General features: G+C 34.7%; 5 protein-coding genes and 4 long non-coding RNA genes across 12 annotated transcripts in view; 4 read left to right on the forward strand and 5 right to left on the reverse strand.

Annotated features, from left to right (window-relative positions):
• LOC127874649 (4-galactosyl-N-acetylglucosaminide 3-alpha-L-fucosyltransferase FUT5-like) overlaps positions 1-460 on the forward strand; it is a 5,549-nt gene extending 5,089 nt beyond the window's left edge. The window contains exon 2 of the mRNA XM_052419123.1: positions 1-460. This exon is cut by the window's left edge and continues 1,750 nt beyond it. The gene's annotated coding sequence lies outside the window, so the exon portion shown is untranslated.
• A 3,654-nt stretch (positions 461-4,114) lies between these two features.
• Positions 4,115-18,101, forward strand: LOC127872312 (sodium-coupled monocarboxylate transporter 2-like). The gene is made up of 13 exons (XM_052415641.1): positions 4,115-4,456; positions 5,549-5,617; positions 5,972-6,023; positions 9,520-9,587; positions 10,141-10,214; positions 11,174-11,270; positions 11,773-11,861; positions 12,644-12,756; positions 13,106-13,176; positions 13,566-13,652; positions 17,322-17,500; positions 17,708-17,788; positions 17,996-18,101. Exons 1-13 carry the CDS (start codon positions 4,115-4,117, stop codon positions 18,099-18,101), a joined length of 1,428 nt encoding a protein of 475 aa, XP_052271601.1.
• A 2,764-nt stretch (positions 18,102-20,865) lies between these two features.
• LOC127874663 (uncharacterized) lies at positions 20,866-22,347 on the forward strand. Its single transcript, XR_008047041.1, has 3 exons — positions 20,866-21,031; positions 21,291-21,354; positions 22,252-22,347. It is a non-coding gene; the product is annotated as an uncharacterized LOC127874663 (long non-coding RNA).
• Positions 22,348-42,313: 19,966 nt separating this feature from the next.
• LOC127874657 (sodium-coupled monocarboxylate transporter 1-like) lies at positions 42,314-53,132 on the reverse strand. Its single transcript, XM_052419134.1, has 16 exons — positions 52,573-53,132; positions 51,913-51,981; positions 51,518-51,569; positions 50,933-51,000; positions 50,628-50,708; positions 50,328-50,401; positions 49,760-49,897; positions 49,230-49,365; positions 48,625-48,713; positions 47,715-47,827; positions 47,157-47,227; positions 46,666-46,752; positions 45,922-46,124; positions 45,239-45,357; positions 44,396-44,508; positions 42,314-44,146 (listed from the first exon to the last, which is right to left on the reverse strand). The coding sequence occupies exons 1-16, from the start codon at positions 52,912-52,914 to the stop codon at positions 44,087-44,089; spliced, it is 1,815 nt and encodes a 604-aa protein (XP_052275094.1). The 5' UTR covers positions 52,915-53,132; the 3' UTR covers positions 42,314-44,086.
• Positions 53,133-59,165: 6,033 nt separating this feature from the next.
• Positions 59,166-63,132, reverse strand: LOC127872313 (uncharacterized). Its single transcript, XM_052415642.1, has 5 exons — positions 63,114-63,132; positions 62,231-62,377; positions 60,655-60,774; positions 60,073-60,179; positions 59,166-59,554 (listed from the first exon to the last, which is right to left on the reverse strand). Exons 1-4 carry the CDS (start codon positions 63,130-63,132, stop codon positions 60,172-60,174), a joined length of 294 nt encoding a protein of 97 aa, XP_052271602.1. The 3' UTR covers positions 59,166-59,554; positions 60,073-60,171.
• Positions 63,133-86,761: 23,629 nt separating this feature from the next.
• LOC127874660 (uncharacterized) lies at positions 86,762-89,952 on the reverse strand. The gene is made up of 3 exons (XR_008047038.1): positions 89,880-89,952; positions 88,426-88,661; positions 86,762-87,228 (listed from the first exon to the last, which is right to left on the reverse strand). It is a non-coding gene; the product is annotated as an uncharacterized LOC127874660 (long non-coding RNA).
• Positions 89,953-97,576: 7,624 nt separating this feature from the next.
• LOC127874661 (uncharacterized) lies at positions 97,577-113,609 on the reverse strand. The gene is made up of 5 exons (XR_008047039.1): positions 113,574-113,609; positions 107,128-107,287; positions 106,739-106,825; positions 98,174-98,333; positions 97,577-97,871 (listed from the first exon to the last, which is right to left on the reverse strand). It is a non-coding gene; the product is annotated as an uncharacterized LOC127874661 (long non-coding RNA).
• A 7,607-nt stretch (positions 113,610-121,216) lies between these two features.
• LOC127874659 (uncharacterized) lies at positions 121,217-129,157 on the reverse strand. 3 transcript variants are annotated; one of them, XR_008047037.1, is made up of 4 exons: positions 128,964-129,157; positions 125,923-126,040; positions 125,327-125,502; positions 121,217-121,361 (listed from the first exon to the last, which is right to left on the reverse strand). It is a non-coding gene; the product is annotated as an uncharacterized LOC127874659 (long non-coding RNA). The 3 variants fall into 3 exon arrangements; XR_008047036.1 differs by having other exon boundaries at positions 125,386-125,502; positions 128,964-129,152; XR_008047035.1 differs by lacking the exon at positions 121,217-121,361 and having other exon boundaries at positions 123,973-125,502; positions 128,964-129,142.
• Positions 129,158-131,071: 1,914 nt separating this feature from the next.
• LOC127874656 (calmodulin-like) overlaps positions 131,072-144,179 on the forward strand; it is a 23,856-nt gene continuing 10,748 nt past the window's right edge. Inside the window, exons 1-4 of one of the 2 annotated variants that reach the window (XM_052419131.1) lie at positions 131,072-131,206; positions 133,197-133,338; positions 137,988-138,098; positions 140,109-140,255. In XM_052419131.1, the coding sequence (XP_052275091.1) occupies positions 131,204-131,206; positions 133,197-133,338; positions 137,988-138,098; positions 140,109-140,255 (403 nt within the window). In that variant the 5' untranslated portion in view covers positions 131,072-131,203. Of the gene's footprint in view, positions 131,207-132,111; positions 132,231-133,196; positions 133,339-137,987; positions 138,099-140,108; positions 140,256-144,179 lie in introns of those variants that run through there. The other variant, XM_052419132.1, reaches the window with a different exon arrangement.

Raw genomic sequence — 144,179 nt, forward strand, 5'->3', positions numbered from 1 at the left:
AATAATGTACGCGGCTGTTTTTGTTAACTTTTTGTTATTGTTATTGGTCGTGTTAATTAAGATATGGTAATTGTATAAGCGCGCGCGTGTGTGTGTGTGCGTGCGTTAGAGTGTGTGCATATGGGAAAATGTAATCAACAATACATTTATATTTTTAAATACTTTCTGATAATAAATATTTGTTCCTTGAGACCATTTCAATATTGGAAGAGAAATTAATAATATAAGAGAAGTCATATAATATACTTGCTTTTTATGACACTTTTATTACACTGTTACAGTACTCTTATGTCCGTTAAAGTCTACATGTTTGCATTATAATGTAGAAATGCATTATACATACCATAGTTGTTTGAAGGCCTCATTGAAAATAAGATTACCATTGTTAAACTGTCTGCATGACTTTGTATCAATGTGTTGTCTTAATGAGTTACCTTCGGAAAATAAAGAGATTATTATTATTATCCATATTGCGTTGCTAAGATGAAATATTTCTAGGTGCAATTGTAATGAGATCTATATTTTACTATGCTGCGTTATTGTTTACGAGAAGATTTACAACGCTTATGGTATTTTTTGGATAAAATTATGAAGATCAGGTATCATCATCTTAAATTCATGTGTTTATCCCAATACAAATGATAGATCTATCGACCGATAATACGCACACACTACATCTTTCATATTAGATAAAGTGTTTAGGAGCAAAATCAATTACAAAATAAAAAAACAACAATACCAATGCTATCTATGACCAAAATATATTGTTCACTTTACGAGCCTGAATGGCAATTCTAACTTGGTCAAAAGATTCTATATGTATTTATAAATGGCATTCTGAAGTTTAACCCATTTATGCCTAGTGGACTCTCCCATCCTTCTTAATTGGATCAGTTTATTTCCGAAATTAGGGATGTCTAGTATATTAATTTTTATATTTAGAATATTTCTTACCGAAATTCCTTTAAGCAAATAGCGCAGATCCTGATGAGACGCCGCATCATGCGGCGTCTCATTTGGGTCTACGCTGTTTGCCAAGGCCTGTTTTCTAGACGCTAGGCATAAATGGGTTGAGTCTGCTAATCACATCAAAACGTTCCCACGATTAAATTAATCGTAATCGTGAGTTTGTTATAACGTTTTTCGGCGTGCTGTATTAAGCCAGCTTTTCACCTGACCTGACCTTTGTAAGTGTCCAATAATATTCAAATAAAATTTCCCGCGGCTAGGTACGAATGGATACACTTCATTAATTTCATTGGCTGATTTGAGTATAACACCAAAACATTGGAAACATATCCGCGTCTTTGTGATACTGCATGAAACAATATTATCTCTAATGAAAAGGCTCAATAGATAGAACAGTTTTACAATCAATTCTCGACATAAATACAGTTTGTGCGTGCACCTTTTATTTTCAGAGAATAACCAGTGCAAAAGCGTTTATACTAAAGGCTATGTTCTCATATTAAGTACTTACTTCCATATTTATGTCAACATGTTAACATGTAAAAGTATAAAGAGCAGTGAAAGCGAGGCCTCACTTTAATGCGTTGCATTTCAACCCGCGAGGTTTCGGGTCAATTCGCGGCCAGTGTGTGAAAGTCAGAGTTTATATACAGTTCATCACCGGAGTTCGCAGCCAGTAAAATAATCGTTATATAATAAAGACTCTATCCGTGAACTAGGTGACCTGGAATTTTCTTTAGAATAGAAATCTGTTAAATGAAGATATTCAGCAATATAATAAAGATATGTCAATAATAGATTATTAAAGTGTTTTCAACAATACAACGATAAATATTATTTTAGATTAATTTAACAATAATTATTCCACCATATTGACTATTGTATTAAGCATGAGCGCGATGATTCTCGAAACTGTTAATAATCGAATCAAATAGCAATGCCCGACAAACAACTTAAACAGGTTTGTTCGAAGAACGCGCCTATAAAGACGGATACTTCGCGTGTGACCGGTTGACTCATATGTTTTAATTTCACTTCCATTCTTCTTTTGGTTTTCTGTTTTGTATCTAAAGGTTTATGACCAGCAACATGTAATAATGTAAAATAAGCCGCGAAAACTCCGCTAAACATCCCTTACTGCGTGTGATGCAGCTGAGAACTGCACAGAAAAAGACATTCGCTATCAATGATCTCATTCATTGACCTATCAACGCCGTTTATCTTTTTTAAACATAATTTCTTGTCACTACTTAATATGTAATGGGAGCGAGTTCTAAAGTCGCGTTTACGACATAAATAAATCATGTACATGTCACATCTGACATTAATACAAATATACATAAGAATTAAACCGGACATTGTCGCTTAATAGATGTATGGAGGTCAGTTGTTTTTGCATCTACTTTGCAAAAAAAGTAACACAGAATGTTGCTGTTGGTGTTGTTTTTTTTTAAATCAGTGAAAATTTTTAATCGGACAAAATCACGTTAATCGATTCTTATGACATTTCATGTGCAAATCATACTTTTTGCAATCTAATGGTCATAACATCAATTATTTTGAAAATCTTTTTTGGTGAGGGAGGCATAGTTATTTTAATTTCCAACGTTAGCACATTTGTCCAGAATTCTTTGTATTTCCGTCTCATTTTCGTATTACATTTGACATTAACATTTGAGTATAAAACAAAGTTTACAAAATCTAAATAAAGTGGTATATTACGTGATGGACAAAAACATGTAATATTTATTTATTTATAACCCTGGAAAGATTCATAGATACCTTATAAATAAAGAATTGCAAAAGTTGTCACTGTTGGCATGCTTATAAAAAGGAACAGTGTTGTGTATTTCTTCTCAAGCTAAAGTAAAACTTACCGGTATATTCAGCACAAAATAATTTATATGCTACTCCATTAAATAAAAACAATTTAATATAACGACTTGATACCATTTACCCATGTTATGACTCGACATCATACATCCGAATGTCGAAATGAATGTCGAGCTGGAATGCCAAGCCAGCTCGACATTCAAAAATAATTGTACAACATTATCTCTGAATGTCGAACTGAATGTCGAGCTGGAATGCTGAGCCGGCTAACCATTCGAAAATAAGTATACAACACTATATCCGAATGTCGAACTGAATGTGGAGCTGGAATGCCGAGCCAGCTCAACATTCGAAAATATGCATACAACACTATCTCCGAATGTCGAACTGAATGTCGAGTTGGAATGCCGAGCCAGTCAACATTCGAAAATATGCATACACCACTTTATCCGAATGTCGAACTTAATGTGGAGCTGGAATGCCAAGCCAGCTCGACATTCAAAAATAATTGTACAACATTATTTCAGAATGTCGAACTAAATGTCGACCTGGAATGCCGAGTCAGCTAAATATTCGAAAATAAGCATACAACACTAATTCCGAATGTCGAACTGAATGTCGAGCTGGAATGCCGAGCCAGCTCAACATTAAAAAACAATTGTACAACATTATTTCCGATTGTCGAACTGAATGTCGAGCTGGAATGCCGAGCCAGCTCAACATTCGGTAATTTGAATGTTGTGCTAATGTCGAACGTCGAACGGCGAGCCAACTTTACGCACCTACATTTTTAAACAGAAGCGTTAACGTAAACACACTTCAATCATTTTGTCACATAATCGAAGGTCTTATATCACCTAGTAAATGATAATAACACCAATCATAAAAATAGTCACATAAAATGAAAGTTCATTCAAGCTACCTCTTTACTTGGGTCTTTACTTGATTTTGTTCGGAGGTTATCGTACGAAAGTAGCACCGTAATGTAATCAGTGAGTCTGGTAGATTTTCCCATCGGTCCAGCATTAACATAATGTTAGACGCGTCTCTTTAATTTAAAATTCAAATTGATTTTTTGCAATTTGTAGTATTCAGATACTTGATTTAGCAAAAACTTACATGCTCTCTTGCTTCTAAATCGTGAGGTCAACTTTGTGAACCATATGGTTATTTGAAAATATTTTTTTTAATAAATCGGAGTGTGTAATTTATTCTCACTTACATTTATTTAAAGGTGTTAGTGAATTACTTGATATCTAGCCGTATTATTATTTTCATTCAGTTTAGAATTTCAAAAAAGGAAACACAAACAATGTCTGACCTTGTAAATTCATTCCATGTCTTGGACTACGTTGCTATGGGAATGTTTTTTCTCGTTTGTACCGGGATCGGCGTCTACTATGGATGTTATAAGAAGCAGAAGACGACAGAGGAATATCTCCTTGGTAGCAGACGCATGCATCTAGTTCCGGTTGCGATTTCATTATTGGTTACATACCAGTCGGCGATTTCCGTGCTCGGAGTGCCATTGGAGATTTATGTGTACAACACGATGAGTTATTACATGTGGGTCGCCGTCATGATTGCGAACGCCATTCAGGGATTCTTGATTGTGCCACTTGTATATCCTTTGGGAATCAGCAGTTCGTACGAAGTAGGCCATAACCAACCTTTGTATATATGTCTTCCAGTAGCCAGTTTTTAACCAAATACATGTATTTACAGGGCAAATAAGTAACGTTCTAACACAATATATAAATGCATTTGAACTGTGCTTAATATAACCTAAAAAATATGAGCTCTTTTGCAAGTTTTTGCAGACTTGTTTGACAATCATTATCGCAGTGTAATGTATAAACGGGTACAAGTAATATCAAACAGTCTGTGTCAACGTTTTACTTTTGAATATGATTAAACGGCAAAGTGAAGTGTTGCGAGGCAGTGTAGTATCAACTTAACATAAAACTGAAATAAACTTTGAATAATAATTATAAAGAGGGTTAAGCTGTAGTTACATGTACCTTGTGAATTATAAGACTAATTGAAAAATGACCGTTGCCGTTCGGATATCGTATAGTCTACTTCTCATCGAGATTGGGGTAATATGGAATCTACAAAAGCCATGGTGGTATGTATTTATTCCGAAATGTAGTATACTTCATATTGGTACATATACTGGACTGTCAACCACGACGACGAAGAAAAGAAAAGTTGTAAAATGTCGTATTTGTTTACAATTATTAGTTTGTATTGATTAAAATATCACGACTAGTATATTACATTACTTGAAAAAAGTTTTCATATTTTCAGTATATTCGGTAATAGATTTTACTGGGTATGTCTACCAGGTTACTACCAGTTAACTATAGATAACGCCAGTATATTGATCATCATCGTCACGTGGTAAACCCAGGAATGCAAATTGTGCACGCGTAGTGAATTGTATATATTTTATATATAAAATGATGAATCAAATTGCGTTATTTATAGTGTGTATGTCACCTATTTTCGCGATGTACTTTCGATTTCACATCGCGAAATTTTAATACCGAATATACTGAAAATATGAACTTTTTTCAAGTAATGTAATATACCAGTCGTGATGTTTTAATCTATATAAACTAGTAATTGTAAAAAAATACGGTATTTCACAACTTTTCTTTTCTTCGTCGTCGAGGTTGACAGTCCCTTTAAATGTGCACATATTGCACTTTGCTACTATTTGCTTGGTCCGTTCTCTTTTCAGTTCTTCCGTAGGAGATTCAAGTCGAGAGCCGTACAGTTACTGGGTACTGTTATGGGAATGCTGCAAACGGTAAGTAGGCTGGGCTTTCATTAAAAAATAAGTTTCAACAAGGCCAGAACTAAGCTAAATTTGTTTTAAAAAATTTAGAATTATTTTTTGAGTTAATATATCATGCATCAAATTTGAAACAAAAAATAATAATGTTTCTGAAAATAAAGCTTTAAAGTGAAATTCGAAGGTTCACTGCACAGGAAATTCGTTATATAAGTGAACTTGTTATGAATTGTTTCGGCGATATAATTCACTGGCCCTAAATATATATTCTTACGGATTAAAACAATCATTTCTCTCCGAACAAAATGTGTCTGAAGTTTGCTTATTCCAATTTTGAAATGATTTATTGTGCGCATGATTTACTTATAGCTGATGTATATGGCCATTGTTCTTTTTGCACCTGCTTTGGCACTTGAAGCAGGTACGTTTCGCTTAAATTCTCATATAACATATAACTATGTTGACGAATAATTTCTTTCTGTAGTTGTTTCTGCATCGACCATTGTTTAGTAAATGTATGGATAACATGTGTATACAAGTTATCAATACAAGTGTCGTTGATTCCGTCAAATCTGAATTGAGTCGGTCATCAACAAACATAAACGAACTATGTTATAGAAGCTATATATGACGTTAAAGCTGCAAAACCAACGAATTCCGTAATGCATTTAAGTAATATTTCCGTCTACAGTAGGTTAATGAACAACACGTATATTCTGGAGTTTAAGTTTGTGCGTTTTTATTGTACTTTCCATAGTTTTTGGATAGTGCTGTCTTTTGGTGAATTAATAAGTTGTTGCTTTACACTAAAGCAAAGTTTAACAACAATCTTGTTTGAATTTCATTTGTTCATCACAGTTGGATAAACGAGAAGTTTACTTTGATAAGCTTGGTTTGCAGGAGAACAAGTACAGTTCGTCTAGCGCGATTTCTGCCATCCACATCGCATCACCGTGATTCAGCCCAGAGTGGACAATTACTATCTCACCACGATACACCGTTGAACACGGTGATTTCGCCATGGCGAATTGCGGTGTCAGTCTTTGCGTTATCGGGAAATTGATCTCACGGTGGACCACCATGATCGCGGTGGACCACCGCGGCCTCGGTGGTTCGCTGTGAAATACAGGTAAATGTGAATGAATATGAATATTTTGATATTGCAGACCGTATAATTTTTGCAAAGTTCTAGAATGTTTTGTTACATTTGTATGTACATTTGTATACATTGTAACTTGATTGTTAAAAATCGTCATTATTTTCTATTGTTTACCCTCGTTCCAGAATAATTTGACATGTCGTACATCGAGCGTGATGTACTTTATATTTTGTTTCTACAGTTTCTGCGTGAAGATTTATTTGTTGTTTATTTCGAGAATTATTTGTTGTTTTTTTAATATTTCGGAAATGCTTTCTCGTTTGTGCACGTATAGCTTGCGGTATCCGGACAAACGGCACCCGGACAATCGGCACCCAGTTTTTTTTTGCATACGCGGACAGTCAGCACCCTGTAAATTTGTCGACCCGGACAATCGGCACCCGATTTAATTTAATACCCGGACAAACGGCACCCGATTTAATTGTATACCCGTTCAAACGGCAACCGATTAAATGCGATCGATAAAGCCTGTCAGCACCTTGTTGAACTAATTCGTCTAATCCGCTAATTGCTTTGGTGAAAGAGATGATTAATAAATCCCGTCAACAAACTGTGTTATCAAACCAAGTCGAAGTCCAAAATTCTATTGCATAAACGTAATACAACGTTACAGCACAATAAATAATAGTGACATTATATAAGTGTGGATTGATTAACGTTATCTGCTAATTGGTTTAATAACACCTCTAAACAATTTACAAATACCAAAGACAATTAAGCTGAACAGAATTAACAGGTCATCTTGTCACCAGTTGTTTATAAAAAAATATACACGATATTTTACCGAGCGGAACTGTCTTTTTTATTAAGATCGGATTTAGTGTTCGTGTGTCGTATGAATAGATATCGTTGCAGGAAATTAAAATGATCCGTTGTTAAACGAAAGTACGGTTGACATTAAATGCATTATTTTTCTCTTTCAAGATTGTGTTAGTATGATGATGCTGCATTGACATTTCTTAAAATTGACAAGAAAAAATGGCGATTATTTTATCCGACGACATAAACAAAAGTTTGCCTCTACAAGTTTTCCGGAGAGTGCAAAACGCATGCAAATCGGGCCATCAAACTGGAAAAATCGGTATCGAGATTACTGTGTACACTGTGTATTGTCAAACACGCGTCAACTCGTGCGACATCGTGGCCTAGAGCGTTTTTCTCAATCAGTGTCCGACAGAAGTGATACATTAAAGCGGGTATATACCATTTTGTCAAATATTTATGAATTTACATAAACTGTGTAAAAAACGTATTATATATATATTTCAATATAAATTAAAATAAAAGTTAAGAAGAACATGTGTCGAAAAATGCGAAATAAGCCAGATATTTAATTCTGAAAATGAAAACGCCTGTACAGCCGAATTCGCCAGCATGTATACCATACATGTACGATCTGCATCTAAACTTAACGGTTTATCGAGATGACGAAGGCTTCGGTTATTGTAGGAAAATATGTACGTCACTATCGGCTCGGGCGCTAATTTGTCTTTGCTGCATTTTATGAAATTCGGCTTTAATGTATAATTTTTCTTGCCTATTTTGTGTTATTGTAACATATTTTATCAATATATTACAATTAAACACATATGAAAAATCGTATATACCCGCTTAAAATTTTTATTTTATCTCCCAGTGCTTTACCAATTATCGGTAACTGTTAGATCTTCATTATTTTTCGCAAATTATTATATAATCGTCATTATTGAAAATCGCCACTAATATTGTCGGCTGGTTTTGTTTTTCACGCTTTTTGTTTTCTGCAATTAGATGACGTTGAACATTGCTTGATGAAAAAATTATGTAATCGCTATCAACTTATTATCCCCATAATTACCGCTATGTGTCGTCACAATTTACAAATACGTTTCGTTTCACCGATTTGTAAATGTTCCGAATTTGCAAATTTTGTTAACGAAACGTTTAACCGTCGCCGCTTGTTTTAATTAATTACAAGCGTGAATCGATTTAAATTAAAACCGGTGCATCCGAGGTATTACTTCAAGCGCGGCCGATCAACCTCACCATTACCCAAACAAAATATATGAACATGTATACAATATATAATTTGAAAACACCACAATACACGGAGATGATATTTTTTATCGCAACGATTCTGTCCATATATAGCTATGAACGGGTACTTTGAATAGGGTGCCGATTGTCCGGGTGCCGTTGCCCGGATACCGCAAGCTATACGAGTACAAACGAGAACGCATTTCCGAAATTTTAACAAAAACAAACAATTTTTTAAATAAACAACAAGTAAATCTTCACGCAGAAACTGTAGAAACAAAACATAAAGCACATCACGCTTGATGTACGACATGTCAAATGATTCTGGAACGAGGGTAAACAATAGAAAATAATGACGATTGTATACATATGTACATACAAATGTAACAAAACATTCTAGAACTTTGCAAAAATTATACGGTCTGCAATATCGAAATATACATGTTCATTCACATTTACCTGTATTTCACAGCGAACCACCGAGGCCGCGGTGGTCCACCGCGATCATGGTGGTCCACCGTGAGATCGATTTCCCGATAACGCCCGCGGTGTTCAGCCACTGTCGACGCGATCTATCATGTTGGAAACACCTTCCGATCGCGGTGATTTTCCACGCTCACGAAAAAGTGTCCACGGTGGGAGTGAGGTGGATGGCAGAAATCGCGCTAGATGTAGTGTACCTCTATATGTTAGACGTTATGTTATGTTGTTGCTTTTATTATGTTCCTTCAATGGTTTTCAGTTGCTGGAATACCATTGTGGTTATCCATTGTTGTTGTTGGAATCATTGGAGCCGCATATACTTCGATAGTAAGTAACAGGCATACAATTGTTTTAAACATGCTTGTGTAATTACCTTAAGCCATTAAAGCAATACTTAAAAGTATTATAGAAAATATAGATACTTGAAAAAGGTCATCTTCGGTAAATGCACACATACGTGCTTAATTCGTGAACTTCTGTCTTCATGATCATCACATACGACATATACATTTTTTGAATTAGTAGAATCATAATTATGTCTTCATGTCTTTTAACTACGAGTATCATACATTTCAGGGCGGAATGAAAACCGTCATATGGACTGATGTGTTTCAGTTCATCATATTGTATGGCGGTCTGACAGTTATACTTGTTTTGGTGGGTCGTTTGTATGATACGTATGTTTAATGAAAATGTATTATATGCCAATTCTTTGTATATAATTTGATTAACTTAATTCGTTACTAGGCAAATGTGAAAATTCAATGAAGTCTTAAGCAAGGCGTTATGTATTCATAAAGTAGTTATATATTCTATACACGTATACATTCTATTTTCAGGTTGACGGTTGCTATTATTTGTTACATGATTTTGTTTACAGGCTCTGATAGAAGTTGGAGATTTTCATAAAGTCTTCAAGGTAGCCATGGATGGTAAAAGAATAGTATTTAATGAGTAAGTAATCCCACTCGAACATGCATTTGATCGTACAAATTCGGTTGTAATTTGGGTAAGCGCACTTTATTTTAATATTGATAGACATTGACTAATCCTAGCTTCAGATAAGCGTTTACAATTGAGATGTTAAAATATATATATTAACAAAATATTTGCATTTCTCCATAGACGAAAAACAACAAGAACAAAACTTCTTTTGTCAAATTACCCTAAACAACTTCGCAATCGTGAGCAATATGTTATAGACGACATCATTTTAACTTTATCGCTGTTTGCCATCCAACAAATTACACTCAATCGAAATGTATTTCTTTAATAATATCCCTGTGGTATTCGTGTATATATTATTGACCGCATCTTACAGAATCAACCCCGATCCGCGAGTGCGGCATACTATCTGGGGTTTACTGTTTGGTGGCGTTTTTAATTGGTTACCAAACTGTTGTAACCAGTCGGCAGTACAGCGGATTTCTTCTATGAAGTCAGCTAGAGACGCACAAATGTAATGCGATTTTCATAAATTAACTGTTTTCGCTAATTTTCTAGTCACTTGTTTTGCAAACACGAACAATTGGTTTACTACAACCACACACGGACAAACATATGCAAATAAATGCTGTCATGTATGTATAGACATTTCGCGAGTAATGACGAATGAAAATCACGCTTCAGTGTTGGAAACAGGTGCTCATCTAAAACAAAACCTTAGTCTACAATCAATTCTTATTTGGTTTTAAGTGTTTTTTCAATAGGAGCTTTAACATATGGACTTTTATACAAAATTATACGATAACAGATGATTTAACTTCAACTTTGTTTTTGATGCGTGTGTCATCTTATAGTGCTCAACCGATTGTTATAACAACACAATTGGTGACCCGGAAAAGAAATGGTATAATTCCGTTAAACATTTTCAGATCTTGCCTTTTCAACGTTCCCTTGATATTTGTGTACAGTGTAATACTGACATTAGTGGGCCTGGTACTATACGCCTACTTTGTGGAGAAACAGTGTGACCCTTATCTATCTGGGGCCATTAGCAACTACAATCAGGTAATAATTATCTAAAATAAAGTACAAAGTAAGTATCAAATCGTAATAACATTGGAAGTCTCTGTAAATTGTATTTAACATTTCAATAAAACGTTTTAAGATATCTATTGGAGGTGGCAAATGAAATAAATAATACTTCTTATATCGTTTTGAGTATACTTTACTATGGCTGTACAAAGCGTCTGTGTGTCCGGCTCGCCAAAATCAGAAGAGCGTGTTCCAACCAATGACACGCCTTTTCTTGCCTGATTTACATATTGGTTATAATACTTTTTCATGAAAATATTTCATAACATTACCCGGGCCCGAAATGTTGCTCATGTTTAGTCTGATGTTTCAGCTGATGACGTAGTGTGTTATAGGTAATGTTCTTTACCACACACGAACTGATCGTTCTATTTGTGTTAAGTCTCGCTTTACGCTGTCGCCCTAATTTGTCGTAAAGGTGTTCGATACCTCAGCATGACGTGTCCAGCTGTTTATATTTTGTCCGCTGTTTTAGCTGATGCCGTACTTCGTCATGAAGGTGTTCCACAACGTACCAGGACTCTCTGGTCTGTTCATTGCTGCATTGTTTAGCGGTTCTCTCAGGTATTTTAGAATATCCGATATGTAATCGGTTCTCCTTTCCATAATATATATTTAAAGCAACGTTTAATAAATGTCGACGAAAACTCTAGATAATGACACTTGTATATAGAAATTATCTGTATCGGTATAGAGTAGTTGGCATTGTGAATGCGCGAGTTTCTGCTGAACGCTCGTTGATGCCCTTTCATTACACAACTCGGCTAAAAACATTTGAAAAGCTTTACTTTTTTCCTATTCCGATTTGGGGAAATCTTTGAAACTGTGTTACTGAAATATTGCAAAGATTTTTCACTTGTTTATATAATTACATGTAAAAAAATGAAAACATTCTGCGCGGAATATATATATATATATATATATATATATATTCATGTATAAATATATATTGATTAAATAAAAACTCCAACTCTATCCGTATTATTATATTATTATTTTCTTTCCCTAAACTACTCGCACTAAACTTATAGGTGACTTTCCCTTAATTAAGAAAAGTTCAAGTTGAAGTCCTCGCATGAAAAGCACACGAAGTCGAGTATCAATGGTGATGACCGATTCGTATTAAATTCCGTTTTATCGTTGCACTTCGAAGCAAAACTTGTTTTAGAGAAGTCTTAGTTTTTGTTGCACGTGATCATATCAAAACATAAAATACTGAGAGCGAAAAAAAAACGTTTAAACTGATTTTGATTTCATGCGATTTGGTTGCATGCTTGAAGCAAACTTTGAAGGACGGTGTTCATAGTTTGTAATATGTTCAAATTGTAATACTGGTATACTTTCAGCACGCTGTCATCGGGGATCAACTCCATGTCAGCCAACACACTTAAAGACATTTTGCCAAATGTTCTTCGTAATGCACAGCAATACAACCAGACCGTTATTGCCAAAGTCGCATGTAATTCCTCTCAATACATCAGTCTGTTATTTTAAGTGTGTATTTGTTTCGTAAAGTTTATCATATGATATTATAGTTAATATTGTGTTCGTTTAATACTCTAAACATATAAATCATGTGCAATATTAACAACAATAAATGACAGTCCCTTATACCACAATCGATATGTATTGTGGAATTGCTCTTGTACCAAAATCAATTGCAATTCCTAATAACACAATCCATATGTACTCACCAATGTCGAAATTGATGAAAGTATCAGCTATAGAACCATTTTTTAAAAGATATGTCATTTATCAATTTGGAGTACTATGACAACGTACTATTTATGTACATTTTGTCATTGTAGCAATGGTGTTCGGAGCTATGGCTGTTGGATTGGCATACTTGGCAAAATCTTTGTCAGGTCCAGTAACACAAGTATGTTTAATTGTATAGCGCATCTATTTAAGCAGAAGCCACAGATCATATAATGATTAAAAGTCTTGTTGTTATGAATATTAATATAGGTCAAGGCATTTGAATGTCAATAAATAGTATTTTCAATGCCGCGACTATTTGTTAATATATTTCAGCTATTGAGCTGATATTCTTTTCTCTGGTAACTCTTGTTTACAAGTTGAAGTTTGTATGCATTTCTGAATATATTTTGTTGTGTTGTAAACTTCAATAAAGATATTCACTTTACAATTACAATATCTTCCAAGCTAACGCTGCCAGAGGAACATTTCATAATCCCTGTATTGAATGTTAACATTTTTGAGTTTGTTCCGCCTAAATTAAATGCACTGACTGCGTGTCACTTGCAGATAACCTTGACGACATTTGGTGCAGCAGGAGGTCCAATGGCAGGCATATTCTTCCTTGGGGCAGTATTTCCACAGGCTAACTGGATTGTAAGTACGCCAGGTGTTTCTTACGATTATAATAATTTCTAGATAAAAATGAAATGTAAGAACGCATTACATTGTTTTGACGGTCTATTGATTGACTGAAAGCATTCAAAGCTCATTATTTTAATTTTTCTCTTCGGCTCAAATTGTTAGCGCAATCTTTGAGAACCAATATCTTAAAATAGAAAAATCATACACTTTGGTTCCAATACATGTGTATAAAGTATATTCTAGTGGATTTACGATCGGACCACTTTTCACAGCTTTTGAAACTATAATCCAATTTCTGGTTTACACAGCGACCAACATATATACGACTACGGATGTTAAAATTGTTTTATTTAAACAAATCGGCATAAAATATGTTGTACAATTGTAGGTAAAAGGTCAAATAGATTTTTAACGAAGTTAAACATCGTTTCACTGTTTATATGTTTTGGTAAAGGTAAACTTAGCATTTAACGATTACGGTGAGCTTAACATGTCTATGAAGACGACAATTTGTAAATTTATTCATAATTAAAAACAAACACGTCGTTCAAGGGTGCATTCTCTGGAGGAATCCTAGGTTTGGCCATAAATATGTGGATTGCTATTGGTTCTGTGATGTATGGTGCCCAGGCAGTGCCATCCCCTCGCGTCTCCATCAAAGATTGCTCCGTTCTGAACTTCACGGACATCTTGAGCAATCGTACGTCGACGACCACACCGACATTTGCAAATACAACTTGGCTGTATACAACGCAGTAAATGAGAGTTTGTGTTTTATTTTCCCGGCGGACTCTGTATCAATAAACTAAGTAAATTTGAAGTAGAAGAGCCCTGTATTATCAAAGTAGAAATAAACGCTTTAATTGCGACTGATGTGCGAGGCATCATAAATACGTTTATTATCAAATTGGTTAATAAATATGTCCCGTAAATAAATGACATTACATGATATCAAAAGTATTTAGGTTATTGTGGGACTAATAATAATAATAATAATAATAATAATAATTATTATTATTATTATTATTATTATTAGTAGTAGTAGTAGTAGTAGTAGTAGTAGTAGTAGTAGTAGTAGTAGTAGTAGTAGTAGTAGTAGTAGTAGTAGTTACTGTAGTATTATGCATACTGCATAAGAGCCATTTTCGCATGACACGTGCATGTCACCAATGGCGATATTGTTTCTTTTAGGATGTCGAAACATCCAGATGGTTCGCAGCTTGCCATTTATGACTTGTCCTATATTTACTTTGGGCTGATTGGCACATTTATCACATTTGTGAGTGGCATCCTGATAAGCATATGTACAGGTGAGAAGAAGTATCAAACTTGAAAGTAATACTACTTACGTACCTATCAGCAAAGTGAATTCTTATATAAAATATACGTGCAACAAACTAAGGTGGATCTAAAGGTTTAAAGGTGTAATAAGGTGTAAAATTATATTTTATCCGGTTATATGAGCAAACAATTGGGAATGTAGCTATTGTTGTTGAGAAATTGGACTTCGTTTGTTTGTATAACTTTCATATTACACGAAAACTAATCGGTAAGATATTGGTCAACATAAGTTTGAATGGCAAAACTACTTGTTTACACAAAAGCCGTCAGAAATGTCTCTCAATTCAACTTCAAAGGGTATGTTTGTTTATCCGGAACAAACCTTAATGTATCCATTATCAAAGAATTTGATGGTTATACAATATATATGAGCCGCTGAAGTCTGCAATGCTAATCAGGGATTACACTTTCCGCTTTAATGGCATTTTTGTTTAAAGGAAATATTGTTTTAGCGAAAATTCGGTTAATGCGGAAAATGTCGTCCCTGATCAGCCTTTGTGGAAAGCACATTCTCATATAGGGCGACACTTTACGCACATGCATTAGGCCCCGATTTCAAATAGCGCGGATCATGGTTGTTACTTAGGAAGCGCCAGAGGAGATTTAACACGTGAGGAGTACATCTTCCCATGTTTGCGGCGTGTCTGGAAAGGCCACCTGATATCATTACAACCGGGAGAAAACAATGTCTACAAAAACGTAAAAAATATTTAAGTCTCTATGCTTTCATATTTTTTTTATACATCTCATCTTACTTGATCAATCGAATCGCAGCTCTGAAATGCATATTTGATGACACATAGCAACACATTACGTTGGAGTACTTAGTAGATACATCAGTCGTGTTAGTATGGCGTGCACGTTTTGTGTACTTCTTTCTGCACATGATAAGAAATTTCAAATTATTGGATCTGAATTTGCAAAGTTTGCTGTAAAATAAAAAGAATTATCAATAAATGCGTGGAAATATTGTGCATATAAAAAACAACAATTGACCTTTGCTGTATAAATTATATATGTATATATGTTTCACTTTGCGCGTTATAAAATAAGAACATACAACAGTTGGATTTGTTTGTGTTTTAAATGATGTTGAGTATAGTTGCAAATATATTTAGATTCTTTATTATGTTTTAGACGACTAGTGGCCTCAACGAGCACGAAATTAATGTGGTACCGATTAAGGCGTTGGAATTAACGCAGTATTGGAATCGTGCCCAAAACCCAGCTTGAAATGAGAAAAAAGTATTATGTATGGCTTGGAATCAAAGGTTATTCGACTTGAACAAAACACAGTTGACAATGTGTACTATGGGAGATTCAGTTACGAACGAAATTGACCATTTTAGTGTTAAGTCAAATAGCGGTAATAAGATATAACATTTATTTGTCAATTACATTAACGTTTGTTTATTCAAAAATTGTGTATTGTAAAGTATACATACCCTATTATATATTGCAATCTATGAATTTAAAATTAACAGTTTCAATGTTATTATATGTATTGCTTTAACAAAAATATTTAATGTTATTTGTGTTGTTATTCGTGCATGCTTACAACATTTTAGCAATAACTGCTTCAATAACCGCCATCGTTCGATTTTAATCATATATTGTGAACACGATGAATCTCTTAAATGGAACAACTAACATGTCTGAAGTATGACATGAATTTATTTCACAGCAACATTGTTATTTTGATGTCTACTTACGCTTTATCTCGCATACATTATATTAAATACTGTACTATTTTACGACAACCTAAACTGCACAGAACCGCATCATGCTATTCTGGTACGAAACTTCACGTTTTCCCAGAGCGATTCGTATATATATTTGTAGGAAATAAATCACCAAAACTGGCGCAACACATCCTTAAAGGCATTTTCTTTACTTCTTCGACAATGTCAAAAAGGATAGTTTTTTCATTTTCAGACGTCATACATTATGATGTGTACTTTTATAATTGCGACAAAATAACCAAATGCAAGATAACAAAAATATTGACAAGTTTAATTTAGACAAAAACTATGGTCAAAATTAACTTCATAACGTAAATCGTCCGATCGTGTATAAACAAATGGGAGATTTCAAAACAAAAAGATCGGCAAACAAATACTAGTTGCTGGTCAGTACGCAAATAGCACTACCTAGGGCCGTTTAAACGAAGTCTCTAACAAGTGCTACATTAGAATGCATACTGCATAATCACGACTGTATCAGTTTTGTTTTGTGGCATATACATACAACAATTTTCTTAGACTTTTGCACTCTTAGTCTAGATGTCAATGGATGAACATGAACTTTCAAGGGCATGCTATTCTTATCTTTATGCTCCAGCACAAGCAGAACCAACCGATACAGACCTCACATACCCTTGCTGAGGGAAGTAAAAGGAGGAAGAGGGTGGTACGGAATAATTTGGATAGTAACTGGATTACGAGGAGACCTCAGCTGGAGCTTAACGACTGTCTCATGGTCGAGCTGCGTAACGAAGATATAAGAGCCTTCCGAACTTTGTGAGGATGCCTCCTGCGATGTACGATGAAATTGAGCAAAGACTGGCATCAGCCCATACCAACGAGACATCAAACTGGAGAGCAACTCTTGAATCAGGACTCAAGGTTTCTATCACCCTAAAGCACCTTGTCTCTGGCTCCAAGTACCGTGGGATGCAATATGCATTTCGGGCCCCCACAACACCATAATTTAGGTTGTGCGTGAAGAGTCTGTGAGGCCAACGTCTACGAGTATGCTCATCAGATGCTCTTGCAGCCTGACGCTGAGGCCCAGTTGCGCCAACAGAGGTAGGGGTAATGGTGTCAGCAGTGGTGGCGGCAGGAGGGATGGGAGCAGAGGTATCGACAGGGGTAACTTCTGAACATGAAAATAATGTTCACTTCTAAATACAATTTTGAAATGTAAATTTGAAAGTACAAAGATGCAAATGAAACGAAAGTGAATTGATTTCAATACAATTTACTGATCGTCAACAACAGCCTCCGCTTCTCCAGGAGCAACATGGTCAGTATCAGCCTGAGGGCAAGTGTCTGGACTGGCAGCGTCAGCAGAAGGAGCGTGGACCTCGGCATGGACATGAACCGTTACCTGGGTATGTGAGGGCTTGAAGAGCCTCATCCTCAGTTTGAGCCTTGGCATTGGTCTTTGTATACTTAGTAGGAATCTTTTGTGCAGGGGATCCCTTCAATCTGGGCATTATGAAATTAAGCACAGAGAACAAACTTGGACTGTAGAAGATCGGCAACTGTGAGGTCCAGCCGTGCGCGGCCGCTTTTATACATGGCAATATGCGCTTCAGTCGAGGCCTAGCCGTGATTGGACAGTGCAATGGCGGAGGAGTTACCGTTTTACGATCGTGCTCGACACTTGATAAGCAGTTCACCGGACGCGTTTAGGCCGCAGCTAGCCTTGGTAACTTGCATCTTTTTCTCCGCTTTGAAACACGCACTAACCTATTTTCTTACACGTGTCTGGAGGTTGTAAGCCGTGCTGAGGAATTGTTTCAGCAGTGGTACAGCCGCCGACGGCCAGACCAAGTACACAGCACGTTCAAAGCACAGCCAAGCCAACATTGACCAGAAATTACCACTTACGACCACGTCCACCAGATTTTCATAACTGTTTGTACGTGATTAAGCCGTAATGCGCTGTGAGACCGGGTCTTTAACTCGGGATATTCTTGAATACTGACGAATAACTGTTAAACAAATTTCATATTAGATAAAACACAGAGCCATACAAATCACAGCGCTTACGGCACTGAATTTGCTCGCTGTTGAATAATCTTAGACGCAACTCAGTTTTAAAAATTATGTTATAGCTTTTTATATCGCAAGTATGAAATGACCACAACCAATTCAAATTTATAAAGAGTGTGTCTTAAAGCACATGTCGAGATGTGTTGTTGTGTTTTTTTTTAAATCATTTATACAGCTAATCAGTGGGCACAGGCTAATCTTATTTGACATGCATTAAGCCCCGTTTTCCCTGAAAGCAGCCAATATGTACAGATTTCAATGATAAACACTAGACTGACCAACGTTGTCTTACAAGCTGTTAAATACTTTTGAAAACATACACACTAGTATGTAGTGTAACAGTGGGAACTATAAACAGGCAGATGCGGTTGTTAGAGCAGACGTTCCTAGCTATGCATTCGTCGTCTGCTTAATTTTACTGCAGTTATCAACACAGGCAGTCACGGGTTACGGTTCCTAGCGTAGTCAAGCCCATACTGATTTGCAAAATTGCCTTTAAATTATTTGTGAGCTAACGCTCACAAATAATAACGGCATAACATTATATATTTTAACACAAGGATTAGTACCTGTTTTAACTCCGGGGTTGGATTGCTATTTATTAGCCGTTGTATCACGGGAAGCTTTTCAGCTTTACTTTATGCGTTTAAGATGAATGCACATGATGTAGTAAATTTAAAATTATTAAAATTATGGTCATGTGTATACATGGTATAAAACAGACGCAATATTAGAACGCTTAAAATTTTTAAAAAAACGTGGACAATGTAAAGTTTAAGTGTTTATGCAAAACAAGTATTTAAGGTAAAGTAAAGATACGATGTTGCCATACTGGTTTTGACCTCGTGCATTCACTTTAACGACTTATCTAATTATTACAAACAGCGCTGAATAAGCCGGGGAATTTTCATAGTCACGCCCCGGACAGGTTGAATAAGGTCAGGTTGAAATAGTTTAACAATATAATAAAAACAATATGTCGGTATAACGATTATTTTTTAAGAAAAATGATTAGGTATGTGTCGTACATTTTTTAAGTCGTATTCTTCATCGTTTATCTCATTTTAAATCATATGGCGACAAAATTTTCGTTAAAAGCGTTGCAACGCGAAACGATTGAATAATTTGGAGAGTTCTGTTGTTGTCGTTACATTTTGTGAAACTACGAGGATTGCTTATATAAAGTATAAAATACATCCATCATTGTATGAGCACGGATAGCCGAGTGGTCTTAGTAGTACCCTTTTACTCCAGGACTCCAGGGATCAGTGGTTCGAGCCATGTTGACGTTTACTTTTGTTTCTTTTTTAAATTGTATTCTTGATTTTTTATTGGAGCTTTTTAGATCCAATTTTTACATTTATCCATATCAAGCATTAAGTTACAAACTTTAATACATCAACAAATCTGTGAAAAGGCTCCTTTAACTCTGTGTCTGCTTACACGTTTAAGAACGTTCTGTCAAAATGCCATCTTAAATCATTTAAAGATAAAAAGTGCATTTGTGTAATTCATCGTGTTTAGCTTTGTTTATCGACAAGTTTCGTGTTCGTATAAGTGCATAAAGAAACAATACGTTTGCATATAGTCCTTCAGCCAAGTACCCAAAATTGAGGTGGGGTGTACCAGTAAGGGGGGCAAAACTTCACCTATATATCTTGGAAGATGCATAGTAGCATATGAAAATGGTTGATAACTGTCTGGTAGTGGCAGCTTTTGCTGTTTTTTCTCCTTTGAAGATGGGGCCTCAATCAGCTTCATTTTCATAAATTGTCTGGGAGAAATTGAACCGAAGTAGGGTCAATATACACTTTGACTCCCCAAAAATTGCTACAAAACGTATTTTAACTGATCCTGGGGGCCGTTTCATCAATATAAACGATTTTTCTGGAATCGTAATTTACGTATACATATTTGTGAAGCGATTTACGATTATACATAAATACCGTTTCATCAACGAAATCGTAAAAAGCCGTTTACATAAAATAGGACTACGTAAAGTATGGTGTTTGTTTACCGAAAATATAATGACACAGTCTAAAATATTTGTATGACGTAATTTTCGCGCAATTGCCAAGCAGACGAAGTAAACAATATGGCGGATAGTGGGCTTAACGTCGAAAAAAGACGAAAGAACAAAAACTGGACAGTTGAGCAAACGACTGTCCTTGTTGAACGATGTGTCGACGGATATAATCTACTCACCGGCGCCCATAAGTTAGGGCTGTCAGAATCCAACAAGGATTCGTACTGGGCCGAAACTATTGAAATGTGAGTTTGTCATGTTTGACAGCTGTCAAATGTTGAAGGTTTTTTTATATCGATGTACCGTGCATTTCAAATAATATTATATCAATAGTTTCTGTAATGTTTTTTCAATATTAATTTCATTTACCCTATTAACTGAGCTTTAATGTCCAACCGTTGATAAAATTCAACAATCAATTCAGTTGTCAAAAGTTTTAACATGTTTAATGTGGTTTAGATTCTATATCATAATGCATATGCCATTTTATTTGGTTTTCTGCAGGATTAATGCTGTAGGTCCGGAGCGAAGTCTCGTCGAGGCAAAAAGGAAGTGGATCGAAGTTAAGGTGCATATTTTTTTGTTTAATATTATTCAATCAGGTTTTGCTTTAATGGTTCACTTATTTACACACTAGCCATATTTATTCAATCGACTTGCAAAATTTGTCCATACAGTGAAGACAAATAAATAATATGGATTTTAATTAATGCGTAATCATTCGTTTTAATGTCAACTTTCATCATTTTAAACTTAGGCTAAAATCTGCCTTGCATCAATTTGCTGTCAAAAAAAATTAATATGCAATTGAATTAAAGTCTCCTGAGTGTGTGTTGTAAAGTTTTAACTTTATCATCAATGAATATGAGTGATATGAGGCAATTAAGTCATTTAAACATGATTTTATAAGCAAACATTTGTAAATTTACGTTTGTTTACCTATATTTTATGTATTTTGACTCCTAATATTTTATACCAGCGATTTTTCCCCCCAAATGGGAAAAGTACCCCGAACCATACCAATTACCCGGTAGGAAAAAATTGCGTGAAAAAACTGAAATTGGGAAAATTCGTGCAGTGAAATCTCCCAATTGGGTATTATGGGTCTTTTTAATTGCTTGGTATCAATAGCACAAATCATCTCAAATATAGAATTACATTTATTTTGGCTTGAAATGATCAGTATCAGAGCTCATTTTAATTGTTAACTTGCAGAAAATGCACTTTCGGAACAAAATTGACGAAATTTCGCTTCCATTTGGGAGTTTTTAAACTGCAAATGGAAATTTTGTAGGTTTTTTTAATTGGGTTAGTACCTTTTACGCCTACATTTGTTCTTAAGAAGGGAAAAAATCTCTGCATACATAGGGGTAACAGAAATTATCAAATTATATTTGAAAACAAAATAAATCTCTTTGTAAGTACATTTTGTGATGCTGATTAATTAAGTTGAATTGGGTTGTAGAGTTTGACAAAGAAAAAAACACAAGATATGGCAAAGGAAAGACGTGCCACTGGTGGTGGACCAGCACCAGGCAAACTAAATGCTTGGGAAGAAAAGGTAACAATAAAAAGGAGATTAACAGTAATATCCATATTTGGTTGCATGAGAATTAAACTGTTTACATGAGATGTAATATGTGCAAAGTAGTTTAAAAGAACACACACAAGTAAAACGTTAAAATTAAGCATGTATTTTTTCATATATTGATCAATATATCTCACCTCCTACAAAAATGACCTAATCCGATTGGCTTAGAGAGGTCATGTGCCCATGGAGTATTTTCAATACACCACCGAGTAATTCCCATACCCAACGAGTACTCGTGTAGTCGGTTGTGATATAATCGTTACACCGTTAGTAACTGAAGTGTATGGGATATACACCCTTAGTAATTTACTACCATACTCAAGCTTCGCTCTCGTATGTTATGAAATTACCGAGGTTGGATATCCTATACACCGTCAGTTACTAACGGTGTAACGAATAATACACTACATGTATATATACACTTTAGTGAGAAGATACACCATAGCATAGAAAATTGCATTTAAATAGTGAAAACAGGCAATTGTTTTTTTAAATGAAATATGTTGTGAACAAGGGAAGTGTTGGCAGAGTAAGAGCATAGTTTCAACCGAATAATATGATAAAATAATGTATATTCATATACTTCCTTTTTTATTCAAATTCTGACACTGACAGTTATCCCAAGCTGTTCCATGTCTGGAGTGAATGAGCACGGAGATGTATTTCACATGAACTCAATTGGTAACTAAACATTTTATTGCTTTACTACCATAAACCATTTAATTACAATCCATATAACAGTAACTTATTCAATATGTACAAGATGATGTTATGTACAAGTTTAAACAATGAGTAACTCAAATTGTAGTACATGGACATAATAGATATATAGCAAAATTCATACTCATGGTTTACATTTTTGTATGGTATTAATTTACAAGTACATGTTTTGAACAATCTAACATGATAACATAGTATGCTATCACTTTAAAAAATACCTTTTATTTGCACCCTGTTTTACTTTTTATGCGAGATTAACTATACATTTACGTTTCCAGCTTTGCCATTTGAAGACGATGCACCAGAGGATGCTGAACAATGTATGAATGTTTACATATAAAATAAATTATTTCAATCTTAAACTATCATATAAAATGTACTTTTCAATATGTATATCTGGTGGATGGACGGACCGACCGACCGACATGTGCAAAACAATATACCCCCGCTTCTTCAAAGGTGGGCATAAAAATTAAAGGACATCAACAAAGACATACCTTCATATAAAATAATTGCGGTTTTCTTATCAATTAAACTAGTAAAAATATACTGTATTTATATTTTAAACAAGGCATCAAAGAGAAAAATGAAGTAGAAGAAGTGTCGACTGGACATACCGGTGAACAGGAACATAAGCCCATAACCTGTAAACAGGGACAGAAGCCCATTACTGGTGAACAGGGACAGAAGCCCATTACTGGTGAACATGGAAAGAAGCCCATTATGGGTGAACAGGGGCAGAAAAGGAAATATGAAAGCAAGTGTTTTGTATATTTAATAAAAAACAACAATTATTAAATTTCAGAATCATGTAAATGAATTTATTAATAAATACAATCATGTCAGCATTCATGAATGCCAATAAAACATTTAAAACAATCTGACATACCACAAATATTTAGAGATTAAATATTTATACTGTGAACCATATGTAACAAATATAAAAGAAGTGATTGCTAACTAATTTGCAAGTAATAAAACACATGTGATATTTACAGGTTCTGATGAGTCATACAGGATTGAACTCATAAGTATTGAGCGAGAAAGGCTAGAGGTTTAAAAGGCGAGGAATACAATTCTATTTGACATAAGCAATAAATTGGAATCAATAATTACACTAAAAAAATAAAAATATTGAGTGAAAACCAACTTTTACCAGAGCATTGAATTGCTTGAGTTTGTTTAATGAACAGTTCATTTGAAAATATGCTTAAAATAAAGCAAATAATTGTGTTTACAGTTGCTTTTACTGTCATCAAATTTGTTGCACAATGACACACATGATTTTTAATTTATTCAAGTTTGAAATTATTCAAACAGTCTTATTAAATCTCGCCTTCTGTTCTGACCATCTCTATTTTCCTTGACCTTCTATAATTAGCTGATATTTACCCAAAGATAAAAATAAGCGTAAGAAACTTAGTTTTTTTAACAACCAATAGTAATCAATCCACTTTATAAATTGTACGCTACCTGTGTTATCGGTTTTATAGCGAAAGACCGATTGCATGTCCGCGTTAAGTCGTCTGCGACCAATTCAAGAAGTTCAACTATCGACTCGTGATTCAAACGATATCTAGACAGCAACTCCTCTTCGCGGATGTGATCTAATTCAAATCGGGGTTTAAAAAGACGAGGAATCGGCCTTTTTCTGCCCCTTCTTGCATCGCGAAGAATATCTAACGCCGCCATTACGTTAATATACGACTGCTGCTACCTAGTCGTATATTTATGTATGACATTTATGTAATCTTATTTTACGATTTGCTTGATGAAACGTGATTTCACTGAAACATCGTAATTTATGTAAATCGTAATTTACAACTAGTCCTAAATCGTTGATGACTATTTAAGACTTGGAAAACTCGCTAACTATCATAAGGGGACTGTACAGTGCAAGTTGCATATCACTGGTTGACTTTTTGATGGAATTATGTTGTTTTTTGGTCTTGTCACTTTGAATATTGTATTTAATTTGGTGTATTGATACATTTTACTTCTTAAGTATCAAATATATTGATTTCAAACTTCAAATACTTTATTTCAAATGTTATGATTATAAACTATAACTATGTAACCATCCACTCAAATGTTGATTGATTTGGTGTATATACACAGGTTTCAGAGAGCAAACAACACATTAATATCACATTTATATCATCAGAAAAAATGTAAGCTAATTATGTTGCACAGAAATCCAACACGGCGTCAAAAATGGCCATCAACACAATACGAAGGTCCATAACTTGTTACTCAAACGTTATGGTTGTTATGTAAAATGCCATAGTTTAGGAGACAAGAAATGAGGTTATCGCTAAGGAGTTAAATAATCATAAAATCCAATTTACGACATTTGGAATAGAGAATGAACCAGCACATGACTTCATGATAGGATCAGGTTTTACAAACTTCTGTAGACTTGATTGTTTACCGTTGCTGAAAATCATTGAAGATTAAACATTGAACTTTGCGTTCCTTTGACTATTTATTTACATCAAGGTGAGCAAATCTGTATCCTCGCCCACCAACGTTGTGGTGCTACGACGGGATCGTTATATTGTATTTAACAATTTAAACATCTGCATCCCCTGAAGACAGAACAACATAGCATCCCATTTTAGTAAGAGTTGTGCTGATCAGAGCAATCATGCCGGCCTTGTTTCTGTCACGAGACAAAAAGTCTTCCTTTTTTACATGAGTATTCTGTTTCTTTGCTGAAACTCACAATATGATTCACGTTTCCGGTGCGCTCTGTCTTCGTTATAATCACCGTCTTCGTAGCCATCGAACCCCGCTGTCGCTTGTCCGTAATGCCTTTCACTGAATCTACATAAGACTCGGCGGCCATCTTCAAAAACAAATCCGGAGGTCCGATTGTGGTAAACTTTTGATCTGTTTTAAAGAAGCTTCTATCCTACCAGGTTCAGTTAAAATACCTTTTGTAGCAATTTTTTGGTTGTTGAAGGTGTTTTTTTTTCCATATATTGACCCTACTATTTTTGAGGCTCGCTTGATTTTAGGAACTTTTCTTGCAATCTCATAGATATGCAAATGTACTAATTTGCATATTTAACTGCAGATCATACTAGGTAATAATCATGAACTTCATTGTAACACCAAACTTTTTTTTCTAGAACACATTTTGAAGAAATATTTGAGAATTATACTAGCTAAACTATCTATATAGTCAAAGCCTGACGGTTGCTTTAGAAACAGCTCAATAATAACTTATAGCTGTCCAACTGAGATTGTTATCACACATTTTGTTTCTTTATATTGAGTATACAATCAAGTAAGATAGGTGTTGTTTTGCCCCCCTGAGTGGTACACCCCAACCCGTCTGGCTGATAGACTAATATTATAAAACATGAAAATTATCAACACTAAAACTGTCAAATTGAAATGCTTATTCAGCTCGAATCATTATTTGGCCTACATGGTGTACCTCACACAAATGATCCTTATATATTGACAATAGACAATAGAGGTAATACCCCGCAATCAAACTTATGTAGATTGTAGTAATACCCTTCTTCCCGTCCTTTGATCCACCTATACGTCAAGTCGTAGCATTTTTGTATCCGTTTTAAATCACCCATTCCCTTTGATGAATTTTTACCTGGCAAAAGTATTTGGCTTATTGAGACATGAAACACGGCCATGTTGTAACCAATCGTTCATTTAAAACAATTGTTTGAGCCTGTATATTTGTTTTGTTTTATCTTATCTTTTATTTGAAAGATGTTTTCGAAACTTGCCTCAAATATGTATGACATTGAGACAAATCTTTGGCAATAAGCAGCCCCTTTGTAAGGGTCATCACATTATGTTCAAAATGATTACAGAGAGGATATAAATAAACTGTGAATTATCTTGTTATTTTTTACATGTTTCCTTGCAGCATTTCTGTTCGGATTTTAAGATAAAGACTTGCCTTGACCAGGTACTTTATATCTCCATCATGTTCACCATGTCGATCGCATGTCGAATACATATATATTGACATAAATTCAGTTCAATAACAACTTAAATGACATTAAGTGTGAATGCCATTGTCACAAATAATATACAAGAAGCATCATTCTTGAATTATTCTTGTACTAACATCAAATAATAATATTATATTGCATTTACACTGTCTATTTCACATATTATATTAAACATAGCATATACTGATAACTTTCATTTTGCAATTATTTTGAGTGACGCAAGAACGCAAACAGGCATTTTACGTTTGACATTAATATTTCTAATTGTAGCATTATTGTCACAAGCTATCGGGGATAGGTTCTTTCTTGCTGAAATATTTCAACAAGCGTACTGTTTTTTAATGACACGCTTAAAGATTTTGTTTCTAGATTATATGTTTCCCTAAGAAAACTAGATCGTAAGTGTTTAAAATATGTTCTAATATATGATCAAGATATATGTCAACAAAAGGACTGAATTGTTAGAAATACCTGCATATTCAGTTGTTGAGTAATATTTTTCAACAGCTGAAAGTATTATAAGTAGGATTGTTTTTTTCTTTGAAGAGCAATATTTCCTCAAACTTACTTTGGTGTGATAGGACAGGCATATATTTTTCGAGCTATATTTACACAAGCTACCTTGCTTGTAAGTACATACGTTTTAATACCACAAACTTGCTGGATTTTAACTAAGGCAGTCCCTTTCGTTCTCCTTATTTCCTTATGTTGATAAGATTTTAATAAGGACAGTAAAATAATGTATCGATGCTTATAGTTCCTATAGCGTATTGGAATGTGAGCAATGCAGGTATAATTCTGTGTAAATTCGAAATTCACTAAAACTTACTTAAGTATAAGTACAACAGTTCAAGTCTGGTATAGCTATATTTCCTTAAAACAAACATTATTATAATTAGGACCGTAAAATTCCTTGTCGGTGCTTTAGTCACTTAAGTCTTATGGAGTATTAGTAACGCAGTAACATTCTATTCGTTATATTTAAAGAAGGTAACTAGATAGTCTGCTATATTCAATCAAGCTTAAAAGCCCACAACACTCAAAATCAACGAGTCTTTCGAACAATATTTCCAAGAATAAAGTTACCACATTCCAAATCAGTGTTCCTTATAACAGTAGCCAATATTTCAACGCTAGATGTGGTCTGATATAAAAGATTGAAAGCGATATAAAATACTCATTTCTATTTTTTTGTGTTACAATATATTCCATGTGAATTTCCTGCGACGATATCCGAACATTTAAGAGCGAACGCGAATTTAGCATCGGGCAGAATAGGAAGCACGCCATAGTTCTCCTGAATACGTTGTTTTTCCGCTTACGACAACTGCCAATAATATAATTACTAAAAAGTTCTATGCGAACAATGTCGCTTTAAGGAAGAAAGTATTTATCAATTTAATTATTAATTAATTGCATTAATCTTTTTCTCCTCAACTATTTTTTTATAACAGAACAAAAACTGTAAACATAAAATGTCTATCACCGCCTTTGAACGCTACATACAAAACTTGACATGTTTATACACGAAATTCGCACACATCGAAATTCTTAACAAACCAAACGCGCGTGTGCAACAACCTCAATCAAATGTACTAATGCATAGAGAAAATGCATAATGAAAGTCAAAATTTGAAGCGTGAATCGAATGCTAAATACCGTGTTTATCATTTAAGTACCCTAGTGTCGTAGGTATCGTAACTGTTTTTAAACGATTAGGAGTTACATTTTATATAATTTAAAAAAAGATGTTCCATCCATAAAAGATATTATATTATATATACTTTATAGTAGGCTATGTATCTACAGAAAATTGTAAGGCGTAAGAAAAATCGTAATTATGTTTTGTTCACAAAACTAAAGTAGCTGAGTAAACAGTACCTTAAACTCTTTTAAGAATAAAATATGTCAAAATTAAAGAATTGTACCATGAGGCGTTCAACTGCATCCACCCAACACAAATAAAACTGTGTAATATTTAAAAAGAAAGTTTTTTGTGTGTTTAATGTTTTACGAAAGCGTTGTCCATATATACAACGACGTTATCAGTTCATTTATGAGTATGATTATGTATTAGTTGATGTTATTATTTAATGTATTTTTAATCTTCACGTACAATGCACTGATTTTTTTTCGTACCCAAAATTTTCGTACCCACATTTTGAACATATGGGTACGAAAAAGAAATTGGGTCGAACATTTTGAGTACGAAAAAAATGTGGGTACGAACATTTTCGGGTACGAAAAAAAAATTGGGTACAAAACTCTTGGATACGAAAAAAATATGCCAAAACAAAAATATTGGAACGAAAAAAATGGGTACGATAAAAAAATTCGTTTGGGTACGAACACAAATTGGGTACGATAATTTTTGGGTACGAATTTTTTTATTAGGAAAGATGGGGTACCTGCAAGTATACCGGGATACCCAAAAGTATCATTTGAAAATCGGTGTACGGTGAAGTATACTTCAAAGAACCCGGGGTACGGGGAAGTAGTACCCGTGGGGAACTTTCCCATTCAGCTTAAGTATTCTATGAAGAGCAATAAGTCATACATCGTCGTTGTTCTTTGAAAATCGCGTAAGTCAAATTAGTTGCAAGTTTTTGGGTGTGAAAGCCCTTAATATGACATCTTATTTGATGCATAATTATCCTCAAGTGAGAAAATGGAGGACAACAATTGTTAAACAAATAATAATAACTACGAAAATTTGGTTTTGTTTTGTCATGAAACCTGAAGAGACAAAAGCCGCGCGAAAACATTGTATATTACATTCAACATATTGTAAAAGCATCAATTGTATTGTAACGTGTACATAGGGAATGCTTTTATGAAATACACGAATTAATAATTAATTCATAAATCGCATGTACAATGATTAAATGTAAAACATCTGCTAAAAACATAACTTTACCGGATAACAAGTATTTTCGCCTCACAAAAAGTCACCAAAAAAGTAAACGCGTAACCGACGTATATATATGGGCCAAAACAAAAAACACAGAAAATTCTTATATGTCTTAAATAAATGAATATAAAGTATAAACGCCTAATTAGTTATAGGTTTACACGCTATAATCATAGTAATGTCCACCGATACTTGCTAAATACACGAAAACTAAGTTCACAGTTCGTTTCGTTTATCAGCATTGAGATGAGGCACAAAACACCTTACATGTCTAACGGATATTAACTTAAGGCCTTGCAACTTTGATCATGTATAAGAAGCCATATTTGAACACAATTACCAATCAATAAAAGAACTGTGCGACTTAACATTGAAGCTTAACGATTAATCTGGTGCCCCGTGCATGTTGGACTACAATTTACAAATATTTAGTAGAAATAGATATTGGATAATCGCAACTGCCGATAAATGTACAAGTAAAACATGAAAAAGATTTTTTCGTTAGGTTGCATATTTTGAGCGTATGAGTAAGCATATAAAACTTATTCGCTATTGATTGATAAAAACAGGTATGCGCACAACTCACATTTTCAGAACTACTAACATAGGTTGAAAATAGCAACTCGTTCAGATGCATTATTCGCTAGTTTTATTATGATTTGGGTTGTAATCTTGACGGTTAGATAAAAAGATATTATTCATTTACGTTCATGATCTCATTATGAATAGAGCTGACTTTAATATGAATGCCTGCAGAAGATTATCATTTAAACATAGCATATTGCTCTTCCGGATTTAATTTTTTTCCTTGTGCGCATTACAAGTCTCAATTATTCTATTTCTTTGTTATAAGATGTTTAATCACACACGTAGACGTATTAGAAAATCAAAATACAAATAGAAAAATACAAAATGAGAAGTCTATATAATGGAAAATATTGCTTGAGCATAGCAGAAGACGTGTATTCCTCAGTACGCATCGCCGTAGACGGTCCTTCCGTACATGATACAGAACTCTGAAATTAAAACAAACATGTCTTTATTCCAGACTTCAAAAACAGGCAAAATGCTATTATATATAAATATTTCAAATACAACTGGTTCCATAAAAATATGTGATAGTAAAGATAATGTGTTGTTCGTGATTAATCGTTTGTTTAGAAGCTTTTATAAAGCGTTTGATTAACCAAGCGACTGAATACTCTGTAGGGCGGAATATAAGGCATTGTATCGTTGCATTGCAGAGACCCGATTTCCTTCCATTTCAGTGAATATCCCGACAAAAACGTACATAATCTGACATGTTAAGTAGCCAGACGTTACATGTAGAGATCGGATGAATATGAAAGTTAATGGTTATAAAAACAATATTTGTTTTGAAGAATACAAAGTGGTATACATGTATATATTATTTAGCATTCGAGCTATATAAATCAAACTACCTACTAAAATAACGTATTATCTTTAAAAAAAATCACCAATATTTTTACAAGAGTTTTGTCGCAGACAAATCAGCTGACTTATACCGGGTCAAAGATGTCAGATTAAGCTTAAGTAGTCCATGCAAGATATGAATTTTAATGTTCACACATTTCTGTAACCAAAGCAATCACATTGGGCGACAAAAAAGGCCATCGAGTTCATTTCGTTTATATGATCCTCTAGCCTAATCAAAGTACTGACAGTACTGGTGTGACGATGCTTTTGAGAGGATGGATATAAAAGCATCAAGTTAAGTTTATCTACATCACCACAATCACCACAATTGTGTATGATGGTACGAAAAAAAAATTTGGTACAAAAAATTTGCGAAAAAAATTTGGGTATGAAAACAAATTTGGGTACGAAAAAATATTTGGGAACCAAAAAATTGGGACCGAAACCATTTTGTGTACGAACAAAAAATTGGGGATGAAAAAAAAATTGGGTACGAACAAAAAATTGGGTACGAAAAAAAATTGGGTACGAAAAATTTTAGGTACGGAAAAAAATTGGGGGAACGGGAAAGTAGTACCTGTGGGGAACTTGACCCACACTCGCACATTTTCGGCCCTTTCCGTCAAACATCAGATAAGTTCCTCGAAGGCAATAGTATGAATACACATTTCGGAAGCGGTAATGCGGTCCTACCTACGCGCGTCAAAATGTAAGCGAAATATGTACTTAAGTCTGTCAAGAATGATTGAATTAACGAAGAAAATCGTGTATTGATGAAGTTTTTTGAAGAAATGTGCAGAAAATATATTAAACAAGAGCTGTGTTTGTGAAACACAATGCCCCCTGCTGCGCAGCTTTGAACCCATATATTTTACCTTTGACCTTGAAGGATGACCTTGACCTTTCACCACTCAAAATGTGCAGCTCCATGACATACACATACATGCCGAATATGGAGTTGCTATCTTCAATATTGCAAAATTTGACCTTTGACCTTGAAGGATGACCTTGACCTTTCACTAATCAATATGTGCAGCTCTATGAGATACGCATGCACGCCAATATTGAAAAAGTTATGGCCAATGTTAAAGTTTTGGGACAGACAGACAGACGCTTTATATTTGACATTTGACCTTGAAGGATGACCTTCACCTTCACCTTTCACAACTGAAAATGTGCAGCTCCATGAGAAAGTGAAAGTGAAAGTAGAACTGTCAAAAATGAAAACCTGTCAACGTGTTGTTTTTGCTGGCACGAGAGGGCGATTACACTCAATGTGTTCACATTTTGACCATAGGCTTTGTCAATGACCTTTATAGTATGGGTAGCTTTGATATTATTTATTGCTATCATGTAACTGCATGATTGTGTATATGTTTGCAATACACAAAGCATAAAAAATGATATAAATATACTGATTGAGCTTATAATAATCTGAGAACTATAGCCAGGTCAATTAAGGACTTAAAATACAATTTTGTGTCCTGATTTCATGAAGAAATTACCATGCATGTCCTAGATTTCAAATTCAAAGCCCTGGTGTGACACATTGGTAGCATTACCGTTAAACTGTTACCAGGCTTATGAAATTAGTTTTTATTAAACTAAGAAAATCTAAATCAGGCACTGATTTTTCTTGTTTTAATACAGTCATAGAACAGTTGTGGCCTCTGGGTAATGACCAATTTTTGCTTACTTGTCACACCCTTAAAACTTTCCACACGTCTATAATAGCAAATCTGGATTTAGGCGATCTTCAATGGTACATTTAAACTTTAGCTCTGTTACAAGAGTGCTGGTAAAGTCCAGTCACATATTTAAATCTAGGCCATGTCAAAATCAAAGTGTCAAAGACAAATGAAAGATGCGTTCATTAATTATTGTCCAGTTGTTTACTACTGCTGTAAGTTTTTATATAATATGACTGATGAACATCATGTGAGAGAAAATTCACATTATCATTGTATATCAGGTTTAGCAACCTTTTAGATAACAAAGTATGCTAGTTTTCAATGTCGCTTCTGGGGATCGAACCCGTAGGGCTTTTAGGAAGATTCTGAAATTTTCGATCCCTCGAGAGCAACCAAACCAAAAATTAAGTCAAATATTGCCGACTCGGTTTTTTTAGTCGGTTCATGACGGATAATGGAGCTTGATTGGTCATTGTCGGCTCTGGTACTACTTACATGTACCCCGGGTACTCTTAAGTATATTTACATGTACCCTGGGTACTCTAAGTATACTTACATGTACCCCAGGTACGGTAAATAAACGTAATTGTACTCGGTCCATATTAGACTGTACCCGAGTTGTATTCGCGCCCAAAATCCGATGTCGTAAAACGCGCAACCGATTATCTTAAACACACTTCTCTTCAAAAAACACTGCATCAACACGCTTTTTGAGTATGTGTTCCGATAATATAGAGGGCATTCTTCAGAAAATTGACATAAATGTGTATATATAATTATTACAAAAAATAGTCGACAGCGACTGATTTAGGGTTAAATTTCCCGGGTACATTTTAGTATATTTATCTTACCCGGGATACATGTAAGTATACTTAAGAGTACCCGGGGTACATGTACGTAGTACCCGAGCTGACAATGAACAATCGAGCGATACTGGAAGGTGCAACATCTCTCACGCCCCCTAGCATCGCCTTTAGCAGTATTCAATTCTCAACAGGAAAGTGCTGGAGTCATTGATCCCGAGGGACAAGAAAAGCAATTGATTAATGTTCGAAATAAATAATTTGATTAATGACAATTCTGTTATTTGAGCCAGGTCACAGGAAAAGCGCAGTCAAATCAGTATCCAAATAAATTATTTGTTATTGTCAGAAAAACGCTTTTAAGCAAACAGCTTTCAAGCGACTGCTGGCTGATCTAGATCCAAACTGGCCACAATCGCCTTAGCCCTTTGCATGCTGGGAAATTTGTCGTCTGCTTAAATGTCGTCTGCTGAATTTGTAAAATAAGCATTTTCTTCATTTTTTTTCAAAGAATACTATCAAAATAACAAACAGTTTGGATCCAGATGAGACGCCACGTTCTGTGGCGTCTCATCTGGAACCAAACTGTTTGCAAAGGCCTTTAAAATTCGGTCACGCACTGAAAGGGTTAATGTCTCTTTTACTGTGACACAGTTCATTTAACTTTAAAATGATAAAATGTACTAACACTAAGAAAGAGTACTAACCAGTAAAAGTTTGAAATCAATGTTGAATCTCAGGACAGCTTGGTGATCTGCAAATCCCCGATGAAATGTTGATATCGGGTATCATAGTCATTCAATAAGTCGCAAAATGCTCGAATACAATTTATAAAGCACAATGTGACTTATATTGATAACTAAAAATACCAGTAATCAGTATGCCAGTTTTGTCGTGTCAAGCTGTTACGATCCAGAGACCAGAAAGTCCTTCATTCACATCGAGTATTACTCCTATAAATATGAGGTCGATTTAATTCCAACTATTGTTGTCATGAGCGGAGATTTAGTGAATAAATAATTCATATATCCTAAATGACAGCTTCTAAATAGCGAAACAAGCCAATGTATGCAGTAAGAAAGTTTTTAATCGAAACTCTCATTAAGGCGGCCATTGTTGAATGTTGAAACACGAACGACAACTCTGCTAGGAGAATGTTATCAATGCTAGGATCCTACGCAGTGGCGTATGCCCAAGGGAAGTAACTGAAAAATCGAGTTATCTCAATCGGACTGGCTCGGTCTTTTACATAGATGGCCATTGTGAATTTTTTTTAGGTGATAATCAAACCTTGGACGCTGCTGTTCCAGCATCGTCAAAAAGCACATTCATCAGCCTATCGTTATTTCTCTAGTTTTTTAATCGTACGCATTCTAGTCTTCAATTGTTCATGTAACCATAGAAACCACGTTTTTGGAAGCACAAACAATTTGAGATAAAGTAATTATTTGCCATATGATCTTCTTTTAACTGTCATACACAATCTTCATTGATTAAATTCTGTTTCAGTTATCACATTATCTAGTTATTTTAATCGGACGAACAATCTGAAATGACGGGCATATTCCCGATTTAGACTAAAAACTTCACACCAAGTTTAATCGAATCAGCTTAAAAAATGTGGTTCCAGGATTCAGATATGTCAAACATGTTTCATCGGTAGCGGTTGAAATACCCTTAGATTGAGGCATCGAAGGTAAATAATCCAAGAATAGAAGAAAATGTTTGATACTCTAAATGATATCTGTAGAAACAAAACATAAAATACATCACGCTCGATGTACGACATGTCAAATGATTCTGGAACGATGGTAAACAATAGAAAAGAATGACGATTTTTAACAATCAAGTTACAATGTTTACAAATGTACATAAAAATGTAACAAAACATTCAAGAACTTGGCAAAAATTATACGGTCTGCAATATCGATTTTTACATATTCATTCACATTTACCTGTATTTCACAGCGAGCCACCTAGGCCGCGGTGGTTCACCGCGATCATGGTGGTCCACCGTGAGATCAATTTCCCGATAACGCAGAGACTGACACCGCAATTCGCCACGCGAAATCACCGTCTTCAATGGTGTATCGTGGTGAGATAGTAATTGTTCACTCTGGGCTGAATCACGGTGATGCGATGTGGATGGCAGAAATCGCGCTAGACGTAGTGTACTTGTCCTCCTGCAAACCAAGCTTAGCAAAGTAAACTTCTCGTTTATCCAACTGTGATGAACAAATGAAATTCAAACAAGATTGTTGTTAAACTTTGCTTTAGTGTAAAGCAACAACTTATTAATTCATCAGAAGACAGCAGTATCCAAAAATTATGGAAAGAACAATAAAAACACACAAACTTAAACTCCAGAATATACGTGTTGTTCATAACCCTACTGTAGACGGAAATATTACTTAAATGCATTGCGGAATTCGTTGGTTTTGCAGCTTTAACGTGATATATAGCTTCTATAACAAAGTTCGTTTATGTTTGTTGATGACCGACTCAATTCAGATTTGACGGAATCAATGACACTTGTATTGATAACTTTTATACACATTTACTAAACAATGGTCGATGCAGAAACAACTACAGGAAGAAATTATTCGTCAACATAGTTATATGTTATATGAGAATTTAAGAGAAACTTACCTGCTTCAAGTGCCAAAGCAGGTGCAAGAAGAACAATGGCCATATATATCAGCTATAAGTAAATAATGCGCGCAATAAATTATTTCAAAATTGGAATAAGCAAACTTCAGACACATTTTGTTCGGAGAGAAATGATTGTTTAAATCCGTAAGAATATATATTTAGGGCCAACGATTAATATCGCCGATACAATTCATAACAAGTTCACTTATATTACGAATTTCCTGTGCAGTGAACCTTCGAATTTCACTTTAAAGCTTTATTTTCAGAAACATTATTATTTTTTGTTACAAATTTGATGCATGATATATTAACTAAAAAAATAATTCTTAATTTTTAAAAACAAATTTAGCTTAGTTCTGGCCTTGTTGAAACTCATTTATTAATGAGAGCCCAGCCTACTTACCATCTGCAGCATTCCCATAACAGTACCCAGTAACTGTACGGCTCTCGACTTGAATCTCCTACGGAAGTACTGAAAAGAAAACAGACCAAGCAAATATTAGCAAAGTGCAATATGTGAAAATTTAAAGGGACTGTCATCCATGACGACGAAGAAAAGAAAAGTTGTGAAATACCGTATTTTTTACAATTATTAGTTTATATAGATTAAAATATCACGACTGGTATATGACATTACTTGAAAAAACTTTACCAATATAAAGTACAGTCAAACCTGAATTCAGCGGTCAGTCAAGGGAAATGATCAAAGTGACCGTTGTCTCAGGTGACCGTTGAATTCGGATCACAATTTTAAGAAGGTTGGTCAGTTGGTAGTATAACTACGTCGTTACCCCACCCAGTCGTTTGCATACAGTGTAAAACAGATGCTCATTGCAGTAACAGAGCATAATAACAGCATTAACTTACGCGTGTACATTGAATAATAGATAATAATATCTTTTAGATTGATTTAATTTCATCTTGTTAAATTAAACAATGACTTTATCAACGCTGGTATAATTGTTTACTCATACATCTCATTTATTCAGTAAATAAAGCTTGTCACGTTCCGTTGACCTCACGTCCGTAAAAGTCTAAAAAGCGGATTCGGTGTCATAAACCGATAGTACGGTGTAATTGTACCGTTCTAATTCAAAGAAATAGCGGTCATTTAATTTAGCGATAATTACTTGCAACAAGTCATAAACTCTGACATATTTTCTTTTGAAGATACCCCCACAACACCTTATAATTTGTTTACTCGCAGCGGGCCGCTTTTATAATATCATAGACAATTACCGCTTTCAGACGCTTTAAATGCAAAGTAGACGGACAAATAATGTGCTGTGTTTTTAATTTTCGCGACTCGAGACGACTGACGCGTGACCGTTGATTTCAGGTCAAACATGAATTTTTGAGTGGAATATAGTGGCCGTTGACCGTTATGGTCAGGTGGCCGTTAAATTCAAGTGTAATATAGAGTGTTTTTCGTCGGGGGGATTCCAGACTGACCGTTGTCTGCAGGTGACCGGTAAATTCAGGTGGCCGTTAGGTCAGTTTCGACTGTATACTACATTTCGGAATAAATACATACCACCATGGCTTTTGTAGATTCCATATTACCCCAATCTCGATGAGAAGTAGACTATACGTTATCCGAACGGAAACGGTCATTTTTCAATTAGTCTTATAATTCACAAGGTACATGTAACTACAGCTTAACCCTCTTTATAATTAGTATTCAAAGTTTATTTCAGTTTTATGTGAAGTTGATACTACACTGTCTCGCAACACTTCACTTTGCCGTTTAATCATATTCAAAAGTAAAACGTGGACTGTTTGATATTACTTGTACCCGTTTATACATTACACTGCGATAATGATTGTCAAACAAATCTGCAAAAACTTGCAAAAGAGATAATATTTTTTAGGTTATATTAAGCACAGTTCAAATGCATTTATATATTGTGTTAGAACGTTACTTATTTGCCCTGTAAGTACATGTATTTGGATAAAAACTGGCTACTGGAAGACATATATACAAAGGTTGGTTATGGCCTCGTACGAACTGCTGATACCCAAAGGATATACAAGTGGCATAATCAAGTATCACTGAATGGCGTTCGCAATCATGACGGCGACCCACATGTAATAACTCATCGTGTTGTACACATAAATCTCCAATGGCACTCCGAGTACGGAAATCGCCGACTGGTATGTAACCAATAGTGATATCGCAACCGGAACTAGATGCATGCGTCTGCTACCAAGGAGATATTCCTCTGTCGCCTTCTGTTTCTTATAACATCCATAGTAGACGCCGATCCCGGTACAAACGAGAAAAAACTATCCCATAGCAACGTAGTCCAAGACATGGAATGAATTAACAAGGTCAGACATTGTTTGTGTTTCCTTTTTTGAAATTCTAAACTGAATGGAAATAATAATACGGCTAGATATCAAGTAATTCACTAACACCTTTAAATAAATGTAAGTGAGAATGAATTACACACTCCGATTTATTAAAAAAAATATTTTCAAAGAACCATATGGTTCACAAAGTTGACCTCGCGATTTAGAAGCAAGAGAGCATGTAAGTTTTTGCTAAATCAAGTATATGAATACAACAAATTTGAAAAAAAATCAACTTAAATTTTAAATTAAAGAGACGCGTTTAACATTATGTTAATGCTGGACCGATGGGAAAATCTACCAGACTCACTGATTACATTACGGTGCTACTTTCGTGCGATGACCTCCGAACAAAATCAAGTAAAGACCCAAGTAAAGAGGTAGCTTGAATGAACTTTCATTTTATGTAACTATTTTTATGATTGGTGTTATTACTCATTTACTTTGCATAGGTGATATAAGACCTTCGATTATGTGACAAAATGATTGAAGTGTGTTTACGTAAACGCTTCTGTTTAAAAATGTATATTTCGCACATGATTGCGCATAAACACACAGCTCCTGCATACTTTATTTGTTGAGATAGTGTTCCACTACTTAACATTAAGGGACGTGTCAGATCAAATGTTTCTCTAATGCAACGCCGATTCCAAATTTAATTGAAATATGTCGACAGTTAAATTCGAATTTCATGTTATGGTATTACGTGATATGTATATATATACATTTCTATTCATATACAGTGCATTACTTTGTAGGATCACATTAAATATTTGACTATCCCACTGACTTTAACATGTGGATGCATTACCTTAGCTGTAACACGATTCAACGCATTTCTGATATGCCAATTATGTCGACATTCAAATTTTTTAAATTGTGCAGGTCAACAAACCTTATTTCAGTGTACCACTTTCAAAAATGGCAGACACACTGTCTGGGCCGGATAATCCAACAGCAGTTCAAAGACCTTAGCGTAGTACTCGCATTGTATACACATTAGATAATTACACAATGTTTTACATTTTTCAGTCGGTGTATTTTTACAATCGCATAGATTAGATTTTTATTTGACAATATTATATTCTCAATTCCGCAGAGGAAGTAATCCATGATAGTCCAGATGGGAAAGTCCAATCCGAGACAGATTGTTTTCGTCGTTTTATACCCTTTATTAATTTGATTATTTTTTTAATGCCGCTTACTTTTCAGTCATATAAGCAAGACAATTACTAGTTTCGTATTAATATTCACTCTATATGTCGATGAAAGCCCAGTGGGCTATATATTTCAAGGCTCGTTTACAAATCAGGATAAAAGTAAATAATAGAATATGGACTTAATCCCGAAACAAACACAAAATGTAGTTTTAATGGTATATGTTTCGTTGATGGTGCGCTAAATATGCTTATGTATTTGCAAAACTATTTTGATTAAACGATCGCCAAATGGTTTGTGGAAAAAGCCATTTGATCAATTTTGTCTTTAAGTAAATAAATTTAAAGTTCTTGGTAATTACACCACCTTTCCCGAGTCTCTAATAGAAATGGAATTTAGTCTTGGAAGAACAAACAGGCGGTTAAATGAAGTCGTTTATTGCTGGTTAATGGTGCGATAAATGTGCTTCTGTATTTTTAAAACACTGGAGACACACCAAAATTGAATACCTTTGAGTAAAAACAAATAAAATGGCAATTGCAGCTGCTACAATTCAGAATTCGTCCTTAGGCTAACTTTCGTTAGTGTAGTAAACGTAAGTTAATAAGGTAGGACTCACTTTGGGTTCTAACATAATGTAGCTTCACAGCGTTCGGAACACCGTCGGTCTGTCAAACGGTCTACAGAGTTCGGCCGCCTACGACAGGATCATGCGAAATTAACTTCACCAGTGTTTGATAACATTTTTTGTTCATCGGAATATTTTCGATGGTCACATGTTCCGTTTTTCGCAGAAAACACGACATAATGTAGTATTTCCCGCTGTTATTGGTGCAAACTTAGCACTACAGATTTGTTTAACAATTTAATGTTGTGTATGTTTCAAACACAATTTCAGGAAGCATACACTTATGTGGTCGGTCTAGCTAAATTTTTACAAACCAAACCATTTAATATATTTCCCCAAATATATTCTTAAACATTTTTCTCCAAATGTGCATCCGAAAGTCACGTTTGATCTGAAAACAACGGCCACGTGTCAGTCGCGAAAATTAGTTCATTCAATATGTAAAGGGACAGCGTAAGAAAAAAAAAGCTAAAACGTGTTTTAAAAGATTTAGAAAAGCGTCAAGTCAATGACTTACTCGGACGTGCGATCAGCTTGTAAAAGATCAGTTTGGGGCGAGCGCTGAGTTATAAACAGAGAGGCCGGGCTTTAGTGTTACAAAAGACATGGTAAAATGAGTTAGACCATATCATTGCAGAACGGGTTTAGATTTGCGCATTCCCAATTAAACGTCTACTGATCAAGAGAGCATTATTTGTTCCTCGTGTGTAAAACGTTTAATTTAGGTAAATTTCTGGAACCCTTTCTTCTAAAGTAATATTTTAGTTTAAATCATAAACCATTATCTTCTTGGATCAATGTAAATATCATAGTAATTTTACTCTCTTTTAGCACTTAGAATATGCCAAATAAAATTAAAAACATAACTTTTACAAAGACAAACATATTGATGTGCGTATAACAAAATAACACAAAAACCTTAGCTTATATAAAGATGATACATAATATGCGATACAATCAGAACAAAGTAACATAATACTAAATTCACAGGCGACCAAAAATGTATTTGTTTCACTAACATGGCCCACAAATTAGGGTAAGTGATCGGCAAAAACATTTTATTCTTGAAAGCTACTCTAATAATGATATTTACTGTCATATATATTTTAATTATTTATTTGTTATTATTTATTTACGAAATTGAAGAGTTTGAGAGTGAAAAAAACAACAACAACTAGCCAACATTAACGACAAACAAAATGAGCTTAATGCAAAATCATTTTCAAGAACGAAACTTTAATTTGTCGTGTTGTAGTCTTGCATTCTTTCCAATATATATAAACGGTTATGTTCTAAGCTAAGCAATTTTGTTACTTTTAAGTTGAATTAGCAAATATGAGCAAATGAAGCATACATACATGTAATTGCAAACTAACATGTGAAGTTTGTTGATATGCTCAAATTCAGCAAAAAAGCACTATTTTTAAAAAACGTTCAGGATTGGCCCCACACAAATATGAATAGGTATGGTTGATGGAAACGCATTACCAGTATTGTTAAGTTGTGAATAAAGACAAAGTTTGTAAAATACGAAAGGATCTTGTTGCAAAAGACCATTGATTAGAAACATAAAGCAAGACGATATTTTTATTTGGTTGTATATTTAGAACATTTATAAAGAGTACACATTATTAACAAGAATCAAAGTGGATCACGAGAACTTTAGTAGGTTTATGAAAAAACGGAAACTAATCTTTAATATAAAAAATTTTCCCAGCTTTATCATGTGAGATTTGTCAGGAGGACAAAGAACACACTATTTGTTTAATCGCGTGATGAGTTATCCTCTTGATATCTAGAACATTCATTTGGGACATGCTCTGTGAAAAGGGGATTTAATACATGTACGAAAAGTATCATCCCGGATTAGCCTGTGCAGTTCGCACAGTGTAATCAGGGACGACACTTACCGCTTTTATGTTTTTTTTTTGTTCACAGAAACACTCTTGTGCTCAAAAATCCAGTTCAGACAAAAGTGTTGTCCCTGATTAGGCGTTAAGTGTCGCACATGCATAGTTAAGTGTCGCACATGCATTACACCCCATTTTCAAAGAGCACAGCTCATTTGGATTTACTTGCGTTCATTTGTTTATCAAATTTATGCGTAAACAACCTGAATTTTATTAACAAGTTTCTTTACTACACTTGCAGGTAGTAATTAAAAAATACATGTATATATAAAGTGCTTTCATCAAAAGACAATAAATAACTGTAAATTTGACAGGTTATACAGAGAATGGTTGAGTAGTAAAAGACAAAACATCAAATACAAAATATTAAAATTAAATAGAATTTTTTTCACACAAATTGATACAAAGTAACAGACGAGTGATGCTGATGTTTTAAATTACGCGTACGTTTTATAATCAATTCATCTACTAACATTTGTCTGTGAATGGCAAATATTTCAGCAATTGTAGCTGTTGGGATATTGTACAAGCTTAAGCCGAGTATTTATGTAATTTATATCTAACTAAACAAAATATAGCAATTTGTATGAAGTTCACAAAGCACTGACGGTTGACCAACATTAGCAAGTACAATTTAAATAGTTAAAAAGTATTTTTATATCTGGACAGATAAAGTTTCAGTTACATTTAAAGTGCGTTGCTGTTCAATTGTTTTTTTGCAAAGATATCTAAAAAAAAATATTTCAGGTTGATATGACTTGTATCAAATATTTCTACATTTTTTTTTACTCGGGGTATATATTTAGATTATTAGCAATACAGTGCCAATAGTGAAATACTCGAACAGCGGATGTTAAATTTTAAAGGATATTCAAAATAATAAGCTGTGGTCATAAGCATAACACATGCCCCTCGTTTTACATTAAACTCAATCGAAGTCGAGAACAAATTGAATTTCATTGTAGATGAACAATCTACTATCTCTGTCAAATAAAGCATAAACAAGTTTTACATTTTAGAAAGAATCTTAAACTCAAATCTTAACATAAATGTATACACTTATAGACAATAAAAACAAACAAACATTTGTAGATGTTTAATTTATCGCTTAATACGAATTTGTGATTTGAAGGCAAATAAACCCTATCAGCTACGACATATCGACATAAAAGAACGAACCAATATGATGATAAAACAATTTTACTACAGGTATTGAAATCATCGATTAAAAGCACGCTTCTCTAGTTAAAAGTTAAACAGCGGCAGTTGATATTAAAACCTTGACAGTAGAATATACTATATAAATGTTACATCCTAATTACCGGAATTTGACTTAACACTCAAACCGTCGTTTTCGTCTGTAACCGAGTCTCTCATTGTTAACAGAGTCAAACAACAGTTAAGCAAAACTTATTCTCACTTCAGGCTGGGTTTTTGGGAACGATTCCAATACCACGTTTATTCTAAGGCCTTTATCGGTGCCACATTAATTTCGTGCTCGTTGATGACACTAGTCTTCTAAAACATAATGAAGTATCTAAATATATTTGCAAGTAAACTCAACATTTATCTAAAACACAAACAATTAAAACTGTTGTACATGAATGTTCATATTTTATAATGCGCAAAATAAAACATACATATTTTACACAGCAAAGGTCAATTGTTGTTTTTCATATGCTCAATATTTCAACGCATTTATATATAATTATTTTCATATAGAAAACATTAAGAAAGCATAGAGACTAATATATATATATATATTACGTTTTTGTAGGCCTTGTATTTTCCCGGTTGTGATGATATCAGGTGGCCTTTCCAGACACGCCGCAAGCATGGGAAGATGTACTCATCACATGTTAAATCTCCTCTGGCGCTTCCTAAGTAACAAACGTGAGCCGCGCTATTTGAAAACGGTGGTTAATTCATGTGCGTAAAGTGTCGCCCTATATGAGCATGCGCAGTCTGCAAAGCCTGACCAGGGAGGTCATTTATCGCATTAACCGAATTTTCGTTAAAACGACATTTCCTTTAAACAAATTTTTGAAGCGAAAAGTGTAATCTGGTACGACAATTTACGAACAGAGGGCGGTTGATATATATTGTATTGTACAACAATCAAATTCTTTTATAATGCATACAATAATGTTTGTTCCGGATAAACAAACATACCCTTTGAATTTAAATTGATAGACATTTTTCAAGGCTTTTGGTTAAAAAAAGCTTTGCCATTCAAACATATGTTGAACAATATATAACTGATTTCTTTTCAAAGTCTAATTTCTCAACAACAATACATACATTCCCAATTGTATGCTCACATAACCGGATAAAAAATATTTGTTGACACCTTATTATGTTTAAAGTCTCTAAGTAACTTTAACTTTCAACGTCTCGTGTATGTTCACAAACTATGTTTCAAACTAACTAGAACATTGGCGTGAATTAGCCTCACTTCACGGTCGATATATTCGTGCATATAAGAATTACTTACCTGCACATGTTACGTTTAGATCCACTCTAGTTTGTTGCACGTCTATTTTATGTAAGAGTAAATATGCCGATAGGTACGTTAACTTTGTTATTTTCAACTTTGATTATTCTACTCACCTGTACAAATGCTAATCAGGATGCCACTCACAATTGTGATAATTGTACCAATCAGCCCAAAGTAAACATAGGACACGTCATAAATTGCAAGCTGCGAACCATCTATATGCTTAGACATCCTAAAAGAAACAATTTCGCCATTAAGTGATATACACGTGTCATGCGAAAATGGCTCCGATGCCGTATGCGGCCTGAATGGCAAGACGGGCCTGGAGCTACGCTGGTTGCACGATGCATTATACAACTTTCGGCATGAGGCGGCTAATTTGCATTCCTATGTTCTCATACATATTTGAAAACATACACAACATTAAAAAATCATCATCATCATCATCATCATTTTCATCATCATCATCATCATCATCATCATCATCATCATCATAATCATCATCATCATCATCATCATCATCATCATCATCATCATCATCATCATCATCATCATAATAATACTAATACTAATAATGATAATAACCTTATCAGTCCAACAATGGTCCAAATACTCTTGATGTCTTATTCATGTCCATATTTATTAATAAATTTGATATAAACGCATTTATGATGCATCATTAATCAGTCGCAATTAAAGCGTTTATTTCTACGTTGATAATACTTCCTACTTCAATTTTAGTTAGTTAGTTAATACAAAGAAAGCCGGGAAAAATAAAACATAAACTCTCATTTACTGCGTTGTATACAGCCAAGTTGTATTTGCAAAGGTCGGTGTGCTCGTCGAAGTAAGATTGCTCAAGATGCCCGTGAAATTCAGAACGGAGCAATCTTCGATGGAGACGCGAGGGGACGGCACTGCCTTGGCACCATACATCACAGAACCAATAGCAACCCACATATTTATGGCCAAACCGATCATTCCTCCAGAGAATGCACCCTTGAACGAGGTGTTTGTTTTGAATTATGAATACATTGAGATATTGTCGTCTTCATATACATGTTAAGCTCAACGTATTCGTTACATGATATGTTTACATTTACCAAACATACAAACAGTGAAACGATGTTTCACTTTGAGAAAAAACTAATTGACCTGTTATCTAAAATTATACAGCATATATTATGCAGATTTGTTTAAACAATACAATTTTAACATCCGTATATATGTTAGTCGCTATGTGTAAACCTGCAGTTGGATTTTAATTGTTTCAAAAGCTGTGAAAAGTGCTCCGATCGTTTATCCACTAGAGTGTACTTTATGCACATGCATGGGAACCAAAGTGTATGATTTTTTTATTTTCAGATATTGTAACACGAAGTTTACGCTAACAATTTGAGCTGCAGAGAAATTGAAATAATGAACTTTGAATGCTTTCATTTTGCTCTCAACAGACCGTCATTATATAGCAATGCGTTCGTACATTTCAGTTTTTATCTAGAAATTATTATAATCGTAAGAAACACCTGGCGGTACTTACAATCCAGTTAGCCTGTGGAAATACTGCCCCGAGGAAGAATATGCCTGCCATTGGACCTCCTACTGCACCAAACGTCGTAATAGCAATCTGCAGATAACACGCAGTGAGTGCATTTAATTTTGGCGAAACAGCCCCCAATGTGTTAACATTCAATAGAGGGACTATGAAATGTTACTCTGGAAGCATTAGCATTAAAGATATTATAATTATAATGAGAATATCTTAATTAAACTTTACAACACATACATCTATACTCAGAAATGCATACAAGCTTCAACTAGTATACAAGAGTAATCAGAGAAATGAATATCAGCTCAATAGCTTAAATAAATTAACAAATAGTCGCGGCATTGAAAATACTATATATTGACATTAAAATGCCTTTACGCATATTTATATTCATAAAAGCAGGACTTTTAATCTTTATATGCTTGGTGGTTTCTGCTTAAATATATGCGTAGAATAATCGCTCACTATAAAATTAACCATACTTGTGTTACTGGACCTGACAAAGATTTTGCCAAGTATGCTAATCCAACAGCCATAGCTCCGAACAACATTGCTACAATGGCAAATTGTACATTAAAAGTACGTTGTCAGGGTAATCCAAATTGATATAAAACATATCCATTAGAAAATGGTTCTATACTGATACTTTCATCAATTTCGAAATTGGTGAGTACATACGGATTGTATTAGTAGGAGTTGTCATTTATTTTGGTAATATTACAATTCAACAATTTACGTAAATAACACGGTGTCATGGTTTTCATAATTGATATCTGAAATTTCCTTGTGAAAATGTTTCTAAACCAGATAGTTTCATCAATTTCGACAATATTGAATACATACCGATTGTGGTATTAGGAATTGTTATTTATTGTTGTAATATACGTATTGTTGTTAATATTGCACATGATTTATCAGATGATATATATGTTCAGAGTATAATGACACCAAAATATTATATATATTATATTATATGAGAATACACGTGACGAAATCAATACACAATTTCAGTAACAGACAGATGTATTAAGAGGAATTACATGCGACTTTGGCAATAACGGTCTGGTTGTATTGCTGTGCATTACGAAGAACATTAGGAAGAATGTCTTTAAGTGTGTTGGCTGACATGGAGTTGATCCCCGATGACAGCGTGCTGAAATCATATAGATATTACATATTGGACATATCACAAATTATTAACAGCGACCTCCAAAGTTGGCTTCACGCATGCAAATAAATCGCCAGTAATCAGAATCAGTATAAATTCTCAGTTAATCGCTGAAGTTTCTTTTCCGCTCCCAGTATTTGATTTTTTGATGTTACGTGCAACGAAAAATAAGACATCTCCAAAGCAAGTTTTGCTTCGAAGTGCAACCATAAAACGGAATAAAATAGTCGGTTTCATCGCCCTGGATAATCGACTTCGATTTGGAACTGTTAAGTGTTCTTTTACGCGGTTACTTCAACACACACTTTTCTTGATTTAATGATAGTCAACTATAGGTTAAGTTCGAGTAGTAAAGCCAAAGAAAATAACTTTATATCAGGATAGAGTTGGGAAAAAATCCCTATTTTTATTTCATCAATATATATGACCGCACAGAATGTATTAATTTGTTTAATTATATAAACAAGTGAATAACCTTAGCATTATATCAGTAAAATAGCATAATATCAGTAAAATATATTCATATATTATTTTACCAAATCGGAATAGGAAAAAAGCAAAGCGTTTCAAATGTTTTGAGCCGAGTTGTGTAATAAATAGGCATCAAAGAGCGTACAGCGGAAATTCGCGCATTCATAATGCGGACTAATCGATACATATACAGATAATGTCTATATATTAGTGTCATTATCTATAGTTTTTCGTCGACATTTATACAACGTAGTTTTAAATATATATTGCGGAAAGGAAAAACCGATAACACGTCCGATATTCTAAACTACCTGAGAGATCCACTAAATAAGGCAGCAATGAACAGGCCAGCAAGTCCTGGTACGTTGTGGAACACCTTCATGACGAAGTACGGCATCAGCTGAAACAGCGGACAAAATATAAACAGCTAGGCACGTCATGCTGAGGTTTCGAACACCTTTACGTTAAATTACGGCAACAGTGAAAAGTAAGACTTAACACAAATAGAACGATCAGTTCGTGTGTGGTAAAGAACATTACCTATAACGCAATACGTCACCAGCTAAAACATCAGACTAAACATGAGCAACATTTCACGCCCGGGTAATGTAATGAACAACTTTCGTGACAAAGTATTTCAATCAGGCATTGGCATGATAAAAATCAGGTAAGAAAACGCGTGTCATTGGTTTGTACACGCTCTTCTCATCTTGGCGAGCCGAACACACAGACGTCTTGTCTTGTACAGCCATAATCAATTTTACTTAAATCGATATAAATAGTAAAATATATTTCATTCGCCGTCGCAGATAAATTTCTGAAAACTTTGTATTGAAATGTTGAATTTACAGAGACTACCAATTTCATTGGTAATGATTTGATACTTAGTAGGTGCTTTATTACAGAGATTAATTACCTGATTGTAGTTGCTAATGGCCCCAGATAGATAAGGGTCACATTGTTTCTCTACAAAGTAGGCGTATATTACCAGGCCCACTAATGTCAGAATTAGACTGTACACAAATTGCAAGGGAACGTTGAGAAGGCAGGATCTGAAAATGTTTAACGGAATTATACCTGTGTTTTGTGTGAAGATCAATCGTGTTGTTATAACAAGCGATTGAGCACCAGATGACATGAGCATCAAAAACAGAGATGAAGTTAAATCATGTGTTATTGTAATATTTCGTATAAAAGTCTCAACTTTAAAGCTTCTATTAAAAACCCATTTAAGAACAAACAAATATGAATTTGTTGTAGACCTTTGTTTTCAACACTGAAGCGTGATTTTCATTCGTCATTACTCGCGGAATGTCTATACATACATGTCAGCATTTATTTGCATTTGTTTGCCCGTGTGTGGTTTAAGTAAACTTAGTGTTCGTGTTTGCAAAACAATTGACTAGAAAATTAGCGGAAACAGTTTATTTATGAAAATCGTTTTACATTTTTGCATCTCTAGCTGACTTCATAGAAGAAATCCGCTGTACTGCCGATTGGTTACAACAATTTGGTAACCAGTTAAAAACGCCACCGCACAGTAAACCCCAGATAGTATGCCGCACTCGCGGATCGGGGTTGATTCTATAATATGCGGTCGAGAATATATACATGAATTACACAGGAATATTATTTAACATTATTTAATAAATACATTCGATTTAATGTTGTAATACATTTGATTTAGTGTTGTTCACTAGATGGCAATGAACGATAATGTTGGCATAATGTAGACATTCATATATTTTATATGAAATGGGTATAACAAATATATGATACGAAACTAAAGCGAAAATATATGGTTAAAAAGATTTGCTCAAAATTGCGGGGTTTTATAAGGTAATTTGGTATAACAGGTTTTGTTCGTGTTGTGCATTTTGTTACAATAATATATTCTTACATCTCAATTGTAAACGTTTATCTAAAGCTAGGTTTTGTCTTCCGGTATTAAAATAAAGTGCGCTTACCCAAAGTACGATCAAATGCATGTTCGAGTATATGTGGGATAACTTACTCATCAAAAACTATTCTTTTACCATCGATTGCTACTCCGAAAACTTTATAAAATCCTCCAACTTCTATCAGAGCCTGTAAACAAAATCATTTAACAAATAATAGCAACCGTCATACTGAAACTAGAACATATACGTGTAAATAATATATTTATATTACACGAAAACATAATGCCTTGCTAAATACTTCATCAAATGTTCATATTTGCCTGTTATCGAATTGAATAAATAATGATTGATCACATCAGAAACGTCGATTTGTCATATTATACATTTTCTTTTAACATATAAAAACTACCCACCAAAACTAGTATAACTATAAGGCCGCCATACAATATGATGAACTGAAACACGTCAGTCCAGATGACGGTTTTCATGCCGCCCTGAAATGTATAATACTTGTACATATGATTTGACTAAATAAATTAAAAATGTATATACCGTCTGTGCTGCTCAGGAATACAGGAGTTCGCGTATAAAGCACGTATGTGTGCATTTACAGAAGATAACTTGTTTCTAGTAGCTATAAGTTCTTTTATAATTTTGAGTTTTGCTTTAAGGTAATCTCAACATTATGTTCTTAAACAATTGTATGCATATTACGTACTATTGAAGTATATGCGGCGCCAATAATTCCAACAACAACAATGGATACCCATAATGGTATTCCAGCAACTGAAAATAATTGAATGCACATAATAAGAAACAACACATTAACCACTCGTCTAACATATAGACGTACCTGTACTCCTGCAAAACAAGCTTATCAAAATAAACTTCTAGTTTATCAAATTGTGATGAACAATTGAAATTCAAACAAGATGTTGTTAAAATTTGCTTTAGAGTAAAGCAGCAACTTATTAATTCATAATACGACATCAGTATCCAACATATATGGTAAGTAAAATAAATACGCACCCACTTAAACTTTAGAATAAACAAAATATGTTTTAAAGAATTCATTTGGTTTGGCAGCTGTAACGTGATATATAGCTTCTATCTCATATTACGTTTATGTTTGTTTATCGCAGACTCATATATTATTCAACGGAATCAAAGCCACTTGTATTGATAACCTTATAAGCATGTTCTATATACATTTACTACACAATGATTTGATTAAAGAAATAACTACATGTATAGTTATAGGTAACATAGGTATATGTTATATGAGAATTTAAGCCAAGCTAACCTGCTTCAAGTGCCAAAGCAGGTGCCAGAAGAACAATGGCCATATACATCAGCTGTAAATAAACACTGCGCCAAATTAAGCATTTCAATAAAGAAACAAGTAAACTTCAGACACATGTACGGAGATACATTATTGTTTCAATCCGTTATTCAGGGCCAGTGACCAATATTTCCCAATACAAATCATAACAAGTCCATTAATGTGACGAATGTTCCCTGCGCATTGTGCCTTCGATTTTCACTCAAAAAGTAAGCTTTGTTTTCTGAACAGAGGCTTTACAGCCTGAATGCCTGGTGCATTAAACTTAAAGCATATCTTAATTAGTTACACAAATTTAGCTTGGGTCTGACCAAGGTTAAACGTGTTTTTTTTTAGATAGAGGTCATTCCACTTACCGTCTGCAGCATTCCCATTGCAGTACCCAGTAACTGTACGGCTCTCGACTTGAATCTTCTACCGAAGTACTTAAAAAAAACCAGACCAAACAATGAAGCAAAGAGCAATATGTGAAAATATAAGAAGTATGTATTGGCTTTCATTCGGAATAAGACATACCACAATGGATTTTTTAAGATTCTTTTGATACCAAGCCCAATGAGTAATAGATACGATAAAATAAAAGAACATGGAAGAGGTTAATACACTATATAAATGAAACGGTCGTTTTGTAATCATGCTGATTATAATCCACAAGATAACTACAGCTTAACCCGCAATACAATTATTCTTCAAGGTTTATTTCAGTAGTTTGTGAATTTGATCGTTCACTCTCTGGGAACACATTACTTTGTCGTATTGTCATTAAAATGACAAAAGTAAACACATATATTACTTTTTCTTGTTTATACATGATCCTGCGATTACGATTTGCAAATACATCTGCCAAACATGTAAAAGAGCTAATATTTTTATCTGGTTTGATTAAGCAAAGTTCAAATGCATTTATTTATTATGTGTGAGCGTTTATTATTTGCGTTGTAAGTACATGTATTTGATATAAAAAAAACTGGCTACTTGAGAATCTTTACGAAGGTATCTAAAGGCATATGGCCTACCTCGTACGAACTGCTGATACCCAAAGGATATACAAGTGGCACAATAAAGAATCCCTGAATGGCGTGGGCAATCATGATGGCGACCACCATGTAATAACTCATCGTGTTGTACACATAAGTCTCTAATGGCACTCCGAGCACGGAAATCGCCGACTGGTATGTAACCAATAGTGATATCGCAACCGGAATTAGATGCATGCGTCTGCCACCAAGGAGATATTCCTCCGTCGTCTTCTGCTTCTTATAACATCCATAGTAGACGCCGATCCCGGTGCAAACGAGAAAAAACAATCCCATAGCAACGTAGTCCAAGACGTGAAATGAATTTACAGGGTCAGACATTGTTTGTGTTTCCTTTTTTTTATATTTTAATATGAATGGAAATAATAATACGGCTAAATATCCAGTAATTCCACGAACACCTTTACACAATAATTGTAAATAAGAATAAATTACACACTCAGATTTATTTTAAACATATATTTACAAATAACCATTTGGTTCACAAAATTGACTTCATGATTTAGAAACAATTGCGCATAAAGTGTTTGCTATCTTAATACAACATTGTGACAAAATGATTGAAAATGTGTTGACGTGAACCCTTTTCTTTAACAAATGCATATTAAGCACGTAATTGCGCATAAACACGCAGCTCATGTACGGGTTATTAGTTGAGATAATGTTCCCCTATTTAGCATATAGGGACGTGTAATATCACATGTTGTCCGTAAATGACACGCCGATGCATTTGACTACCGTACTGACTTAAACATTTGGATGCATTACATTAGCTGTAACAAGATTCAACGCACTTCTGATATGACAATTACGCCAAAACTCAAATGATACAAATTGTGTAGGTCATCAAACCTTATTCCAGTGTACCAATAAAATAATGGAAGACACACTGCCTGTAGCCGGATAATCAAACAGCAGTTGAAAGACCTTAGCGTAGTATCCGCATTGCGGACACATAAGATAATTATACAATGTTTTACATTTTTAAGTCTGTGTATGTTAACAATAAGATTCGCATAGATTAGATTTGTATTTGACAATATTGTATTCTTAATTACGCAGAGGGAGTAAGCCATGATAATTTATATGGAGACAGGTTGGTTTAGCCGTTTTATACCCTTTATTACTTGTATTATATTTTAAATTCCGCTTCCTTTCAGCCTCATCAGCCAGAAAGTTACTAGCGTTTATTACGCATTAATATTCGCTCCATATCTCGATGAAAACCTAGCTGGTAATATATGTCAAGGCCCGTTTACAAATCGGGATACAAGTAAATCATAGAATAGGAACTTACTCCTGAAAAAAACACAAAATGTAGTTTCAATGGTATATGTTCGGTAAACGATTGGTTGATAGTGCACTCAATATGCTTCTGTAGTTGCAAAACTGTTTCGATTGAACGATTTCCAAATGGGTTATGGAAAACGCCATTTGATCAATTTTGTCTATAAGTAAATAAATATAAAGTTCTTTGGTAATTACGCCTTACAGGGATCTATAATGGAACCGCTACTTAGTCTCGGAAAGCACGGAAGAACAAACAGGCGGTTCAATGTAATGGTATGTGGCAGGCTTATGGTGCTCTAAATGTGCGTCTGTATTTTTAAAACACGGCATACACACCAACATTGAATACCTTACAATAAAAAAAATATATGAAAATTGCAGATATAATTTAGAATTCATCCTAGCTTTCGCTAGTGTAGTAAAGGTGAGTTATATAGGTAGGATTGCTAGGGCACACTTGGGGATCTCACATAATGCATCGTCAGGCGCAGAACGAATACTTAAAAATTTTAAAAACATACACACGCAAAGAAAATATCGTTATCGAGTCGGCCGCAAGTCCAATACGTCACTGGTTAACGCAATTCTATATTCGCCCCCCTCCCCCTCCAAAGATTTTTTATGATTCAAGTGTTGCAGAGTTTAACGATATCCCTCGGAAACTTAAGTCGTCATAGCTGGAGCCTCACAGCGTTCGGAACACCGTCAGTCTGTCAAATGGACTACAGAGTTCGGCCGCCTTCGACAGGATCATGCGAAATTAATTGCAGCCGTATTTGATATCTTTTTTTTTTCGTTTATTGAAATAATTTCGATGGCGACACGACACAGACGTAATGAACTTGCATTTCCAGATATTGGTTGGGTTAACTTAACATAACAGATGTGTTTAATAATGTAGTAGTGTGTATTTTTAACAAAATTTCGGGAAGCATACTTTTACGTGGTCGGTCTAGCTTATTTTTTACAAAGCAAACCATTTAATATAGTTTCCCAAATATATACTATTTGTTGTTTCCGCATGTGCATACGAATAACGAGATAAGATTGTTCATTCAAGTTATCCATTGTACAAGGACGGCGTAAGGAAAAAATAAGCTAACGCGTAGTGTAAAAGATTTAGAATGGCGTAATGTCAATAACTTACTCGGACGTGCAATCAGCTCGTAAAAGATCAGTTTGGGGCGAGCGCTGAGTTATACACAAGTGGACGAGTTTAAGTATTACAGTTAAGTACCCCCATCTTTATCCATATTCCAGCCATCATGTTTTGAAAATCCCTTTTGTTAATTTAACCATAAGAGTGTCATTTACTAAAAAATCTTGCTTTGTTACTGGGTATATTGCCCTTATTGTATATTTTGTATACTTGGGTGAAATAAACGTTTTGTTATGTTCTGTTCTGCAAAATATTCATCTGTTTGCAAAATATTAAGATGTCCGATTTTGAATTGAATCACCGATGTTTTAATAGATGGAATACATCTAGGTATAGGTTTTGCTACTCCTTTCCAACTTCCTAAATAATTATCACCTAGGAAATGTATGTTAGTTATTTTTCTAAGTAGATTCGACCTAACCATGTCATGTGAAAATTATGTTTATATGACTATATTGTTCTGTAAACTCATGTGTTGCAATTGTAACTTGAGTAAAATAAAGTTATATTTTGTTCTGTTTTGTTCTATATGTTAAATGATTTATGTTACGAACGTCGCGGAGTAAAACATAGGGTTCATTTCATTTGTTCAAAACATGTTATTTAAGGTATATGCGTATATGCGCACTATGACATATTATATATTTTATGTTATCAACACTTAACATGTATATGCATTTTCAAAGTCTGGCTGATCATACTAGTTTATCTAATAAGCATAAATGGTTCTATGAATATCAGAGTCAAATAACACGAGGTCGCCGTGGTGTAATGGTTATGGTGTCCGCCTAGCGACCGGGAGATCACGGGTTCGCAGCGTTCTTTAAACCCCCCACCCCAATACAACAACTACTGGTTCTAGGCCCAGGAAACGGACTCGAGTGCGTTTCAATAAGCCTAAGTCTTTCGATGCAATCGAGCTAAAATAAAAAGGTTTAAACTAAATAACACGAGTTATATTTCCGCACTGTGGTAGTTTGTCCCAATGATACCACACACAGCTGTAATGCTATTGAACTCGACACCATATTCAATATTCAAGGGGCATTTTCACAGATTTTGGCATGTTTTGAAGTTTGACATTAAATGCTTTATATTGATAAATGTTAACGTTAAATTTGAAAAGCTCCAGTAAAAAATCAAAAATAAAATTAAAAAAGGAAGAAAAGTAGCCCGCAGCAGAGCTCGAACCAGTGACCCCCGGAATCCTGAAGTAATAACGCATTTGCCAACTGAGCTATCCTGCCAAGCATACATAAAACGCGTATTTTAAACGTTATATAAGCAATATTCGTAGTTTCACAAATTTAAACGACAACAACAGAACTCTCCAAATTATTTAATCGTTTCGCGTTGCAACGCTTTATAATTTTAAGGTTTTTTAAATCGTCAAAAGATGCATATAATGGCTATATTATACAATGGCAAATGTTCAGTAATACTGTTTCCTCACAAATATCATAACAAAACCGAAAATTTGCGAATCTAAAACAACTTTTTTCAATTTTGTCAACTTACCAAACCGTGAAAAGATCCCATTCACACACAATGTGACCTACAACTTATTTTAATTTATCTCCTGATTGTACTCGACGAAACAGAAATACAAAATACTCGTTTCATTTAGTTTTTGCAATACATATTAGGTGAGACACGTTAAATGACGTCACGCCTTGTCTGTCGTCTGTTGACATTTGATATATCGAATATTTCATTGAAATAATGTGGGTTTGAATCGTATGATATTGTCTGATTAATGTATGCTGTGTGCTTTGCATAGTATGCTGTGTTTTTGTTTGTGGTATTATGTGTGTTTTGCCATCACAAACACACAGCATACCAAAACAGACGAAGAGCTTCATAAAATTAAGTAAGGATTATATTTTCGTATGTTATTACGTTGAGGCTAAAGAAAGAATCGTGCTCGGTAATATCGATTCGTTACATGGTGCCTTCAATTGCCTAATGGCGTGATACATGGTTGTAAATGGATAACGAATTAGTAAGAAGACGTTTAACTAACAATATATGTCTCCGCCTGAAAGAAAGCAGCAGCTGAGTTGATCCCAATGGAATTGTTCCTTAAAACAGTCATTCGTCGGGGATAATCCACTGAATCTAAGACGTTCTTGATTCTACTATTTATTTCGTACATTTAGTATTCTATGAAAAGCAATAAGTCATACATCGTCGGAGTTCTTCGAAAATAACTTGAGTCAAATTTGGTGCGATTTTGTGTGTGTGAAAAATTGTGTGTGTGTGAAAACCCTGGATATGCCATCCAATTTGATGCATAATTATCCTTGAGTGAGAAAATATGGGACAACAATTGTTAAACAAATTTTTACTACGAAAAATGGGTTTAGTTTAGTCATGAAACCTGAAGAGACAAAAGCCGCGTGAAAACATTATATATTATACTCAACATGTTGCAAAAGCATCAATTGTATTTTATAACGTGTACATAGGAAAGTGTTTTATGAAATACACGAATTTATATTCATTAAACGCATGTAAGATGATAAAATGTAAAACATATGTTAAAAACATAACTTTCATTTTCCCGGATAACAGTATTTTCGCCTCACAAAAAGTTATCAAAAAAGAAAACGCGTTTCCGAAGAATACCAACGTATATACGGTGCCAAAACAAAAAACAATACAGTTTTTTATATTTTTTAAATAAAAAAGTACAAAGTATAAACGCTAAATGAGTAATAAGTTTACACTCTACAGTCATATAAATGTCCACCGATACTTGCTAAATATATAAAAACTATGTTCACAGCTCGTTTCGTTTGTCAGTATTTCGATGAGGCACAAAACACCTTATATTTCTAACGGTTATAAACTTTAGGCCTTGCAACTATGTTCAATATATGAAGTAGCAATGTGTTAACAAAATTACCAATAAAAGAAAATTGTGACTAAACATTGAAGCTTATCGATTAATCTGGTGACCCATAAATGTTGGAATCCAATTACAAATACAAAGTAAAAATATATATTGGGGCGATGTTAACATAATCGCAACTGCCGATAAATGTACAAGTGAAACATGATAAATATCTTTTGGTAAGGTTGTAAATTCTGAGCCTATGAGTAAACATATAAACCTTATTCGCTATTGATTTGCAAAAAACAGGTATGCACACAACTCACATTTTCATTACTCCTAACATAGGTTGAAAATAGCATCTCGTTCAGATGCACAATTCGCTAGTTTTATTATGATCTGAATGTAATCTTGACGGTAAGATGAATAGATGTTAAACATTCACGTTCATGATCTCATTATGAATAGAGCTGACTTGAATATGAATGCTTGCAGAAGATTATCATTTAAACATAACATATTACTCTGCCGGATATAATTATATTCGTTGTGCGCATAACAAGATGTTAAATCACACAGGTAGACGTTTTAGCAAATCAAAATACAAATAGAAAAATACAAAATGAGAAGTCTATATAATGGAAAATATTGCTTGAGCATAGCAGAAGACGTGTGTTCCTCAGTACGCATCGCCGTAGACGGTCCTTCCGTACATGATACAGAAATTAAAAAAAAATGTCTTTATTCCAGACTTCAAAAACAGGCAAAACACTTCAATTATATATATATATATATATATATATATATATATATATATATATATATATATATATATATATATATATATATATATATATATATATATATATCTGGCGCCATGTGTTTTTCGTTATAAATCGTTTGTTTAAATGCTATTTTAAAGAGTTTGTTACACCAAGCGATTGATTAATCTGTATGGCGTAACATATTGGGCATTTTATCGTTGCAAATGCCAGATTTCCTTCCCATTCAGTGAATATCCGAAGAAGTATATAAATCGGACATGTTAAGTAGCCAGACGTTACATGTAGAGATCGGACGAATATGAGAGTAAATGATAATACAAACTATACATTTTGTAAATAAAACGCAAGAAAGTGTTATATATATATATATATATATATATATATATATATATATATATATATATATATATATGATTTAGCATCTGAGCCTTATAAAATCTACTTAAAAAACTAATTCTCATTACAACAATCATTATTTTTACAAGAGTTTTGTCGCAGACAAATAAGTTTACTTATACCGGGTCAAAGTTGTCAGGTTAAGCTTAAGTAGTCCTCGGAAGATAAAGATTTTAGTGTTCACACATTTCTGTAACCGAAGCAATCACATTGGGCGACAGAAAAAGGCAATCGGTTTCATTTCGTTTATATGATCCTCTAACCTAAAACGCAGATTCGTCAACCTATTGTTATTTCTATTTTAAGATGTCGCATCGTACGCATTCTAGTCTTCAATTGTTCATGTAACCATAGAAACCACATTTTTTGAAGGACAAAAAATGAGACGTGATTTATTCCCATATGATCTTCTATCAACTGTCAGACACGATCTTCATTGATTAAGTTCTGTTTCAGTTATCACATCATCCAGGGTTTTTTTATCGGACAAACATTCTGAAATGACGGAATATTCCCAATTTAGACTTATAACTTCATACAAAGTTTGATCAAACCAGCTGAGGAAAAGTGTGTTTCAGGGTCCAGATAATTCAAACATGTTTCTACGGTAGCGGTTGAAATACCCTTACATTGAGTCATGGGTCCAGATAATTCAAACATGTTTCATCGGTAGCGGTTGAGATACCCTTACATTGAGTCATCGAAGGTAAATAATCCCATTGAAATACCCTTACATTGAGTCATCGAAGGTAAATAATCCCATTGAAATACCCTTACATTGAGTCATCGAAGGTAAATAATCCCATTGAAATACCCTTATATTGAGTCATCGAAGGTAAATAATCCCATTGAAATATCCTTACATTGAGTCATCGAAGGTAAATAATCCCAGAATAGGAGAACATGACTGATAGTCACAATGATACAAATATACAAAGTTCTAAATACCTTAGAACGAGCCACAATGTTGTTTAAACGTTGATAACCGTGTATAAATGCATGGGTATAATTACCCAAGTCCACCCGGCCGTCCCTTTCTACGTCAACCTCGTCCATCAACTTCTGGACCAGGTGATCGGACGAGTTGTCTCCAAGGTCACGTAAGAACGACTTTACCTCTCTGGTTATCAAATTGAATTTATATATGTCATTGGCAGACGAGACAAAATTTTGCATTCGGTTATTTTTTCATTATTTTTTATTAAACCTTTACATAATCTGTATAGTTGAGATATGTTTTATAATATGCAAATACCTTATGTTAATAACAATTAAAAGCAGGCATTTTTATGATGACTTTTTGCCATCTTTAATAACTGAAACGCCAACAAAGTTTTGTGCTAATATTGTACTCCGTTATGGTGACTGATTTCTGTCACATCGTTCAAGCGTGTAGAGCGCATGTGTCGTTCTTAAGATTGGCATGCTCTATATTTTGCGCACTTCAATAATGGTCATAAACATGATATGTTCTGGTAAATTATGGCTTATTCTGGCGTGTTGTTTTGTGGGTGTTGTCTAAACCCACAAACGAAACAGAGCGATACGGCCAGAAAACAGCCACCATACAAGATATACAAACGTAAAAAGCTTACTCAAGGCTCCGTTGCCATCTTTGTCGTACAAGGTGAAGAGATCCTTTAGGCTCTCACCCTCGGGCTTAATGGACATGGCAAGGTACATCTTGAACTCCTCGAGATCAATGGTCCCGCTTTCTGGAACGTACATGAAAGTATCTTAACCATGTTCACGGTGACACTGATTTCGAACTGCACGTAATTTGTATATGTATGAATATTTGAACGAACAAAAATAAAGTGGAAAGGATTATAATACTTTAAGACCAAACTTTCAGAAATATTATCAAAACGGGTGTTGTTTACAATGTTTTTAATTTCATAAACTGTTGTTTTTTGTGTATCGGTACCGTTCAAATTTAAAGAAATATCAATGAGCAAACAAATGTGATGGCATTTTGGTAAAAAATCATTTAAAAAATCATTTACTTATACATAGATCTTTGAGGGATTTATGTAAAGCAAAATTTGAGGATTGAAAACGTGTATCACACCAATCCGTCAAGTATACTTTTTACAAATTGATAGTTAAGAAAAAATTCAAATTAAACATTACAACACTAAATTATAATTTAACGACTGTTGCTATTGCGTTCCATTATATACATGTAGTTTCAGCACTATATGATACCAGCTTTCATCCTTACATCATCATCATATGGTGCGTTTTGTTCAATGTCATAGTAAGAAGCACGTTTGCTAATATTGATCAAATAACGATTTTTGCAATAATTCTGCAATCAAGCGAGAAACTATATTGACGGACTGATTAAGCTGTTGCAAATTTAATAATAATACGTGTAGCAAATGTTGCCATATTTGTTTCACGGCAAACCCCTGTCAAAGAGAAGGTAAAATCGATTTTTTGTTCACTTCTAGCTAACATTAAGTCTGGTTCGGTGATTATAACAAATTATCGTGAATCCATTTTGAAGAAATAAAAAAAAACACTTATTGCACCACACGCAAAATAATTTAGTCAATACAAATATAACGAAACAATTTTATGTCATATATATATGTTCGAGGTTGTATATGGCTTTAAAGCCGCCTTAGTTTGTAATGTGAAAATAACAAATCGTAGATAAGTTCCTATTCAAGCACATTTGAAAGACCAGCATTAGGCTCGTTTTCTTTGATGCCATAAGAAAGGAAACAAACGTCCGGAGACATTCTTAGGCGAGAAGTTCGTTAAGCAAAAGAATCTTTAACTTGGGGCAAGTGATCTATTCACTACACAATAGAAAAAACAACAGCATCAAAAATATAATATGATTTCAAGATTCGGGGTTTCAATCAGCCTTTTCAAAAATATCAACACATGGTAACAATACGCACAATCTAAAATAAATTTCAAACCGATAGCATCACAAGTTAAAGTTGAAAAAGCAATGCAAGAGATCATTAATTGGATTTCATTGCAAATTAATTACTAGTTTGTTAATACACACCAGGGAAACATATTTGTAACTTTTGGAGGTAACATTAAAAGAATAGAATATATCAATATGCTTATTTGAGACCACAAATGAATGCAAGGAAACGCCAATCTTCACAGAAATGCCAATCTAACTTAAAAAATTATCAAACTTACCGTCAGCGTCGAAGTCTTGCAGGAACTGTTTGACCACGGCGTCATCCGGGTTCTGCTTGTACACGACCTTCAGCAATGTCTTGAGTTCCTTCGCCTCGATTGTTCTATTTCCGTTGCTGTCGAGCATCATGAAGTACTCGGTGATCACTGTAGTATATTGGTTCTGATTTTCATCGTTGACAATAACAATGTTTGTTATTTCATACAATACAATCGCACATGATCGAGTATAATAACAACTTAGAATGTGTATGCTACGTAAAACGTAACACCGCATTCGGCGAATATTATAAAGCATTCCGGAATGCTTATTCCGGACTATAAACGGTGTTACATTTTCATTAAGTTGTACGACACGATAAACAGACAATTTATTAGTTTCCTTTTCACATTTTTGCGTACGAAACATGCATGTATATTACGAATAGCAGTTGACATTGCAGCCTATAGATTTAATAAAGATAATTAACATTATCTAAATTTAATGCGCTATGAATAATTCTAATGAAGCCCATTTTTATAGGCATGATTTTGGTATTGTTAAGAGGAATCAGCTATAAAGGAAATAATGTATGTGGACTCGATTGCCCAATCAGTCAAAGGTTATGACACAAGTGGAAGATTTCAGTTTAGCATTCGCATTATTAATCATTTACTCTTAAAATTATGGTGTATCTTTTCTAATGAAATTACAATACGCATGTAAAGCAAAACGTTTAATAAGCATAAGACGTGAGAAAGCAACGTCTTTCATTAGCGCCTGTTTGTTACTCTAAACGCAATAAGCATACAAAAAGGAAAGATTATTGTCAAGAAGTATGCCATTAAAAAAAATATTTAAATAACTATACATTTTAATATAAATAAATATTAAAACACTTACGTTGATCTTCACTTGCCATATGTAACAAAACAAACAGACAAATGATATTATAATACGATTACTAATGATCATAATATTACTTATAACAATACATTAAACACATTCAATAAAAAACTGAAAATGGGTCATGTTGCATCAATATCAACTTGAAAAATATTGAAAACCTCAATGTTCAATCACTCAACTCATAAAAGCTTCACATATATCTAACAATAAACTTGAATAAAGGATCAGACTCGTTTGACTAATCGTTTGAGAGTAAAAAGTTGACATAAAATAAAATAAAATGTAAATGGTATGTCTTATATATGTTTCAGAGTTTGCGATTAAAGCCGTAAAGATCCTATATATTCTAGTAAATGCATTAAGACAATTGCAGGCAAGAACTACCGAGAAGTGTCCAAGTGATGTTATTTTACGACCTTGGAAAAAACACATAAACACGTTGTCTTGCAACGACTTGGTACACATGCACTCATATTTCAAAACTTGCCTCAACCATAAACTAGATAGGCCTTTCAGAGTGTGTTAAAACTACAATTATTTGGACAAATAATTTTAAATGGTTCACACAGTTGACTTGATGATTCAAAAGCAAGTGTGCCTATATGTTTTGGCTGAATGCAACACATCGGGATAAGTGAGCTTAAATTCTAAATTAAAGTGACGCGTTTAACATTATGTTAATGCTGGACCAATTCAGACTCATTGATTACTTTACGGTGCTCTTTTCGTACGATGACTTCCGTACAAAATCAAGTAAAGACCCAACTGAAGAGGTAGCTTATATAAACTTTTATTTTATGTAACTTAATGTATTATTGGTTTAATTACTCATATACTTTGCATATTTAATCTAAGACCTTAGAAAAAAATTATTGAGATGAGTTTACGTGAAAGCATCTCTTTAACAAATGTATATTTTGCCCGTGATTGCGCATAAGCACCCAGCTTCTGTACAGGTTATTTGTTGAGATAATATTCCACTTCTTAGCATTAAGAACGTGTCAGATCAAATGTTGTCCGTAAATGAAACGCCGATGCATACCTTTCAAAGTTAATTGTAATATGTTTACATTTCAATTCGAATGGTTTTACATAATATGTATGTATACATTTCTATTCATGGACAGTGCTTTACTTTGTAGGATCACATGGGATATTTGACTACCGCACTGACTTAAACATGTGGATGCATTAACTTAGCTATAACAAGATTCAACGCACTTCTGACATGACAATTATGCCGACATTCAAATTATTCAAATTGTGCAGGTCAACAAACCTTATTTCAGTGTACCACTTAAACAATGTCAGATACACTGCCTGGTGTCGGATAATCCAACAGCAGTTGAAAGACCTTGGCGTAGTATTCGCATTGCGGACACATCCGATAATTACACAATGTTTTACATTTTTAAGTCGGTGTATGTTTACAATAAGATTCGCATAGATAAGATTTTTATTTGACCATTCTGTATTTTCAAATACGCAGTGGTAGTAAGCCATGATATTCAAGATGGGAACGTCCATGCCAAGACAGGTTTTTTCCGCCGTTTTATATCATTTATTACTTTCAGCCTTTATAGTAAGAAAGTTACATGCGTTTATTTTGTAATAATATTCGTTCCATATCTCGATGAAAGCCCAGCGGGTTATATATTTTAAGGTCCGTTTACAAATCGGGATACATGTAAATAATAGAATAGGGACTTAATCCCAGAAAAACACAAAACGTAATTGTAATGGTATATATTCGGTATACGATTGGTTGATGGTGCACTAAATATGCTTCTGTATTTGCAAAACTGTTTTGATTAAACGATTGCAAAATGGGTTATGGAAAACGCCATTTGATCAATTTTATAAGTAAATAAATGTCAAGTTCTTGGGAAATACGCCTTTCCCGGGTCTCTAATGGAACCGCGACTTAGTGTCGGAAATCGTGGAAGAACAAACAGGCGGTAAAATGTAGTGGTATATTGCGCTAAATGTGCTTCTCTATTTTTAAACACTGGAGACACATCCAAATTAAATACCTTTCAGTAAAAACAAATAATATGGAAATTGCAGCTATAATTCAGAATTCGTCCTACCTTTCGCTAGTGCAGTATCGTTAGTCAATAAGGTAAGAGTGTTGGGACACACTTTGGATTATCAGATAATGCATCGTCAGGCGCGGAATGACCTAATAATCTTCGAAACACACACACAGAATATATCGTTCTAGAGTTTGTCTCGCGTCCCCAAAAGTCACTTTTTTACGCCCCCACCCCAGATTTGTTTTGTATTCCAGTTTTGCAGAGTACAAAGTCATCCCTTAGAAACTTAAGTTCTCATAGCCGGAAAGTCACAGCGTTCGGAACAGTCAGTCTGTCAAATGGTCTACATAGTTCGGCAGCCTACGACAGTATCATGCAAAATTAACTGCACAAGTGTGTGATAAAAAAACATTTAATCGGAATATTTTCGATGGTCACACGTCCCTTTTGTCGCTTGACACAGACATAATATAGTTTCATGTTTCGCTCTTATTGTGGCAAACTAAGCATTACACATTAGTTAAATAAACATTATTGTGTGGGTTTTTTTATTCGGGAAGAATACCATTTGGTGGTCGGTCTAGCTTAATTCCTTACAAAGCAAACCATTACATATATTTCCCCATTTATATTCTGATTTGTTTTTCAAATGATATAAATAACGAGATAAAATTGGTCATTCAAGTTCTCCATTGTAAAACGACAGCGGAAGGAAAAAATAAGCAAACACGTTGTTTGAAACATGTAGAATGGCGTAAAGGCAATGACTTACTCGGACGTGCGATCAGCTCGATAAAGAGTTTGGGGCGAGCGCTGAGTTTTAAACAAGTGGACGAGTTTAAAGTGATATTATGGGCATCTAACAGTTTATAGGTGTCTATCGTAACCGTCGTTTATTTTTGGTGATTTCACTTCATATATACTTATATTTGTTAATGCAGCATCAACATACTAAAACAATATCACGGAAAGAGAAAAATAATGCATTTGAATATCAACCGTACTTTCGTTTGACAACTGATCATGCATGTACGATGTGAGCCTAAATTTTGTTTTAGTGCAGATTCATTCATACGACACAACGACACAATTTTGTTTTACGGATCAATTCGGCTTAGAGGACTGAGTGAGTCACGTAAGAATATCGAATATAAAATATATTTTTATAAACAACTGGTAGCAAGATGAGTTGCAGATAATTGGTCAGTTACCACATTTTTACTAACTCTTTTGACCGGTTAATTCTTTTCAGCTCAATTCAACAGTGAAAAATGCCCATAATATCACTTGAAGTGTCACAAAATACGGGGTAGAATGAGTTATGCCTTGGCATTGCCGAAAGGGTTTAGATATGCGCGTTCCCTATACAACTTCTACTGATCAAGCGAACATTATTTGTTCCTCGTGTGTAAAACTATTAATTTAAGTGAATTTCTTGAGCCATTTCTTCTGAACTATTATACTAGTTTAAATATAAAACCATTATCTTCTTGAATCTTTTTAGTCAGTATCATAATCATTATATTACTCGCTTTTAGCACTTGGAATATGCAAAAATTTCATTAAAAACATTACTTATACAAAGACAATCATATTGATGTGTGTATAACAAAATAACACAAAAACCTTAGCTTTTATATAGACGATATGCAAAACAACCAGCGAAAAGTAACATCATAAAAAATTAACAGGAGACCAAAAGTGTATTTGTTTTCACTAACATTGCCCAAAAATTAGGGTTAAGTGATCGGTAAAATATTTGTTTAACTGTTACTCTTATAATGATATTTACTGTCAGATATATTTCAAATAATTTATGTATCTAGCATTATTTATTTACGAAATTGAAGAGTAATTAAAGGTAATTTAGCAAACGTGACATAATGTAATACAAGTGACCAAACATTCATTACGGAATACAAAAATATGTGTAAGGTCGTGATCGGATTAGTAGAAACAAAGGACCTTTGTAGTTCTAAAGACCTTTTATGTTGCGTTTTTTACCCAGAAGATCTATAGTGGTTTATTTTTGTCGCATCGTTCTGACGTGCTAGAGGATTTAAACGGCGCCAGAACAAAGAGGCCCGAAAAAAAGCCTTTATCTTTTTTGCAAGTGCGCTTGCTGGAAACTTAAAAACACACACACTAGAATGGCAAATAAGAGGCGACAGCACGACAATTTTGTAACTGTCACGATAAATAAATGTGTCGATCTTTCACCCATCTTGGGCGCTTTAATGTTTTATTCTAGCTTGTTGGTGTTTTTGCACTTTGACGACCAGAAAACACGACAAAAAACATATATACCCACCGAAACGACAAATATGATATTTGTCGCCATCTTGTGTACAACATTTGTGGGCTAGTTCGAAGGGCGACAATATGACATCTAGCAAACACGAACGACTAACAAAAGGCGCTAAAAAGCAAAAAACAATTCGTACGAGACATGGATTTGTCGTGTTGTCGTCTTGCTTTCTTTCCAATATCATTTAACATTATGTTCTAAGCTTGGCATTTTTGTTTATTTTAAGTTGATTTAGCAAATATGGGCAAACGAGGCATAACTAATTGCAAACTGCCATGTACATTTGTGGATATGCTAAAATTGAGAAAAATTGAACATTAAAAAACGTAAGGGATCGGCACCAAAAAAATATGAATAGGTATGGTTGGTTGATGCAAACGCCCAACAAATATGGTTCCGTTGTGAATAAAAGCACGCGTTAACTTTTGTTAAATACAAAACGATTGTGATACACACGACCCTTAAAGGAACGTCAACCAGATAAAAAAGATCGTCTTGCTTTCTAATTAAAGGGACCGTCAACCAGATTGACGAAAAACAGAAAAGTTCTAAAATACCGTATTTTTTTACAATTATTTGTTTAAATTGATTAAATATCACGACTGGTATATTACATTACTTGAAAAAGTTGTTAAGTTTTCATATTTTCAGTATATTCAGTCATAAAACTTTACTGGGTGTTGCAGACTAGCATCATTGTTCAAAATAGCAGGATGATGATAAAACAATAACGGTGTTCCGGGACTGGGAATGTCGACCACCCATATATTTCAATTGTTGTGTCACATCTAATGCTTATCAATTCTTTGAAGTTTCGACACTCCGAATATGGTCATGGCATTTCCGAAACTCCAAATTTAGTAAGGGGTATATTTAGAAGTGGTTGCTGGGGCTAATACTAGAATTCGATTGGTCAAAATGATGTAATTTGCATGGTTTTATTTATAATTAATTTACGTCCGATTAAAACGACGCCCGAAGCCCGCAGAACACGTTAAGACTCTGAAACAAGTGGGTCGTGTTTCTCATTAACGAAATATAAATTTTTGGGGATTGAGAAAGCATTGTTCAGTAAGTTAATATTGTTATTCTATGGTTATTGAGTTGTATTAATACGTGTAAATTAATTGATACATTTTTGGTTTGAGTGATTATAACAAATTATCGTGAATCCATTTTGAAGAAATAAAAAAAAACACTTATTGCACCACACGCAAAATAATTTAGTCAATACAAATATAACGAAACAATTTTATGTCATATATATATGTTCGAGGTTGTATATGGCTTTAAAGCCGCCTTAGTTTGTAATGTGAAAATAACAAATCGTAGATAAGTTCCTATTCAAGCACATTTGAAAGACCAGCATTAGGCTCGTTTTCTTTGATGCCATAAGAAAGGAAACAAACGTCCGGAGACATTCTTAGGCGAGAAGTTCGTTAAGCAAAAGAATCTTTAACTTGGGGCAAGTGATCTATTCACTACACAATAGAAAAAACAACAGCATCAAAAATATAATATGATTTCAAGATTCGGGGTTTCAATCAGCCTTTTCAAAAATATCAACACATGGTAACAATACGCACAATCTAAAATAAATTTCAAACCGATAGCATCACAAGTTAAAGTTGAAAAAGCAATGCAAGAGATCATTAATTGGATTTCATTGCAAATTAATTACTAGTTTGTTAATACACACCAGGGAAACATATTTGTAACTTTTGGAGGTAACATTAAAAGAATAGAATATATCAATATGCTTATTTGAGACCACAAATGAATGCAAGGAAACGCCAATCTTCACAGAAATGCCAATCTAACTTAAAAAATTATCAAACTTACCGTCAGCGTCGAAGTCTTGCAGGAACTGTTTGACCACGGCGTCATCCGGGTTCTGCTTGTACACGACCTTCAGCAATGTCTTGAGTTCCTTCGCCTCGATTGTTCTATTTCCGTTGCTGTCGAGCATCATGAAGTACTCGGTGATCACTGTAGTATATTGGTTCTGATTTTCATCGTTGACAATAACAATGTTTGTTATTTCATACAATACAATCGCACATGATCGAGTATAATAACAACTTAGAATGTGTATGCTACGTAAAACGTAACACCGCATTCGGCGAATATTATAAAGCATTCCGGAATGCTTATTCCGGACTATAAACGGTGTTACATTTTCATTAAGTTGTACGACACGATAAACAGACAATTTATTAGTTTCCTTTTCACATTTTTGCGTACGAAACATGCATGTATATTACGAATAGCAGTTGACATTGCAGCCTATAGATTTAATAAAGATAATTAACATTATCTAAATTTAATGCGCTATGAATAATTCTAATGAAGCCCATTTTTATAGGCATGATTTTGGTATTGTTAAGAGGAATCAGCTATAAAGGAAATAATGTATGTGGACTCGATTGCCCAATCAGTCAAAGGTTATGACACAAGTGGAAGATTTCAGTTTAGCATTCGCATTATTAATCATTTACTCTTAAAATTATGGTGTATCTTTTCTAATGAAATTACAATACGCATGTAAAGCAAAACGTTTTATAAGCATAAGACGTGAGAAAGCAACGTCTTTCATTAGCGCCTGTTTGTTACTCTAAACGCAATAAGCATACAAAAAGGAAAGATTATTGTCAAGAAGTATGCCATTAAAAAAAATATTTAAATAACTATACATTTTAATATAAATAAATATTAAAACACTTACGTTGATCTTCACTTGCCATATGTAACAAAACAAACAGACAAATGATATTATAATACGATTACTAATGATCATAATATTACTTATAACAATACATTAAACACATTCAATAAAAAACTGAAAATGGGTCATGTTGCATCAATATCAACTTGAAAAATATTGAAAACCTCAATGTTCAATCACTCAACTCATAAAAGCTTCACATATATCTAACAATAAACTTGAATAAAGGATCAGACTCGTTTGACTAATCGTTTGAGAGTAAAAAGTTGACATAAAATAAAATAAAATGTAAATGGTATGTCTTATATATGTTTCAGAGTTTGCGATTAAAGCCGTAAAGATCCTATATATTCTAGTAAATGCATTAAGACAATTGCAGGCAAGAACTACCGAGAAGTGTCCAAGTGATGTTATTTTACGACCTTGGAAAAAACACATAAACACGTTGTCTTGCAACGACTTGGTACACATGCACTCATATTTCAAAACTTGCCTCAACCATAAACTAGATAGGCCTTTCAGAGTGTGTTAAAACTACAATTATTTGGACAAATAATTTTAAATGGTTCACACAGTTGACTTGATGATTCAAAAGCAAGTGTGCCTATATGTTTTGGCTGAATGCAACACATCGGGATAAGTGAGCTTAAATTCTAAATTAAAGTGACGCGTTTAACATTATGTTAATGCTGGACCAATTCAGACTCATTGATTACTTTACGGTGCTCTTTTCGTACGATGACTTCCGTACAAAATCAAGTAAAGACCCAACTGAAGAGGTAGCTTATATAAACTTTTATTTTATGTAACTTAATGTATTATTGGTTTAATTACTCATATACTTTGCATATTTAATCTAAGACCTTAGAAAAAAATTATTGAGATGAGTTTACGTGAAAGCATCTCTTTAACAAATGTATATTTTGCCCGTGATTGCGCATAAGCACCCAGCTTCTGTACAGGTTATTTGTTGAGATAATATTCCACTTCTTAGCATTAAGAACGTGTCAGATCAAATGTTGTCCGTAAATGAAACGCCGATGCATACCTTTCAAAGTTAATTGTAATATGTTTACATTTCAATTCGAATGGTTTTACATAATATGTATGTATACATTTCTATTCATGGACAGTGCTTTACTTTGTAGGATCACATGGGATATTTGACTACCGCACTGACTTAAACATGTGGATGCATTAAATTAGCTATAACAAGATTCAACGCACTTCTGACATGACAATTATGCCGACATTCAAATTATTCAAATTGTGCAGGTCAACAAACCTTATTTCAGTGTACCACTTAAACAATGTCAGATACACTGCCTGGTGTCGGATAATCCAACAGCAGTTGAAAGACCTTGGCGTAGTATTCGCATTGCGGACACATCCGATAATTACACAATGTTTTACATTTTTAAGTCGGTGTATGTTTACAATAAGATTCGCATAGATAAGATTTTTATTTGACCATTCTGTATTTTCAAATACGCAGTGGTAGTAAGCCATGATATTCAAGATGGGAACGTCCATGCCAAGACAGGTTTTTTCCGCCGTTTTATATCATTTATTACTTTCAGCCTTTATAGTAAGAAAGTTACATGCGTTTATTTTGTAATAATATTCGTTCCATATCTCGATGAAAGCCCAGCGGGTTATATATTTTAAGGTCCGTTTACAAATCGGGATACATGTAAATAATAGAATAGGGACTTAATCCCAGAAAAACACAAAACGTAATTGTAATGGTATATATTCGGTATACGATTGGTTGATGGTGCACTAAATATGCTTCTGTATTTGCAAAACTGTTTTGATTAAACGATTGCAAAATGGGTTATGGAAAACGCCATTTGATCAATTTTATAAGTAAATAAATGTCAAGTTCTTGGGAAATACGCCTTTCCCGGGTCTCTAATGGAACCGCGACTTAGTGTCGGAAATCGTGGAAGAACAAACAGGCGGTAAAATGTAGTGGTATATTGCGCTAAATGTGCTTCTCTATTTTTAAACACTGGAGACACATCCAAATTAAATACCTTTCAGTAAAAACAAATAATATGGAAATTGCAGCTATAATTCAGAATTCGTCCTACCTTTCGCTAGTGCAGTATCGTTAGTCAATAAGGTAAGAGTGTTGGGACACACTTTGGATTATCAGATAATGCATCGTCAGGCGCGGAATGACCTAATAATCTTCGAAACACACACACAGAATATATCGTTCTAGAGTTTGTCTCGCGTCCCCAAAAGTCACTTTTTTACGCCCCCACCCCAGATTTGTTTTGTATTCCAGTTTTGCAGAGTACAAAGTCATCCCTTAGAAACTTAAGTTCTCATAGCCGGAAAGTCACAGCGTTCGGAACAGTCAGTCTGTCAAATGGTCTACATAGTTCGGCAGCCTACGACAGTATCATGCAAAATTAACTGCACAAGTGTGTGATAAAAAAACATTTAATCGGAATATTTTCGATGGTCACACGTCCCTTTTGTCGCTTGACACAGACATAATATAGTTTCATGTTTCGCTCTTATTGTGGCAAACTAAGCATTACACATTAGTTAAATAAACATTATTGTGTGGGTTTTTTTATTCGGGAAGAATACCATTTGGTGGTCGGTCTAGCTTAATTCCTTACAAAGCAAACCATTACATATATTTCCCCATTTATATTCTGATTTGTTTTTCAAATGATATAAATAACGAGATAAAATTGGTCATTCAAGTTCTCCATTGTAAAACGACAGCGGAAGGAAAAAATAAGCAAACACGTTGTTTGAAACATGTAGAATGGCGTAAAGGCAATGACTTACTCGGACGTGCGATCAGCTCGATAAAGAGTTTGGGGCGAGCGCTGAGTTTTAAACAAGTGGACGAGTTTAAAGTGATATTATGGGCATCTAACAGTTTATAGGTGTCTATCGTAACCGTCGTTTATTTTTGGTGATTTCACTTCATATATACTTATATTTGTTAATGCAGCATCAACATACTAAAACAATATCACGGAAAGAGAAAAATAATGCATTTGAATATCAACCGTACTTTCGTTTGACAACTGATCATGCATGTACGATGTGAGCCTAAATTTTGTTTTAGTGCAGATTCATTCATACGACACAACGACACAATTTTGTTTTACGGATCAATTCGGCTTAGAGGACTGAGTGAGTCACGTAAGAATATCGAATATAAAATATATTTTTATAAACAACTGGTAGCAAGATGAGTTGCAGATAATTGGTCAGTTACCACATTTTTACTAACTCTTTTGACCGGTTAATTCTTTTCAGCTCAATTCAACAGTGAAAAATGCCCATAATATCACTTGAAGTGTCACAAAATACGGGGTAGAATGAGTTATGCCTTGGCATTGCCGAAAGGGTTTAGATATGCGCGTTCCCTATACAACTTCTACTGATCAAGCGAACATTATTTGTTCCTCGTGTGTAAAACTATTAATTTAAGTGAATTTCTTGAGCCATTTCTTCTGAACTATTATACTAGTTTAAATATAAAACCATTATCTTCTTGAATCTTTTTAGTCAGTATCATAATCATTATATTACTCGCTTTTAGCACTTGGAATATGCAAAAATTTCATTAAAAACATTACTTATACAAAGACAATCATATTGATGTGTGTATAACAAAATAACACAAAAACCTTAGCTTTTATATAGACGATATGCAAAACAACCAGCGAAAAGTAACATCATAAAAAATTAACAGGAGACCAAAAGTGTATTTGTTTTCACTAACATTGCCCAAAAATTAGGGTTAAGTGATCGGTAAAATATTTGTTTAACTGTTACTCTTATAATGATATTTACTGTCAGATATATTTCAAATAATTTATGTATCTAGCATTATTTATTTACGAAATTGAAGAGTAATTAAAGGTAATTTAGCAAACGTGACATAATGTAATACAAGTGACCAAACATTCATTACGGAATACAAAAATATGTGTAAGGTCGTGATCGGATTAGTAGAAACAAAGGACCTTTGTAGTTCTAAAGACCTTTTATGTTGCGTTTTTTACCCAGAAGATCTATAGTGGTTTATTTTTGTCGCATCGTTCTGACGTGCTAGAGGATTTAAACGGCGCCAGAACAAAGAGGCCCGAAAAAAAAGCCTTTATCTTTTTTGCAAGTGCGCTTGCTGGAAACTTAAAAACACACACACTAGAATGGCAAATAAGAGGCGACAGCACGACAATTTTGTAACTGTCACGATAAATAAATGTGTCGATCTTTCACCCATCTTGGGCGCTTTAATGTTTTATTCTAGCTTGTTGGTGTTTTTGCACTTTGACGACCAGAAAACACGACAAAAAACATATATACCCACCGAAACGACAAATATGATATTTGTCGCCATCTTGTGTACAACATTTGTGGGCTAGTTCGAAGGGCGACAATATGACATCTAGCAAACACGAACGACTAACAAAAGGCGCTAAAAAGCAAAAAACAATTCGTACGAGACATGGATTTGTCGTGTTGTCGTCTTGCTTTCTTTCCAATATCATTTAACATTATGTTCTAAGCTTGGCATTTTTGTTTATTTTAAGTTGATTTAGCAAATATGGGCAAACGAGGCATAACTAATTGCAAACTGCCATGTACATTTGTGGATATGCTAAAATTGAGAAAAATTGAACATTAAAAAACGTAAGGGATCGGCACCAAAAAAATATGAATAGGTATGGTTGGTTGATGCAAACGCCCAACAAATATGGTTCCGTTGTGAATAAAAGCACGCGTTAACTTTTGTTAAATACAAAACGATTGTGATACACACGACCCTTAAAGGAACGTCAACCAGATAAAAAAGATCGTCTTGCTTTCTAATTAAAGGGACCGTCAACCAGATTGACGAAAAACAGAAAAGTTCTAAAATACCGTATTTTTTTACAATTATTTGTTTAAATTGATTAAATATCACGACTGGTATATTACATTACTTGAAAAAGTTGTTAAGTTTTCATATTTTCAGTATATTCAGTCATAAAACTTTACTGGGTGTTGCAGACTAGCATCATTGTTCAAAATAGCAGGATGATGATAAAACAATAACGGTGTTCCGGGACTGGGAATGTCGACCACCCATATATTTCAATTGTTGTGTCACATCTAATGCTTATCAATTCTTTGAAGTTTCGACACTCCGAATATGGTCATGGCATTTCCGAAACTCCAAATTTAGTAAGGGGTATATTTAGAAGTGGTTGCTGGGGCTAATACTAGAATTCGATTGGTCAAAATGATGTAATTTGCATGGTTTTATTTATAATTAATTTACGTCCGATTAAAACGACGCCCGAAGCCCGCAGAACACGTTAAGACTCTGAAACAAGTGGGTCGTGTTTCTCATTAACGAAATATAAATTTTTGGGGATTGAGAAAGCATTGTTCAGTAAGTTAATATTGTTATTCTATGGTTATTGAGTTGTATTAATACGTGTAAATTAATTGATACATTTTTGGTTTGAGTGACTATTTAAGTCTGATTAATGAACTCTGTAATGAGGGTAAAGGAAAACCACACAGTCATTTGTGAATGTAACATAGTTTTCATTTCAATTATGAGTTATTGTATCAGTTGAGACCATTGGTGTGTAATTTTCATTATATTATATGTTATTATTACGCACATGTTTTTTAGATTCTGCATATTGTCATTTGCTTATTATACTTTTCATTCGCATTGTTAATTACAGGTAACCGTCCAAACGTCACTAACGTCACAAAGATTGTACGTACGATGATGTATGTCAGAATCGTCACATAGAACGTATTTGTGAACGTCAAATATATTTGTAATCGTCATATTCGTCATAGTCTTCGCATTTGTCATCGTTACCATAACCGTCGTAGACGTAATTGTCGACGTAGTACTTGTTCACGTCGGCGTCGTCGGCGGCACTGTTTATGTAGACGAAATAAAGGTGTAAACGTGACGCGTTTATTGCAATGACTAGCCCCCAAAACTTTATATTGTCGGACCTAGACCTAGTCGGGTTCGACTGGCTCGCCACACTGGGTAATTGTACCAGGTAACTACCAGATAACTATAAATAACGAAAGTAGATTGATCATCATCGTCTCGTGATAAACCCAGGAATGCAAATTGTGCATGCGTAGTGAATTGTTTATATTATATATATATATATAATGATCAATCTACTTGCGTTATTTATAGTGTGTTTATCGTTACCTTTTTTCGCGATGTACTTTCGATTTCACATCGCGAAATTATATAACCGAGTATACTAAAAATATTAAATTTTTTCATGAAATGTTATATACCAGTCGTTATATTTTAATTAATATAAACTAATAATTGTAAAAAAAATACGGTATTTTAGAACTTTTCGTTTTTTCGTCAATCTGGTCGACGGTCCCTTTAATTAGAAAGCAAGACGATCTTTTTTATCTGGTTGTATATTTACAGCATTAATAAAGAGTAAATTTTAAAAATAAGAATATAAGTGGTTCACGTGAACTTTTGTAGGTTTATGAAATAAAGGAAACGAATCTTTCAGATAAATATTGTTTACACAGCTTTATCATGTTAAATATGTCAAGGGAGACAAAAAGCAAATTCTTGGTTTAATCGTTTGATGATTTATCCTCCTCCCGATTGTATAAACGCTGGTTAAAGTTACCGCTCGGTAACATTCAAACCTTGGTAACTTTGCGGTTATTCAGGTATAGTCACCTTCAAGGTAACTCGACTGTATAAACACGATATACCATTGTGTACACACCGGTCTTTCTGACCTGTGTGAATGCGCGCTAAGCATTGTGGGAAACGGACTTTTTTCCATCATGGCGTTGGTAAACATAATAAACACGGAAGTGAAAAATGGTAATTAATTATTATCAAAAACAGGCCCCATCAAACCGGGACAGCTGTACTATATACATGGATGCAGTTTGTGCTTCAAAAGGAGCCACTTTTCATGTCAGTCTATTGTTTGTAATAATCACTAAACACGTAACTTAGACTAACTAAACACGTTGCAAGACTGTATCTTCGAAATAGTAAATAAATCAAAATCATAAATAAATATTTATAATTAAATACCTGCTGAAATTTGAGAACGTAAACGATTTAAAATAAACGCTGTGAACATTACAAGGAATCTTACATGTAGTCCTCATGTGTGAGAGGATTAATCAGGGATAAAATAAATGGAGTTCAAAGGATCTAACATTTTGAGGAGGACGTCATGGTATCTCGGACATTTGGCACTTTCATATATTTATTTAGTAGATACTGAAAATGCTGAATGTGCTTATTGCAACATCAAAGACGAGCAGGTGAGATTTTTACAGCTTTATTTTTCTTGACATAATGATGTATGTTTTCCATTTAATTTATATGGCGCTCTAGTCTTATTTATAAGACGCGCAAAGAATTTAGAGATACTTTTTATATGGGCTAAATTCTTTGCTCCAAATATCACCCATATAAAAAGTAGCTTAATATTTAAGAGCGTCAAAAATTTGGACTAATGGCACTAAATTTTAGCTCGGCTGTTATCGGGGAAAACCCTAGGTATTGTCATAGCTCGTCGTCAGATGTCCGCGTCGTGCTTAAACCTTTACATCGGCTCTAAAATCAAAGTGCTTCCACCTATAACATTGAAACCTCACATGTATATGCACCGTGATGATTTCTACACACCACACCCATTTTGTGGTCACTCTGTCAAAGGTCAAGGTCACTAACCTCTAAAAATTCTTTTAATAAATTTCATTTATTCAAAACTGCACCGCAGCCTAGCTTGGCACCCATAATGTGGTGCTCTTGTTTATATATAATTTAAAAAATGTATTAATAACCAGAATAGTTTATGCATGTATAAATAAAAAGATACAGCCATGAACAGTGTTTTAATTTTTAATAAATATGCTTTGATTGCGTATATGCAAAACAATGAAGTCCATATATTGTTAACTGATTTTTAAAATGTTGAATGTCACACATTACGTACCAGTCCGTTTATGTACCGACACTTTATGTACCACTATCTGACACTTTATGTACCATATTTATAATATAAAGAGATAACTAAATAAATTTAATATGAATGTGTGTTATTGATGAAATGTGTTTTGTGTGATAGTATTTATGAATTTAGACTTAAATATTGGCCATAGATTTTATATTTTGTCAGATTGTCTAAGTGTCACTGAGTGTCTTAGTTTAATTTATTAGCCCAAGTACATGTAGTACTTAATAAATGATTTATTAGTCTTACCTTAAATTGAAGTAAATTATAAAAATTCATTTGTCTCTTATCTTATCCTGACTAAGGATTATAAAGTCTAAAATGCTTGTATTATATTGTATAATTGAAATGTGATACTTTGAAGAGAAGAGAGAATGACCTTAATGTTCAAACTGTAAAAAAATCAAATTATTTCCTTCTTTAGACTTTAATCATGATTAGAGAATGACCTTAATTCATTAGGACTGCTATGAATGAATGGACAATAACACCTATATTTTATGTAGGTGGAACATAAAGTTTCAAAGTACCGGTAGTACATAAAAGGTCTGGTACATGTACATAAGGTGTTACACCCTAAAATGTTCATGGTATCAGTGTTTCAATAATGTAGTGTTTCTTATTACATGTATGTATTGCTTAGTTTGTTTTGTTTCAAATTTGCATTTATTTTAAAGCATTTTCAGTCGTTTTTGTGAATTCCATGTTTTTTGTAATAAGGTGAATTATGTTGTACATGGCGTCAAATATTAATTCATGGTCGCTATGGTGTAGAGAATGATGTCCGCTGGGCGTGGGTTCGATCAATACTCTGGGAGTTCTCATTATCATCTCCATGGACAACAAGTTCTGGTGTACCAAGTAGTAGTAGTAATAGTAGTAGTAGTAGTGGTGGTGGTTGTGGTGGTGGTGGTGGTAGTAGTAGTAGTAGTAGTAGAAGTAGAAGTAGTAGTAGTAGTAGTAGTAGTAGTAGTAGTAGTAGTAGTAGTAGTAGTAGTAGACTAGTAGTAGTAGAAGTAAGATCAGTAGTAATAGTCGTAGTTGTTGTTCTTGTTGTAGTAGTAAATAATTAATTAATTAGTAGTAGTAGTAGTAAGAGTTGTAATGGTTGTGTTTGTATTTGTATTGAATTCTGATAATACAACACAATGATGCTGCTGCTAACGATGATGATGATGAATATGATAATGCTGCTGCTGAGTGTGATGATGATTATATGATGGGACTTTGGTATTATAAAATTTGTGAGGTTCAAACACAAAACCTGTTGGATAATAAAACTTCTCATTTTATGACAAAAGAGCTAGATTGTAGAGTAAAAAATAAGTATAAAATTCCCTAATAGGAAAGCTACCATTAAAGGACCATGACTTGTGGGCTTCATCAAAAGCAATGCATAAAACAGTAATATCTCTTTCAAATGCACTCAATATTGCTATTCCAATTGATATGCTCAGAAATGCTTCTGGATGGGCATACACCAATGAGTACTTTCCTTCAGTTATTTCTTCTAAAGACACATTAACAACACTGTCGCCCTTAGCAGGAATTCCGGACGCCCCCCTAAAATGTTCCCTCCCCAGACATTTCCCCCATTTTAGTTTTAGTGCTTACATTACCCCCCCCCCAACCCCACAATAAATTTATAATGGTTTGGTTGAAGTATAATCTTGATTGATTATCAAAATGATTATTTTGCTTATGTAATCTTATGTAATTAACTTTTTATATGAAGCAGCTTGTTTGTTGTTTTCTTTGGATTAATCATTCATTATTTTTGTTAAACTGTTTAAGGAGTGCATGTAAATCATTAGTAAGACGTGCATGTTGGTGTACTAGAGGAATACTAGAGGAATACATGGGATATTCTCAAAATCTTACACATGTTGTTTTTAATATAATTAAATAGGATCAATTGATGAATTAATTCAGTTTGAGTCAACTTGGGCTGGGTTGTGGAACTATAGTTATTTGTTGTTTTTAATCCAATTAAATAGGGTACTATGTAACTGTCAAAGAAAATATGCATTCATATGCATATAAGTTTTGGATGTCACTGATATTTTCAATTTTACTAGTACCTAATTAAGACTAATTAAAACAAAATTGGACTTTCCTTGCAAAGTATTTATTATTAATAATAAAATAAGCTAATGTAATCAAAACATATTGATATTTTAATAATTTAACTCAATGATATTAATAATATTCAAATTTGCCCCAAAACACTAGGGCAGGTAGATAGGAAGGATTTTTTTTGGAAAACCAACAGTGTTGTCAGTGTAAAATATTTGTAAAGCTTCTTCAATTTCAGTTTTACATTTTATGACCTGCAACATATTCTATGCTACTTTATTTTACTATGGTAAGTCATTAAAGTGTTATTTATTTTTCAACTATATAATGTGCTAATCTCATATAATGAATTACTACCCCATTTAAAGATGACACCTAATCTAAATTCATTAATACAATAGTTATATATGTTTTATTGTAACATACTATTCCACTAAAAAATGACCATCATAGAACATCAATGCTGTGCTTTTACTAAAATTTTCATTGATCTCAATTATTTAAAGAAAAAAATCTATCAGGCACTTATAAAAAAATACATAATTAGGGTGTCAAAATTTAACAAACTGAACAAGTCAATTTGAACTTCTCTTGCAATGCAAATGGAGCCACTTGAAATACCAAATTGTTCCCATACTAGTCGGCAATATAGCTATGACATTGTGTCTATTCATAACATGCATCAGATACACCTTCTGAAACTTTTTAAGCGGTTTTGAAAACGCTATTTCATTGCAAACTTTCGTCAATAAAGGATACATGTTGTTATACAACCGAAAGTGAAAGTACAGTTTAAAAAAATGAATAAAGAGCGAAATTGTTGAAAACTTACGAAAATTTTAATTGATACTAACATAAGACCGTAAGACTGAACAAAATTATACGTAACCTTTAAATCATAACATGAAAGTTTACTTATAAAGCAAATTCTTCATTCATCCGCGGACTTCTTTGTGTCGTAGTCATAAATGCCTCCAAATGGAGGTGCGTGATGCGTCTAAGTATAGAGGTGACAATAACGTAGTGACGTCACCATTTATGTATAGAATGCACGATATACCGCAAAGTAACATAACCGCGCATAGTGGAATTTTACCACCGGTAACTTTAACCAAAACATTCCCACAATGCATTTTCTAATGACGTTATTTTCGCTCGAAGTGTCACGTTTATAAACAGCGACATGCTTTTTTTTATCAAATTCATTTACAAATGAATTCACAATAAAATAAAGTGTGGATTTTAACTATGAGTTCGTCAAAATGACCAGGGACAAATTGATAATGATGTCGGGATTTGTATCATTTAGCGAAATCCCTGGTGCTTCCAAACTGCAAGAGAGTGCTTACAAAGACGTCTATTCATTTATTTGTTCTAGATGTAACATAAAAATTAAACATGGTCGTCGTAAAATGCTAGACTATTCTTCTAATTTTGCTTATGTTTACAATAAACTTACTTACTTTCTTGTACAATAAGGGATTTACCATAGACAAATAAAACATTGTTCAAGTTTAAATATATCTTTGTATGCAGAAATCTGCAAATGCAACCGAGTTCACCAACGGCTATTATTTGTGTCGTGTTCTGAGAAAACTGGGCATAATGCATGTGCGTAAAGTGTCGTCCCATATTTGCTTGTTAAGTTCGCACAGGATAATCAGGGACGACACTTTCCGCCAAAAATTGATTTTTGCTAAGAAGGGACTTCATTTAAACAAAAAATGTCATAAAAGCGGAAAGTGTCGTCCCTGCTTAGCCTGTGCGAACTGCACAGGCTAATATGGGACGACACTTTAAAGCGGGTATATACGATCTTGTCAAATATTTATTTATTAATATAAAATGTGTAAAAATTTATTATACATATATTTCAATATGAACTAAAATAAAAGTTAAGAAGAACATGTGTCGAAAAATGCTAAATAAGCCAGATATTTAATTCTGAAATCGAAAAAGGCTGTACAGCCGAATTCGCCAGCATGTATATCATGCATGTACGATGTGAATCTAAATTTAGTTTAACGGTTCATTTGAAATTCCTGCAGCGATATCGATTCATACGACACACACACACTTACTAAAAAGACGAATGCATCGGTTATTGTAGGAAAATAATTACGAATTATCTTCGTCACAATCGGCTCAGGGCCCTAATTTGTATTTGCTGTATTTTATGAAATTCGTCTTAAATGTATCATTTTTCTTGCATATTGTGTGTTATTATAACATATTTGTATCAATATTTAACAATTCAGCACATATAAAAATCGTATATACCCGCTTTAAGCACATGCATTATGCCCATTTTTCTCAGAACACGACACATTTGATAAACTGCTCCGGTTCATTTTAACAGCAGTAATGTACATAGAGTACATGACGTAGCGTGTGACGAAGAAGAAAGTTTATTGAGTTCTCATTTGAATATAATGATATGATGGCATAAGGGTCTTTATTTAACTATGCTAAAATAATTATCAAAGACCCTAGATGCAAACTCGTCAATCATTGAATTAAATGGATTATTTATGGATTTTAAAGGATTATTAAAGGTAAGATACTAGTTCGAATGTGTTTTGTTTGTACTTATATTGTTCCCTGTTCTCGGAGAAATGATTTTAACATGGGCGCCATTGATGCATCGGATCATAAACGACATACCCATAACAGAATATAAGAAACACGTTCTGTGCGTCCTTAAATTCGTCGTCCGAAGTCGGAAATCGTGTTGCCCTGTAAATTAAGTCAAATAAAGTGTCAGTCGCTGCAATTGTCTGTTTACTCGTCGAAATTGTGAAGGTCGTCGATAATTAGCTTTTATAATGTCGCGCGCCGCGGCCATTTTATGTAAATTACCTCTCGGTTACTTGTATTAACCCACCTAGGGAAGCAGGGTATGTTTTAACTGGGTTTTAACCGATCGGTATAACTAACCAAATTTTATACAAACGCTTACCGACCAGTAACCAACATGTTACCGATTTTTAACCGCCGGTATGTGGTTAACCGCCGGGTTAACTGTTTATACAATCGGGTGCTGATATCTAAAACAATCATTTGGGCCGTGCTCTTTGAAAAGTTTTTTTGCATATGCTTAAAGTGTCGTCCCTGATTAGCCTGTGCAGTCCGCACAGGCTAAACGGAGACGACACTTTCCGCCTTAACTTCATTTTTAATAAGAATGGACTTTCTTTAAACGAGAACATATCATAAATGCGGAAAGTGTCGTCGGACTGCACAGGCAAATCTGGGACGACCCTTTACGCACATGCATTAAACCCCCTTTTTACAGAACACGGTCAATTTGGATTTGCTTGAGTTTGTTTGTTTATCAAATTTATGCGTGCACAACCTGAATTTAATGAACAAGTTTCTGTAATACACTTGCAGGCAATGATGACGAAATACATGTATATATAAATAACTTTCTTCAGAAGACAAAAAATGTCTAAACTGTGAATTTCAAATGTATATGTAGTTCACAAAGCTCTGACGGTTTCCCAACAATAGCAAGTAAAATTTGAACAGTTCAATTTTTTTTTAACCTGGATAAATAAAGTTCAGTTATATTTAAGTGCGTTGCAGTTCAATTGGCTTTTTGCAATGATATCTACAAATTTTCTTTCAGGTTGATATGACTTGTCTCAAATATTTCTACATTTGTTTTTAATTCGGGGACATATGTTTAGCCTATCAGCGCCGTAGCCACGCTAAAATTTGCAGAGCAATGTTGAGATTACAAGGGAAAAAAAGGAAAATTTATGTCAAAGAATAAAATCTATATAAGAAATTGAGGCAATTTAATGAATTTGAGGCACTATGATATTCACAAACAAATATTATCATTGAGTACAATTGGTTCATGTTGAGGCAGATAATTATTTCATTTTAATAACTTCAATTGATGCCAAATGGCTCAGCAAAATGATAAGGAAAATCCGTATATTAAACAAAGTGTCGCACTGTACACTTCGATGTTACAATCATTGTAGACATCGGAACGTACCGAGCGAGGATCGGGTGTTTTACGGCCAGGTCTGGGTCTATTTTGGACCTAGACACACTTCGGGTGGTTGGCGTTTTCGCCTTTATTGGAATTCTCCTCTTTATGGCCGGCGTCGAGTTTAATCCGGGACCGTTTCAGGTTGTAAGAATCTTTGTTTACATTATAATTTTCAAATTATGATATCCCGCGTATTAAACTTTTTTGATATAAAGAAGTTCAAGTCTTTTCTTTTTAATACATGTAGTCAATGAAGTTGATGATTGAGCGTTGATGATAGAACTGGCAACTGACAGAAAATGATGACGCAGTGCTAAAACAAAATGTTACACAAGAAAATTGAAAAAATGACCAAAAACTTTACTGATTTAAGTTAAATATTTGTACTCCTCATGATAAGCAATATGCCCCTGTGACGCAATCGGTACGGCATCAGACTCTGTATCCATTGCTCACTATTATATTGTCACTGCGTTGGTTCGACCTATAAAGGGTGTTTCAGCAGAAAACCCGAAATCAGACTGCATGTTACCGGTTGTTACATCAGTATGAGTTTGTATTTATTGTGTATGTACCAATATATTTTGAAGGAGTCGAAGAGGTACTGTAATTTTCTATCTTGATTACTAAAAAACGTTCATTTTAAGAAAGAGCTTTATACAACAGTGCCTCTTCAAAAGTCAACATTTTGTTTCCATGATAGGTTGTGTTTTGAAATAGCATTTAAAATACTTCCTTTTAAAAGATGCAAATGGGAATGTTGTTTATGGTAGTTGTTGTTGAAATCAATATGAATTGCTATAAATAGAATAGTGAGAACTGTATGTGCTTCTTTAGTATGGAATTGTTTATAATAAATACTAGTTTAATTTATCATATAGTGTGAATAGCCTTTTAAAGTTTACAAGAAATGCAAACTGTGTTGTTGTTTTGGAAAGATGATTGCATCTTGTTGTAAATAATGAATAAATCTTTTTTATTTGAACAATTACGAGATTTTCAATAAATTGCAAACCACTATTGCTGCTCTTCATTGAATATATTTTTAATAGTGCATTGCTTTAACATTTGAGTCTGACTCTGGAAAAATTGGACTCAATGCATGTGCTCAATTGTTGTCTCAGATTAGCCTGTACCGTCTGCACAGGCTTATCAGGGACAACATTTTCCGCCAGAGACTTTTTTATCGAACAATTCCATTAAGGTAAAATGTCATCGCTGATTTGCCCTGATTAACACTTGACACTTGACACACATGCATTTAGACCCATTTTCCCAGACCTTGGCTCAATTATGTTGTCGCTGTCTGTCTTGCAGTGACTGTGGATGAAGCCATCCATGATGAAATAGCGTTTCAACATAATCTAAATACTGAATAACCTTTTTTAAACTTTTATCAGGAAATATATGTATTACATGGCATACTGGTTCAATAAATATTAGGATGAAACACACATTAAATAAACATCATCTGAAAACAAAATGAACACTCTGGTCCTGTTGCTAGTGTATCCCACACATTCTGCTTATGACTAGACATATGCAACTTTAACATGATCATACAATTGTTTTCAAAACAGTCTATACAGTGGTGCAATATAAGTTAAAAACCTACATATACATTTGAGATTGCACTACTGTCTGGTTATATGTATATGCCTGGATGAACATTAAATAAACTGATTTATATTTGTTAATTACATATACTTCCTCATGGTTTTATAATTTATGTAAAATAAATGCATAGAATCACAAAGAAATTAATACCCATCATTTTGTTTGCCAAATTTTTTTTTACACATGTTAACTTCTTTCATGTAAAAGAAGTAATATTCATGAAAAACATTTTTGGTAGCAAATTATATTGTTGCTAGTGTTCACCTTTTACTTTTAAAAGACATAGAATAAGTGTGGAAAAGCACATACCTCATTAAATGCTAGAATTCAGGGCCCTGTCTTAACAAAGATCTTATGACACTTTTTGGTTATACCTGAATATTCAGCCTACAATAAATGGGCATTTAGAATCTGTATGATTCGAAAATAAAGGGCGTGTAAATACTGAAAGGAAGTAAATACAATTGACCCTTGCTTTGGGAAAATGGGGTTTAATGCATGTTCCTAGAGTGCTGTCGCAGATTAACTTGTACGCTCCGCACAGGCTAATCAGGGAAGACACTTTCTGGTTTTATGAGATTTTTCGTTCAAAGAAAGAATTTTGAAAAAGAAAATCCAGTCTAGGCCGAAAGTGTTGTCCCAGATACGCATGTGTGGACCACATAAGCTAATCTGGGACGACATTTCACACACATGCTAATTTCACCAGAACGCGGCTCAATTTGATTGAATACATGCACCAGGTCTACTGAACCTAGGCTGTTCACTGCAAAAAAAATTATAACTAATGTCTAAATGTCAGCACAACACAATAGAAAGGCATGACATTTTTACTAAAAAACTACACCATTGAAATCTAGCAAGAACATATCTGCTTACCAATCTACAAGATGTTGGAAAAAGATGCTTGAAAAATCATTGCAAGATAAGTAAAATAATGTGAAAGAAATCAATTTCTCTTATATTATGTTGAGCTTAAGCATGCCAAATGATCAAATGGCAAACAACAAATTGCTGCATGATTAAATAAACAGTTCAATATGCTACAGCAGAATATTTCTTATTAAGATTGGCCTTATTATTTTCTTAATCTTAATAAAATACCACTTTAGATATTGGATAGAGAGTAGCCAAAATTCTTAGCAATAAAACACATAACACACTATTATCATTATCAGAACATTTAGACTGGTCCCTGAAGGTTTTTCTTAAGCTGCTTGTAGCTCCAGTTAATCGGATTCACCTTTGTGCTGGTGTCTCTCCCTGGTAACGTCTAGCTCCTTCAACAGGTGGTCATTAGTTGTAACCAGGAACCTGCATTTACAGTAGGGAAGTAAATGCAACACATTTGTCTTGTTAAGGTTGAAATCATTTAATATTTAGCTTGATTTATGCAAGAGCTTAGGCCTTATTAAGAAACGTTTAGTTTATGCAATTGTATAACTGATAACTTATTATAGTTGTTTACCTTGGATTTTACGGGCAAAAAAACATTTTAATACTTTAACTGATGCCACCAGAGTTACCGGTATAACATGTGCAGTTTGAACATGACTCAACTTGATACACATGTTAATTTGTATACAGTACTTATAAGTGCCGTGTTGTGGAATCTTATTTTCTGTATTGCAGCGATGTCTTTGCCCAATTGGAAAAAGGACGGGTACACTTGGGAATTATTTTTTTTTAATTTTAAAGTTTTTGAAATATCCTTAACTATGGAACTCATTCCATAAACCTTTTTAGAGTTAGCTGCTAAAATAATTTTTCCTAATCATTAATTATGTAGTGAGTTTCAAGAACAAATTGAAAGTACAGGAAGGTCTTGTAAACAATAATAATTTTAATAATAAATGACTTCTTTAAAGGGGCCTTTTCACAGATTTTGGCATTTTTTAACTTATTCATTAAATTCTTTATATTGATAAATGTAAACATTGGATCGTAAAAGCTCCAGTAAAAAATCAAGAATAAAATTAAAAAAGGAAAAGAACATTGCCCGGAGCAGGTTTCGAACCAGTGACCCCTGGAGTCCTGCCAGAATCCTGAAGTAAAAACGCTTTAGCCTACTGAGCTATTCCGCCGAGTACACGTACTTCACGTATTTTATACCTTATTTAAGTAATCTTCGTAGTTGCACACAATTTAACGACAAAAACAGAACTCTCCAAATTATTCAATCGTTTCGCGTTGCAACGCTTTATAATTTTTAGGTTTTAAAATCGTCAAAAGATGCATATAATGGCTATATTAGAGCATGGTAAATGTTCAGTATTACTGTTTCCTCACTTATATCATAACTAAAACGAAAATTTGCGAATCTAAAACAACTTTTTTCAATTTTGTCAATTTACCAAAGCGTGAAAAGATCCCTTTAAATTTGCACAGTAAAATAAGATGTATATGCATGCATATTATGAAACAATAGAAATCTTTACATTAAAAAAGAAATAGTGTGGTATAGACTGTAGTTCCAAAATATCTAGCACAGGCCTCTTTAGTGATGACTACCTGATTACACCTGGGTGTAATAGTCCAGTGCTGACACTGCCACAGTTCCTGTATTTGCATGTCCATGCCTCCTTCTTTTACTGTCGGGTGCAAAAATTGCCTTTGCAGCACTAGTGCTACTGACAGAGGTTACTGGTGCAGGTGCTGGTATTGTGTACTCCTGACACATGTGTTGACATTCAACAAATCTGCTGCCTGCCTTAAAAGAGCAGCTGCTCTTTGCTGTTAGATCATATCTGCAAATGTATTCATGTACATTATTTTTTATTTATAAAAACAAGTCACCATTATGTAGTATAATCATAGATTCGAGAGATAATAACTGTTACGTAGTCAGATATTACACTTGCTGATTTAAGTTTCTACATTTTTTTCACAGAAATATGGTCTTATCTGCTTTGATCATCTAAGTACAATCTTTATGGGAAATCTTCACTATTGTCCTACATGTACTAACATCTTTATGTGTTTTTTGTATGGTGTTTATGCCGTGTATTTAACTTACATTAAGGCAAAGATTCACTTAATTATGCTTCCTGGGTTTCACCAGTACTAGGCTAGGGCTCTGCAGTCTCGCCAGAGGAAACTCCTATGAAAAAAAATCAGCACCGCATGTGAGAATCGAACCCAGGACCCCTGAGTTACAAACCGTAAACATTAACTGAGTCACTGAGCTACACATTTTAGATGCAAAGAAAAACAAAACAAGATCGATCTGCCATTTAAGCGTATAAAAGAAAAATCTTCATTAAATGTGGCTGTTTGAAGACACCTGTTAGGTAACTGTTCAATCCGTACTGTGGTCAACTCAAACCCATTTTGGTCAACTTTAACCCTTTTTTTGGTCAACTGGTACCTATCCAAAGTCATCGCTTACCCAATATACAGAAATAGGTGTAAGATGGTCAACATATGTTGATAATAGTATAAAACAGTATGAGAAATATAATTATTTGAAATGAAAGAGAGAAACCATTTTATTCAAAAATACATAATTATTTTTGTTCGTTAATGAGGTAACTGTGCATACTTATTTTCTCACGTTGCTTTCCATTTTAATTAGCTCTATATATGAATGTCCATGCCGTATTGGGGATAAACTAGTAAAAAAAACAATTATAATCAAAAATTTGAATAAGATACAATTTTACCAACCTAGGTACGATTGGATTAGATAAAGACAGGGTTACGAAGATATGCGATGAAAATAGTATGGAAGTAATAGTTAAATTCAAACATGCCAACAGTAAGACGTTTTGATCATCGTAACCCACCTTCGTTACAATGATACTATATGGGACGTTTGACAAGTAATTGAAAACAATATTACGTCCATTAACTTCAAATAGACCTTAATCTCAAACAAAATGACAACTCAACTTTCGAAATGGGGATTACTTGTAATCGTATGCAATTTACCTTATAAAACAGTACAATAAACAAGTAAACTTTACCTGAATAAGAACAGTGGAAAATACGTTCGAAACGACGCTGTAGAGTAATTCATCTGGTAGATATATAATACAACACCGTTATAAATATTAACCTTTTACGAAAACTACCGAAAACTACTGAAAACTCTGGTTCTCCGTCGTGTATGAATTCAGTATTACTAATGAATTCGTCTTAATGCATTCGGCTTACTTCATGTGAGCTGCTGCCTTGTGCTTATTCATTTCGCTTAGTAGAACTTACAAAATATGCCATTTTTTAGCATTACTAAGTATTGAAATGATAATAGTTCAGCAACAAGACGATAGCCACATGAACATTTTTACAGAAATAATGCCTTTGTCATTTACTCGCAAGAATACATGATTAACATACATCGAGTAAACATTAAAAAGAAGTATGCAAACAGTATTTCACTAACTGATAGAAACAAGCATAAAGACGCAAGGAAGACGCAGTTATTTTGTGACAAATAAAATAAAGCAAAATGCAATTGTCATTTAGCTGTATGCAATTGTCATTTAGCAATATGTAATTGTCATTTGTCAACATGAAAGGACTGGCAGATATTCCCTTCCATATTTACCTGAATAAGAACAGTGGAAAATGCGTTCGAAACGACGCGGTAGAGTAATTCATCTGGTAGATATATAATACAACACCGTTCTAAATATTAACCTTTTACGAAAAATACCGTAAACGACCGACAACTCTGGTTCTCCGTCGTGTATGAATTCAGTATTACTAATGCATTCGTCTTAATGCATTCGGCTTACTTCATGTGAGCTGCTACCTTGTGCTTATTCATTTCGCTTAGTAGAACTTACAAAATATGCCATTTTCTAGCAATACTAAGTATTGAAATGATAATATTTCAGCAACAAGAAGATAGCCACATGAACAATTTAACAGAAATAATTCATTTGTCATTTACTCGAGAGAATACATGATAAACATACATCGAGTAAACATTAAAAAGAAGTATACAATCAATATTTCACTAACTGATAGAAACAAGCGTAAAGACGTAAGGAAGACGCATTATTTTGTAACAAATTAAATAAAGCAAAATACAATTGTAATGTAGCAGTATGCAATTGTCATTTAGCAGTATGCAATTGTCAATTAGCAATATGTAACGTCATTTGGCAACATGAATGGACTGGCAGATATTCCCTTCCATAACTTTAAGGGCCCCTTTCGGAAAAACAAGAGGACGCGACCTAGTGCACGCTGATCTCCGGGCGGCTGCCTGTCATGATTGCCTACTTTCGACTCGGGAGTCTTAATTATGGTCGGCATCAGAGGGACGTACATGAAGCCTGTTTAGCGTATTATGCGATATATCGACGACGAGTTGGTATGCACCTTCAAGGGCCCTCTTTGAACAAACAAGAGTTATCCCCCGGCAGCGACCTATCGCAAGCATATTTCCCGTCGGCTGCTTGTCGGGCTGACCTAGTTTCGGCGCGGGGTTTTAATTAGGGTCGGCGTCAGGGACACGTTGATACAGCCTATTAAGCGTAGTATGCGATATATCCACGACGAGTTTGTATGTACCTTTAAGGGCCCCTTTCAGACAAACAATAGTTATCCCCCGGAATCGACCTAGTTCGCGCTGATCTCCCGTCGGTTGCCTGTCGGACTGACTTACTTTCGGCTCGGGGGTATAATTAGGATCAGCGTCAGAGGGACGTTCATGCAGCCTGTTTATTGTATTATGCGCTTTATACAAAGCGAGTGGGTATGCACTTTTAAGGGCCCCTTCGAAAACACGAGAGTTATCCCCCGGTAGCGACCTATTTTAAGCATATCTCCCGTAGGCGCGTGTCGGGCTGACCTAGTTTCGACTCGGGTTTTTAAAAAGGGTCGTCGTCAGGTGGACGTACATACAGCCTATTTAGCGTATTATGCGATATATCGACGACGAGTGGGTATGCATCTTTAAGTGTCTTTTTCGGACAAACAAGAGTTTTCCCCCGGAATCGACCTAGTGAAGGCAGATCTCCGGTCAGCTGCCTATCGGGCTGACCTTATTTCGGTCCGTGTTTTAGTTAGGGTCGGTGTCAGGGGAACGTATTAACAGCCTATTAAGCATATTAAGCGCTATATCTAGGGCCCCTTTCGGACACACAATAGTTATCATCGGAAGTGACCTAGTGCACGCTGATCTCCAGTTGACTGCCTGTCGGGCTGACCAAGTTTCGACCCAGGGTTTTATTTAGGGTGGGCTTCAGGGGGACGTACATACAGCCTTTTAAGCGTAGTATGCGCTATATATACGGCGAGAGGATATGCACCTTTAAGGGCCCGTTTCGGACAAATAAGAGTTATCTCCTGGAAGCGACTTGTGCACGCTGATCTCCTGTCGGCTGCTTGTCGGGCTGACATAGTTTCTTCCCTGGATTTAAATGTTGTGCGCTATATCCACGGCGAGTGGGTATGACTTTTTAAGGAATCCGTTCGGATAATCAAAAGTTATCCCCCGGAAGCGACCTTGTGGAGACTGATCTCCCGCGTTGATCATTACAAACACCATCATCACCACCACAACCATCACCTTCACAACCACCTTCACCACCAGCATCATCACCAACACCAGCAACATCATCTTTTCCACAACCACTACCACCATCGCCACCACCATCAACATCATTATAACCACGACCACCACCATCAGCATCACCATCACAACCACCGTCACCAAACCACCACCATCAACACCACCATCACCTCCAATATCACCACCACCATCAGCACCACCACCACCATCACAACCATCACCACCACCATCATCACCACCAGCACCACCACCAGCGGCTTAATTGAAAAATCTTCATGGCATCCGAAAACGTTGCGCCATCCTTCTCCAGCAGTGGAACCGTATCTTGAAAGAGTCCCACCTGACACGAACTAGTAACTGAAATAAAAATAAATTAAACACTACTTTATTGAAAATATACACTTTAGTATCATTTTAACCAACGATAAGGGGCGATAACAGATAAATAAAATAAACACGTATTAGCATTTATACCGGTAGGTAAATTAGAATACGTCCTTTTGCAAGAAAATGTCAGAGTTTACGTTAAACAGCTGCACTGAAAAAAGGGATAAGATTATGTAAGACCGTAGTTACTGCCTTTAGTTAACCGTAATGCTGATGGAAAACAGAACGAAAACGCTATCGAGTAGACTTGTTTTTAGAGCTAATTATTAAGGCGTTTTAACAATGCTCACGCTGACTCGGACGACTCGGACTCGCTGTACCAGCACCGTCGACCCGCGTCAGTGTTTACGCTAGCGGGCAAAAACGTGTGTCCCTCGCAGTAAAAACTGAGGAGCCTTGCCAGAGTTAAGCAGACAGACACAGACAGAGCGTCAACAACATTAAAACGTCCTAGCTCTACAAATCAAGTCGAATGGACAGTGTTGTCTTTCTGCGTACCAACAGCAGTACTGCTTACCAAAGGAACTCAACGACAATCGCACATCACAATTGTCTCTTTAATCACACCTGCCTTACGTCAATTTAAAAAAAGATATATTACCACTTATCTTTGTATTAACAGCAGTGGCAGAGATGACATTTCAACGATCCATACTTCGGTCTTTTTACTGTGACCTCCAGCAGTTGGTCATGGTGTTTCCGATCCCATAGCGAGTTACTGTCTGTATCCAAATAAACGGACAGCTGTTCGAAAAAGATGTTGAAGATGACACCCATTTACGTATATTAAATACAGACAAAGGGCATGTCGCCAATATGTTTTGTCGAAATCTATTGATTAAAGTTTTAAAGTGTTCCAAATCAACATGTGATTCAATTTTTCCAAATTAGTTGCAGCGCGACAACCTTTTATTTACGATAAAAACTGTCAGTTTTGAAAGTTCAAAATGAGTGGATTCCGTAAAAGTATTCATACACTTTTTGGCACACAAGTGCATTGTTAAATGGCTATCGCTTTCATGTGGAAAATAACAAACATATAAATGTGTGTTTATGTTCTGCTTAAATTCGTTAATATACTCGTTGTTTTCAATACTTTTAGCGGTGTTTTAGTCAACAAAATATTTGTTCGTTCTTTTTCGTTTTACGTGATACATGTGTATTTTTTTCATTTTGCTCAACCAAACTTTTTAACACTTATCACACTTACAAGCACTGTCACAATTGCAAAGCATCCGCAAATAAGTAATAAGTACATGTAGTAAACATGTATATTTACCTAATCAGGCGAACTGCACATCCATTCATTTCAATATCCCAACAACCATTGATCAACCCTATCAAGTTTCACACCTTGATAAACCACCTGATCACATCTCAGGAAGGTGTAACGTCCCACTAGCTCAAATAAAAAAAATAAAGAAGGGGTGCAAAGATGGGCACTGTCAATTGTATTTAATACAGCAATTATCAGCTTATTCACACAACTGAAGCATTGTGTCGAACTGTTCATGTATGATTAAAAAAAGGATACTTTACATATTTTGTGATTTTAAATCTGCATTAACTGTTGTCCTATGATCTAACCCTAGGCTTGAAAGAATATATAACGTATAATAATTATATAAAAAGAATCGCTGAATGATATTTGGATGGCACCAGTCGAATTTTAACGAATCCTTTCAACGTTAACACACACCTAGTGATATATATTTTTTAGTTTGGCCGCACACCGTCAGATCGTCGGTGGTATTTTTTTTACTTGATCGGACGAAGGTTATTAAAGGGATCTTTTCACGCTTTGGTAAATTGACAAAATTGAAAAAAGTTGTTTCAGATTCGTAATTTTTCGTTTTAGTTATAATATTTGTGAGGAAACAGTAATACTGAACATTAACCATGCTCTAATATAGCCATTATATGCATATTTTGACGATTTTAAAACCTAAAAATTATAAAGCGTTGCAACGCGAAACGATTGAATAATTTGGAGAGTTCTGTTTTTGTCGTTAAATTTTGTGAAACTACGAAGATTGCTTATATAAGGTATAAAATACATCAAGATTGTGTACTCGGCGGAATAGCTCAGTAGGCTAAAGCGTTTTTACTTCAGGACTCTGGCAGGACTTCAGGGGTCACTGGTTCGAAACCTGCTCCGGGCAATGTTCTTTTCCTTTTTTTATTTTTTTTCTTGATTTTTTACTGGAGCTTTTATTATCCAATGTTTACATTTATCAATATAAAGCATTTAATGAATAAGTTAAAAAAATGCCCAAATCTGTGAAAAGGCCCCTTTAAAACATCCTCCAATTTCAAATAAGATCGTGGCGACAAATTATGCAACGAAAGGCACTGAGCAATGTTCAATAGACTGATGAAAAGCAAGAGTTTAGAAAACCCCACTAATCACCCGGTACAAACAACGCTGGTCCATTATATCAACCAATTAAACAAATATAGCTTACTTTAAATAATAACGATTCATACGGTGTGTGGCTTAGAAAGAATTATAAATGGGTCAGCTTTATTTGTACCTGCAGATTAGTGTGTTTTTCCAAAAAGGTTTTTTTCCGGGATACATATATTATCGCCAAGGTATCGGACGGCCACCAGTACAGTCATCCAAAAGCCCTTATTTTACGGGCGGCGGCCTAAACTCGATTCATCTTTTAGTGAATTTCCTTTGCAATAATCATGCATGCGCGACGACCCTCACATTCACATCGGTACATTTATACTTTTATTTAGATTGAAATGCATGCCCCATTAGTAGTTCATTACATGTATACATGTAAGCGTAAAATATATATAAATATTATACAGTGATCCAGCTAGGATTTAAAATGGCCAGGGGGGCTTTTTTGTCAAAAGGGCACTCTCGACACGCCTGTATTTTGTCAAAAGGGCACTTTTTAGCGCGCGGGTGTTTCTGGAATGCTTCCTGTTGCATGTTAATTTATATGTTATTTATAATTGTTAGAATATATGTTTCCCATTATTATTAAACCATTCAAATATAATGTGTACATTGAGGTATAAATTAATTACAATGTAATAAGAGATTAATTAAGGATCATATGTAAAAAAATAAAAACAATTTAAGGGCAGGGGGGGCAGGGCGGAGGTTCGGGAGGGCAGGGCGCCCTTCAATTTAGGCCTAGCTGGAGGCTGGAGCACTGTTTAATTATAAACGTGGCATTGACCTACCGGTTGCGATCCGTTTCGTCACAACCCACTTATCAGACCCGCAGACTAGACGCACGCAAGAACGCAGGGCAAATACATACATTTGATGAAACTTTGTGAAGTCAGCTCGGACACCGTTAGGCTGACGCAAGGGTACATCACTTTTGACGTACGTTTATTAATTTAAATAACGACAGAAGTGGATCTGCGAATGATGCGTTGACATGCTGCACCGTACGTCAGTCGGTTGTTGTGAACTATGTAGTTTACTGTTAACAACCCCGAATATACTACCAGAAAAGAAAACAAAAAATATATATATTTTTTAAAGATATTAGGCGTTTATCCTGACTTTGAAATAAAGGTAGAACATTGACGTTTAAAAACAAAGGTTATAGTATTGATGTGCTCTTTTTTCACTGAATAGTATATCCACCGCATGAAATGTTTGTTATGAAGTGCACAAATTTTAAAACACACAACAGTGTTCGTAGATATAAACAAATTTTACTACGTGAGATCACATCACATGGTTTATTATGAATTTATTTCTTCGTCATCGAACCATGTGGTATGTTGATATTTAATTAAGACGCAGTTTCTTTGCACACATTCAAATAACACGGTAACATCCGCGTCATGCGAAAATGGGTCTTATGGCATTTGCGGAAAGCGTAGCTTAAGCCCAGCCTGCGCACTTATGCAGTCCGATCAGGGGCTACGCTTTCCGCTATAAAAAGCACACAATGTATCGTGGTATCTCCAGAGAAGCCTATTCACTATGCATGTCCTGACAGGTTACGCATGCGCAATTAATTTCCTTCTATATTACATATAAAATAGTTGAAGTTCGATATCAATTTTTACCATGATCAAGCGCATACCCACTATATCATCATACATCATTGGAAAGATTAATGCATAATCTTTTGAAAAAAATGCATGTCATTAAATTCTATACGCGCAAACTCAAAATATTTACCTTAGAATAGGCAAACCGGTTTTGACAGCTGTGCAGACAACCATTTTGGGCTCAAATAGTATGACCTACTTTCGAAGCCGGGAACCATCAACACAAAAAGTAGAGCACAAAAATGGCTTATTTTCTTATTGCTTACAAATATACCTTCAAGTTGATACCAAAACCAACCATTTGCAATGTATTTTACAAATCCTAGGCAGCATGCACTCAACAATGTGTGCTAAGTATCAAACTGACTGCATGTAACCCTAAAAACAGGAGTTCCGGTTTGGGGTTATGTGACCTTTAAGAGAACCCAACCCCTTCAAATTTAAATTAAAGGCACTTTTCCCACAGGTATAATCTGTTTTGAGAAAGATCACAAAGTTCCGGTACAATGACACACAGATTAATTCATAAAAGTTGCCGTTGAAAGCGCCATGCGTAACAGCGTTTCGCGTCAAGAATTAAGGTAGAAAAGCCAAACTCGGTTACATCATACATGCAGCACTTAGACTCCATACAAGGCATGTCTTTCGATTCTAATAGGCAAAGCTTATCTTACATATGGCTTAATAAGTGAAAAAAATCATCAATGGCAATATTTGTGCATCAAAGCAGGTTTTGAACTGGATTCGAACAAACTTTTTATATTTTTTTTGCACATTTTAGGTAAAATCCATGTAGAAGCAGCAATGCTGATGTCATTTGACCCAACAAAAGGGCTCGCTTGCATGGAAAAACAACACACTTGGCTTCCTGACTAAAAAAAGTCATCGTCAGACATGAGCTTTAAGTCTTTTGTCACACCTGGACCTATGATTCCTCGGCTCGAGTTCCGTCTAGGGCAGGCTCCGGAAAGTGTCAGTCTGGCCCGGGTGCTCAATTCCGTGTAATCTGAGAAAACAAAAAAGGTTTTTTGTGCGCATTTGCCCATTACGGTGCCAACTAATGTAAGTTAGATACAATTAGAGTAAGCTTTCAATAGTCTTTCTCGCTTTATTTGCTGCAAATGGTTAATTCACCACGCCGGCATCACATTGTCGGGCACACCGGCAAAGTTATCGCCACAAAGTTTGGTTTCAGAGCTGCAGTCAATGTAAAACACACAAATTTCCTAATTTTGGTGACAAAAGTGTGCCAGGATATCAAAGAAATCATTTTACAATAGATTTAATTGAAAATAACGGCGTACTAACCTGCAAAGACACCGATCCTCTCGACACGACTGGGCGAGTGTTGAGGGCCGTCTCCGAATCAGTCACACTGTACAGTTTTTGATGGCCTGTCACTTCAGCCGGACTTGTAAACCAATTGGACGACAGTTCAGGCAGAGCTATAGACCCATTTCGACACCGCCTACAAATGCACACTTAGGTTTACGCATAATATTAAGGTCACTTAAATACAGATTCCCTGGTGTTTTTCATGCAGGGTCTATCGCAACAACATTCTTCCAGGAAAGAAAGCATAATATTATTATCATTTTTGTGTTTTCAGCTGAATACTTGATTTTACTTGAACTCAGCGAGATATCCAAACAGGTAAAATAAGGCAAAGTAGTGTTATTCTGAGTAGATCTGCCTGAATGGGTTGAAGGCGAAGGCGGATAGAAGTGTAGGTCCAAAATTGGCGGGCATTTTTAACAGAAAAAGGCTCAAAAAGTAAACAATAATAATAAATACAGATGAAATAAAGACATGCATTAGGTTCATTATTGAGATTGATGCAAATTAATGTCAAAATGGCACTGAAAAACAATACCGGGTGTTTAAGTAGTCTTAGAATATGTCTCCCGAACAGGTTTCGGTGTGATTTTCCAGCATTTACCCCCCTTATGACCCCAAGTGCAACAGCCCAATTGCAAACAGCCCTTATTTGGGTCAAAATGACATCTGGCAGTTATGTTTTGCAATACAGAGAGTTTTTGATGGTCAAATGTCAAAATTCTGGCAGACGACTAACTTGGTCGGATGTGCTTAAAGGTTACGCATGCGCAATTAATTTCCTTCTATATTACATATAAAATAGTTGAAGTTCGATATCAATTTTTACCATGATCAAGCGCATACCCACTATATCATCATACATCATTGGAAAGATTAATGCATAATCTTTTGAAAAAAATGCATGTCATTAAATTCTATACGCGCAAACTCAAAATATTTACCTTAGAATAGGCAAACCGGTTTTGACAGCTGTGCAGACAACCATTTTGGGCTCAAATAGTATGACCTACTTTCGAAGCCGGGAACCATCAACACAAAAAGTAGAGCACAAAAATGGCTTATTTTCTTATTGCTTACAAATATACCTTCAAGTTGATACCAAAACCAACCATTTGCAATGTATTTTACAAATCCTAGGCAGCATGCACTCAACAATGTGTGCTAAGTATCAAACTGACTGCATGTAACCCTAAAAACAGGAGTTCCGGTTTGGGGTTATGTGACCTGACAAGATTGCGCGGATGCACCGGCTGTGCTGGAGCCACGCTGGCAGCATATTGCGTAAGACCCATTTTTGCATGACGCGGATCTTTAAAAATCATTGCGTCTTGTAAATGGTACATCAAACCAAGATATATTCCGATAGAAAATTGAAGTCACACTGTCTTATTTATAGCAAACTGGCACTTATCGGTAGCCTATTTTGGCTTTCATACGTCACACATTGTTTCGCTTAGAGAACTTAAAAATCTGCCATTTTCTCACAATACTAAGTATTTGATAATTTTTCACATACAAGAATGATACCACATGAACAATTAACAGAAATAATTCATTTGTCATTTACTCGAGAGAATACATGATAAACATACCGAGTAAACATTAAAAAGAAGTATACAATCAATATTTCACTAACTGATAGAAACAAGCGTAAGACGTAAGGAAGTTGCATTATTTTGTAACAAATTAAATAAAGCAAAATACATTGTAATGTAGCAGTATGCAATTGTCATTTAGCAGTATGCAATTGTCAATTAGCAATATGTAACGTCATTTGGCAACATGAATGGACTGGCAGATATTCCCTTCCATAACTTTAAGGGCCCCTTTCGGAAAAACAAGAGGACGCGACCTAGTGCACGCTGATCTCCGGGCGGCTGCCTGTCATGATTGCCTACTTTCGACTCGGGAGTCTTAATTATGGTCGGCATCAGAGGGACGTACATGAAGCCTGTTTAGCGTATTATGCGATATATCGACGACGAGTTGGTATGCACCTTCAAGGGCCCTCTTTGAACAAACAAGAGTTATCCCCCGGCAGCGACCTATCGCAAGCATATTTCCCGTCGGCTGCTTGTCGGGCTGACCTAGTTTCGGCGCGGGGTTTTAATTAGGGTCGGCGTCAGGGACACGTTGATACAGCCTATTAAGCGTAGTATGCGATATATCCACGACGAGTTTGTATGTACCTTTAAGGGCCCCTTTCAGACAAACAATAGTTATCCCCCGGAATCGACCTAGTTCGCGCTGATCTCCCGTCGGTTGCCTGTCGGACTGACTTACTTTCGGCTCGGGGGTATAATTAGGATCAGCGTCAGAGGGACGTTCATGCAGCCTGTTTATTGTATTATGCGCTTTATACAAAGCGAGTGGGTATGCACTTTTAAGGGCCCCTTCGAAAACACGAGAGTTATCCCCCGGTAGCGACCTATTTTAAGCATATCTCCCGTAGGCGCGTGTCGGGCTGACCTAGTTTCGACTCGGGTTTTTAAAAAGGGTCGTCGTCAGGTGGACGTACATACAGCCTATTTAGCGTATTATGCGATATATCGACGACGAGTGGGTATGCATCTTTAAGTGTCTTTTTCGGACAAACAAGAGTTTTCCCCCGGAATCGACCTAGTGAAGGCAGATCTCCGGTCAGCTGCCTATCGGGCTGACCTTATTTCGGTCCGTGTTTTAGTTAGGGTCGGTGTCAGGGGAACGTATTAACAGCCTATTAAGCATATTAAGCGCTATATCTAGGGCCCCTTTCGGACACACAATAGTTATCATCGGAAGTGACCTAGTGCACGCTGATCTCCAGTTGACTGCCTGTCGGGCTGACCAAGTTTCGACCCAGGGTTTTATTTAGGGTGGGCTTCAGGGGGACGTACATACAGCCTTTTAAGCGTAGTATGCGCTATATATACGGCGAGAGGATATGCACCTTTAAGGGCCCGTTTCGGACAAATAAGAGTTATCTCCTGGAAGCGACTTGTGCACGCTGATCTCCTGTCGGCTGCTTGTCGGGCTGACATAGTTTCTTCCCTGGATTTAAATGTTGTGCGCTATATCCACGGCGAGTGGGTATGACTTTTTAAGGAATCCGTTCGGATAATCAAAAGTTATCCCCCGGAAGCGACCTTGTGGAGACTGATCTCCCGCGTTGATCATTACAAACACCATCATCACCACCACAACCATCACCTTCACAACCACCTTCACCACCAGCATCATCACCAACACCAGCAACATCATCTTTTCCACAACCACTACCACCATCGCCACCACCATCAACATCATTATAACCACGACCACCACCATCAGCATCACCATCACAACCACCGTCACCAAACCACCACCATCAACACCACCATCACCTCCAATATCACCACCACCATCAGCACCACCACCACCATCACAACCATCACCACCACCATCATCACCACCAGCACCACCACCAGCGGCTTAATTGAAAAATCTTCATGGCATCCGAAAACGTTGCGCCATCCTTCTCCAGCAGTGGAACCGTATCTTGAAAGAGTCCCACCTGACACGAACTAGTAACTGAAATAAAAATAAATTAAACACTACTTTATTGAAAATATACACTTTAGTATCATTTTAACCAACGATAAGGGGCGATAACAGATAAATAAAATAAACACGTATTAGCATTTATACCGGTAGGTAAATTAGAATACGTCCTTTTGCAAGAAAATGTCAGAGTTTACGTTAAACAGCTGCACTGAAAAAAGGGATAAGATTATGTAAGACCGTAGTTACTGCCTTTAGTTAACCGTAATGCTGATGGAAAACAGAACGAAAACGCTATCGAGTAGACTTGTTTTTAGAGCTAATTATTAAGGCGTTTTAACAATGCTCACGCTGACTCGGACGACTCGGACTCGCTGTACCAGCACCGTCGACCCGCGTCAGTGTTTACGCTAGCGGGCAAAAAAGTGTGTCCCTCGCAGTAAAAACTGAGGAGCCTTGCCAGAGTTAAGCAGACAGACACAGACAGAGCGTCAACAACATTAAAACGTCCTAGCTCTACAAATCAAGTCGAATGGACAGTGTTGTCTTTCTGCGTACCAACAGCAGTACTGCTTACCAAAGGAACTCAACGACAATCGCACATCACAATTGTCTCTTTAATCACACCTGCCTTACGTCAATTTAAAAAAAGATATATTACCACTTATCTTTGTATTAACAGCAGTGGCAGAGATGACATTTCAACGATCCATACTTCGGTCTTTTTACTGTGACCTCCAGCAGTTGGTCATGGTGTTTCCGATCCCATAGCGAGTTACTGTCTGTATCCAAATAAACGGACAGCTGTTCGAAAAAGATGTTGAAGATGACACCCATTTACGTATATTAAATACAGACAAAGGGCATGTCGCCAATATGTTTTGTCGAAATCTATTGATTAAAGTTTTAAAGTGTTCCAAATCAACATGTGATTCAATTTTTCCAAATTAGTTGCAGCGCGACAACCTTTTATTTACGATAAAAACTGTCAGTTTTGAAAGTTCAAAATGAGTGGATTCCGTAAAAGTATTCATACACTTTTTGGCACACAAGTGCATTGTTAAATGGCTATCGCTTTCATGTGGAAAATAACAAACATATAAATGTGTGTTTATGTTCTGCTTAAATTCGTTAATATACTCGTTGTTTTCAATACTTTTAGCGGTGTTTTAGTCAACAAAATATTTGTTCGTTCTTTTTCGTTTTACGTGATACATGTGTATTTTTTTCATTTTGCTCAACCAAACTTTTTAACACTTATCACACTTACAAGCACTGTCACAATTGCAAAGCATCCGCAAATAAGTAATAAGTACATGTAGTAAACATGTATATTTACCTAATCAGGCGAACTGCACATCCATTCATTTCAATATCCCAACAACCATTGATCAACCCTATCAAGTTTCACACCTTGATAAACCACCTGATCACATCTCAGGAAGGTGTAACGTCCCACTAGCTCAAATAAAAAAAATAAAGAAGGGGTGCAAAGATGGGCACTGTCAATTGTATTTAATACAGCAATTATCAGCTTATTCACACAACTGAAGCATTGTGTCGAACTGTTCATGTATGATTAAAAAAAGGATACTTTACATATTTTGTGATTTTAAATCTGCATTAACTGTTGTCCTATGATCTAACCCTAGGCTTGAAAGAATATATAACGTATAATAATTATATAAAAAGAATCGCTGAATGATATTTGGATGGCACCAGTCGAATTTTAACGAATCCTTTCAACGTTAACACACACCTAGTGATATATATTTTTTAGTTTGGCCGCACACCGTCAGATCGTCGGTGGTATTTTTTTTACTTGATCGGACGAAGGTTATTAAAGGGATCTTTTCACGCTTTGGTAAATTGACAAAATTGAAAAAAGTTGTTTCAGATTCGTAATTTTTCGTTTTAGTTATAATATTTGTGAGGAAACAGTAATACTGAACATTAACCATGCTCTAATATAGCCATTATATGCATATTTTGACGATTTTAAAACCTAAAAATTATAAAGCGTTGCAACGCGAAACGATTGAATAATTTGGAGAGTTCTGTTTTTGTCGTTAAATTTTGTGAAACTACGAAGATTGCTTATATAAGGTATAAAATACATCAAGATTGTGTACTCGGCGGAATAGCTCAGTAGGCTAAAGCGTTTTTACTTCAGGACTCTGGCAGGACTTCAGGGGTCACTGGTTCGAAACCTGCTCCGGGCAATGTTCTTTTCCTTTTTTTATTTTTTTTCTTGATTTTTTACTGGAGCTTTTATTATCCAATGTTTACATTTATCAATATAAAGCATTTAATGAATAAGTTAAAAAAATGCCCAAATCTGTGAAAAGGCCCCTTTAAAACATCCTCCAATTTCAAATAAGATCGTGGCGACAAATTATGCAACGAAAGGCACTGAGCAATGTTCAATAGACTGATGAAAAGCAAGAGTTTAGAAAACCCCACTAATCACCCGGTACAAACAACGCTGGTCCATTATATCAACCAATTAAACAAATATAGCTTACTTTAAATAATAACGATTCATACGGTGTGTGGCTTAGAAAGAATTATAAATGGGTCAGCTTTATTTGTACCTGCAGATTAGTGTGTTTTTCCAAAAAGGTTTTTTTCCGGGATACATATATTATCGCCAAGGTATCGGACGGCCACCAGTACAGTCATCCAAAAGCCCTTATTTTACGGGCGGCGGCCTAAACTCGATTCATCTTTTAGTGAATTTCCTTTGCAATAATCATGCATGCGCGACGACCCTCACATTCACATCGGTACATTTATACTTTTATTTAGATTGAAATGCATGCCCCATTAGTAGTTCATTACATGTATACATGTAAGCGTAAAATATATATAAATATTATACAGTGATCCAGCTAGGATTTAAAATGGCCAGGGGGGCTTTTTTGTCAAAAGGGCACTCTCGACACGCCTGTATTTTGTCAAAAGGGCACTTTTTAGCGCGCGGGTGTTTCTGGAATGCTTCCTGTTGCATGTTAATTTATATGTTATTTATAATTGTTAGAATATATGTTTCCCATTATTATTAAACCATTCAAATATAATGTGTACATTGAGGTATAAATTAATTACAATGTAATAAGAGATTAATTAAGGATCATATGTAAAAAATAAAAACAATTTAAGGGCAGGGGGGGCAGGGCGGAGGTTCGGGAGGGCAGGGCGCCCTTCAATTTAGGCCTAGCTGGAGGCTGGAGCACTGTTTAATTATAAACGTGGCATTGACCTACCGGTTGCGATCCGTTTCGTCACAACCCACTTATCAGACCCGCAGACTAGACGCACGCAAGAACGCAGGGCAAATACATACATTTGATGAAACTTTGTGAAGTCAGCTCGGACACCGTTAGGCTGACGCAAGGGTACATCACTTTTGACGTACGTTTATTAATTTAAATAACGACAGAAGTGGATCTGCGAATGATGCGTTGACATGCTGCACCGTACGTCAGTCGGTTGTTGTGAACTATGTAGTTTACTGTTAACAACCCCGAATATACTACCAGAAAAGAAAACAAAAAATATATATATTTTTTAAAGATATTAGGCGTTTATCCTGACTTTGAAATAAAGGTAGAACATTGACGTTTAAAAACAAAGGTTATAGTATTGATGTGCTCTTTTTTCACTGAATAGTATATCCACCGCATGAAATGTTTGTTATGAAGTGCACAAATTTTAAAACACACAACAGTGTTCGTAGATATAAACAAATTTTACTACGTGAGATCACATCACATGGTTTATTATGAATTTATTTCTTCGTCATCGAACCATGTGGTATGTTGATATTTAATTAAGACGCAGTTTCTTTGCACACATTCAAATAACACGGTAACATCCGCGTCATGCGAAAATGGGTCTTATGGCATTTGCGGAAAGCGTAGCTTAAGCCCAGCCTGCGCACTTATGCAGTCCGATCAGGGGCTACGCTTTCCGCTATAAAAAGCACACAATGTATCGTGGTATCTCCAGAGAAGCCTATTCACTATGCATGTCCTGACAGGTTACGCATGCGCAATTAATTTCCTTCTATATTACATATAAAATAGTTGAAGTTCGATATCAATTTTTACCATGATCAAGCGCATACCCACTATATCATCATACATCATTGGAAAGATTAATGCATAATCTTTTGAAAAAAATGCATGTCATTAAATTCTATACGCGCAAACTCAAAATATTTACCTTAGAATAGGCAAACCGGTTTTGACAGCTGTGCAGACAACCATTTTGGGCTCAAATAGTATGACCTACTTTCGAAGCCGGGAACCATCAACACAAAAAGTAGAGCACAAAAATGGCTTATTTTCTTATTGCTTACAAATATACCTTCAAGTTGATACCAAAACCAACCATTTGCAATGTATTTTACAAATCCTAGGCAGCATGCACTCAACAATGTGTGCTAAGTATCAAACTGACTGCATGTAACCCTAAAAACAGGAGTTCCGGTTTGGGGTTATGTGACCTTTAAGAGAACCCAACCCCTTCAAATTTAAATTAAAGGCACTTTTCCCACAGGTATAATCTGTTTTGAGAAAGATCACAAAGTTCCGGTACAATGACACACAGATTAATTCATAAAAGTTGCCGTTGAAAGCGCCATGCGTAACAGCGTTTCGCGTCAAGAATTAAGGTAGAAAAGCCAAACTCGGTTACATCATACATGCAGCACTTAGACTCCATACAAGGCATGTCTTTCGATTCTAATAGGCAAAGCTTATCTTACATATGGCTTAATAAGTGAAAAAAATCATCAATGGCAATATTTGTGCATCAAAGCAGGTTTTGAACTGGATTCGAACAAACTTTTTATATTTTTTTTGCACATTTTAGGTAAAATCCATGTAGAAGCAGCAATGCTGATGTCATTTGACCCAACAAAAGGGCTCGCTTGCATGGAAAAACAACACACTTGGCTTCCTGACTAAAAAAAGTCATCGTCAGACATGAGCTTTAAGTCTTTTGTCACACCTGGACCTATGATTCCTCGGCTCGAGTTCCGTCTAGGGCAGGCTCCGGAAAGTGTCAGTCTGGCCCGGGTGCTCAATTCCGTGTAATCTGAGAAAACAAAAAAGGTTTTTTGTGCGCATTTGCCCATTACGGTGCCAACTAATGTAAGTTAGATACAATTAGAGTAAGCTTTCAATAGTCTTTCTCGCTTTATTTGCTGCAAATGGTTAATTCACCACGCCGGCATCACATTGTCGGGCACACCGGCAAAGTTATCGCCACAAAGTTTGGTTTCAGAGCTGCAGTCAATGTAAAACACACAAATTTCCTAATTTTGGTGACAAAAGTGTGCCAGGATATCAAAGAAATCATTTTACAATAGATTTAATTGAAAATAACGGCGTACTAACCTGCAAAGACACCGATCCTCTCGACACGACTGGGCGAGTGTTGAGGGCCGTCTCCGAATCAGTCACACTGTACAGTTTTTGATGGCCTGTCACTTCAGCCGGACTTGTAAACCAATTGGACGACAGTTCAGGCAGAGCTATAGACCCATTTCGACACCGCCTACAAATGCACACTTAGGTTTACGCATAATATTAAGGTCACTTAAATACAGATTCCCTGGTGTTTTTCATGCAGGGTCTATCGCAACAACATTCTTCCAGGAAAGAAAGCATAATATTATTATCATTTTTGTGTTTTCAGCTGAATACTTGATTTTACTTGAACTCAGCGAGATATCCAAACAGGTAAAATAAGGCAAAGTAGTGTTATTCTGAGTAGATCTGCCTGAATGGGTTGAAGGCGAAGGCGGATAGAAGTGTAGGTCCAAAATTGGCGGGCATTTTTAACAGAAAAAGGCTCAAAAAGTAAACAATAATAATAAATACAGATGAAATAAAGACATGCATTAGGTTCATTATTGAGATTGATGCAAATTAATGTCAAAATGGCACTGAAAAACAATACCGGGTGTTTAAGTAGTCTTAGAATATGTCTCCCGAACAGGTTTCGGTGTGATTTTCCAGCATTTACCCCCCTTATGACCCCAAGTGCAACAGCCCAATTGCAAACAGCCCTTATTTGGGTCAAAATGACATCTGGCAGTTATGTTTTGCAATACAGAGAGTTTTTGATGGTCAAATGTCAAAATTCTGGCAGACGACTAACTTGGTCGGATGTGCTTAAAGGTTACGCATGCGCAATTAATTTCCTTCTATATTACATATAAAATAGTTGAAGTTCGATATCAATTTTTACCATGATCAAGCGCATACCCACTATATCATCATACATCATTGGAAAGATTAATGCATAATCTTTTGAAAAAAATGCATGTCATTAAATTCTATACGCGCAAACTCAAAATATTTACCTTAGAATAGGCAAACCGGTTTTGACAGCTGTGCAGACAACCATTTTGGGCTCAAATAGTATGACCTACTTTCGAAGCCGGGAACCATCAACACAAAAAGTAGAGCACAAAAATGGCTTATTTTCTTATTGCTTACAAATATACCTTCAAGTTGATACCAAAACCAACCATTTGCAATGTATTTTACAAATCCTAGGCAGCATGCACTCAACAATGTGTGCTAAGTATCAAACTGACTGCATGTAACCCTAAAAACAGGAGTTCCGGTTTGGGGTTATGTGACCTGACAAGATTGCGCGGATGCACCGGCTGTGCTGGAGCCACGCTGGCAGCATATTGCGTAAGACCCATTTTTGCATGACGCGGATCTTTAAAAATCATTGCGTCTTGTAAATGGTACATCAAACCAAGATATATTCCGATAGAAAATTGAAGTCACACTGTCTTATTTATAGCAAACTGGCACTTATCGGGGCGCCCCCTTATCGGTAGCCTATTTTGGCTTTCATACGTCACACATGTGTGGCTAGATAATTAAACGATTTCCCTTTTATCATGGATACTTATATTTCTTTTTTTTTCTCACAATACAAGACACATGTCATTTACCGATAGGTTTTCACAATATAAAAGAAAATGATACTACTTTTTATAATAAAATACTAAAACAAGAACATAAAATAAAATCCTTCCAGATCTCAGCGTCGTAGCCACGCTGAGGCACGCCAAGGCAGTTGCCGAGGCTATTTGCAGAGCAAAGATGAGATTACAGGGAAAAAATGAAACTTAATGTCAAAGAATAAAATCTATATAAGAAATTGAGGCAGTTTAATGAATTTTAGGCACTGATATTCACAAACAAATATTATCATTAAGTACAATTGGTTCATGTTGAGGCAGATAATTATTTCAACTGAATAACTTCAACTGGTGCCAAAATGGCTCAGCAAAGTAATTTGGAAAATCCGTATATTAAACAAAGCGTCGCACTGTACACTTCGATGCTGTAATCTATGGCGCACCAAAGGGGTCGAAACTTTAACTTCTGCTCGAGCAGAAAAAAATGCTGCTCGAGCAGCATATTGCTGCTCGAGCAGCAATTTACTGGTCTGCTGCTCGAGCAGCAAAATTCCTGCTCGAGCAGCAATATGCTGCTCGAGCAGCATTTATTTTTAGAATAAGTATGTTTTTAAGCAAAATTTAAATACAAAATCAGAAGTGTTCTAAAAAAAATTATGGAAAAAAATGAAATTTTCATGTTTTTTAACACATATTTTTCAAAACTATACTCCTAAAAGTTTTTTTCCTGGCCTCAAAGCAGTGTATCTTAAAGTAAAAACTCAGATTTATCAAAATATAGGATGGCCTTCAAATATATGTGAAGTTTCTTTTTTATTATATAAGAAAATCTGCAAAATCTAGCTTTTGCCAAAACTGTATACAATTTTCAAACATTTGTACACTTGGGACACTTACATGACTTTTGTATACAAGTTAAATAAGCAAACCATTCAACATATATAAATACTTTTTAAATTTTTATTACATTTGACTATACAAATTAATGTTTCCCCAAATAATGTTCTGTGCTAGAAGGTCCGTTTGATGATTTAAGGTTGATGTTTAGAGATTTAAGGTTATTTGTACTTGACAACTTTAGTTTTCATTTATTCTAAGAAATACCCAAACAGTCAGTAATATAGAATACAAATTAAATTGGCATAAAATATTCTTATAAAATTATAAGATAAATTACAGGGAACTTGAATTGTTTGCTAAAAGGATCTAGTATGATTTTAGGCCAAATCTGTACACTAGGGACATTTTCAAAATGGATGAAGAAAAATAGCATAACTTTTATATGTATTTCATTTGAGGTATTTTTGTGGCCCTTAGTATGTTTATAACCGATGGGATATCAGAGGCATAAGGAATCTCCATAATTATGCAGTGTGTCATAGATCTGTATTTCCCATAAAAAAACACATATATTTCACAAATTGTAGATACATTTGACCTGGTTTTCAATATATTTCACATAGTTGTATATATTTGACTTTGATTTCATAATTTATCTTGTTCTATATAATAAAGATCTATTTGACATTGCTCTCTATATGCTGGAGATCTATATGCTGGGCATTGTTCTCTATACAAATGGATAGCATACCTTGTTCTCTAAATATCAAATGATGTTCTCTACATAGTACACATTGTTCTCTATGTCATTGACCTTGATCTTTAAATATAAGACATTATGCCTCTTCAATATGTTGGAATTTGATATCTATATATAAGACATTGCTCTCTATACTGGAAGTTGATCTAATATTGTGTTCTCTATATATTGGACGCTTTTCTATAAATATTGAACATGGTTCTGTATACAAAATACATTTTTATATTTTTTTTATAATATTTGACCTCGTTTTCTATAATATGTGTCTTGTTCTGATAAAACTGGGCTAAATTCATGTGCGTAAAGTGTCGTCCCAGATTACCTGTGCAGTCCGCACCGGCTTATCAGGGACGACACTTTCCGCTTAAACTTGATTTTTGTTAAGAAGGGACTTCCTTCAAACTAAAAATACCATAAAAGCGGAAAGTCTCGTCCCTGATTAGCCTGTGCAGTCTGCACAGGCTAATCAGGGACGAGATTTTCCGCACATGAATTAAGCCCAGTTTTCTCAGAACAAGACACATATAATTCACTGTTCTATATATTAGACCTTGCTCTCTATATATTAAACATTATATTATCTATATATTGGACCTTGTTTTTTATAAATTAGACCTTGTTCTTTTTATACTTTATACATTAAACACGATGTCCTCTTACTTGACCTTCATCTGTAATACAATATATCCTCTATATATTTTGGTAATGTGTCATTAAATATGAATGAAATAATAATAAGTGCTGTACCGTTGTTTATCGAAAGTTTTAACATGGTTTTTAGTTTAGATGTGTAAGAATTGTACCACAAGGGTGACAGTCTGCGTGGTTTAATTATAAGTGTCTGAAAGACTTTGTCATCCATCATATTTGACATTTGACCATGTTCAACTTTTATTTTGGCTTTTTTTCAGTTGCTTTTGAATGCTTTATTAAATCGAAATTTAATCATTAATTCTGCTATAATGTAAGTTTGTTTTCACTTTCTGGAGGTTTATAAGAAAAACATTCATTTTGTGTCCCAAGTGTACATGTACAACATTTAATAACCAACTTCAGGCTAACATTGAAGATTATTGGAGAAATATTTTGATTAAAATTAACATTAATTTGAGAAGAGGAAATGTATTTTTGTAATAATGTTATGGTAAAGTCAGATATACTTCCCACACACTATCATTTACATGCTTATATTTTTCTTCTGAAGACAAAATATGGAGACATACCCATATAATAAGAGTAGTTCACCCCCAGAGTGAAGAAACCACCTTTTTCTCTTGGAGATTACACCCTTCTGTGTACTTCTTTCCAGAAAATTAGTGCCTTTGTTTATTTTTTAAAAGCTATCACCTGTCCATCAAACATGATAAAAATTTCATACACTTGGGACAATGCGATATTTGTCTTGCAAAAAAAGTTCACAAGGTTTTGGCATCAAATTTTCAGTACATCTAGTGATAAGCATTAATGGTTTGAAGAAAATGATGTAAAACCTTGAAAATTCTATCTTATGAAAAATTTAAAATAACTTTCTTGCAAAATGTACACTTGGGACAGGGACAAATTCTGACCACATTTAGTATTCAGCTGTTCAAAATTTACATGAACAAATAATTGTATAAATACCTGTACAAATGTGTAGAAAAAACATGTGACAGGTTAAAAGGACACTTTTTGCCTATAAATATTGAAGCACTTTATGATGCCACCTCTTAATATACGTGAAGAGAGTTGAAAATTGTGGCACAAAATTGACAAGAACATCATTGCTTTGAACACTTGCTACAAGAGATATCAACCTAAGACAGAAGCATTGTTTAATTTTTCTTAAAGCATATGCATTTTTATATTCATTAAATGATGGCAATACCTAATATTTCTGAAAGTTTTATTGAAGTATAGAATTGAAAATTGCCTTTTATATAAAATGTCACGCAATACCAGTACACTTGGGGCAATTTTAAGGATATTTTTCAATATATTCTGTTAATAAAGCAAGTTATTGAGAAGAATTTTCACATTTAAGTTAATCACATGGAAACACTTCTGTAAGATAGAAAAAGAACTCAAACATGCTTAATGGTAAGAAAATAAATGCATGTTTTATTTAGGCTTCATTATTTTTCAAATCACCCATAGGGTATGATGCGGCATTTGTCTTTACGGAATATAGGAAAAATCAATCATTTTTACCCGGAAGTTGGCGCTGTAATAAATTTGCTATTCTGTGTGTTCTTTTACCAAGCTTGATTAGGAATTTTTGAAAACGCGCCATGGAGATTTTCTTTCACCATTAAAAATAATAGTTCACGGATTCAAACCATAATTCCTGATTAATATGTTGCTACAGTGGATTCCTGTTCTTAGCATACCATGTCAGCAAAAATTATGCTAATAACAGGAATATGCTATTAACAGGAACACACATTTTAGCATACATATAGCAACTGGGGGCATACAATAAGTCAAAGCTGTTAATAATTGATCGTCAACGTGAAATTTAAATTCAACATTGTATATGATTGATGTTTAAGATAACTATTTAACAAATGGAATTGTATTCTAAGGTATTTGCATTTGCATTTGAGCATATTTTTGCAGATTTAAAGCATATTTTCTTGGCATTCTGAGAATGTTCTATGCTATAAAGACTTTAAGTGAATTCTGAATATTGGGGTTAAAAATTATGCTATTAATAGAAGAAAAATACATTAAAATTTAAGAATTAATCTGTGCTTTGACATTCTATATGCTAATAACAGAAATATGCTATTATCAGGTATGCTAATAAGTGAATCCAGAAATTATCCTTCAGTCTGACAGAATTTCGTAGCCTGTCAGACGAAACATCTGACAGATTATTTTACATTTTGCGGTGTCTGACTTGGCTTCTCACTTTTGAGTCCATGATGCTAAATGTTTTAGATTCAACACTAGTTTCCTCAACCTCACGACACGAGAGCTCCTGTGATGCAAATATACTTAAGTGGTATAAAGAGATATTTTTTTCTTAATTATGCACTGCCAAGTTATTCAATAAATAGTAAATTGTAAACATTTCAATTATGAAAAATTAAACAACTTGTAATTCAGACACAGCTCACATTTTACCTCTTGCTAGCTTTGAACAAGCTAATTGGCTTCGGTGAAAAAATAATTTACATTGAAATTGAGAAAAGTCCTCGAGAACTCAGTGCCCCAGATAATTATTTGGGAAATAGGGTTTTCAACCATTGATTTTGAAAAATAGGGTGATTCCATTCTTCATATAGAGTGAAATGAGTAATAAAAATGCATACCTTAAAATAATTGCTGATTTACTTCCGTTGACTCTGCACACTTGTATTGATTCAATAGAACTGTAAACTATCATCATAAATTTTAATTAAACTTATGTTTCGTAATATCTTTAATCCTTGAAACTGTCCATGATATAAACTTTAAAAAATGTCGACAATTTCTAACTAATGACATGCCTTTTTATACTTTTGACAGGTTTGTTAAGTCATAGACTTTCCATCATGTTTTTTGGATGTCAACTCAACTGCTGTATACACAGTTTCTAACAAAATCGATAACACTTATTGGCTCTTGCTTTCTTGATTCGAAAAAGTTTGCGATCGGCTGATATTTTGGCGCAACAATCTTGGACGTCTTTCGACCTCTCTTAGCTATTTTTATTTCGCATCATAATAGAAACTGAAAGTACAGACGCTTTACAAATACATGCACAATGGGCGACGAATTAGGTCAGATTGAAAACGCATAGCGTTTGAATAACTATGACCATATGAGCTTGTTGAATGTTAGCGTCACCGCGTTACGATAATAATTCCAAAGAGAAAATACCTAAAGTGAGCAAGGCATTTTTAATCGAAGTTTTGTACCGTTAATTTGACGAATTTGCGTAAAAGTCAAATTGGTTGCGTTTTCAATACTCATGATATTGTATTTCTTTGCATTTTTATACATTTTAATTGGGTGAAAGACGCAGATACGCAGTTTATCTGGGGCACTGAGAACTGGTTAACAGACATGATATTTTGGATAATTGTAAAAGTTAGCACAGCAAATATACATGTATGGGGAGAACGAGAAACGTAAACAATGTTAACCAGAAAGGCACAATCACAGGCAATCGGCACCTGTGTCGGAAGCAATTATTAAGAATCATTAAGAAAGTAAATCGATAGAAACAGAGAACCTACACTTGTGCACCCATTGAGCAATTCGTAGGCCGTCACTAAAACGCTTACGGATTATGCATACAATATAGATAACGTTGAAAACTGCATACGATATGAACAAAGAAGGAAATTGCATACGATATGGACAAAGAAGGAAAATGCAGACGGGCTTTAATAAAATGGATTTAAATCATTAATTACACGTCACTAAGATGCGCAACACTTGTAAATGTGATATTTTATTAAATATAGTAGCATTATTATCCATTATTATCCATAGTACCGATAGTTTAATAAAAAAGAAAATATTTCAAACCGGTTGAAGTCCGTCGGTAATATGTTACGGGTGTAATTTTTCGTTATTTTTTCTTTGCAATTTCGCATATGTATACTATATACGATTCCGTTTAAAATAAAATACAATATAGAAACGTTATCGCACACCTATGATGACTAAATTTGATTTTATTTGTGAATCGAAACCTCGAAATACATAAATGAGATTAAGGGCGACCCGAGTTTAAGCAACGTAAATTACTGCGCTATAATATTTAACAAAAAAAAGTCGCGGGAATGTGTACATTACAAAGAGTTCACCGGTCCAGTTTTATTAAATATACATTAACGAATATGTTATGAGATTGTAAATGGTATTAAGAACCGAGCACGTTTTGCTATTGAGTGTTTTTCCCGATATATTGTTGAACTATATTAACTTAAATATAAGCCAATCGGCCTACTACAAACATTCAAGATATAATAATTAGTAGTAGTAGTATTCGAGTTAAGAGACCCCATGCTAATTAATATCCATCAATTTCCGCAACAATTATCAGTTTGATGTGACGATAATCTAGAATGTGTTACAAATGCTGTCGTTATTTAACAACTCGATTTGTATCTAAGAACAGAGTTTAAATGTATAAATAACTGTAAATCATTGTATTTATTATTTAAATAAGAACATAAATTAATTTTGTATATTACTCGCCGACGGGAATAAGTTAGATGTACATTGCTTATACATCTTCTCATTATTTATACACACACAATAACATTTATATGTCAACAAAATAATTGGTTAGATTTACAGCCACTAAAAATAAAATTTTAACACAAAAAGAGAAGTGCCGTCTGTTCGGAAGTGTGTAATGACCGTACAATATGATTTATTTGTTTAATAAAAAAAATATGGAGTAAGAATCCGAGCACCTAGGACTATAAAACAACAGAACAGCTACGAGAATTTAAATTCCAGTTAGAGCATAATTTGCTTTATGTTATAAGATATATGTATAATATAATATAACATTTTTAGCAGTATAGTTCTTACCCCGCACGTTTAAAACGACAGTCAATCTATATTTATTTAATGAAACAATATTAGAACGTTGGAATGATGATACACCGGTTAATAAAATACTAGAGACTCGATCTGTGAAAAGGGGTTTAATGTACATGTGCGTAAAGTGTCGTCCTAGAATAGCTTGTGCTGTCCGCACAGGCTAATTAGGGACGACACTTTCCACATAAACTCGATTTTTGCTTAGAAGAGACTTTCGTTAAACGAAAAATGTCATAAAAGCGGAAAGTGTCGTCCCTGATTAGACTGTGCGGACTCCACAGACTAATCTGGGACGAATCTGTACGCACATGCATTTAAACTCATTTTCACAGAGCGGGGCTCATTATGTATTTGCTAATATTTATTTCAAATGTTTTGAATGTGCATTTTCCTGTTGCTCATATGGAATAATAAATATAATTCAAAGTTTTCAAAGTATATCGGCAAGCAAAACATGGTAACTAATGGAATAAGGGCATACTCGAAATGGTAAAAAAATATCTTCATGTATCTACTTTAAAACGTTAAGCATTAATTTTGGTGTAAACTTTTATGTAAAAAAGGGAGATAATTAAATAATAACTTGATAGAACAGTATCTTATTAGTGTTCACAGTTTACAAAATCAAAGCACTGAAAGTACTGGTGGATTATTGACATGAAAACTCACAACGTGGCCCTGATTCAAAAGGAAACTAAGTTCATTTAGAAAAACATTCAAGTTTCTGAACCCTGTCTTCGCCACTGCGATGTTTAGTGTGTTACTAGTCTCGGACCAGCTTCAATAGGAAAGAGTTAAAGGGAAACATACAATCTAAAATATCGCCTGTGTGAATCGAGTATTGTACATTCGGATACTTTTTCTCGGTAACGGCTTTTATCGTTATATAGAGAATACTAGCAATGCGCATGTACTAACATTTTCACAACACCCAATCAAATTGCGTTGCGTTAACAGAGAGTTAGTTCTGCGGCGTAGACAGAAGTGCTCCGAAGTTTGCAGTAATATGCAAATTAGGCTGAAGATTGGCTACTGTGTATTATTGCCGCTTTGCGTCAATAATCCAACAATAACAATTTGTAATAACTTCTGAACTTACTAATAAGAGAATGTCACAAATATCAAACAAACAGTAGTCTATACGATAAATCATCGTATATTGTGAAAAAGAGTTGTTGAAAAATCCCCAGTATAGGGTCAGTAACATAAAGGTGGGATTATGATAGTGCTAATGATAATACTAATAATGATGATTATATCAATCACGGTGATAATGATAGTGATGATTATACAGCTAGGAAGGGCAAATAGTACGATAACACTGAACATGAGGCGTGGTGCCTAAGTCATAAGTCTACAAATACAGTTTATTTTACACGCTATGGCATTTCCTATGTATAATACATACATGCACATGCACTTGTGTAGTGATTAAAAACTATTGCAATATCCGTTTCAAAATTGTAGTATGATTGAACGTACGTAGGTCCCCATACTATAAATAGGGTACTCGCCCATCGAACGTTTGGGAAGGTAACCGTAGAGAAACGTTTAAGCGATTAAATAGTACGATTATACGTTTTATCGAATTCAGTTCATAAAATTGCTAAACGCTAATGTGTACAACTCTTAATGATAGAAAGTTTTATAAAATTAAACAAACATCTATATTATAGAACTATTCCGACAATTCGTAGAAATTCTGATGGGTATTTAGGCCAAACAATGTTATTAATTTCCACTTACATATACAAAAAGTAGGAGAGATAGGTCGTTAACTTGTTTTTACTATTCAATTGAATAAGAATTATTTATTAATATACAAATGACATGAATTCAACTTTCAAATCTCTGTATAATCTCTTTCGTCACTTGTTGGCAAATTACAATTATTAAATTTAGATAATATGATCGCAAAATATACAGCTGGTTAATTAAGTGTAATAAGCAAAAATGATGAAAACTTAACATGGAATACCAAAATAAACTTTGGGGTTCGTTAGGGAACCAGTAACTTGTTAACCTCTTATACTCCTCGTAAAATTAGTGATAATTGATGTTTTTTAGGGTTCACTACAAATAATGTTTTATCTGTCTAATTTGCAAATGTAATACTTTATGTGTATTAAACTTATTATAAACGTAAATGTTACCATTTGATATATGTATATAAAGTTGTAGTGTGTAATAGTAAAAGTAATTACCAATAATTGTGGCAAAAGTAATTTTCATGTACCTTATTTTGATACAACCTTAAACGATATGTATCTAGTGTCTTGTATTATTTTAATACTATTTTAATACCCGATATGTATCAAAAATAGACACAGCGTTTTTAAAGAAAACAGATAAATAAGCATGAGATCTATCAAATTCAACAACATTTATTTCAGCAATGAAGCTTACAATAAAGCTTCTAGCATACAATAGTAAATGTCTGTTTTTAGATATATTCCGTAATGGAAAAAAATACTGATTGATAATGCTATAAAAATCAAAAAGTAAACTCACTGATCGCCTTCCCTAAATAATTATGTAATTGTTGTTACTTCGAACTTCTGTTTTGAGAAATAAAATTTTGTGAACTAAATGCTGTTACAATTTATGTACTGTTTTATGTGGCCTGTGAAACAAATTAAAATATATTCTGTTCTGTTCTATAAATATACCTCTGGTTCAGTTGATTGTATTTATTATTTGATAAAGGAGTCAGCAAACTATTAAAATAAAATTGGTAGATTTTTGCATAAGCGTTTACACGCCAAATTCGATTTTTTAAATACACGGAATAAAATTCTCATTATATTATTCATTTGAAAATGAGCAAATAAAGAAATATAGAAATGTAATTATAATTGTATATTTGGTAAAGATATTTCATTCTCCATTTATGTAATACCACTTATGATGTTGTGGTTGTTGTTGTTATAAAGCCACTTGTTTACAATGTATTTAATATAAGAGAGACGGACATACTTTATTAACTTATCGTGTTAATCCGTTTTCAAAAATACAATTTGAAGATCAGACGCAATGGAAATATCGATTCTTTAAGCATTCTTACGTGATTTACATATCATCAAATATTTTATGAAAATATTAAAGTAATGTAAAGCTGTGTGATTTAAATCAGAATGAAGATGTATAACATATTCCTGTCAGTTGATATACTTTACAAATGCTTTTATTTGCCTTTATATATATATCAGCAAAAAAGAGTTAAATAATAAAGTATCAATCCTGTGTATTATCTCCGTTCATTGAAAAATACAGCGTCAATAAATGACAGACCCCAGCATATCCACATTATGTGTATAATCCTCATAAGCTCTCAACGGACCTACCAATGGGTTAATGCCTTTTTTTTCCTGTGCACCTGTTAGTTTTGATCACCGCTGATAATGATCGCTGCTCTGTGACCACAGCATAATATCAACGAACGGGGATAATACACAGGATTGGGGCCAATATTGAACCCAATAAAGTACATTATTGTTGTAACTATGTACTGCATTGCTATTGAAGATTGCAAAATGGGTCTTTCGAACTGGGATTCATGTGTATTTTACTGTAAGGTAACTTCTAAATGATTTTGGGGTTTCAGATATAGTTTTATATTATAACAAAATAAGTAGTTCTTTGTCGTTTAAGAACATGTATACTACATATACAATATTATCACATTCTATATACACTTATACAATTACTATTGCCAATTCATGATTTTGCGATATGTTGTCTGAGGAAGGACATTTGTTGCACGCTTTAGGATTTTTGCATCCTCTTTAAGTATGAATATTTAGATTTTTGCATCCTCTTTGAGTTTCACAGTGAGTGATTGACTAACTATGCGATTTACTTTTCGACGGTGTGATCGACTGACTGCGCGACTGTTTATGTAAGCGAGTGACTGACTGTAAGAATGTTTGAGGGACGGACTCACTCCGCGAATGAACATGCGATTTACTGACAGTGCGAGTTTACAAGTGCGCGATTGAATTACAGTTACACTGATTGAATAATTTGGCTATAACTTTTTTTCATCAAACGCCATAAAACTGATAGAATGTAAAGAATGTATGTGATCTACCGTAAATTCGGCTAATGAAAATATTGAGCCGGAGGGAACTCACTAATTGACTAACTGTAAGAATGGGATTGATGGACTGAATATGCGAAAGAAGCTGTGAGTGAGTGACAAGTGGGGTTACTAGATTAACCGAAAGCGCGCGCTTTCGGTATCGGTACCGAAAGCGCAAAAGAATTACCGAAAGCGCATTGAATATATGCGTCCGTCCGTCCCTTCTTCGTTAATCCGTCCGTCTGTTCATTCGTCAATTCGCTAATCCGTCCGTTCGTTCGTTCCTTCGTACGTCCGTCCCTTCGTTCCTTCGTCCGTCGGTCCGTACGTTCGTGCGGCCTTTCGTTCGTACATAACATAACATGAACTTTGTTCAGTCAGTGCGTCAATGTCACCTATCAGCCTTATCGTTACTGTCTCTCATAACGCCTCACTGTGGTGTGGTCTTATGTCAAATATATCTATCTTGGTCTGATGTGCGGATGTAGTATCTTTAAACGCGGCACATGCAATACAATAATTAATTCAAGCACGTACACTTAACAAAAAAACACGATATTTCTTTATTTCCGTTATCAGTTTAAAAATGATGGTATTACTAAACAGTAAAACAGATTAATGCACTTGGCCGCTAGATGAATAATGTTATACAATTATTCTGGGAAAATTTATTATTTCAAAACATTTTTAGTTGGTGATGTTATTCACGTCCAATAAATATATCAGTTCTTCTTATCAACCAGATGCCTGTTGTCTACTACTGTTTCTTATCATAATTGTATATATTTAATACACCATCAGCGGCCGAGCGCAGAATACTGCGCTTGGCCGCTAATTTTTGTTGTGTGGATTGCATCAAATTAAAGGTCAAATTCCGATATTGTATTACAAAAAACTGCTTTTTTTATAAATATATCAAGCACGTAACAAAAACATACGATATTTCCTTATTTAATGTAGCATTTTGCAAAAGTAAAGCGCTTTATATATAACCAGGTTTTATTATTTCTTTCTGGTTGAGTAAAAAAAAAAAATATAACATATAATATGTGTGCATAATTTATAAAAAGAAATAAAATGAAACACTTGATGTTTTATAATTTTGTTAAGTGCGCGTGCCATTGAACGTTAAGTTAAGCGAGAGATGGGAATTAAATTACCGTACACATAATTAAGAACTGAAACTATTCTGTCAGCTTGATTTATAAATCATGTTTCATCGCGCCAATATATTCATTATTTCAAAAATTGTGTATAAAAGCAAAACGATTGAAATTATGTCCGAAACCCAGCTTTTCACATAAAATGACCTTGAACATAACGCCAGCAGACCCGATTGAATACACTCCATTTATTCCAATCAGGTAAATAACAAATACAATAATAAAACAGGGGAAGTCTACACTGTGTATTAGCAACCTGCTGTGATGATCCCTATCTTGTCAGCTCAATACACAGGCACCTGGCTACCGTACTGGAAAAAAAGGATTATCTGTCAAAATAACTGATTTCATTTATTGCTAAACTGTTGTGTACATTTAAAATTAACAACGAGAATGGATCAATATCACCGTTGCACATTTTTATTAATTTCACAGTAATCTGTTCTTTAAATAGTGATAGCCTAATGAAAGACGGCGCTAATAAAGAATAAAGTGTGAAGGTGGATATTGAGAATAAGATCCATTTTCGCATGACACTGGCAGTATAGAATGTAGTCTTATATAAATAAAACACATTTAAGACATGGATAAAAGATAAATAAGACACATTTGAATCTCGCATTTCTTAAAAAAAATAAGCACGTAGTCACAAATAAATAAGATACGTTTAAGAAACAGAAAAAAATATATATAACATACATTTGCATATTTCATTTCTAAAAAAACAGCTCGTGAATCTGAAGCAATACATTTATTTCTGACACATTATTCTAAAAGTCGACAGACAACATAAGTTCAATGAGGGAACCACAATTAAATAAGATCCATTTTCGCATGATACTGGTCTAACGAATTTTTCAAACATTCAATTAATAGAGAGCAATATCTGGCTGTCATCATCGAACCTTAATTTGGTTGCAATGGAAGTCAAAATTGATGTGTAATGTTTTGTTTTTCAACTTCTTGCTCCAGAAAATGTTTTTTATTTACTTTCTCCATGTACATTAGTTAGTCCGTTTTTGCGTTATGATTAACTCAAAAATAATGGTGAATTGAGTGTTAAAGATTTTTATCAAAGTTGTAACATTATGCAGTTCATAAGGAAGACGTTATACGAAATCTAGCAAAATAACGGCGCACAGACATTTCACTTAACAAACGTAGTAGGTGTACGTTTCGGCGGCTACTGCGTCTGACTGCACTAAAATAATTACAATGCTATCAAGCAATGATCGTAAAATTATATTTGTTAAAACACACACGGCAACATAAAAAAACGTCTTTTCATAATATGTAAGCTTTCCGAAACGTCACATTTCAACGTTGAAACTTCTAAAACGCAGTCAAATTTGACCTTGCCCCGGGGCTCACAAAAATGAAAAATTTCTTATATAAGGCCTATTTTGTTAAAACTTTCAAAATCTTCTCGTCCATAATCATTGGGCCTAGGGCTATCAAATTTGGTATGTAGAGACATCTTATAGTCCTCTACCAAATTTCTTCAAATTTTGCCCCTGGGGTCAAATTGGATCCTGCCCCGGGGGTCACAAAATTGAACATATGCTAATAAAAGGTCTTTTTTATTATAGTGTCACCCCTATTGAAAGGGCCAGCCAATTCGGCTTATGAGACACCCTTGCGTGTATACCATGTACCTCCCAACTCCTATCACTATGCCAGGCGGATAGAAGTCGGTAACCATTCATGTTTAACGCTCACGGCTCACGAGCCGGCCATATCGTGAGTGCTAGTATAAGTGCTAATATAAGGCCTATTTTGTGAAAACTTTCAAAATCTTCTCGTCCCTAACCATTGGGCCTAGGTCTATCAAATTTAGTATGTAGAGACATGTAATAGTCCTCTACCAAATTTCTTCAAATTATGCCCCTGGGGTCAAATTTGACCCTGCCCCGGGGGTCACAAAATTTAACATATGCTTATATAAGGCCTATTTTGTGAAAATTTTCAAAATCTTCTCGTCCTATAGGCCTATATTTAAGTATTTGCACATGCAGAGAATATTTGAATAGCCTTTTTTCAGCAGTGGAGCGATACAGGGCCATCATGGCCCTCTTGTTGTATAGTATCAGGTACTTCGTTACAAATGTGTTTCTTTTGCCGTTGATAACTGAATTTGTCATCCGTCCGCAATAATAATAGCGCCTTCAAGCGTTCCATAAATAAACTGTGAAAATGGAAATCTGGCTGGCTACACTTGGCGACAATATGGTTATAGATCTTTCACGGTGAACGGCAAACGAATTGAAAAGCGATTTTTTTAAATATCCAACAAAGGCGTCGATGATACCAGATTTATAAAACACGTTTTCAGGTTCACAAATACTGACTATAATCAAAAGACGGTAATTAAGTATTACGGCCAGAGCGACGCTTATTTGGGACTATCGCACGGAAACCGGAAACGAAATGATCGCGAATAAGACAATTAAATGATTTTCACTTTTTCCATTCACCTATATTTATACTCGAACTGTTATTGTTATTGTTGATGTTTGCTTACAGTTTATACTTAACGATTGTTAGTAGCATATATTACAATATATGTTTGTACTGACCGTATATTTTAATAAGACATAAACTGTTGCTTGTTGTTTTTACAGCTTATTATTAAGTTATCTTTATTGTCGATAATGAGCCTTTGCACACACTTTTTCGAGCCAATGTTTGAAACTTAAACGGAAAAAAACGATCGCTTACATCTAATTTTACTTTGATTGTTCGTGTGTTCTGCTGTTAAATGACAAATGGTCGATAAAGTGAAGTAAGATCAACAAATAATACCCACTGTAAGAACGTGACCGTCGCGTTTAAACGTGAACTCAACGAACGTTTCTATTGTGGTTCGCGAACGTTATCTACATCGTATGCGTTAAAACAATTTATATCAATAACTGCATTAACCAAAATTAAAGTAATATTTTCATAAAATTATAATAGTTGATGACTTATTATGCATTTTTCAAAGAACAGAATTTAAAACAAAGTACATGCATTTTTCAAAGAACAGAATTTAAAACAAAGTACATTAAAAAAAATCTTCGTTTATATGTTGCTTTGAACCAAAACAAGAATCATTTGTGGCTCGGCACGAGATAAGGACACCACCATCTTGTCAAGAGATGACTTCTTCATTATAAAAGTGCAAAATCTGACAAATTAAAATCAGAAATTTTAGCTCTGACTTCTCAATAGGGACGAATTTGTGACACTTTTTATGTTTACTATTTAACACCGATTTTGATTAAAATCAAAACAAGTATCATGTGTGGCTTGGAACGAGATCAGTACATCACCATCTTGTCAAGAGATGACTTCTTCATTATACAAGTGTAAAATCTGACACATTATAATCTGAAATTTGCGCTCTGAATTCCCAGGTGGGGACGAAGTTGCGACACTTGTCATGTTTAGTCTTGGACACCGTTTTCGCAAATTTTGTCAATAAAAGCCAAACGATTTTATGATATGCAGTGCATGTAATGACCAACCTTATGACTGTAAGCCTCGCCACAAATGCCGTTGTAAATGGTTAAACTGCTTAACACGTACATTGGGCCGCAAAATGTAACAGGCAAAAAAAACATAATGATATCATGGATGAAATAAAAAGACAAATCCAGCGTATTTCATAAAAAAATAAGATGATTGAAAGGCCATTACATAACATAACAAGGTATGTGTTTGTAAAACACAATACACAATGTCCCCTTTTGAGCGATTTTGACCCAAATATTTGACCTTTGACCTTGAAGGATGACCTTGACCTTTCACCACTCAAAATGTGCAGCTCCATGAGGTACACATGCATGCCAAATATCAAGTTGCTATCTTCAATATTGCAAAAGTTATGATTTTGACCCATATATTTTACCTTTGACCTTAATGTTTTTGTAAAAAAAGTGTGACATGTGCATAATACACCCCATTTAAAATGAATGGATGCAATGTAAAAAAGTACATTATTCACAGGGAGCTAGAGACAGACAGATTTGGAAACTAAAACAAGCAAATTCATTGACAATGTGTAAACAGTGCTGAGTGAGCATAGAATTTCTTGTATTCAAATGCTTGTGCAGAAACAACATAACATGTCTACATTATATTCCCTTAAAATACTTTATCATGCTTAAAATTCATAATTATGGATGAAAGGCTGATTAAAAAACAGACACAAGATATACATTTATGCCATTATAACCATATATTCACCCTTACAAATAAAACTGTATTTTTAAATTCTTTGATGAAAACTGACCTCTTAAGTCTTCAATTAAATACTTGATATGTTAAAAAGGTCCATCACAAGACAATTACTGGGCAATACATGTATATAGTCCGTGTTACCACCCACACACAGCTCAAACTGACGGTAAGATGTAAACATGGTAAGGTAAGGTTGCACCAGGATCTGCCAGGTTCATTTGTGAAGATCTGCAATGAAAATATATAACAATGACTGATAATTTATGACTGCAACTTTCCACAAACACATCAATAATACATCAATACAGTGGTAACCACATGTTATTTTTCCCTGCATTGTTGTTTTTCTTATTGAACTTAATATTTGTAAAAATAACACAACACATTATTAATCAAATGATACACTGTTATCAACATGAAAATAAGATTTTTGTTTTGTACATAATTTATTTCTGTTCCCTCCAGATATGCATAGTGAAAAGAGCTAAGGCATTTTTGTTTAATAAATTCTGTTAGTTTTTATCTAAACATCCGCATACCATGGATAAGATAATCAATAAATCATATGTTGTTTTTACTAATGGAAAAAATAGAATAAATACTAAACACAAATGAGGTAAACAATACATGGTGTGAGTCATACCATACCTGCTAATTACAGTATAAGCACATCTTTTGGTACTATGTCATTATTCCCAATCAGTATGTTATGATGTGGATCAGCTTTGGACACATGCCCCTACATGTATATCATTGGAGTTCTTCACTGAAACAACAAGATACAGGCCTTAACAAAATTATTGTAAAATATATATGTGTGGTTTTAATTATATTTAAACATAATATATTACAAATAAAACTAGAAATGGCGCGGCAGAGGCCGACGCGTATCCCCACGCCGAATGTTTGACCTAGGTGTGCCCCAGGGTTGGTAATGGGGCCATGCATAGCTGAGATTGACCGTATTGTCATTAGAGAAGTTCATCATCAACTAGAAGTGAATTGGTGTAGAAATGAAGAAGTTATAGTAAAAGGCAATTTTGGGTGGGTGTGACATATGTGGGCAGGGCGCCCCAGGGTTGGTAATTGTGCCATGCATAGTTGAGATTGACCGTATTGCCATAAGAGAAGTTCAGTATCAATTTGAAGTGAATCGGTGTAGAAATGAAGAAATTATAGTAAAAGGCAATTTTGGGCAGGTGTGGTCTATGTGGGCGGGGCCCCAGGGTTGGTAATGAGGCCATGCATAGTTGAGATTGACCGTATTGTCATAAGAGAGGTTCAGTATCAATTTGAAGTGAATCGGTGTAGAAATGAAAAAATTATAGTAAATGGAATTTTTTGGTGGGTGTGGCCTATGTGGGCGGGCGCCCCAGGGTTGGGATTGGGGCCATGCATAGTTGAGATTGACCCTAATGTCATAACAAAAGTTCAGTATCAATTTGAAGTGAATCGGTGTAGAAATGAAGAAATTATAGTAAAGGCAATTTTGGGTGGGTGTGGTCTATGTGGGCGGGGCCCCAGGGTTGGTTATGGGGCCATGCATAGTTGAGATTGACCCTAATGTCATAAGAGAAGTTCAGTATCAATTTGAAGTGAATCCGTGTAGAAATGAAAAAATTATAGTAAATGGAATTTTTTGGTGGGTGTGGCCTATGTGGGCGGGCGCCCCAGGGTTGGGATTGGGGCCATGCATAGTTGAGATTGACCCTAATGTCATAACAAAAGTTCAGTATCAATTTGAAGTGAATCCGTGTAGAAATGAAAAAATTATAGTAAATGGAAATTTTTGGTGGGTGTGGCCTATGTGGGTGGGGCGCCCCAGGGTTGGGAATGGGGCCATGCATGGTTGAGATTGACCGTATTGTCATAAGAGAGGTCCAGTATCAATTTGAAGTGAATCGGTGTAGAAATAAAGAAGTAAATGTAAAATAACCTAAAAAAATGAGTGATAATTTCTGACGCGGCCCCACCCCAACCGCTATTACTTTTGACCCAGGGGTCAGATCAAAATTCCAAATAGTGCAGGGTCGCACATATGCTCATAGCTACCATGTGTGTAAGTTTCAAGGTTCTAGTGCTTTTAGTGTAGGAGGAGATAGTGGCCAGGACGGACGGACAGACAGACGGACGGACGGACAGACGGACGGACGGACGGCGGAGATTACCACAATATCCCCACCTTTTTTTCAAAAAGCGTGGGGATAAAAATGCCCACACAAGTATCGAATCTGGTAACAATCTTACCAATATTCCAAAACATATGAGCAGACAACCTTTAAATTGTCTAAAACTGGAAACTATAGTCTCTTAAGTGACTTCCAAATTTGTGTTGTTCTACATTTTTTATTTCTATATTTGTTTTAACGAATCATTATCTTTGCGCATCACTGTTTTAATTTCAACTTGATCATGAACACTTAACTGACATTGATAACGCATTCATTAATCCTTTCAGTGCGGGAACCGAATTTTGAAGGCCTTTGCAAACAGTTTGGATCCAGATGAGACGCCACATAACGTGGCGTCTCATCTGGATCCAAACTGTTTGCTATTCTGATAGTATTTTTTGAAAAAAAAATCGAAGAAATGCTAATTGTAGAAATTCAGCAGACAACATTTTAGCAGACGACAAATTTCCCAGCATGTAAAGGGTTAATTCTGGTGTTACAAATAGAATTGTGATTGCTTACAGTCCATTACAGGATTGCACACAGATTTTTAACACAAATTTTATAATACATGTACAGTCAAGTTACCATTACCGGATCAGTAGCGTAATAAAGTTGTTCTGGTGAAAAGCAATAAATGTTTTGAGACTTCTTTTACATCAGTTTGATTAAATATTACCTTTGCTCACTGATTCAGCATATAGTCTTATTTTTAAACGCAGGCAAAATGTATTTGTGATACCTTTTTTTCGCTGCAAAATTCATGCATTAACAGATCAGTTGTAGCCATAACGGATCACGTGATCGAAACCACTCAGGGGGCTTCTACCACGCTATTTGAACTGTCGAAACATGACCTGTGTTGTTTACAATGCTCAAATTACATTGCCAGTTGTAAATTATATTCATTTGTTTTTGTTATAATTGTTTTCTATATGTGATTGAAAATGCTGTGTTCAAAATATCATCCAAAACTGACAACTATTTATCGGGAAGCGCATTCTTGAACATGAAAGTGATCCTCTATGGGTAATGATACGGTAATGGTAACTTGACTGTATCTACTAGCCTGCAACCCGGGAGAGTCGCGGTACTTAAGGAATATTCATTTGCGTCTAGAAACCATCTTCAAATATCAGATAAATAATACAACCCAATTCCATATTCATTTGACAGTCTTTCAGCTATCAATTGATCAATCATCTTAAAAATCAATAAAGTGAAAGTTGAAAACTTTGAGAAGCATATAAGCACTAAAATTTATCAAAGATGTGTTACTACAGTTGATGTCATTTTAAAATCGTATAATAAGAAATGATTTGACAGATAAATTGTGAAGCGTTTTAGATTTTGACAATTGTGTAACAGACAGAAATATCCGCTAAAATCGTCATTATGAGAGCCAATACGTCTCATAAACACGTTATGATTGATGAAATATATTCTTTTTACAGGAAATGTTTTATCCACATACTACTTCTTGAAGCAAACAAACTGAAAATCTATGAAAAAATATACCTTGGCAAAATCCAGAAAGTTTATCCGAAAATTTATGTTGATCTGCCATTCCATGCCCTACTGTTTTGATTGTTATATTAACTTAGGTTAATCTACACCATAAAATATCAAAATAAAAAAGGTAAACATCAATATTTAAGTATCCATCGTGTATTTTTAACATCAAAAAATAAAATTAAAATAACTAAACCATAATAAACACCATAATAACGGACAGCGATTACCGTCTGCAATTTCCTTCTTTGTTCATATCGTATGCAGTTTTCAACGTTATCTATATTGTATGCAAATTCCGTAAGCGTTTTAGTGAGACCCGAATTCGTATCAGTCATCGTCGTGATTTTCGCAAAAGTTTTAACAGCCGTTAGACATTTATGATCGATTTTCTTATTAAGCGAATGGCAACAATTTTTTGATCGACTAGTTTGCAGCAAAAATATAAAGCACTTACCTCGTGTCAATGTTAAACTTTTAACAGGTCGTCACATAAACTTGCAGAAGATGTGAAAAAAGGCACCATCATGGCGGCAGCCATTTTTTCCAAACAAACCAGTTTCGCACCAAATGGCAAATAAAACAAGAGTTCTGATTGGCTAATGCCATAATCTAAAAATAAATGCTGGTCGAGCAGGATTTTTCTGCTCGAGCCGAAAAAATACTGGTCGAGCAGTAAATTTGCTGCTCGAGCAGCATTTTGCTGCTCGAGCAGCATTTTTTTCTGCTCGAGCAGAAGTTAAAGTTTCGACCCCTTTGGTATCCCATAGTAATCATGGTGGACATCGGAACGTACCGAGCTAGAATCGGGTGTTTTACGACAAGGTCTACTTCGGGTGGTTGGCGTTTTCGGCTTTATTGGTATTCTCCATTTCACTGATTTAAGTTAAATATTTGTACTCCTCATACTAATCAATATGTCCATGTGACGCAATCGGTAACGCGTCCGACTCTGGATCCATTCACCACAATTATATTGTCACTGCGTTGGTTCGAACCCCAGTAGATCCTGTTGTTGTTTCACATAACTTCCATCAATGATCCTTTTTATGCTTATGATTGAAAACGCTTTTGGTTTAATGTATTATGTAGCGTCCACGATTCCGATAAATTAGGTATAAAATGTGGTTTAAATGGCCTTAAAAACGCACCAGAGATTTTCTAGGTATAAACAAAAATTCCGGTGGGGGGGGGGGCATACCGGACCCCCCTAGAATGACCCAATATACTGCCTCGGTTAAAATTTGGGTCTGGCTACGCCACTGCCTATAAGCAATACAGTAGCCCATAGTGAAATACTCTAATAGCGGATGTTAAATTTTAATGGATATTCAAAGTAATAAGCTGTTGTCATAAGCACACACATGTCCATTGTTTTAAATCAAACTCAATCCAACAATCCAATTCGATTTTATTGTGGATGAACAATCGAATATCTCTTTCGAATAAAGCTAAAAGTGATATTATGGGCATCTAACAGTTTATAGGTGTCTATCGCAACCGTCGTTTATTTTTGGTGTTTTTCACTTCATATACACTTATATTTGTTAATGCAGCATACTAACATGTTAATCAACACACTAAAACAATATCACGGAAAGAGAAAAATAATGCATTTGAATATCAACCGTACTTTCGTTTGACAACTGATCATGCATGTACGATGTGAGCCTAAATTTAGTTTTAGTGCAGATTCGTTCATACGACACAAAGACACAATTTTGTTTTACGGATCAATTCGGCTTAGAGGACTGGGTGAGTCACGTAAGAATATCGAATATAAAATATATTTTTATAAACAACTGGTAGCAAGATGAGTTGCAGATAATTGGTCAGTTACCACATTTTAACTAACTCGTTTGACCGGTTAATTCTTTTCAGCTCAATTCAACAGTGAAAAATGCCCATAATATCACTTTAATATCAACTTCGATACAAGAAACCTTTATAGTTTAGAAAGAATCTAAAACTCACATGTTAACAGAAATGTATACAATAGTAAACAATAAACACAAACAAACATTTGTAGATGTTTAATTTATCGCTTAATACGTTTTTATTTATTCTCAATGATTAAACAGAAGGCAAATAAACACTATCAGCTACGACATATTGACATAAAAGATCGAACCAATATGAAAAGCAATTTTACTACAGGTTTTAAAATCATCGATTAAAAGCACGCTTCTCTAGTTTAAAGTTAAACAGCGGCAGTTGATATTTAAACTTGGACAGGAGAATTTACTATGGTGAGTTCATAATATTTTCATTTTTTCTTTTAATATTTTTTCTATTTATGCGCAAATATGTGCATTTCATACCATTTCTGAGGTATGTTATAGTTGCGTACAATATCATTATTTTTATGTTTTATGTCTCTTTTAGGATTCTGGTTTTTACGTATTTAAACATTAAACTTTTATTTTAAGTTATAATGTAACAACCCAGTGCATAGTACATTATTTAAGTGTGAATCAAAATTTACATTGAAACTAGTTACCTGAATTTCCTTGTCAACAGCATAATTGTTTTCATTGTTCATTCATTCATGTTACTTTTCCTAGCCTGGTCATATAATTAATAGTGCTGACCAATTATATGTTACAGACCAGTCACTAATATCACATGTTTAGGCTAGAATTAGTTTTCCTTCATACTTACGATTTTTACTCCATTGTTATTGTCAAAATGTTCCTACTTCCGGTTTGAAGATTAATTCCCGCGACTATATCTATTCATACGACACACGAACACCATTTTAGTGTTCATATGTCGTATGAATAGATATGCAAAACAATAATAAAAACGAGCATTTTGTATCTACAAACATCTATTTTACCAGACCACATCTGACGTTGAAATTTCGGCAATTGTCATAAGGAACACTGATTTTTTAATTGGTTATAATTATTTTACGAACAATTGTACGAAATTTGCGTTGATTTTGAATAGTAATGTTACTTTAAAGTTAATATCATTATTTAAGAATTCATACAAAATAAGTGGCAACTATCAAATTTTTTGTCCTATTGTGCACATTTCTGCCAATTCTTAATAGTTAGAATTGTTAACATCCATTGTTTTTTTTTACTTTAAATTGTCACACTTGTTTCTTAGAAATAGTCGGCTGGGGGATCTTTATTTTTACCGTGCCCGTTGCTAAGCAACTTCTGTCAAGCCGAATTTTAAAGTCATTGAGCATCATTTTGTATTTGAATTAATTGTTAAAGTTCTGAAATTAATCCTATTCAAGGCAGAATACGTTCCTTTGAGGTATTATTATGTTGTTATATGTTTTTGCATATTTTAAAGTTGCTTTTACATTACAAATTGTCCATAATTAAGAACATTCTATTTGAGCACCTATTAAAAAGGCACATAGAATACTGTGTCGGGCATAATTTTTGTTGTTGCATGCACACTGTGTCATGTGTATGACATACTGCGTCATGTGCATGACACAGGGCACAGTGTGTCACTGGAGAAGTATATATACCTCAGATTTTCTGTGCAAAAAGAACAACCTTCAATTGATTGTAAAACTGCATTCTGAATTTTTGTTAAGAACTCCGGTGTTAACTATAATATTTTATCACATTGTAAGTCAAATTTGCTCAGTGATACTTTTCAGTAAATAATAAAGAATATATTTCATAGTACATGTTATATTTTACTCGTTAAGTTCCTTGCTGGACAATAAATAACATCGAATAACTTAGTCTGGGTTGACTTACTTTCATGGACAAAAGTAACCATTATATTTTAAAGCCACACTGCCATAACTATTTACTGAAAGAGAGCTACTAGTTATAACTGGTATACGATTTGCGCCTGAAGCGGGGCACAACAATATAATCTGTTAATTTCAATATTAATAAACAACTCGATAAAATATTGATATTGATATTTATTGACATCTACATGTATGTATTCAATACAATGAAAGTATTCAGTAATACAAAAATATCGCAGTAAAATCTTTATGTGCATCAATTAAATATGTCTTTATAATTGCTTACACGTTTCCTTGTAGTACGTTTGTACAATAAACGCCCTGTTGTTCATGCACGTTTTTAAATATTTAAGTAAACGCAAAAACAATTACAGTCTTTAATTAGTATATTAACACCGTCATCTATTTACCTAAATACGTTCTAGCTTGTTTTCGTTTTGATGGCCCTTATATCATCATAAATGTACGGGAGGCAATGAAGAGAACCTACTTATATATAACTATAGGCTAACATCGAGGAATGTTTCGCGGCGTGCGGGAATGGCGAATGCCTCAACCGGATGCAGGCTTACAGCGCCCTCTACATGTGTGAGAAGACGCCAACCAGCTTCCAACTGAAGTCCTTCTGGGACGACCATGGCCTAGGAGGTAGGCAGGTGTGATTATTTGAGTCGCGTTCTGAGAAAACTGGGCATAATGCATGTTCGTAAAGTGTCGTCCCAGATGAGCCTGTGAGGACTGCACTTTCCGCCTAATTGGAAATTTTGCTAAGAAGAGTCTTCATTTAAACGAAAAATGTCATAAAAGCGGAAAGTGTCGTCCCCGATTAGCCTGTGCGAACTGCAAAGGCTAATCTGAGACAACACTTTACGCACATGCATTATGCCCAGTTTTCTCAGAACGCGACTCATTTTATACAAGCAATCATACTAAAGGTTTAAGAGAAAAAAACGCGGAAATATGTTATGAATTATGGTATTTTGAAAAGTCATTTAGAACGTTGCTATGAAACAGGTTTTTGATTAAAATTGTTCAACATCATGTTAAAAGAAAATTGATGAATAATTAATAGGAAACATTTCCTTGCAAAACAAAACACTATCAAATTTATCTTAAGTTATCTAATAATTTAAAACAAACGGGAATCCGGCCATTGCAGATTTTGACATGGATGCATAATGGTAAAGCATATAAAGGTAAAAGTGCTTCATATGCTGTGACAATCAACACAACTCTTCGTAGCTTGAAAAAAACATAAGAAGCTGAAGCATCTGGATCGAATGTGATGGCCTTTACAAAAACATAAAACAACATTTGATTCAAACTCTAGGAAATGGAGCTTCAGTCAGCACATTCTTAAAATGGACGACACTTTTCGTTTTAATGTTGTTGTTTTGTTTTTTTCGTTTAAAAGAATACTCTTCTATACGTTACTCCATTCTAGGCGATACTTTTAAATGATATTATGGGCATTTTTCACTGTTGAATTGAGCTGAAAAGAATTTACCGGTCAAAATAATTAGTTAAAATGTGGTAACTGACCAATTATCTACAACTCATCTTGCTACCAGTTGTTTATAAAAATATATTTTATATTTGATATTTTACATGACTCACCCAGTCCTGTAAGCCAAACTAATCCGTAAAACAAAATTGTGTCTTTGTGTCGTATGAACGAATCTGCACTAAAACTAAATTTAGGTTCACATCGTACATGTATGATCAGTTGTCAAACGAAAGTACGGTTGATATTCAAATGCATTATTTTTCTGTTTCCGTGATATTGTTTTAGTATGTTGATGCTGCATTAACAAATATAAGTGTATATGAAGTGAAAACACCAAAAATAAACAACGGTTGCGATAGACACCTATAAACTGTTAGATGCCCATAATATCACTTTAAGTCTCTCGTTAGCATTTGCGGATTGTACAAGCTAATATGAGAGGACACCTAACGCGAATGCATTAAATATCGTTTTCACAGAACGAGGGTCCTTGTAAAACAGTACCACTCAGAATTTATTTTTTTTGTCGGCCGAGGGAACTGATTCTGGTATAATTCAAGCCTCCTTGTGCTTCAATATTTAGTTGTTGACTAGTGGGTCATTCAGTATGATGTGATTCTCAACGTTAGCGTGTGGTATTGACCGTTAACGGAACTTCCGTTAAAAGAAACACGACTTTATTCGAAGAGACTTTCAGGGGCGTAGCTAGCATGTTTTCAGCTGTAGGCCCGGATATGATATATAAAAACGGGGGGTCCGGGGGTCCTCCTCCTGACTTTTTTAAATCCTATAACGCCTGTGGTGAGATTTAAAGCATATCTAGACAAATAATAAGATAAGAAAATATAAGACTTTGGCCTGTTTTTCTTTGATTTTACTGTTTTATCTTAATGTCAGAGAACTTAATTTTACGGTATTATCTTTATACCATAGAACTAAATTTAAAAACAATATGGAAGAGAGAAACATTTAAAAGTCAAACCATGGGAATTCTTTCTAATAATACTGTCTGCATATCAATAACGGCAGGTTTTTGTTCGGCATCAAGGGACCAAACCGACCCGGATTCAGTCAATGGATCGGGATACGGGTCCTCCATTTTAATTTTTCCGAGGTCATAAAAATCATTCGGAATGTTTCTTAAAAATCCAACGATAATCGATTACAACTTACTGTAGTGTTGAAACGGAGACAAGTTGATCTGCATGTAGATCTATGTAAACTTGTAACAGCAAGTCACGTGAAAAGAAGCATCTACACATAGAAAGAAATATAGTTGATAATTGGAAGACCTTTGAACACGACCAGATTTCATTGTCTGAGGATTTTGTCAATATGTAAATCATATTTCTATCACCTCTTATTTCTAACACCTCACCCCCCTCAGGGTCAACATGTTAATGCGTTTTTCAAAGTTGAAGCATTATTATTTTTTTCGTGTTTCAAAAAAAATTGTAGGCCCGGGCCTGCTGTGCCTAATAGCAGCTACGCCACTGACTTTGTTAGATAGAATAACCTGTTAATACAGAGTCAATAACGGGCTGAATAAATAACTGAAATTCTAGCATGTGTACCTGTAGAAATAAAGCATGTTTGTGTACATGTACATGTAATTCGTCTAGCAAAGCCTGCTCTGAATAATATGATAAATAGTTTTTAATAAAAAAAAACCCGACTAAATACATGTTTATTATTAACAAATTGGACAGCATTGGTGATGTTTTACACTTAAAAATTTTAATAGCGATTTCGAAAATGTAATTTTAACCGATTTTAAATTATAACTATGAGATCAGGATATGTTATTTATGCCGACACCAACTACAATATTGCGATGAATTTTGTATAAGTACCACTTATTGTTTCGTTTTAAACAAAATTAAAGTTAAGATTGGTTAATATTTTAGCCTCAATTATTTAGACTCTCAGTAGTATCGACGAAGTTTTGAAAAATCCTGACTTATGATTTATTTATGTAGATACGTATAGATCTGATATGAGTCCATTATGAAACCATTTTAGTTCGTACCACAGAGTAAAAAGCAATCCTGTGTTTGCATAAATATCTATAAAAAATTGAACAATCGAAAATCAAAACCGCTTGAAATGAAAACAGAATCTCGCGCACTTAGTTAATGCATTTCATTGATTTTTTTAAACATTGATATAGTCGCATTCGATCATTTTTTATATTGTGCAATAGAGTGTTTGGACACTGTTCGGATATCTGTAAACGATTAAGAACAAGAGTGCTGGAATATTTCGATATTGACATGGTCTGGTAATGTTTGTTTGCACTTGAAATATTGCTTTTTTTTAAATAACGCTGAATCCAGAATGAAAATATATGTTGTGGTATTAATATTCTAGTTTTATCACGTTGTTTTTTGTAGACAAGATGGTCATCTACAACTATGTCAAATAAAAAGCAATTTTCTAAGCTTGGCAAGTCTTTTGAGATATGTTCCTCTTCATTATAACACACATCTTCTTCAGGCAGAAGCATCAGCAACCATCTATTAAATATATAATGGAACATTTTAAAATAAATTGGATGATTTAAAAATAAAATTACTTCCGCTGTGGGAAAATGGGGCTAAATGCATGTGCGTAAAATTCAGTCTCAGATTCGCTTTAGCGATCCACACAGGCTATTCGTGGACGCCAATTTCCGCTTATACTGGATTTTAACTTAGAAAATACATTTTTAAATACGAAAAATCCATAAACGCGCAAAGTTTCGTCACTGATTAGCCTGTGAGCACTGCACGGGCTAATCTGGGACGAGACTTTAAGCACTTGCATTAAGTCCGGTTTTCCCAGAGCCAAGATGAATTCATACCTTACAACCTGGTTGTTATAGTAACCGGTCCTAAGCCATCATTCGTATCAAAAGTATCCTTTTTGAATCTGATTCGCCTTTTCTGTCGTCCATTCCTTTGTCGTCTGTGTTCATCTACATACCTATCCTCATTTGCTACGCAATAGACCTACTGTCGTCCATTCCTTTGTCGTCTGTGTTCATCTACATACCTATCCTTATTTGCTACACAATAGACCTATAACTCAGTTCGTGAGAATTTTGCACAATTAGATCATCAATTGAGCCTTGTTCTGTGAAAACTGTTCTTAATGCATGAGCGTAAAGTGTCGTCCCAGATGAGCCTGTGCAGTCCGCACAGGCTAATCAGGGACGACACTCTTCGCCTAAATTGAATTTTTGCAAAGAAGAGACTTCATTTAAACGGAAATATGTCATAAAAGCGGAAAGTGTCGTCGCTGATTAGCCTGTGCGGACTGCACATGCTAATCTGGGACGACTCTTTAAGCACAAGCATTATGTCCAGTTTTCTCAAAACGCGACTCAATTTCGACATGCCACGAAACGATGGAACGACACTCGCTGTGAGATGATATTTCTGTGAGTGAATAGCACGATAATGCTTTACGGAAAAGAAACAATTCTTATGAGATGGAGTAAATAACAATGATGCGATACAACGCGACTTTAATGCAAACCGTGTGAGTTTTTTTAAACGACTTAAAGGTTGAATCATTCGTGGCATTTACGTATGACTTGAGTCATGCGAAAATGGGTCCGTTGCTTTATGCGGCCAGTGTAGCTTCAGAACAGTCTGCGAATTTGCAAGACCGGCCAATGAGACCGCGAAACCGTGTGTTACCTTATACCAGCCGAAGTAGCTCCCAACAAGACAGCGCATTATGGTAGTGCATATGGCATGAGACCCATGTTTGCATAACGCGTATTATATAGTCCACGCATTTTCAGACGATGACACAATAAACCTTGACCTGTTCAGGCAGCTCTGCGACAAGGTGTCTGACCTAACAGAGGAAGAGTTCCGGGAATCATTGAAGAAATTCGACAAAGACAACAACGGTAAGCTAACCCCACCCCCCCTCGACCTCAATTACCCCCCCCCCCCCCCTCGACCTCAATTACCCCCCCCCCCCCCCTTCGACCTCTCGCTAACAGCTTACATCATCAGGCATATGAATAGTATCATGACCTCTAGTATGTAAAGGGTTTAGCCACATGCATAACAAACATTTTGTGTAATGACTTGTACGTCCCTAGATCCGATTTCAAAAATATGCTTTAAATAACGGTAATTCAAATAATGTATAAACATAGGACTACAAACTTCGAGGAGATATAAATTGATCAAATAGTTCGACAAATGTTCATTAAGACTTGGCACTACGTGTGGTCTTTAAAATGTTCACAATGTTAATCTTGACGGCGCTAGATGCATGCGGGCGACGTACGATTGATAAAAGTGACTGACTGACACAAGTTTAGAAGCTTAGAATGATAAAACTGTGCTCAGTGATCTTAACAAAACAATACTAAAATCAAAGCTTATGAAACCGATCCAGCCAGCACTAGAAAAAATGCTATCATTACAACAACCTACGCCCCCATCAGCAGCACTTTAGTCTCGACGCATAACAAACTACGTACTGTAGTGAACAATACGATTGATTTTAGACACATTTTGTAATGGTTGATTACCAAATCGACAACTCTGCATTAACTTTCTAATCAAACTAAAATTAAAATATTTACACTTTTAAACAATGTCGGGTTGGAAAATTTACAATGCACTTATGAATTTCGCATGTTTCGATCCCAAAGCGGCATCGATTTTAAAGCATCCATATCCTGGTCTTTCAAACGTTTGTTTAAATTACAAATATATAGGCGTATTTATGCAAACCGATCTTAAAGTTGTTAATCTCACAGCCATTTTTAAGCCATTACATTCATTTTTCTATGAGATATCCCATTTATCTATTTGATTTCCTTTATGTATATTGTTTGGAAGACCAATTCAAACCCTATTCATAAATTTAAATGTAATGTTCGCTTATTGTTTAATGCGAATTTACCCTAATCCTTATATGCCTGCACGGCATTACGTTATAGTTGCATGATGTTTATTGTATGTGAATTATGTGCAAACTTAAATATTCTGCTATTTTAATGGTTTTAAAATATTTGATCGCGTCCTTTAGATACTATGTTTATTGGAACATTACAATTGCGTTTGCATTAAGTGCATTGCATAACGTTTGTTGTCGCTTTATTTTGTTGAAATATTAGGGATTTGTAGTCGATGTATTTTGTGCAAATTTGAATGCCTGTTGTGTAATTGCTTTTATGGACGCAATTTTTTATGCACCAACAACATCACCATTCACTACACTTACGAGTATCGCCTCTAAATAACTAACATTGTCATAAACTGTAACATATGTTTATAACAAAAAATACAATAGTACGTAAATTCTCTTGACATCGACATCACTTCGACTTTAGCATATACCATTTCAGCACAACTAAAGCCACCTGCCTCAGCAATTCCACCGTCAATCTCACAACTAAGATCACCAAAATATTTCTCACAAACTTCCATTATACAACAAAAACCAAAACCAGACCACTTACACTTCTTTAATGACCTCCAACACATCTTCAATCACCGTCCTACCATGATCTCAACTACCCTGATTCCATCACCCCGCGCAACCACAAAACATTGAAACAGGTTCTACTATCATTACTTAAATAACGTTATAAAAGTACGTTTGCCTCATTACCTTCAACTGACTTTGTTTAGTAACAAATACGGCACACACACACACACACACACACACACACACACACAAACACACACACACACACACACACACACACACACATATATATATATATATATATATATATATATATATATATATATATATATATATATATATATATATATATATATATATATATATATATATATATATATATATATATATATATATATATATCCAATTCATTTTTTGATTCACGATATGCAAACCGAAAATGATTATCTACATCTATTTCATGCTGCAGGGAAAATAAGCGCGAACGAGTTACGCTCCATTTTGATGGCACAGGATACCATACTGGGAACAAGTATAGCGGATGAGAACGACGAGGCTATGGAGGAAATCATTACCAGATTGGACCTCAACGGAGATGGTGTTCTCGACATCGAAGGTGAGTCGTTTAATATTGCAATGCGGATCTCCATATACATTTGTGTATTACTGTTCAGCGTAGTTTCGAACAACGCTTGATTAAACGAGTCGTGTTCTGAGAAAACTGGGCATAATGCATGTGCGTAAAGTGTCGTCCCAGATTAGCCTGTGCAGTCCGCACAGGCTTATCAGGGACTACACTTTTCGCCTAAATTTGATTTTTGCTAAGACGAGACTCCATTTAAACGTAAATAATATAACTCGGCAAGCGATGCTTTGCATAGTCAGTTGTTCGGTACTGGCTCCTGTTTAAGAGTAGGCGACACCCGCACGTTTGATAGGGCAAAAACTATTGTCCTTATACCACTTCAATGCCTTGACTATAGCTTAAAAGCCGGACCCAGGACATTAGTTTGTATTAGCAACAGATGTTATGCATTCAACGTATCAATGCGGTGACGCTAGCTTAAAAGCCGGGCCCTGTCTATAGATTTGTTTAAGCAACCATTGCGTTGTATTGAACGAACCAGCCAAGGTTGGTTTGAACAGTATTTTTATATAATGATATTTTGAACATTACACGTGAATGACATTCATACAATAATGGATAAGAAAATATTTACTAAAACATATCAATTCTTCTCCATAGATGTTCTTAGGGCGTTAAAGGCATTAGCATATGTAACCAGTTAAAGCAGTTACTAATTGGAAGCGAATGATACCGCGTTTTAAAATTGAAGTGTGGGTGAAGTAATAAAAAAATATATTGAGATATATGTAAGATGTAGCATGTAGAGTGTTAGACAGAGTGGAAAGACGACGAAGAGTAATGGAGGGACACTCGACATCAAATATGATAGGCTGTTGCCAGTTTATTTAAATTAGAAGCGTTTTGACGGCACGATATGTCGTGTGACCTAAAGAATTCATGTTTTGTTTTGCTTGGGGGTAAGGTATACGTATCCAAAGAGTAGGTTGTTTGTTGTCAGATGGCACGGGATATTTTCGATCAGAATATTCCGGAGATGTTGATGGTGCTGACAATGTAGAAGGAAATGGTTCGCAGTTTCGATCTCGCCGCATGGGACTCTCTAGTAGTGATCTTCGGAATAGGTCATTATTGAGGGAACTGCACTCAAGTCGCAATCTTGCGTGAATGAGTTGACCAGATCGTATACCATGTTAAATAATTCAGAGATTTCTGTTACGAGACGCTTCATAAAAGGACAACGTGTGAGATTGTTGCAAGTCATGCGTAAGGGCATTACACTCACGTATAGCTTTTGGGAGACATGAGCACGTCATGATTCTCTTGTGTTATACAGCTTCTAATTCTGAGACAAATTCGTTGGAACAGTTTCCCTAGACTGCGTCTCCATATTCCAGCAGTTGGCTAATACAATAAACATACATTTGTTCGAAGTGGGACCTGGACAGTTCGTGTTTCAGTGACCTCATAATGTCAATACGTTGCAAGGCCTTGTTTATAGCTTTAGATATATGTGTTGCCTCACGGGCGTCATTTAACATAATAGAGCCAAGGTGCTTATATTGTTCAACTGTTGATAATGGCACATTGTCAAAAAAGAGTAGTGGATGTATGGGTTTGTTTCGGTTTTGGGAGAATACAATTGATTCGGTTTAAGCGGGATTATATGATACATAGAGCAAGCATGGAGAGACTCTAGAACGTGGTGAAGATAATGTGCGGTGTAACAACCCGTTTTACAATAAACCCGTTTTGCAATAAATTTATTGCAAAACGGGTTGGAGTGTCTTATTGCAATTTGATTTTTTACAACAACTCGTTTTGCAATAAACCCGTTTTGCAATAAATTTATTGCAAAACGGAATGGAGTGTCTTATTAATTCAAATGGATTGGAAGAGTTAAAAGGGAGTTTCCAGTCTTTAAATAAAATTGTTATAAAATAGACAAAACTGTGAGTTAAGACTTAAAATGCATGGAAGATGATGCATTTTGAGATTTAATACTAATTGTTTCATATTGATTTGAAACGGTATAAAGGGAGTTTTAAATGTCGTCTCTTACGTAAATATGATATAACAAGGCTGAATATTTATATGAAGTGATGTTCACCAATTTGGGAATTAAGTGAAGAATACAAAGAAGTGCGTCATTTTATTGCAAAACGGGTTACAGTGTTTTTTTGCAATGTGCATTTTTTATAACAACCCGTTGTGCACTAAACTCTTTTTGCATAAACTTAAACACACATGAACGTATTGATTCAAATGGATTTGAAACGCTGAAAAGAAGGATTCAAATGTCGTATATATGGAGTTTGCATACATATAATAAGAGAGAGGTGTAAGATTCGACCAAAAAGTAACAGACATTGAAAGTGACCAATTTCATGAGTAAATGTTATAAACAAACACAGAATGTATATTATTATTATACCGGATTTATATAGCGCCCTTTGTCATGCAAGAGTGCACGTTCAAAGGCGCTTTACATAAGAACATTTGACGTATCGCAGATACGAATACATTTTGCAACACTTTTTCAAAAGAAATCGATCAAAACTACTAAATTATAATATAAAACTACTCTGTTATACTATAAGTACTACGTAAAAACATGCACAGTAACCCTAGATTAGAAAGATCAGCAAGACACTATAAAACTACCCTATGTGTATAGCTATAAGACAAATAATGAAACAATAAAATCTAAAACTTAAACAATAAGTACTACGTAAAACAAAAAAAACATGCACAGTAACCATAGATTTGAAAGATCGGCAAGACAAACCAGAGACAAAACAGAGACAGAGACATGGGTAACGTCAGGATACCATTACCACGAGTCCACAAACCCCCCAAAGGAATAATTATGCTTCCTTTAAAAGGGAAGCAAATGACTTTTCCTTTATGCCAATTGATGTTGTTAGTTACAACATAAATCGTCTGTGTAAAGAAACTTACTATATACATAGACTTAAAACATTACACCCTAATGGTATGAATAACAAAGTTATTTTTAACATTAAAGACTAGCTCTTCAATTTAATTAAGCTTACTTTTGTTTTTTTCCTATTAGTATTTTTATATATAATTTTATAGGAAATTGTGTATTCTTGAATCCGAAAGTATGCTACAAAGTGTGTTTATTAACTACATATACAGTGTGTAACTTTCTTATGCAACTTCTGTGATAATAATGAGCATGTGATTATATTTATTCATTCTTAATCAGTAATATACTTTATTAAACAGTACATATTTGATACATATACATTATTAAAATCTAATACATGACTGTTTCATGGTTACTGCCACCAATAACAAGGACCACAATGGAAATAAGTGAAAATCAATTTCCTCTTTTTTGTGTTATACTTGGTATTGTGTGTGCATTCCATTGTTTGCTATGTATATTGCTGTGATAATATATTTTATATTGTCTGCATTATGTAGTAACTATGTAATGTTCATATGTTTACCAAATAAAATCAATCAATCAAAGTTAAGCTTAATTTAATTAACGTTCATTTTATTGACGTACATTTTCCCGCATTTTATGTACGTTAAGTCAATGACGTAACATCCGCTTTTAGCGGGATCATATGGTGCTTGTATTCAGTGGAATTTTTCACTTTTTGATAAAAGCAACAAACTTGGCACATTTGTAGATAAAAGTATTTTATTCAATTTTAGCTATTGACCCATCTCCAATTTTCAAAATGGCCCCCATTTTCAAGATGGCCGCCAAGATGGCCGCCAAAATTTAGGAAATTACATGTTACTGCCATATTTGATTGAAATATTCTGTTTTTTGGCATTGAACTTAGCTGTTATATGTTATCAATTAAGTAAAATATGTTTCTACATGAAAAACAATGAATTAAATATTGCATATAAGTCAACATGGCTTCCAAAATGGCCGCCTAAAGTACAAAAAAAATAGGATTTTCCTAC

The sequence above is a fragment of the Dreissena polymorpha genome, chromosome 3, assembly GCF_020536995.1.
Source record: "Dreissena polymorpha isolate Duluth1 chromosome 3, UMN_Dpol_1.0, whole genome shotgun sequence".
Classification (NCBI taxonomy): Eukaryota; Metazoa; Mollusca; class Bivalvia; order Myida; family Dreissenidae; genus Dreissena; species Dreissena polymorpha.

Excerpts from the sequence above, each read along its gene's own strand:
- LOC127872312 (XM_052415641.1), top strand. The coding sequence starts at position 4,115 with ATGTCTGACCTTGTAAATTCATTCCATGTCTTGGACTACGTTGCTATG. Across the intron at positions 11,271-11,772 it reads CCATTAGCAACTACAATCAG|CTGATGCCGTACTTCGTCAT; the intron begins GTAATAATTATC and ends CCGCTGTTTTAG. Across the intron at positions 17,789-17,995 it reads GCCCAGTTGCGCCAACAGAG|GAGCAACATGGTCAGTATCA; the intron begins GTAGGGGTAATG and ends CCGCTTCTCCAG.
- LOC127874657 (XM_052419134.1), bottom strand. The coding sequence starts at position 52,914 with ATGTCTGACCCTGTAAATTCATTTCACGTCTTGGACTACGTTGCTATG. Across the intron at positions 51,982-52,572 it reads GTATCAGCAGTTCGTACGAG|TACTTCGGTAGAAGATTCAA; the intron begins GTAGGCCATATG and ends GTTTTTTTTAAG. Across the intron at positions 45,358-45,921 it reads ACTTGGCTGTATACAACGCA|GATGTCTAAGCATATAGATG; the intron begins GTAAATGAGAGT and ends TGTTTCTTTTAG.
- LOC127872313 (XM_052415642.1), bottom strand. Across the intron at positions 60,775-62,230 it reads GCAAGACTTCGACGCTGACG|AAAGCGGGACCATTGATCTC; the intron begins GTAAGTTTGATA and ends TGTACGTTCCAG.